At 39.2% G+C, this 144,179-nt stretch overlaps 1 protein-coding gene across 1 annotated transcript; it reads left to right on the top strand.

Annotated features, from left to right (window-relative positions):
- Window positions 1-55,848: 55,848 nt before the first annotated feature.
- MTPN (myotrophin) lies at window positions 55,849-119,196 on the top strand. Its single transcript, XM_060108490.1, has 4 exons — window positions 55,849-56,195; window positions 94,450-94,563; window positions 95,415-95,498; window positions 116,573-119,196. The coding sequence occupies exons 1-4, from the start codon at window positions 56,124-56,126 to the stop codon at window positions 116,657-116,659; spliced, it is 357 nt and encodes a 118-aa protein (XP_059964473.1). The 5' UTR covers window positions 55,849-56,123; the 3' UTR covers window positions 116,660-119,196.
- The last annotated feature ends 24,983 nt before the right edge of the window (window positions 119,197-144,179 follow it).

Below are 144,179 nucleotides of genomic sequence, written 5' to 3'. Positions count from 1 at the left end.
AGTCAGGAAAATATATGGGAGGTTCTTCTAGCCGTGGTCCTTCTACTCTACTCACAACGTCAGCCACTAGGGGAGAAAGAAGGATGCATGTTCACATCTAACACAAATGTTCAGTGGGGCCGAACTGGTGGTTTGGCAAAAGTGCTCAAACACTAAAATGTCCTCTGGGAATTCTCAAGAATCCTGACCACCCTCCCCATGTCAGACGTGGGGGTCTTTCCAGTATTTTTATCTCCCTGTTCATACCAGGGATTCCTTCCATGCACCTTTGGAATGATCTGGCCACATTCATCTGTGTCTTCCTGGGGTCAGCTCTTGACGTCACAGGCCCAGAAGTAGCTCTGTTAATTATCTCCATAGCCTACCCTCAGCCCTTGTGCGTTGGCCTCAGGGGTTCAGACAACAGAGAAGGCTGCACTGTGGTTTTACACCTCTCTCCCTTTCAAGACAAGAGAGATTCGAATTTTAGTCTTCCTTTTGATTATTTTTATTTCTTATTTTTTTGGTAAATTTATTTATTTATTTTTGGCTGCGTTGGATCTTCGTTGCTGTGCGAGGGCTTTCTCTAGTTGCGGCGTGCAGGGGCTAATCTTTCATTGCAGTGCGCAGGCTTCTCATTGTGTGGCTTCTCTTACTGCGGAGCTCGGGCTCTAGGCACACGGGCTTCAGTAGTTGTGGCACGCAGTCTCAGTAGTTGTGGCGCACGGGCTTAGTTGCTCTGCGGCATGTGGGATCTTCCCAGACCAGGGCTCGAACCCATGTTCCCTGCATTGGCAGGCGGATTCTTAACCACTGCGCCACCAGGGAAGCCCCCTTTTGATTATTGTAGAACTTCATCTAGGCACTTCATGGGAGGAGAAAATGCCCTCTCCTGCCCTAAGTGAACGCTTACACCACAGAGGACAGTGGGAAGATCTTATAGGGGCTCAATAAGTATTAAAATATTAGAGTTTTATCTCATTTGAAAGAATGGACTCATGCCGTCTACATGCCAAGTTTCTTTTCTATTGCAAAGTTACCAAATATTACTGTATAAAAACAGGTTTGCTGACACAATGCAAATTGCCATGAAATCTTTACAGCTAACACTCACTCCATCACTGCCAACACCAAGTGTTGGATCCTGCCCCTCATATTAACACCTGCCATCTGAAACAGTGCCTTCCTTAATCCTCTCTCTCTCTCCACCACCCACATCCACGGTCAATTTTTAAGGATCAGCCCCTTCCTGTTATGCCCACTTCCCTCACCCCAGCTACTGATCTGTTGACCTCACACCATCACTAGAGCAACAGCCTTCCCACTGAACTCCTAGTTCTCAGTCTCATCCACCTTTATTATCAGTCCTGCCCTTTAGTCAAATTAACCTTCTCAAAACACTATCTCTCGAAACATGCCATCAATCTGTTTCAAGTCTGTATTAGTTCTTTCTTACCTTGGAGAGAATGTCCAAATGCTTCAGATCTGCCAAAATCTAATGTCAATCCAATTACCATTGTATCCCTTACTATTCACTCCCCAAACGGGCCAGAGACCCCTACAATCCCACTGTAGGTCTGGACTGCTTCCCTCCAGGAGTGAGCCCCAACTTTCCTGATGCTTCTCCCATTGTCCAGGTTAGAGGTCAAAGTGGTGCAATTGCTGGTTTTGAAGATGAAAGGGGCCCACAAGCCAGGGAATCCAGGCAGCCTCTAGGAGCTGGAAAGGCGAGGAGATGGAATCTCCCCTAGAGCCTCCGGAAGGAAGCTCTGTTGACACCTTGACCCATTTCAGACTCTGGCCTCCAGAACATGGATAATAATGTAGTGTTGGTTTTTTTTTTACTTTTTTTTTTTTTTTTTTTTTGCGGTACGTGGGCCTCTCCGTGCTGTGGCTTCTCCCGTTGCGGAGCACAGGCTCCGGATGCGCAGACTCAGCGGCCATGGCTCACGGGCCCAGCCGCTCTGAGGCACGTGGGATCTTCCCGGACCGGGACACGAACCCGTGTCCCCTGCATCAGCAGGCGGACTCTCAACCACTGCGCCACCCGGGAAGCCCTAATGTAGTGTTTTAATCCCCCAGTTTGTGGTAATTTGTTATAGCAGCACATCCTCATCACTTACAATGAGGCAGACGCTACACTAAAAGCTGAACTCTCACCACTTCACTCTGTCACCCCACAGCTCTATGGGGTAGTGACTACTGTTACCCCATGTTATTTTTTTATTTATGAGGCAAGATATTTAAAGTACAAAAAGTAGATAAACGATTAATAAGCCCATGAAAAGATATTCAACATCATCAGTCATCATAGAAATGCAATTAAAACTGCAATAAATATCACAATAAATATCATTAGAGTGGCTAACATAAAAAGTACTGACAAGACGAAGTCAGTATGTGGTGCAGTTGGAGCGCTCATACTTTGCTGATGGGAGCCTAAATTGGTACAACAGCTTTGGAAAACCGATTCAAAGAATCTACTAAACCGGAAGCTATGGAGGTCTTATGACCCAGGACTCTGGGATACATACTCCACAGAAAGACACAAACGTGGTCACCAAAAGCCAAAAGCTGTGTGTTGGAAGCATTATTTGTAACTGGAACCAAGCCAAACGCCCACTGACAAAAGAATAAAGAAAGAAATTGTGATGAATTCATACAAAGGAATGAATAAACCACAGCTCCATGTACCATAAAGTTAAATGAAAGAAGCCGGACACAGAGTCCATTTTTATGAGGTTCTAGAACAGGCAGCACTAGACGATGGTGTTAGAAGTCAGGATGTTGATCACTCCAGGGGACCAGGGGCAGGGGGACACCAGTTGGTATTAACCCCATTTTATAGGTAAAGAAACTGAGCCCTAGGAAAGTTACCTAAGGTCACTCACACACAGCTGCTAAGTGGTGGAGCCAGGTATCAAACTCAGGATGCTCACGCCAAATCCCATGCAATAATCACTTCAAACCTTTCTCAGCTGTGGGTGAAGGCAGGCTCACAAGGTAATAATGATAGGAAGAGAAAAAGAAATGGCATTGCCACCCCCGGGCTGGCAGACTCCTGGGAAAGAAAGGCTGTTGCCCTTTTTAGTGGACCTCCTAACCAATAAAAAGAACAGCCTCTTTGCTGGAGCCTGGCAAGCAGGCAACTTCTGGGAACTCTCTCACACACAGTTTTTCCCTTTTCTTCTTGCATCTTCTTAAAAACAAAACAACATCTTTTTGTAGGCTGTGGGAATAAGGGGAGGGGAGTATGGGAGTGAGGTTGCTCTGGGTACAAGTCTGACCCTTTCCTTTGCTAAACAGCCTCCCCCAGATACAGGAGAGGATCCCGGGCTGGAGGAAATGGGACGTTCCCTCTGAGTCACTTCACATTTAGATTTTTAGTCCAAACAGGCCTTCCCAGATCCCCCTCCCCCAATCACACCTGTCTTTCAACCATCTCACAGCTTGGAAAGTCCCTCCTTTGAAACATTGTGACTGTTACACTTTTCATTGTATTTTGGGGGTTATTTAAATAAATGTCTCCCCAGCCTCCATGAAGTTAGGGATCATGTCTATCTTGGTTCACATTGTATCCTCAAGGAGTCATCCTTGAGTTCTGTCTCTCCTAAACCCCCCACAGAGGACCTTAATCAGCAAATCCAATCAACTCTAGCTACTAACTTATATCCTGAATCCCTCTGCTACACCATCTTTTTGCTATCATCAGTGGCCAACCCTTCATCACCTCTCGTCTGGGTTATTGCCACAACACCCTGCTGCTCCTTCTGCAAGCCAAAGTGCTTCTCTGCACAACAGCAACTGATCACAATTACAATAAAACCCAGACCCTTTAACCTGATTTCCAAAGTGCTGCAAAATCTGACCCACGCCTTCTTTTCCTACCTCATGCCATGCCAACCTCATTTTAAGGCCTTTCTGCTCACGCAATAGGTCAAGTTCATCCCAGCCTTAGGGCCTTTGCCCTCATGTTCTCTGCCTCAAGTGCACTGCCCCCAATCTTCCTTCACATGGCTGATTCCTTCTCAGCATTCAAATATTGGCAAAGTCACCTCCTCTGATGTTCTATCTACAGCAACCACCTAATTACCCCTGCTATATGATATTTATTTGCTTCTTTGTTGATTGACTACTTTTTTTCATTTAAATTAAGCTTCATGAGAGCAGTGACATTGTTTTTCTTGTCTCCACTGTGTCCCAATGACAAGAACAAGGTGCTCACTAAATGTTCATTAAATAAACGTATGAATGAGTGACTTCCTGGCACTTTGCCTGGTGTGCTTTCAGCAAATATTTGTGGAATGAATGCACAGTAATTTGTTTTTAAATTACAACTTTCTGCCTTTTCTATTCAGTTTGATGACACAGGTATCTTCAGTATTTGAACATTCTGATTTCAAAGCATTAATCTGACATACATAAATGAAAACCTAGCAAAACGTTAAGATACAAATCTAAGATCCAAGAGTATGCAATGCAGCTTCACTTTGAGCAATAAAATAAAAGCTTGCTGGCTCTGGGTCCCGACTTTCTACACATTCTGAGGTCTACCTAGCAGATAGAAGCACAAAGAAACTTGTAAAATGCCTTCAAAATGATCCCTTACATTTGCATAACTACCTAACAAATAACACTCAAGTTTCTGGTCATTCCTGCTGGGGTGAAATTAGGATTTACAGTAAAAGCTGTAAAATGGTAGACATGTGGAGGACTCTGCTCCCAATTTCTCTGCGAGGGCTGTCTGACCAAACTTCCCACCCACGTTCATATCTGTCACAGAAGTTATTCCCTGGGGTTGTGCTCCACATGCTACATGAACTAACCTCCTTTTCAGTCACATGGAAACATTTCCCTCCTTTCCCACTTTTCTTCACTCTGGTAAAATCTCCAGTTGCTGCTGCTAACAAGAGCCCACCAAAGCTACCGCTGGTGAGGCCCCATGGGGTGGCTCCTTCTCAGTAGCTCTCATCTCCTCTGTGATGCAGCTGCCAGATCTCACATGCCGAAGGGGGCATTCAGGTGCTCTGAATGACACCAAAGGTCATTTCCCGTCACTGCTGAAACTGCTGCCACCAACGTGCTGAGAACGTCTTTGTGGTCTCAACATTTGCCAGACATTTGAGAGAAGCCATGGTTTTTAGTATTGGCTTGCTTATGTATTGGAAACTACCCTCAACCCATCCCTCCCCAGAATAGACAAGTTATCTTTTGCTCTGAATCAGGTTACCCTCCCTGTGGCCATTACTCTTGAACCAAACTTATGTATTTTAGCTTTCTCTTTTTTTAAATAAGCCATTTTTCAGGGTGCTGGGTGGCCAAGCGTACAAATAAATCATTGATAGATATGCCCTACTAGTCCTTGGTTACTCTGAGATGAACACAGCGTATGCTTATGTTGACATGGCAACTTCCAAATTACTCACGTATATTTCATTTGCTTCTCATAGCAATAGTGAAGTAGAAGCAAGATGGCAATTTCTACAACTATTCTGTATATAAGGAAATAGAAAAATGATCAAATGAATTGCCTAAGATCACACAGTCAAGTTACTGCTGGAGCTGGATTTCAATTCAGGCCTCTAGACAACAGCTCTAGAGCTCTTTCTAATATATCAAGGTCCCTCTACCATCTCTGCATCTAGCTGCTTCCCCAACTCTTCCCCACACTTGAAACATCTTGAATCTCTTGAAGTTCTACTGATTTCTAAATGAAAGTTTTAGTTTTCACTTTGGTTTTTACAGAACCAATTGTCAAACCCGCAGTTCTGCCCCTCATAACAGTCACTGATGCTCCAAGGCTGAATTCTTACGGCTTCTAAAATGGGATCTACCAGCCCAAATCCCATAATATCCACCAGAGTCATCAGCTATGCTTATTCAGAATAAAGGCACAGAGCTGAGCAAGTTGAGCCCCTGTTAAACTGAGTCCCTTTGCCTTTATTCCATAAGTAAATAAATTTTCCCAAAAAGGATTTGCCTTTCTTCCATGAGTACATGGATTACTCCCATATTATTCAAAAGGATGATGACAACTTTTTTCTTCTTCACATGGATAATGATCTTCTCTGACCCTCAGTTTTCTCATCTATGAAAAGGAGAAAGTAACACAAATTCATAGGTTATTGTAAGCATCAAAAAGATAACCAATAAAATTACCAGAGGTTTGGCACAGAGCAGGCACCAGTAAATATTTCCTTACTTCCTGGCCTACAGAAAATTTAACAATTAGAATTTTACATACATTCTCTGTTCTCTTCAAGTTTACCTGAAACGTTGTAAAGAATCTATGCAAAATTCTTCATAAATTATTTATTAATCCTTTGCCTTGTGAGAAAATTTTGATTCTTTATATTATACAGAGTAAATTGATTTTGGCCAAAGTCAGAATAATGTAACTCCTAACTAGTGACTTAACTAAACATTGTAACTGTAGAGGGGTTGGGAGTAGGGAGGGAGAAATGGAGAGGGAGGAGGGAATTCATCACTGTAACAGGAAATCAATCACTACTGACTAAAATCAACCAATCAAGAAGTAGTGGTAAAGGCATATTGTTTAGCTATGTAGAGATAAATATGAAAAAAAAACAGCTAAGTTTGTTGAAAGTGGCTGTCTCTGGGAAGCACCTAGAACATTGCCCAGCAGACTGTGTATTAATCAGAACTATTGCAGTTGCAAGTGACAGAAACTCAGATTAAACTAGCTTTAGCAAGAAGAGGGATATGTTAGCTTATATAACTTAAAAATAATAAATCCATGGATCAAGGTAGCTGAAGTCAGATTTTCAAATAATGTCCATATAATGTCTATAAGAAATAATCTCTGTTCTCCATCTCTCAGCCGTGCCTTCTTTCCCCTAGGTTGGCTTAATTTTCAAGCAACTTTTCCCCATGTGGGAGCAAAGATGGCCCCTGCAGCTCTAAGCTTACTAGGCCTTAGCACCCAGACTCTGAGAACGAGACAATGACTTGTTCCTGGTGGTTCTAGCAGAAATCCTAGGAAGGGCTCTCATTGACCTGGGTTTGGTTGTTGTCCATCCTTGAAGCAGTCCCTTTGGCCAGGGTAATTTTATGCTATGATTGTATGAGCCTCTGTCACATGCTCACCCTTGGAACCAAAAATGAAGGCAGCGCCGTCTGAGGCACATGGACTAAGGGTCAGGAGAGCAGTTCTCCGAAAGTAAGGTGGGGTATGTGACAGTTAATTTTTTTTTTTTAAGAGGATGACCCAACTTGCCATGGGTTAACATTTTTTTCTAATATTTATTTATTTATTTATTTTATTTTTGGCTGTGGCAGGTCTTAGTTGAAGCATGCAGGGCTCTTCTTTGAGGCACACAGTCTTCTCTCTAGTTGTGGCGCATGGGCTCCAGAGCATGTGGGCTCTGTAGTTATGGTGTGCAAGCTCCAGAGTATGTGGGCTCTGTAATTGTGGCTCATGTGCTCAGTACTTGTGGCTCATGTGTTTAGTAGTTATGGCATGTGGGCTTAGTTGCCCCATGCATGTGGGATCTTAGTTCCTGGACTGGGGATCGAACCCTCATCCCTTGCACTGGAAGGTGGATTCTTAACCACTGGACCACCAGGGAAGTCCCGTGATGGTTAATTTTATGTGTCAACTTCGCTAGGCCATGGTACCCAGATATTTGGTCAAACACTAGTCTAGATGTTGCTATTAAGATATTATTTTAGATAAGATTAACGTTTTAATCAGTATACTTTGAGTAAAGCAAGTTATCCTCCATAATATGGGTGAGCCTCATCCAATCAGTTGAAGGCCTTAAGAGGAAAAAAAAAACTGACATTGTCTCTACCCACTCCTTTCCCCACTCCTGAGAAAGAGGGAATTCTGCCTGCAGACCATATTCAGACTCGAGCTGAAACATCTATTTTTCCCAGGGTCTGCCTACCTTACAGTTTTTGGACTTGCCAGCCTCCAACTACTACAAGAGCTTACAACTATTACAGTTCCTTAAAATTTCTTTCGAGATAAAGATAGAGATGAGAGAGATAGACATATCCTATTTGTTCTGTTTCTCTGGAGAACCTAACATAGAAACTTTCACCTAAAGGAGGAAATAAAGACGCTGGGTAGACAAAAAAAAACAAACAAAAAAACATATCTACTCGTTGATAGGTTAATGATTGTTACAGAAGGCAGATTGGCAGATTTTTTAAGTAAGGCAATCATTTCTACCTTAAGTGGGAGGACAAAACACATGAGTGTCCATAAATCCTCAGTAACAAATGCCCATGCAAAGCTAAAGACATGATTTATGCAAAGTGAATTAAGTATTTGTCTTTAAAATCCAGCTTCCAATTTTTTTCAAATATGGAAGATAAAGTCAGTTTAGAGACTTTGCCAGACGAGGAAGTGAACAGAAGTGGGTCCAAAAAGTGCTTTGTGGTTGACCAGAGACCTGTAAACAACAAAGAGCAAGAGCTGGTACTACAGAAGCCAATGAAGCTGATAGATTCCAACCAGGCCGAGGGCTTTTCGGGAACCTAAGTACCCTGGACTTCCAGGGATGGCTGTACAGAGACTTCATGGAACTTTCAACTGTTCTGGTCTCTGTACTATTTAAAGTCTAATTATTGTTTGGGTTTCTTTTGCTTGAAAACAGGATCCTTTTACTAAACCATGGCCAGCATCCTTGCAAGTGAGAGAATTGGTGTCAACATTTTAGGGATCGTGGAAACAGATTTTTTTTCTAGGTCTTTGGACACGGCCCCAAATTGTTCTAAGGAAAACAACCTTAAAAATTAATCCAGGCCATTTCAGTCTGTGCCACGGTGTTGCACAATGAAGCTTGCTATACAGCTTCCTCCAGAAGATAGTGAGGAAGTTAATAAACATTGCTCACCCACAATAAACAATAACAATAATAATTTTTAATACTACGTACAGCATGCCTTTTACTGAGGCACACAAGTTTTTTAAATAAAAATGACAATTTCAGGAATTTTAAGTTACTGGCCTCTGGTCACACCACCTTGCAGTCCAGTCTATACTGAAAATAGCTGATATGCTGGCACCATGCCAACACCTGCTAAAAGGACTCGCTTCTCATAAAATTGCCCTGAGGGCAGCACACGTTGAACAGTTTGAATTTCAAACAACTATTGAGTGAAACACGCTTCTTATAAAGAAAGTATAAATAGGGAACTGAGATGATGACAAAGCAAGTCATAAAAACTGGTACAAATCCGTCTAACTTCAAATTAATTTCCTATACTAAACAAAAATGCAAAGAATTCACCCCAAATTCAATTTCACTGTTTACAAAAAATCATAGCAAAAAACAAGTCATAGTTATGAAATGATCAAATTGGACAGATAAAATTAAAACTTAAAAAGTGAATAAGAAAGAATGGTATAAATGAGGCATGATTAAATAGATAGATGTATTAAAAAGATAAAATGGTAAATTGTTTTAAAAACAACAATGTTAGGTAAAAGTATTCTAGAAGATGTAAGTAGCATAAGAATAGTTAAAAAATAAATATCAATTAAAAGAGTATCAGAAAACAAGAAAATAAAATTACAAACATTTCTAGAAATTCAGAAGTCCTGTGATTAATACCCTATTGAGAAGTAAATAGGGTCCCTTGACTACCATGGTAGTTTTCCCTGAAATGCAAGTCACTGCTGCAGTTTCATGAGGCCTGATACCTCTGGGAAAATATCCCTAGATAGATGCAGGTGGTCCAGAGAGTGTCTCAAAGCAAGGTCTGTAGATCACATTTCCAACTACTAATCAAACCCAAAAAAATCACATCATGGGGCTTCCCCGGTGGCGCAGTGGTTGAGAGTCCGCCTGACGATGCAGGGGACGCGGGTTTGTGCCCTGGTCTGGGAAGATCCCACATGCCGCGGAGCCTGCGCATCTGGAGCCTATGCTCCGCAACGGGAGAGGCCACAACAGTAAGAGGCCCGCGTACCGCAAAAAAAAAAAAAAAATCACATCATGAACAACACAACCACAGAAGCCAACCAACTTCTTGGCAGACTGCCTAGAGAGGAATAACAAGGCTCTCACAGAGTCCCCTCTAAAATTCTAAGTTCTCAGAGTGGGGACCCCATCATGAAGCACAGAGTCTGAGAGGAGCTCTCAGCTGAACTGGACAGAGCTGACCCATTCCGTAAACTACTAACCTTAGGGAAAGTGCATGTTAATGACATACTTAGTCTACCCCTTTAATCTCAAAACACTTCACCAACTTCATTCTCTTCCTCAAGGTACATCATGGAATGCACCTCATCTCAAGCTAGAGAAGCCCAGTCCCTTCAGGATTTCAGCAGCTGAATGAGAGCTGTGAGGACAGAAATTGGAGGTGGACCGAGGCCGCATACTGGAATAAGCATAAGCAGGGCACGGAGCGTCATACTTGGCAGGGTGTTCCAAGGTAAGGCCTGTGGACCCCCTTTCCCAGAATATCTGGGGATGCTAGTTCAAGGTGAGATTCCTGGGGCACATCACAGACCTAACACATCAGAATCTCTAAGGTACAGCCCAGGAGTTCTGCACTCTGAACAAGCACCAAGTGACTGGTATGTTCACTAACACTAGAGATTTACTGACTTCAAGGGAAAGTGGGATCAGGGAAAATTGGAGTCAATAAGCCAAAAATGCCTACTCTGGGTAGGAGCAAGGATGTAAAGCAGAGACTGTGGGCAAATCCAGCAGCAAAAGCAGGGTCACAGGAGTCAACGTCAGAGATCCAGAAAGGTAAAGTTAGGGTCTCAATACATTTTCTGGATCCCAGCAGCATGTCTTTGGAAAACCAGTCTGCCTTCCCCTCCAGGCATGCCTCTGCAGCTATTAAAGGCATGGTGCACTAACAGATTACAGCTCCTTACCAATTAAATTGTAAATCTTGTTTCAACTGTCTAAAAAACCGAAGGACACTAACATGCAGGCATCTTGAATCTAACATAGAGTCACTGTCTTAATCTTGAAAGAACACAGCACCCCAACAAAATCTACATCAGAGGGAAAGCAATGAGTCCTTGAGAGCTGGAGAGGGGAGTTGTTTGTTAGCTTGACAGAGTTCAGTTAAATGTTACTAGGACAAAATGTCCTGCACAGGCCCTTGAAGTCTTGGCAACAACCTGAGAATCTTCTTTCCATATTTCTAGCCTACTCAAAAGGTCGCACTGCCACACACCCTCAATCTTGTGCTCAATTCTAGATTTCTTCTAAAGACCTGGGTCTCTCACACTTTTTTTTTTTTCCTTCGGTACACGGGCCTCTCACTGTTGTGGCCTCTCCCGTTGCGGAGCACAGGCTCTGGACGCACAGGCTCAGTGGTCATGGCTCACGGGCCCAGCCGCTCCGTGGCATGTGGGATCTTCCCAGACCGGGGAACGAACCTGTGTCCCCTGCATCGGCAGGCAGACTCTCAACCACTGCGCCACCAGGGAAACCCTCTCACGCTTTTTGAACCTTAATGCTAGTGTTTCTCAAATCCACTGATTTTAATAGAACACAGAAGTCTAGAGTCCCTGATCTAGGAGATTCCTGGGAGGTCAACATGTTACCCCTCTACTCTAAAGAAGAAGGCAGCTACAAACATTGTTTACAAAAGATATCTCTGCTTGCCACACCAGTTCATGATAAGCATTCAAATAAAAATAGTCACAGGACCACCTTTCACATACACTTCTCACCCGTGTCAATTTCTTATGATGAGGAAGTGGAATGACAAATATCAGACTTGGACTTGGTAGGGACCATCTTCTATTACCTGGCTTCAGGTTTCCGTAGAACATCAGTGTAGCTCATGACCTCTCCCCACACACTCACTCATTTTATGCCACGGTGGGTGGAATGATCTCTGGGACTGTTGAGGTCTTCAGCCTCATTTTCCCATTCCTCTGCCTGCCTGCACAGAATTCCGGTCTGATCCTCCATCTCCTCAGGGTGGCAAGGAAGCCCGTGGTTTACAACTGAGTAGGTGAACCTCCCTAATTCTGGGGTAAGAAGCCAAGAAGCTCAGTATTGCCAGAGGTTTAAGCCACATTCTCCAAACTAGCCATTATTACTAACAAAGGGGATACTTGGAATTCCATCTGGCATATTCTTTCTCTAGTTCTCAGTCGGCTCAAAATTCCATAGAAAGGAAAGTGGAATAGTGTCTTGGCTGCCTTCAAATCTCCAACATTTGGCTTCTACTTTCAGTTTAGGAAAGAGCATAAACCCCTCTGGTCAGAGCCATAGAGAGCCCCCCTCAGCCCGACACCACTGATTCAGACTGTGGGTTAGAACAGCTTCCCACTATGGCTCATTACATATGTCTCAGAGCGACTGTTGGGAGAAAACCAAAAACAAACCGAAAGCACTGGTTGCACAGGACTTACGTAGGTATGCAGGTAAGGATTGCTATTGGACTGTAGGTGTCATTGCTCTGTGATCTGCCCTCAGTTTCTGGTTCCGAGTGGACTAAGTGTATGCCCCGTTTGCCATTTCCACGATGTTTGATATTGTCTCACCTGCACACTTTTGCACGTGCTATCCCGTCTGGAATGGCCTCTCTCCTACCCGCCCCCCACTTTAAAAACTCCTGCCTATGCTTCAAGACTTAATTCAAATTTCACTTCATCCTGGCCTTTTCAGACAGAGTTAAACACTTCTTTGTGCTGCGAAAACATCTCGCTTCTATCTTTATAAATTGCTATCATTACTCCGTCGGTGCTATTCCCCTCCTCTCAACCCCTACCCTGTTAGACTGAGAATTCTGGAAAGCATAAACTGCCTTCTTTATAATCTTTATAATCTCCCACCCCTAAACCAGTGCCTGGTATGTGGTAACATTTAATAAATATGTGAAGAGAGGCAGATGGAAGAAAGAAGAGAGACAGGAGACAGAGAGAGACACACACACATACAGAGTCAGGAGAGAGAAGGAGAGAGATAGGAATAAAGACACAGAAAGAGAAACCAGAAAAGGGAGGAGAAGCCATGAAGAGGAAAAAAAAGGAAGAAAAGAAAAATTAAGTCATAAAGATAACTACATAGCCCCCCGACTCCTACAAAAATATTTGCTAAGTTCTTGCTGAATTTTGAAGATAGCTATCAATGGAAGAAAACTAGACAGCAAACCAGGTACAAGGGTACATGGAAACGGCTAGGAAGCAAAGTGGCTGCTTTGAAAAACTACCTGGAATCTACGCAGACCTGCAGACTTTGTTCTTCTGCTAGTCAAAGTTTAGAGGGAAGAGAGAGTTTGCTTGCTGCAAGTATTCGTGAATCCTCCCACGCATGGAAGCTTTCTATTTCAACTGCGCTGTGAATAAATGACTTATCTGCTTGCTAAGAGCATTTCCCAATCCTGCTTTAACTTGTCTCATTATTTAAATGAAGAAGAAAAAGAGTTTAAATGGATTTCTGTTTAATTTTGACCTCTAAACCGCATGGCCTGTCTGTGGGACTTTCAGGAGATAACTTAAACTTTAATGTTTGCATCCTAAGGCACTTTTTCGGTAGGTATGCAATAAATCTGCAAGATGAACTGTGATTCACTCCTGTAGGTGTAAGTATGTGATTATGTAAGCATTCCCAATAATTTTAAAAATTACTAGAAATTATGACAAAGGACAAATAAAAGCAGCAATATCTAACGAAGTGTATCTCCCTATTATAATAAAAGATGATCTGGGTATAAAGTAGTTTATAACAGCTAGCAAGCAAATCAACATTTTTTAGATGATGATCAGCCAAATCATCATGTACCAAAGAAGAAAAACACAGAACAAAACATAGCCACATAAATAGAAATAATTAATTAGAGGTCCTCATTTTTACACTGTTTCCTCCAATGAGTTGGATTATTCCTCCAGAGAGTAAGGAGGCCCATAATATATACAAAGCGTTTCCAATGTCTACCTTAGTGTGTCTATACTAGGCTGTCAAGTTCTAGTGGTCAAGGACCAAAGTACTTCCTTGGTTAGCATTTAGGACAAAAGCATGTAAATTGGCTTTTATGTTTTTATCTTGGTGGTAGCAGGAGTTTTGTCTTAGGGGTGCTGTTTTTTTATGTTTCATTTCCAACTCCATGCAACCAACATTTACTGAGCACATTCTCTTTGGCAATACTGTGCTAAGACCTGAAAACATGTTTTAAAAAACAGATAAGGCTCAGGCCCTATATTCAAGGATCTCAGGGACAGTGGGTTGTTACAGACATTATGTCTTCTACCAGCATGGTCCCCAGAGTTTCCCCAGGGAAGTTAACAGAGAGTGAGCTTAGAGGTCCAGTCTGCCACCCTCCATCTCTCACTTTCCCATCAAGCATATCTTGTTGGGTTTATTCCACTCTTCCAACACCTACGTTATTTGCCTCTGTGTCAATGCCATGTGTTTACTTGCAATATCCTCTAAGAAGATCATAGGTGTTTTGAGCACAAAAATAGGTCTTACTTGTTTTGGTATGATCCAGAGCAAGGATCCCAGTGCCTAGACTAATAAACTGTTTTGACTTATCTTCCTAATGGCACCATGAGTTCTTTGAAGGCTGAACTATGTCTGATTTTTTTGATGATAGCCAAATACTCCAGCATAGCACAAATTCCATTGAACACTCTTAGGAAATATTTGTTGAATGAACTAATAGGAAAATGAACTACCCAGAGCAGAAGCACTTCTGTCTGCTAGCCTAATCCCATTCTCTTCTGGTTCTGGAATTTTGTTCTGCTATTTTGTTTATTCCTCTAAGAATGGTTTTATGTATCTCAAAGTGTATTATAAAAATGAAATACTTTGAAATGCTCTATCAGTTCTTGGCACTCAGAGTGCCCCAGTAATGGTAGATGTTGTATAATGTAACTCTCAAGACTAGAGGATTAATCTCAGGACGAAGGAAGACCCCTAACTCTTACTTTGAGGGGGTGAGAGAAATTGAACCCCCCATGCTCTGGCCTTAAATGTGTCTTTGCCCTCAAAAATGCTTGATTTGTCAGATTTATAGATGGAAACTAAAGGAACTTCCCAGGGTCTGTATAAGAGTATGGCAAACAGTGGGTTTTAGCTTAGGGGTCATGAATGGGCTTCAGCTAGTTCATTAATTCATAAATGCATCCAAAACATACGTCTAGGCATGTAGATGCATTTTTCTATGCAATGATTACACAACTTTGATTAGATGCTCAAAAGAATCAGGGGCTCATAATAGAATTAAGAACTCCTGTTATTGAATAAACTTAGGGTAAGTTCTGCTTTTCCCTAAAAATCATTGAAGAGAATTTTCTTCAGGAATTGAAGTGTCCAGGAAGATCCTTGCACCTAGGGTGAATATCATACTTCATAAAATCAAAGAATTAATAATTTTAAAAGACAGAGAACTGAGAAAGAAGAGGAAGATCTGATACCCAGAGGAACAAAATAGAAATATGCCCTATGAAGAAACAAGTACCAACGATTAAAACCTGACACATGCTCACTTCAACACCTGGGCTTGAAATACGTTAGAAAGAAATGTCATAGCAATTAATAAGCTTCTATTTCCTCTCCATATTCATTGGGAAAAAAGAAGCTGAGCAATTGCAAAAATCAAAGAGCAGAGATTTTTGTTAGTTCCACAAGACATTCCAAGGAAAACGTTTTTTTTTTTTTTAATGAAATAAGCCACCAGCAGCCAAAAGATAATATAAGGGAAATTTTGTGGCAATATAAAAATATTGTTTCATGGGGCCAGCTCCGTAAGTTTGATTTTAACCATCTCAGACTTGAGAGGCCCCTAAAACACCACATTAACAGATATTCTTCTGTTAGCTTTACTACTTAAAAGTATCCAATTATTTCCTTAACTAAAATTTTACCACTGCTTTTTTTTAAGTGCTTTTTTTTCCTAGTTTGCTGTTTATTATCATTAATGAGTGTTGATTTTATTGAATGCTTTTTTCTGCATCTGTTGAATTGTTCATATTTATTAGAGCATAGTTGATTTACAATGTTTCAGGTGTACAGCAAATGATTCGTGTATATATACATGTATATATATATATATATATATATATTCTTTTTTAGATTCTTTGCCATTATGGGTTATAGGTTATTACAAGATATTGAATATTGTTCCCTGTGCTATACATTAGGTCCTTGTTGTTTATCTACTTTATATATAATAGTGTGTATATGTTAATCCCAAACTCCTAATTTATCCCTCCTTCCCCCACTTTCCCCTTTGGTAACCATAAGTTGTTTTTTTTCTATGTCTGTGGGTCTATTTCTGTTTTGTAAATTAGTTCATTTGTATCATTTTTTTAGGTTCCACAAATAAGTGATATCATATGATATTTGTCTTTCTCTGTCTGGCTTCATTTAGTATGATAATCTCTAGGTCCATCCATGTTGCCACAAATAGCATTATTTCATTCTTTTTTACGGCTGAGTAGTATTCCATTGTATATATTTACCACATCTTCTTTACACATTTATCTGTCAGTGGCCATTTAGGTTAGTTCCATGTGTTGGCTATTGTAAATAATGCTGCTGTGAACATTGGGGTGCATGTATCTCTTTGAATTAGAGTTTTCTCCATGTATATGCCCAGGAGTGGGATTGCTGGATCACATGGTAACTCTATTTTTAGTTTTTTAAGGAAACTTCATACTGTTTTCCATAGTGGCTGCACCAATTTACATTCCCGCCAACAGTGTAAGGCATGCTGTCATCCCTCCCAAGTTCAGAGACTCCTGTTCTATGTCCCAATTCCAGATTCCTGGGGAAGGGATGCTGGCTCAACTTGAACCAGGGGTTCATGCCTCGTCTGATCAACCGAGGCCAGAGGAATGATGTTCCCTTGTGTAAAACAGCTGCCAGGGAATTGCTGTGAGCTGGACACACACTCTAAAAAGATATGACCATATACAACATGAAGCTTTTAGTCACCTTGATTATATTATAGTCCCTTGATTCTAAGACATCAGCCATTGCTAAAAGCATCAATTACTGACAACTTTTCCAGAAAAATCAAACAGCATATTAAATATATATACACATATATATATTTTAAGAGTCTATAAAAGTTTGTATTTGTTCATATCATCACATTCCACTTTCTTCTCCAGAATCAGTATGACCATCATACTGATTTGGCTCTAAGCTTCACTTACAAAATATAAAAATAATTCTGAGTCACTTTGGGGTCATAAAGATATTCTAATTTTCATTACCCAGGTCCATTGTCTTGACAGCTGTAACAGTTTTTGGACTGGTAATATAATTTAAAAGCATATCAAAGAATCTGGAATTTTGTCAACATTTCTGCTTTGATTATACTTATAGGAATTTTTTTTTTTTTTGGCCACGCGGCATGTGGGATCTTAGCTCCCCAAGAGGGATTGAACCTGGGCCCCCTGTATGGGAAGCACGGAGTCTTAACCCCTGGACCACCAGGGAAGTCCCCTTATAGGATTTTTTAATGGACTTACATGTCACTGGAATTTAAACTGCTTTCCTTGAAAGTCAGCTAAAAGCTTTTATCTGATGTTCTGAGCTTGAGTGATAGACCTTCACAAAATTGGTTATACACACCTTTTTCCTAGCTTTGAAAATTCCATGATGTATTCTGAAAAACTTGGCCTTCTCTGATGCCTTTAACTGCATTGCCTGACATGTAAAAGGCAGTCTTCTATTGAGACAATAACTTTTTGTTTCTATGCTGCACTATGGTACAAGCTTGTTTTAAAATATTTTTGTTGAGTCTTAAAATTACACTTCTAAATTTGATTTAAATGATATAGCACCCGTGGGACTACCAATGTTTCTAACTCAACTGAGGCCAACACCTACCTTCTGTATCTGGTAAAGTTGGTACATGAACACAGGCAAGCAATGGTAACTTGTCGGGAACTGGAGAGTCTCTTTGAAAAGGTTTTAAGACACGTCCCAATTTCAGAAATGTCAAAATGTGAAAAATGTACGTCTTGCTATCAAGCAAATATCTAGTATTCTTTATTGAGACTTAATACATGATAGACCTTTTTAAGTAAGTGCTTCACATGGTTTAATTCATTTAATCTGCACAACAATCTAGAAAGCTATAGCTCTTATGCCCATTTTATAAATGAAGAAACTGAGGTTATAAGATTAATTAATTTCCCAAAGACCACTGAGCTAGATAATAATCAAGCTGGGATTTGAGGCCAGCCTATCCAACTTAATCAGTGTATCAAAATGCTTCCTAATTAATTGCATAGTAGCCAGCAAAAGTCATTAAGATAAGATTAATTAATAATAAGAATCAATCTATCTTGATATTATTCAATTAACTGAGCTATTGCTGTTTTTCTGAGAAATGTGGACAGAGCTCCTAAGCAGCTATGGTATATGTAAATATCAGTCCTGGTACCAAGTTGGATAAATCACAAGTCACATGTACTTAGTTCTCTCATCTAAAATTCGTATAACCATTTCAAATGACAATAATAATAAGTGGAAAATAACTTGCAGTTAAGGTTTTGTGAGGCGCTCAGCTCTTTCCTCACCTCCTCTGGTCCAGGTGGCCAAAGCAGGACAGCACCATCCTCACCATCACTTTCACAGGAAGGGAGACAGGGCAGATGAGTGTGAAAAGGCTCCTTCCCCTTTCACGTAAGGATTCTGCCTCTGGGAATGGTACCAAGGGGTGGAGCGTGGGACAGCAAGAGGTCATCCACCTCAAAGTGTCAGAGGACAACCCAAGCACAACAGCCTTTTTTAGGAACATTAATATCATTTAGGGGCCTGTATCCTTTATCAGGAAACTGTGATGTTTCCTCATCCTGACCTGCCAGGGTTGGGTGAGGAGGGCCTTATTCTAGCCACAGCCAATAGCAAACAGCTTGCCTAGTGAGTAAAAGTGAGTCAATAAAGTTTACAATTGATGTTATAATTACAGCACAAGGAACATTTGCGGTCCAAGAATGGTAACTCATTCAGGGCACCAGAGGGTTCATAAGATTTCCTTCCCCACCCTGGAAAGCCTCAATGACTTTCCAAAGATGGTGCAAAGGCTGTGATTTTTCTTTTTTTAATAGATTATCTAATGAACTGAAGAAATACATTATTATTGTTTAGAGAACTAAATAGAAGACACAGAAACCTTTATGTGCGGGCTTTAAATGTGTTTGCCTTGTTTTTCATTTCCTTCTATTACTTTCAGGCTCAGGGTTTGCTCTATTCCCCATCTTTCTGGTTTCTTCCCCTTTGATGTTTCCATTTCCCTGCTGCTAGCCATGCTCATCTGTGTGGCTTTTAGGTTAAAACTGGCCACCTTCTGGTTGATTTATCCTTTTCTTTCTTTCATTTATATTTTCATGTATTTGTGCTACAAACATTTATCATGTCTCTACCACATCTCCCGTCCTGCTAAGTATGTATATCTATGGTACTAATTCACTTCGAACATTGCAATCAGTTCAAACAAACACTTTGTTTAATAACAAACAGAAAATTCAGTTCTACTCTTCCCTAGAACTGCAACTAGCTTCTAAGTTGCCTTGGGGCACCTTTAGAATAGAACCTAGATCTGCCTGTCCTTAAGGCATCATCCCTGCTGTGCTAGGGGAACCTCGGCAGTTGGAGGATTGTGGATTTGGGCATTGGTCAAGTCTCGTCCAAATTCTATATCACTTACCAGGTGTGAAACCAGAAGTAAGTTTTCTAAATTCTCCAAGTCTCCATTTCCTCATTTACTAAACATCATTCACATCCATCTACAGGGTAGTTCAAAGAATCAAACATGTTATTGTAAGTAAAGTAATGCAGACGAGACAGTAAATGGTACTTCTCCAAGCCCCTCTCCCTTTTTTATTTACTTATTCCTCCTATTTACATTGTGTTAAGTGTTCATTCTTTATCTATTTAATGAGTACCTGTTATGTGCCAGGCACTTGGCCGGGCTTTGAGGACTCAGTGGGAAAGAAAACTGACAGGAAGCACGTCCCATGGAGCTTACTGTCTGGTGAAAAAGATAAACTCTAAATAAATATAAAGAGAGTTAGACATTTGTCTTCTAAAACAGGGCAGAAAAGAATGACAGCTCCAGAAGTTCTAAATAGGAAGGGCTTACAGGCGCTCTGGATGGAACGGAGACTTGCCTTAAGGCTTTTTGTGCAGAGCAAGCTAGCTTCTTCCTAAGATCTCTGCACATGGGACTGGGACTGGGAATGCTGATTCCCACCCTCACTGCACCAGCCAACCTCCCCACAGGGAATACCTCCTTCTGCTTAGACCTGAATGGTCTCAGCTACTGCAGGCCTGACCCGTGCATGGCAGTGTTTCAGGCTGCCCTCACTTACAAATCAGGTGAAAAGAAGATTCCACTGCTTCCCACATCCTTGTCCAGAGTCCCCAGCTCTCCTTCCAAACTGGCTTCCAGGAAGGTAACTAACTTCTCTGCTGGTTAAGCTATCCTGCCCTGGCTCTGGATGATGAGACCTCTTAAGCCAGCTTCCTTCAACGAGCTTAGTCACTGGATTCTTTTTCTTCTACTCACAAGCCCATCATTTATAAGCCACCCATTCTTCATTTATTATTGGTGATAAAACCTTTTTTATTTTTTATTAAAAATAAAATTTAAAGGAAATTTTTCATTTCCTTTGTGCTTGAATTTTCTGATTTGGAAGTGAAATAATTTTATGTGTATATAATGCTTGTTTAGTGGTTTTTTAGGCCATATTTCACATACATTATCTCATTTAACTCTTAGGATAAGATGTAGGTGTTATTACTCCTCCTATTTTGAAGATTTAAAAAATCAACTCTTAGAGGAGCATGTAGGAGTCTTCAGCTCCATATGCTCTTCCCATTACCTCAATATTGAAGAATTACTACAAATATTCTGCAAACAAGTTCACAAGAATAATAGGATACAAAAACAATACGAGCAATTGCCAACTGATGCATACACTGAAATTGCCTTTATTTTTTCATTTGTTAGATATTTGGTCCTAAGCACTCAGGCATCTTCTATTCTGAAGAGAGCACCTGAGTCTAAATTTTGAGAAGCAATATCTCAACTAATTAATCCCTTTTAAGGGGCTATTCAGTAGTATATTTTCTTAAGCATCTGTAGGCCAGAGGACTTTATGAAAGTAAGAGAGTACAATTATTACCATACACATCAATTACTTGTGTCTGTATTGTATTTATTTACTGACAAAGCCTTTTTTCCTAGTGTGAGCACTATATCTTTAAAATAGCTTTAGAAGAGAATTGTGTTCTCCTCTGGCTCATATATCACTAACAAAATTACTAGCAAAGATCCAATTCTCAATTACAAGCACAAAAGAGCCCTACGTTTTAGCATATATCAAGCCCATCTAGTTCAACAACTGTTCTCTGACATTGATGTATTTCATCAGTACGGGACAAGTCATTAGAAGACCTTGCAAGTTCCCCTAATATGATATTATTAGGTTGTATTTTTCTTTTAGATCTTCAGCTTTTGCCTTCACATCATAAAATCAACAGTGACCAGTTCTCAAGCAGATTTTTCAAGGCATGTGTAACTCTCACACTTCACCATCAAGGTGGGAAAACTTTGGCAAATTTGGCCAAGAAAATTCCTCTAATTTTACCAGTCAAGTTTCCTGGGGCAACCAGCTTACTGCTTTATTCTCACCCACCCTAGTAAATGTCCAACAATATAGCATATCCTAAATGTTGCAATATAAAGGTGTGCCTTAGTCTGCTTGGGCTGCTATAACAAAATACTATAGACTGGGTAGCTGAAACGGACATTGGGAAGTCTAAGATCAGGTGCTGGTATGGTCAGGTTCTGGTGAGAGCTCTCTTCTTGGCTTACAGATGGCTACCTTCTTGCCATGTCCTCACATGGCAGAGAGAGAGCATGCAAGCTCTTTGGTCTCTTCTTTTTTTTTTTTTTTTTTTTTTGCGGTATGCGGGCCTCTCACTGTTGTGACCTCTCCCGTTGCGGAGCACAGGCTCCGGACGCGCAGGCTCAGTGGCCGTGGCTCACGGGCCCAGCCGCTCCGCGGCATGTGGGATCCTCCCGGACCGGGGCACAAACCTGCGTCTCCTGCATCAGCAGGCAGACTCTCAACCACTGCGCCACCAGGGAAGCCCTTGGTCTCTTCTTATAGGGCATTAATTCCATCATGAAGGATCTACCCTCATGACATCATCTAAACCTAATCACTTCCCAAAGTCCCTACCTCCAGATACCATCACATGGGGGGTTAGGGCTTTAACATAGGAATTTTAATAGCAACAAAAAGCCAAGGTACGACTAGGAAGGGAGAGTAGAAGAAGGAAATAAGTTAGGATAATAAAAAGAAGAGACAATGAAGAGTCCAGGGACCTGGATCTTATACAAGCTCTGCCACTAATTCTGTTTACTTAAATTGCATCATTTCCTTGGGCTGTACCTTGCTTACCAGAAAAATGAGTGAAGCAGGATGATCTCTTAAGTATCACCAGCTTTAATAAATAAGTAAAGATTCTATGACTCTATGAATAATGTATATCCTGAGATTGTTGAGAACATACTGTAGACATCACTGAGAAAAACTTTGCAACGAATGCATGTAAACAAAGCAGCTTACTAAAATAGTCTTCCTGCTAGCTTCTCTCTTTATTTCTAAAGGAAATGAACTTAAGCGAGATCAGGAAAACTTTTCCATTTAGAGCAGATTAACTCTTCACATCGTAAAGTATGAATTTATAATCTATAGTACAAATAATACTTGCCATTTGTTGGTTTGATACTCTGTGCTGGGCACTTTTTGTCTTTAGCTCATGTAATCCTTAAAGAACCTGCAGAATAGACTCCATCATTTCCTTCCTCTCTGTGCTCCAATCACACCAGTTTTCTGAGTCCCTCAGATACAACGAGCTCACTCCCACATCTGCTGGCTCATCACATGCCTAATTTCTTCTCATCATTTGGGTGTCTGCTCAAATGCCACATTATCATCTGAGAGTCTTCCCTGGCTAAAGTACCAACTCTGCCTTTCACCCACAGTCCCTTTCTATCCCATTGCCCTGTATTCTTCACACCACTTATCACTACATGAAATTACTTTATGTGTATTGTTTTCTCCCTCCACTCTCCACCTTGACTGCACTATGAGCTCTATAAAGGCAGGTACTTAGTTTGCTCACAGCTACTTCCTTAGCACTTAGGACAGTGCCAGCTTAGTTACTATATGGTGAATGAGTGAAGGTCATCCACTTTACAAATACAGAACTTGAGGTCCAGAGAGGTCTGATGACACCCCAAGGCCACATTCTAAAGTACTAGAGCTAAGACTCAAGTCCAATGTTGCCAAGCCCCAACATCCGTGATCTTTCCAGTGTTTCCCAAATTCACAGGGGTTGGAATCCTCTGTACAGTAGTTTGTTTTTCTAGTTCTGTGGTTCTGTTTTTCTGATAATCTAAAAGAAACCATGTTCAGAATGATATAGCATGTCATCTTATCACTTTATAAATGAATACTGCTCCAAAATTTTAGGGCCTGCTTTCGGATTTGCCATGAAGTTAATACCATCTAAGCAAATATACAAAGGAGGCTTTTTTCCATGTGAATATTAAGTGATGACACAATAAGTGTCACAATTAAGTGATGACACAATATAGGAAATAAAATTTTACAATAGTTCAAATGGAAAAAATGGTGGGAGAATTGAATCATCACTTGACTTATGATGATTTAAATATACCGAATTCAAATGAGCCTGTATCATAGCATCTAGCACTAAGACACAACGAGAAGAATTTTCTGAAAATGGTCCTAAGAACTCACTCTGGGTCACCTGAATTACAAGACAGGTGGCTACCTTCCCCCAGCAGGAAAGTCTGTACCCAAACCCAACTCCACGTGGGACCCTAATGCCTCTAAGTAGCTGGTTTTCCCAGACAACTTTTTTAACACTGGAATCCAAAATTCAGATATCCCAAGGGGTTGAGTAGTCTATCTGTCTCACTTCTAACATGGCTACTTTGTTGTACTTATAAAAAGGTAAAGCAGTAGGGGGCAAAGAACCTTCACTCAAACATACATCCACAGCGTGTCCAGCAAGGCTTGCTAACTCCGACACCTTTTCTTCATGGACAAGCACTCTTGCGTTGGAAGTTACCCCTAATAAGACCTATTCCCTGTTCATTCTGGCTAGCATTGTGAGATTATTTCTGAGCCCTACCGCAAGACAGATAGTGATCATGAAATGACCTATCTTCAATAAAAGGTGAGAGCTGCAAAGTACCCATTCACATAATGAAAGGTAATTTAGTATTTAACAAACCATCATTAAATCAGTGTTGTAGATTTGGGTTCTATTGGTCTTATAGGTTGTATATAACTAGTTTGTAAATTTGATTTTTATTATAGTTATATAAGAGCTATAAGCATAAAGTCTTGCTATATGGTTCTAGATTTATTCATATGGGCATACCTCATTTTATTGCGCTTTGCAGATACTGCATGTTTTTGTTTTGTTTTGTTTACAAATTAAAGGTTTGTGACAACCCTGGGTCGACAGAGTCTATCAGCACCATTTTCCCAACAGCATTTGCTCACTTCATGTCTCTGTGTCACATTTTGGAATTCTCAAACTTCCAACATTTTCATTATTATTGTATTTCTTACAGTGATCTGTGATCAGTGATCTTTGATGTTACTATTGTAATTGATTGGGGTCATTGCAAATTGTGCCCATATAAGTAGGCAGGTTGGCCCAAGAAACTTGACTGATAAAATTAGAGGAATTTTCTTGGCCAAACTTGCTAAAGTTTTCCCATCTTGATGGTGAGGTGTCAATTTCAAAGTGACACATGTCTGATTTTAAGAAATTGCTGCAGCTAACCCCAACCTTCAGCGACCACCGCCCTCACCAGTCAGTAGCCATCAACATGGAGGCAAGAGACCCCACCAGCAAAAAGGTTACACTCACTGAAGTCTCAGATGATAACATAGTAATAAAGTGTTTTTTAATAAGGTATATACATTTTTTAGATGTAATGCTATTGCACACTTAGTAGACTACAGTATAGTGTAAACATAACCTTTATATGCACTGGGAAACCCCCAAATTCATGTGACTCTCTTTATTGTGATATTCGCTTTATTGCAGTAGTCTGGAACCAAACCTGAAATATCTCTGAGGTATGCCTGTATTTAATCAATATTTTAACAAAATAATTTAAATCACACTTGAGGTTGGAAGACATTGTTATGTTTGTGAGTTCTGGGGTCTGCTCAGGCTCAGGTCAGTAACTCCAAGACTTTGACAAGCACATTTTTTAAATGTATTTTTTATTGAAGTATAGTTGATTTACAATGTTGTGTTAGTTTCTAGCAAAGTGATTCAGTTATACATATATATATTATTTTTCATATTCTTTTCCATTATGGTTTATCACAGGTTATTGAATATACTTCCCTGTGCTATACAGTAGGACCTTGTTGTTTATCTATTCTGTATATATCCATTCTATATATACAAACAACCTCATTGTTTATCCATTCTATATATACTAGCTTGCATCTGCTAATCCCACTTTCCCAACACACCCCTCCCCACACCCCCTCCCCCTTGGCAACCACAAGTCTGTTTTTTATGTCTGTGTGTCTTTCTGTTTCATAAGTTCACTTGTGTCATAGTTTAGATTCCACATATAACTGATATCATATGGTATTTGTCTTTCTCTGACTTACTTCACTTAGTATGGTAATCTCTAGGCCCATCCATGTTGCTACAAATGGCATTATTTCATTCCTTTTTATGGCTGAGTAGTATTGCATTGTATGTATATGTGTATATACATATATATACACATACCACATCTTCTTTATTCATTCATCTGTCAATGGACATTTAGGTTGCTTCCATGTCTTGGCTACTGTGAATAGTGCTGCTATGAACATAGGGGTGCATGTATCTTTTTGAATTGTAGTTTTGTCTGAATATATGCCCAGGAGAGGGATTGCTGGATCATATGGCAACACTGTGTTTAGTTTTTTGAGGAACCTGCTTACTGTTTTCCATAGTGGCTGTACCAACCTACATTCCCACCAACAGTGTAGGAGGGTTCCCTTTTCTCCATACCCTCTCCAGTGTTTGTTATTTGTAAACTTTTAAATGATGAGCATTCTGACCTGAGTGAGGTGGTACCTCATTGTAGTTTTGATTTGCATTTCTCTAATAATTAGCGATGCTGAGCAGCTTTTCGTGTGCCTGTTGGCCATCTGTATGTCTTCTTTGTAGAAATGCGTATCTAGGTCTTCTGCCCATTTTTTGATTGGGTTGTTTTTTTGTTGTTATTGAGTTGTATGAGCTGTGACTAGCACATTTTTGTTTTCCCATGGAAAGAACTACCTAAGAGGGTGCAGCCTGGTAAAAATAAGTTTCTGTAGTACTACAGTGACTATTACCTAAGTAGCATCCCGAACATTTGGGTATGAGGAAGCCTGAATGAGGAGGACGTTACTCACTCATCAATATTAGAAAATGCACTTTGGGCTGACTTTCCCTCTGCAGTCATGAGTTGTACTGAGTCACATTTTCTCACTTGGTTCTCCTAGAGGTTGATGGGAGAATCCCTTGGTATAGAATTTTTCTTAGCCTTAAACTACTTGTGCAAAATCTGACATTATCAAAATTTAAGATTCACCTGGAATATAGGAAGGGAATATTCTAAAATACTCCATCCTTACTCGAGGACTGAAAATATTCCCTTGAGTTTCCTTATGGAATCAAGCAGTCCCAGTCCCCCTTTATGACACCAACATTGAATTTGCCTAAGAAACTTAATGAGAATTATATCAGACACAAGAACCAAACCAAGTAGTACAAAGGTGAAGGATAAAGTCTCTGGACACATTCATTTTGCTCTCCCTCATTGAAGTTTATCAAATCTACAACCTCTAGTCCCATTTCTACTTCTCCCTCTTCCTTTATGGAACTCTTGACAAGCATGTGATCACTTGGAAATTAAGCCCTAATGACTGCACCTCTAGTCAAGTTAAGTTGGGTTCTTCTCTCATTTGTTATTCCATAAATCATTTGAACTTTTAAGTCTTCCAACAAGCATAATTCATAAATTTATTTGCTATTGAGTTTCTCAATATAATTTTAATCCTGTAGTTTAACAAACTCGCTTATAGCAATATTCTGAAGACATCAAATCTCACTATTGATCCTGTTTTGGCATACTGTGTTCACCCTGCCTCCTATCTATGTGTTTATTCTTTCAGAGAATTAACTTATTACGTCAAATTTCCAGAAGAGGACAATATTTAATCCCATCACTGTTTGTAACTCAAAATACATGCAGTAATTGGTTTTGTACAGAAAAGAAGCAGCCAACTATATTAATATATAACACTATCAAAATGTATATGTCAAATGCTATTTTAATATGTTGACTATTTAATAAATTATCCAAATATTATCAAATATGTTAATGTTTGCCTGTACTTTAAATCAAGCATCTGTTTTATACTTTTTTAGGAAAGGGTTTATATAATTGATTTCCTGTTTTGTATTGAATTAGACTAAACAGAGCAGTAGAAAGCTCATAGTAACTGTTCAGACACCTGAGGTAAAAGCTTAAAAATAGAAAAATACTTTTTAGTATTTATTAAAAATATTCCCCACAAGGCTTTTGAAGGGAATCATTTGAAGGGCTATAGCAGTTTAGTTGTTCTGGAAATGAGGTTTTATTAAAGAGAGAGGAGAAAACAAGATGTTACTGAAGAAATGGAATTTCAAAGGAACTTTGAGTTAAAATTAAAATGTAATTTAATGTCTCAGTTCATAGGATTCTTAAGACTTCAGCTCAAGTTTTAGTCATGACTGAAAATATGATAGGAGTATTCTGATGACCACAGTCTTCTCCCCTCGGCAACCTATCGCAAGCTTCCCTCCTGCTCAGGCCCTTCATTTGGAGAGACTATGAGAGAGGACTGTCTTCACCCCTTCTTTAAGAGTGTGGGCATCTCAAGAAATTAAGATATAACATGTTACAGTTAGAAAAGGGAAAAAGACAAAGATTCTAGTACCAGACAGAGGAAAAAAAAACTCACCCAGAGATAGGTTTAAATATTGCCCAGAAAGGGTGTGTGTGTGTGTGTAGATATGTATACACATATATAGTATGTATATGTATATGCATATATATACCATAATCCATATATCTATATAATGTATATGGATAATTATACCTTATATATACATGTGGAGAGAGAGAGCCTGTGCTTTCTTCAGGAAGATTCTGCTCATTTCTAGTTTAGCCTTTTTGTGCATAATCTTTTAAATATATATTATATATTTTAAAGATCATCTGTATATTGATATCAATATAGATATTGATAAATATATAGATACAGATATGTTAACAGTAGCAACAGAAAGTTTTTTTAAAATACTTTGTACATGTACACACTGCTATATTTAAAATAGATAACAAACAAGGACCTACTGTATAGCACAGGAACTCTGCTCAATACTCTGTACTAACCTAAATGGGAAAAGAATTTGAAAGAGAATGGATACATGCATATGTATAAGTGAATCACTTTGCTGTACACCTGAAACTAACACAACTCTACTCCAATACAAAATAAAATTTTTAAAAATACCTCGGAATAAATTTAACTAGAAATGAGTAGAACATTCCTGAAGAAAATGTTATATCTCTACTGAGATCCATAAAAGAAGATTTAAATAAATCACATACCTTGTTCTTGGGATAAAAAGCTTCAACTTGTAAAGATTTCAATTCCATTTAGATTAGTCTATAAATTTAGTAAGATCCAAGTAAAAATACTGGAAAGGCTTTTAACCTCGTGTAATTGCAATTTTTTTCCATTTGTATAATTTTATTGGCTAATTCTTTCAGAAAAAAATTAAATAATAATGGTGAGGTTTCATCATTGTCTCCTTTTTTATTTTTACTTGAAATACTTTTCATCATTAGGAGTTAGGCCAGCATTGGTTGATACAACACACACAAACTGTAATTTTTTAGTTACATGAAATAAACTTAACACTTCTATATTCTCATTTTACTGAACTTATTAAATGCAGTCAATGCAGCTTATCTCTCTTTCCACTTTTTTCCTGGGGCTTCTAATACTACCATACACTCCTGCCTCTCCTTCACTATGGTCCTTTGCTGTTTATACCTCTTTAATCTGACATCTACAAATTTGAGATGCCTCAGAGTTTCTCTTTATCTAAACCCTTGTTCATGTAAACTCATCTGGTCCATCTAAAAAATCCTAAATTAAAAGAGCCAACCTGGTCCTCTTTCCCAAGCTCCTTCCTCATATCCAACTACCTTAATGACATCTCCACTTGCTTGTCAAATAGGCATCTCAAAACTACCATGTCCAAAATAGAACTCTTTATTCTCTCTGCCCCCAAACCTGTTACTCACCTCACACTCTTTGTCTCAGTAAATACCAACAACAACCCACTCAGTTGTTTAAGTCAAAAGCTGAATTATTCTTGATTCTTCCCTTTCTCTCATATAGTCCTTTTGATTGTACCCACAAAATATCTTTGAAATTTGTTCCTTCCTATCTCTACTCCCACTGTCCTAGTGCAAGCCACCATCATTTCTAACCTGGACCATTGTAGGTGCCTCCTGGCAGGCCTCCCTGCTTTCACTCTACTTGTATCCCCCACCCCACAGCCCATTCTCCACTCAGCGGCCAGAATGATTATTTTAAGCATTAACCACGTCTTGTCACTCCTCTACTTAAAGTCCTCCAATGGCTTCCTTTTGAAAGTAGCATAAAGTCTAAGCCCTTCTCTTCACCACAGCCAACAAATCCCTCCCTGGTAGGACTCCCACTCACTCATCAAACCTCAACTCACACCAGACTCTATTTTCCATCACAGGTTTCCAGTCCTCTGGCCCTGAGGCCTTTGCCTTTGTTTCTCCCTTGGACTAAGATATCCTCCCTGCCCCTTTCCATCCCCCATTTACATGAAAAAACTGCTATAAAATCAACAAGGTCTTACTGTATAGCACAGGGAACTCTACTCAATACTCTGTAACAACCTATATGGGAAAGGAATCTGAAAAAGAATAGATATATGTATATGTATAACTAAATCACTTTGCTGTACATCTGAAACTTATACAACATTGTAAATCAACTATGGTCCAATATAAAATCTAAAAATTTTTATAAGTCAAAAGAAACTGAAAAAACCATTTGGAACACACAGAAGTCTCATTACCTTAATATATAAAAAGGTCTTTAAAATATATTCATGCAGTAAAATTTTTTAAAAATACAAGACAATTATCTTGCTGTGGAATACTGAAAATAATAATAATAACTCACCTCTAGTTTCTGTAGAAATCCCAAAGGAATGGTGGGTGTGAAAGGGTGGTAATGAGTTAGAACAGCTAAGATAATTTTGAAACTAGAGTAATTGAAAGAAAACAGCTTTATTAGATGTTAAAACATATCACAGAGCTACAATAACTAAAAACATTAAATAAGAGCTATAAATTTAGAAAAGTAAGGGAAAAATATTTGCAAATGACATGATTGTATACTTACAGAGCCCCCAAAAATGAGATTAAAAGCTTTTTAGAAATGGGAATTTAGTTGGAGAACTGACACTAAACCCAGCTTCAAGGCTTACTATAAAGATACAGTAAACATGACAATGTGGTAAGAGTGAATGATTAGGTAAATAGATCATTGGAACAGAATAAAGAGCCTGGAAATAGACGAATACAAAATAGTCAACTGATCTTTGACAAAGGAGCCAGGGCAATACAATGGAGAAAAGACAGTTTTCTCAACAAATGGTACTGTAATAACTGGACATTCATATGTGAGGAAAAAAAGAATTTAAATACAGACATTACACCCTTCACAAAAATTAACTCAAAATGGATTGTAGACCCTAATGCAAAATACAAAACTGTAAAACTCCTAGAAAATAATATAGGAGAAAATTTAGATGACATTGGGTTTGGTGATGACTCCAAAAGCATGATGTATGAAAGAAATAATTGATAAGCTAGACTTCATTAAAATTTAAAACTGCTCAGCAAAAGACACTGTCAAGAGAATGAGAAGACAAGCCACAGACTGGGAGACAATATATGCAAAAGACACATCTGATAAAGGACTGTTATCCGAAATATACAGCAAACTCAAAACTCTCCAATAAGAAAATGAACAACCCCATTTAAAAATGGGCCAGAGACCTGAACAGACACCTCACTAAAGAAGATATACTGATGACAAATAAGCATATGAAAAGATGCTCTACATCACAGGTCATTAGGGAAATGCAAATTGAAACAACAACGAGATACCACTACACACCTATTAGAACAGCCAAAATCCAGAACACGGACAACACGAAATGCTGGCAACGATGTGGAGCAACAGGAACTCTCATTCACTGCTGGTGGGAATGCAAAATGCTGCAGCCACTTTGGAAGACAGTTTGGCATTTCCTTACAAAACTAAACATACTCTTACCTAACAATCCAGCCATTGCACTCCTTGGTATTTATCCAAATGAGTTGAAAATTTATGTCCATGCAAAACTCTGCACATAGATGTTTATAGCAGCTTTATTCATAATTGCCAAACCTTGGAAGCAATCAAGATGTCCTTCAGTAGGTGAATGGATAAATAAATTATAGCACATCCAGACAATGAAATATTATTCACTGCTAAAAAGAGATGATTAAGCCATGAAACGACATGGAAGAAACCTAAATGCATATTACTAACTGGGAAAAGCCAATTTGAAAAGGCTACATACTATAAGATCCCAACTATATGACATTCCAGAAAAGATGAAACTATGGAGAGAATAAAAATTCCGTGGTTTCTGGGAGTTAGGGGAAAGGGGATAATGAATAGAGCATGGGGGAATTTTAGGGCAGTAAAACTATTTACATTTGTCAAAACTCATAGAATGTACAACACCAAGAGTGAATCCTAATGTAAATTATGAACTTTGGCTGACAGTGATGTGTCAATGTAGGTTCATCAGTTGTAACAAATGTACCATTCTGGTGGGGATGTTGATAATGGGGGAGACTATGGTGGGAGCAGGGAAGTAAATAGAAAATCTGTACCTTCCACTCAATTTTGCTGTGAACCTAAAACTGCTCTAAAAAGTAAAGTCTATTTTTTAAAATGAGGGTTTAGTAAAATTACAAAATAAATATGGAAAATAAACATAAGAATCTATATTTTAAAAATTGATTCTAAGTATTAACATATAAAAACAACACATGTAGAAACGTAACATTAAATAAATAAAGAGACATACTTAGATATTTGGTAGGAAGACAACACTGGAGAAATATAAATTCTTCCCAATTTTTCCTCTAAATTCTAAGTAGTCTCATTCAAAATGGAACTTGACAAAATTATTTTAAAGCTAATCCGGAAGAATAAACAGTCAGTAAATTTCTTAAAGAAGAATGTAATGAGCAGAGTTCTAATATACCAGCTATTAAAATGTATCACAAAATATTGGGAAAAACAGGTCAGTGGAGGGAAAACAGAGTTCAAAATATACAAAGGAATTTATCGTCTGATGAAAAGACATTGCAAATCCCTCAGTAAAAGAAGAACCAGGGTGTTGAGTCAATTGACTAGTCATTTAAAAATAAGCACACACACACACACACAAATGTAAGCAAAACTGCAGAAATCTGATTAAGATTGATGGATTGTATGAGTATCAATATCCTGGTTGTAGTGTCATACTGTAGGCTTTCAAAATGTTACCATTGGGGGGAAATGGGTGAAGTGAGCAAGGAATGTCTATATTATTTATTACAACTGCCTGTGAATCTACAGTAATGTCAATAAAAATGTCAATGAGAGAGGGTTCCAAGATTATATAACTCTTTACACCAAAACTTTTTCAGATGGCTATTGTATTTACATTTATTAAAAGAAAGAAAGGGCAGAGAGGGACAGGGATCTGATTAACTTTTAATTTCGTTTTTTAAAATTTTATTTACTTATTTTAGTTTTGGCTGTGTTGGGTCTTCGTTGCTGTGTGTGTGCTTGCTCTAGTTGTGGTGAGCGGGGGCTACTCTTCGTTGCAGTACGTGGGCTTCTCATTGCGGTGGCTTCTCTTGTTGCGGAGCATGGGCTCTAGGCACATGGGCTTCAGTAGTTGTGGTGTGTAGGCTCAGTAGTTGTGGCTCACAGACTCTAGGGTGCAGGTTCAGTAGTTGTGGCGCACGGGCTTAGTTGCTCTGCTGCATGTGTGATCTTCCCAGACCAGGGCTCGAACCTGTGTCCCCTGCCTTGGCAAGCGGATTCTTAACTACTGCGCCACCAGAGAAGTCCCTAATTTTAATTTCTAAATCAGTAATTTTCTTTTGATTCTGGTGTTTATATATACAATTTTTTCAATGTAAAAAATGACATTTTATAGGAGTCCTCTATTTTACCCAATCTGTTGTCATTTATTGATTTATAGCTAGTATTATATTTATGATTTTTTTTTTTTTTTTTTTTTTGCGGTACGCGGGCCTCTCACTGTTGTCGCCTCTCCCGTTGTGGAGCACAGGCTCCGGATGCGCAGGCTCAGCAGCCACGGCTCACGGGCCCAGCCGCTCTGCGGCACGTGGGATCTTCCCAGACCGGGGCACGAACCCGTGTCCCCTGCATTAGCAGACGGACTCTCAACCACTGCACCACCAGGGAAGCCCACTAGTATTATATTTAAACAATTCTTGTCCTTTGCACTAAATCTAAACTCCTTTTTACCACAGATAGTCAACACTTTCCCACTCCATTAAGTGCACAAAAAGTTTTTATTGAAATGATCTTATATTTAGTGAAACAGGCAGACCAAAGAAAAATGAAATGTTGAATAGGAGGGTAATTATGCTGTACAAACCAATATTCCTGCTAAATTCTGTGCATGTGCAAGTGTGCTCGGGGGAAGACTTTTGGACACAACTTCTGATTATGGAACTGCATCTTTATCTTCAGCATCCAACTGAAGATAGTTAACTGTGAAGCAGTGGAAGTTTGTTTGAGGGTTCCCTGGCCCCCTTTTCTTATTCCTTTTCTTACTCCCTGCCTCACAGCCCTTCATGCTTCCTCCATCCCACTCCCTCCGCCTCAAACCATAAGTCACTCAGCATCATTCACTCACACCTGTCTGGTATGTACTAGTAAAAATGATCCAAGGCTCATTGCAAGCATTTGTCATTTAAACTTTTATAAAAATAAAGAAGAGAAGGTCTTTGTTTCCTAGTAAGGGCTTTGGGAAGCTTAGGGAAACCCTCCATAGTCACACTAGGTCGTTCCCTTTAGGTAAAATGTATACGTTCTTTAAGGACACATGCATATCCAAGCATATATCGTAAATTCCTTACAGTGATTGCTTAAGGTGGTGGAAGAAGTAAGTACAGAGAAATGGGATTGGTGACTGTATTCGTTTCCTATTGCTGCTGCAACAAATTAACAAAAATTTAGTAGCTTAAAACAGCACAAGTTTATTTTCTTCTAGTTCTGGAGGTCAGAAGGCCAAAATGGGTCTCTTGGCTGAAATCCAGGTGTTGGCCAGGCTGTGTTCTTTCTGGAGGTTCTAGGGAGAAGTCGTTCATTGTCTTTTCCTGCTTCTAGAATCCGTCAGCGTTCCTTGGCTCATGTTCACCTTCCATCTCCAAAGCCAGGAGTTTCATTACCCCTGACCTCTGCTTCTGTCATCACATCCCCTTCTCTGATTCTGACTCTCCTCCCTCCTCCTTTCATTTATAAGGACCCTCGAGATTACACTTGGGGCTACCTGGATAATCCAGGATAACCTCTTCATCTCAAAACCTTTAATCACATCTGCAAAATTCCTTTTGCCATATAAGGTAACATATTCTCTGGTTCCAAGGATTAGGGCATGGACATCTTTGAGGAGGAAGGTGCGATTAGATTGCCTACCATAGTGATGAAGGGGGAAAGAATAAAATAGAGCAAGAGAAAGATAAATTAACAATAGAGATAACAATGTGTCTGTTAACTCCATGCATCTGAGGTTAGAAACTCCTTGTTTCACCAGAGGACAAACCAGTGATTCTCAGACTTAGCTACACATTACAATCACCTAAGAAGTTTTAAAACCTCCCAATAACCAGTTCACACCCTATGCCAATTAAATCAGAATCTCTGAACATGGGAAACATCAGGAGTCTTTAATGTTCCTCAGGTGACTCCAATATGCAGCCAAGTTTGAAAACTCATGGTGTAGGTACTTGGTGATTAGTGAAGGCCTCTTCCTGTGGGTTTTTGATTAAAGACGTGTTCCCAGTAGGCTAAGGGATCTGCAGCTCTCCCAGTTGGCTGCCACCTACTTCCAGATACTTTTCCTCCATTCTCGGGTGAATGGCACCCTGTCCTCGTCACTGTCTCCAAGGGCTTCTGTGTCCTCCTTTGGACCCGAGCCTCCAAGCTACCAGGATCCAGTCCACCATCTCACTGAGCTCTCCCCCTCCCCCTGCTTCATGATAGAAGCTGCTGCCTAAATCTCTTCTACCCCATCCTAGCCCCCTCCCAAAGTGCGGCGACAATGCTTTGCTTTCTGGAAAGGTCATTCCCACTTCCTCGGCACAGTCTCTGTTTTAGGCTTCCAACATCCAAGACGCCCAGAGCAGAGCAGCACCAGAAACACTCAGAGGGTGGAAGTGAGGACATGGAATGAAACACGGGAAGAAGACAGCTGCCGAAGCCCCAAAAGAATCGAGAGGTTGGTTCCAGATGGAGTGTGTGTGCGTGTGTGTGTGTTTTAAACCGCATGTGTAAAAAGTACTAGCGGTTTTCATTTTGAATAACTAATGGGAAGAAAAACTGTAACATCTCGTCTTGATTCCATAAAAAGTAATACCAAGTGATTTTCATGAATTGTTTATTATTTGCATAATCATTATGCAGCATGAATATTTTATATATATTATATATAATTTTGTGCTGAATAAATATGTGTGTATATATCAGATTATAAATTTCATTTGACAATGATGCTTACAGCTCCTTGTATTATGCATATTACAGGTTATAGGTTTGTAACATCATATCAAAAGTTTTGGTATATGAGGTTCAGTTTTGAAATCCGTTGTTTGACCTACAACATATCCAGTTAGTGCAAACTGAGTCCTATCCTATCCAGTGATTCTTCACAGAGCTTTTTACAATATTCGGTCTGATAAGGTGCCACCCTTTCTCTGTGACCTGGTCTAGAAACAGGACTGATTAACTGAAATATTTTCAGTACACTGCACAGAGCTATAGATAGTATATAGAATATCCATTCTTCCAGCAGGGGGCTCTCTCATCATTAGAAGTATAGATGGGAAACGTTATTTAAAATTATTCACTCCGTTGTTCATTCATTCATTAATTTGCTCATTCACCAAAATATCATTGAGCTCCTACTAACTGCCAAATTGTGTTACTTTCCAGGAATAGAGTAGGGAAGCCTTTGTTCTCAGGGAACTTAGAATCTGATTTCTAATTTTTAGCTACCTCTACTGGAAATAATCCCTGTTTCCTATGTAAAAGCTTTTATTACTAGGACATTCATTTGGGGAGGGAATGATTCTGGTTACTGAGAAAGTAAGTACTTTGAAAAGACTTGGAGTACACATTCAATTTGATTTCGTCTCCTCTGTGCTCTGAGAGATGTATTCCCTCCTGCAACTAGGAGAGAAATTGCCTCTGTTCCTTCGATAGCCTCCCCTGAGATCCAGCCAATGCTGGATTCTGAGAGGAAATGACTGACCTAGAGGTAGAAGCTTCCTGTGCCAACAATTTCAAATTTCTAGTCTTAGAATCTATTATTCTAAGAGCAGTGAGGGAATTAGAAACAATATTCAAGATGCAGAGATCATAAACATCATCTAGTACAACGGTCGTCAAATGGTTTTATACAAGGACCAAATCAAGAAAAATCAAGATTTTTGAGATTACATTTTTGTCTTCCTTACAAATGATAATGACATCATTGCTTCTTACGGGAGGAAACCATTCCTACAACTTGGGTTATCCACTTTAATACATTTTTTTACATGTGAATGAGAAGATTGGTACTGTTTTATGAACCAGTAAAACATTAACATGAGAACATACGTGAAGGCTAAAACATGGTGGCAGCTTCTAATCTTTCTACTTAACATTTCAGGCTGGGCACAGCTTCAGGGCCACAGAATGTACCTTGATCCTGTGTCCAACCATCTCATTTTGCAGATTAGGGATCTAGAGGCCAGCGAGGAGTCAGGACTTGTCCACGTCACACAGTGAGTTCTCAGGGCATCTTTTTTCAAGATTAGTTCTTAAAGATTGTGAAATCAGAGATTCTACGAGTTAAAACACATCTTAAAACCAATCCGTCCTGCCCAAAGCGAAAGCCAGTTCAGGAGCGCCTCTGAAAAGACATCATTTAAGCAGTGACAGAATGCTAACTGTCCAGATTCCACCCCTCAAAGGGACCCACTCCAGCCTGAGAATTCCCATCATATAAAATCACACATTGGGCCCAAAGACAACTTCTCATTGTTTCTAGTTTTGTTTTCTGCTTCTGTATAAAGGGTTGCACTGCAATTATTTAAGAACAACGATCATAACTTCAGTTCTCTTTTCCAAGTTAAACACCCTCAATTTTTCAGCCATTTTCCATATGTCATAGTTTCTCCTCCAATCCCACCCAGATCCTAAAATGTGGTGTCTAATGTGAAGGTATTTCAGATGAATCTGACAAGCAATGAGTACAAAGCAGTGAGTGGGATGTATGCAGATACAAAATATGTCCATTTCCCAGAAAACATTTTATCTGTAGATGAGAGAATAAAGAATAATCACTCTGAACAACTAAAAGAAAAACTGCCTTTCATGCCATTTCAATCTATGGAAGGCTTTTTCAGTTTAGCCAGTTCTCCAATCTAAAGAATGAGTTTAGTTGGAAAAGAAAAATCAAGACATTTCATCAATATGATAGCAATACAAATCAACCCAGGAATTCCAAATGCCGCTCTCTCCACCCCAAAATCCCAGGACCTGAGCTCAGGGTTAACTGTGTCCAAATGGATCAATGAGTGCTAGAGATTCAGTGCTCTTTTGGGGACATTTCATTGTCCTGAAGCACATATTCTCCAGTATCTAGGGATATAACTGTAAGGGGGTCTTTTGATTCAAATAATAAGCATACTAAAAAAAAAACACCACCAAGGAGTCAACAGTGCAAATTGCTTCCATTAATAAATAATATATTGATACATATATGCAAATCAATGAGTAAAAAATACCCATTGCAACATTTTCCAAATAATATCCAGTTCCTAAAACTTGTTTTAGCTAATTAACCACAGTAAAAACAAATCCATTGTCCTCAATCTTGCTGAAACTCCTGATGATACTTTGAGCAAATCAGAAGTTACTCAAAATAGTCCCAGCTTAAGGCCAGAAAGTCAATATTGGAAGTTGCTCAAATTTCACACCAGCCCCCAACTACTTACATGTTTTGTTCTCTGCACCTTTTCAGCCAGAAGCCAGCCACGTGTTCACCTTCTTGTCTGTGTGTCAGGGGAGAGTTTCCTTTCAGAGACTTATAGTGACCATATCCACTGAGTCAAAAAAAAGTTGACTTATGGGAACAATGGGACAAAATATTTGAATTAGTATCCTCAGAAAATTTGGAAGTCACATGACCAATGCTCATCCACATTTGGACTTGGACTTGTTCAATTTGCTGAGATCATGTCTTAATGGGTAAACTATCAAAATATTGCATGCACTCAATTTACTTTCTTTGGGAGCATTTTAACCCCCAAACGTGGAACATTAAGATAGTAGCTAATAATATACCTAATGTGATTTGTTGGGTCCCTTACTTAAACTATTTCATTTTTCCTTCATAAAAAATATTTTCATATAGGTACTTTATTCATCCACATTCTGCAGATGAGAAAACTGAGTTCTAGAAGAGTGAATTCACTTGTCCAAGGTCGCTTAGCTAGGAGGTGACAGAACTGAGAATTGGATCCCAGGTCTGCCTCCAGAGTTTATGCAAAGTACCACACTTCACAAAGTATGCTTCTCATTAAGGAAGAGAGCATCTGGCTGTGGCTCTGTGTCTTCTACCTGGAAAGAGTAAAAAGTACCTGGGCTGGGAAGGACTCACTTCCACTTTTGACAGTTTCCCTAGACAGCAAACCAAATATCTATACCCGCTTACAAAACACTTAGTTTTCAAAATCCTAAAATCACCTTAAACTCATTGTTGAGATCCAAATCTGTTTGCTCTTCCACAAAGAGGCAGCTTTGTGGAATGAAAATTATACAGAATTGGAAGTCAGAAGACTGCATTCTGGGCTTCCCTGGTGGCGCAGTGGTTGAGAGTCCGCCTGCTGATGCAGGGGACGCGGGTTCGTGCCCCGGTCCGGGAAGATCCCACATGCCGCGGAGCGGCTGGGCCCGTGACTCATGGCCGCTGAGCCTGCGCGTCCGGGGCCTGTGCTCTGCAACGGGAGAGGCCACGACACTGAGAGGCCCGCAAAAAAAGAAAAAGAAAAAGAAAAAGAAAACTGCATTCTAATTCCACCTTCCCCATCTACTACTGTGGGTAAGTTATTCCTTGGAATCTATTCCCTCAAACCTAAAATGAAAATAATAATGTTATCAACTTTCTAGACTTGTTATAAGTATTCAATAAGAATAATATATGTGAAAAATATTTCTCAAAATCCTACATGAACATTATTATTATTATGCTTTGTGTTTATATGATTTTCTCCTTTATTCATAAGCTATAACCATCTGGAATATTTTCATATTTCCACCTTTATTATGGCTAAACAATAAAAAAATGTCAACATAGTGAAGTAATTTTCAAATGTTAATTTTCATAGTTTGTCAAGCATACAAAAAAAATGCTCTAACTTTAATGTTCCTACCATTTTATTTTACGTGTTCTAACAAGTACAGAGAACAATGAATTTAGCTAAGAATGATTTCATATTTAACTTCTCTAACATAAAGCACTCAACTTTTATAATATATGTGGAGCAAGTAATAAGCACAGAAATATGCAATTGCTTTTTAAGGAATAATTGTTTCCATTTTATTTGGTTTCAGAGTAATGTGGAAGACTAAATTATATTATTTTAAATGGTTGTTTGCCAGGTGAAACTTTCAGGATCAGTAATAGATTAGGAAATAGAAGCATAGTCATAGAAAAAAGAAAGATAAACTTTAAAAGCATTGGCTCTTAAGCTCTACCATTATTCCATAAAGCACAAGAAGACCACACAGTGATTATATAGTATTCCTACCTACAGTTAGTTGTACTCTGTTATTATAACATTTTTAAGTATAGATTTTAATCCAAGGTTTTCTTTTTTATAACCAAGAAATAAATATATATGTGTTCATCTTGATGCTAACTTATAATTTCTTTCATCCTGTATCTTATCTTCATGCTTTTTAAAAAAAAATCATATTTAGGAAACGCTGTTCAATGTATACCTGTAGGGTCCTTCTGACCCACATGTTTGGGTGACCCACCCCCATTTCCTCTGACTTTACACTATTCCTGAACTAAATTCTCAGAATTTCCTTACTCAACGTCTGCTGTTATTTGCAGCATGCCCCCCCTGCCAGGCCCTATCCTATTCTAGCTGCATCCAGCTGTTTGCTTTGTGCATCTAGTTATTTGCAGGCCAAACTGCTCCCTTCATGGAACTAATGAAAGACCAGGTAGACAGGATATCTTCATCCTCAAAAGAAAAATCCGACTTCAAAAATAGCCTTAGCATGCTCCCTGCCCAAAAGTAGGGATGCCAGGTGGTCCTTAGAACAATCATTTGTGCATAAGTTCATTCCTTTAGCGATAATGTAACCAAGTGGCAAAAGCACCATCTCTAGAACAACTTCCATTCCCAACTCTGCCACTTATTAGCTGTGACCTTGGGTGACTTAACCTCTCTGTGCCTCAGTTTCCTCACCTATAAAATGTGGGAAGTAACTGTACCTATCTCATAGAGTTGTTGCAAGATGTAATTGAGTTACTATGCGTGAAATACTTGAAGAGTGCCTGGTGCATAGCATATGCCCAATGTATTCCTATTAGAATTACTATCATTTTTTTTGTTTTTATTCACTCATTAAATATTTACTGGTCTCTGCTAGTGCTGTTACTCTAGGCATTATAATACAACCCTGAGCAAAGCAAACAAGAAACAGCCCTCATGGAACCTGCAGAGAGGCAAACACAAATCAAATAATCTCACAAATATATAATAATAAACATGATATACATGCATGAGGGATGACTACCCCCCTAAAAATCATGAGTCTATTTACCACAGTTCTTAATACCTGCAGTGCCTCTATTTTTTCCAGGTGACAAGAAGGAGTCTGCTTGGTTACTGACTAGTGAACTAGTAATGACTTGCTTATCTGATTCCTTTGTGCTTTACTTCCAAGAAAAGGCCTGGTTCCCACTCTTCCCCATCTTGTTTTGGAACAGCCCTATCCAGCAGTAGAATCCGTATCTCATGCTTCCTAAGGATCAGAGCTGCCCCTTTGAAACTCAGCCCAGGCCCTGACTCTGTTTAAACCAGCAGCCCTCCTGGGTTCTGCCTCTCAGAGGGCAGTGCAGCCTCACTCTTTGTGCACTGCTCCACGTCGCCCATCTTCCTGCAACCTGCTACTGCACACGTTTTAGGATAACTGGATCTGGCTTCAAATGCTGCCTCTACCATTTGTTACTGTGTGAGTTTTACCAAGTTACTCAGCTTTTCTCAGGTTTTGTAGTCTCATCTGTAAAACAAGAATAAAAATATCTACACCATAGACCTGAGCAGCTTGACCTCTTAAACAACTTTTAGGGTCTAACATTCAATAACTAAATTTGTTCATACAAATATTTATCCCCAAGCACTGAGGATACAAAGGTAAAAAAAAAAAAAAAGACATCAATTGGTCTCTTCGTTTGTGAAGATGATATTCTATCAGAAGAGGCAATTAAAAAGTACAGTAATGTCAATTCTAATAAGTACTATTGGTGAGATAGAAAAACATAGGGACCTTACTATAGATAGAGTGGTCAAGAAACCAGAGGTAGCCAGAGGAAGGAGGAAGGAGCAAATATCCCAGAGGTGGGAAAGATTAGCAAGTTTGAGGGTCTGAAAGACCACAGCAGCTAGAGCTTGGTGAGCCACGGGTGGTGTGGCACAAAGTGAGATTGGAGAGTAGACCTTCTAGACCTACATGAGAAATGGTTTGGCTCTTTCTTGTAAGTTAATTTCTTCCCCTCCTACTACCACTTCTAGGCCCCAGTTTTGTTCTCTAAATAACAGCTAGGTATTGTTACACAAAAGTCTAGTCGATCTCCATTTTAGGAATTAATCTTGTTACTACTAATCCAGTTCCTTATGGAATAAAGAAGGGAAAAGGAGAGCTGGACAGTGTGATATACATAACGTTCTTCTGTTTTCTTCCTTCTCTTCAAATGGTGGTGTGCCCTGAGGGTTCAGTCCTACATCCATGCTTTCCCTCGTAATCTCCTTCAATTCCGTGGCTTTCTGTAGCATTGATACGGCAGTGACTCCAGTTTATATAGCCAGCTCTGACCTCCCAGAGCTCCAGATGCATATCAAACAAAGGGTCCGCTCTACCTCACTACTTGGGTGTTCAACAGGCATCTCAAATTTAATGTGACCAGAGGAGAGACATTCATCTTTGCCCTCCAAACCTCTTCTTCCCCATCTTCCCTATCTTTACCACCATCCAACCTTTTATTCAAATCAAAATTGCAGATAAAGTCCTTGACCCTTTCTCATGCCCTCCCCCATCTAATCCATCAAGTTCTATCAACAGTACATCTAGGGACTGCCCTGGTGACACAGTAGTTGGGAATCTGTCTGCCAATGCAGGGGACCCGGGTTCAACGTCTGGTTCTGGAAGATCCCACATGCCACGGAGCAGCTAAGCCCGTGCGCCACAACTACTGAGCTTGCACTCTAGAGACGATGAGCCACAACTACTGAGCCTGCACACCACAACTACTGAAGCCCACGCGCCACAACTACTGAAGCCCACGCACCTAGAGCCCGTGCTCCGCAACAAGAGAAGCCACCGCAATGAGAAACCTGTGCACCACAACAAAGAGTAGCCCCCACTCACCGCAACTAGAGAAAGCCCGCGCACAGCAACAAAGACCCAACACAGCCAAAAATAAATAATTAAATAAATAGATTTATTTTTTAAAAAAACACTTTACAATAGTGTGAAAAAAATGCTGAGATACGACTCATGTGCAGGTTGGTAAAATTGAAGTTTAAATCTTCATTATCTAATTCAGCTTGACTCATCTTTTTTTTAATAAATCTATTTATTTATTTATTTATATTTTTGGCTCTGTTGGGTCTTCGTTGCTGCTCGCGGGCTTTCTCTAGTTGCGGCAAGCAGGGGCTACTCTTTGTTGCAGTGCGCGGGCTTCTCATTGCAGTGGCTTCTCTTGTTGCAGAGCATGGGCTCTAGGTGCACGGGCTTGAGTAGTTGTGGCACGCGGGCTCAGTAGCTGTGGCTTGCAGGCTGTAGAGCGCAGGCTCAGTAGCTGTGGTGCATGAGCTTAGTTGCTCCGTGGCATGTGGGATCCTCCCAGACCACGGCTCGAACCCGTGTCCCCTTCATTGACAGGCGGATTCTTAACCATTGTGCCACCAGGGAAGTCCCGGCTTGGCTCATCTTAAATAATGGTTCAACCAGGGTGACTTTGCCCCTTGGGGGACATTTGGTAATGTCTGGAGGTATTCTGTTTGTCACAGCTGGGGACAGGGAGGGGCAATGCTACTGACATCTAGTGGGTAGGGACCGGGGATGTTGCTTAACACCCTACAATGAACAAGACAGCTCCCTGCGACAGACAAAAACTCATTCCACCCAAGATGTCAATAACACCCAGGTTGAGAAATCCTAATGTGAACACAGTGACTTTCATAGGCACTTCCAGTTTTCCTTCTTCACTCCCTAGTCCTTTCTCTTCCTGGCTAGAGATCTCTTCTGGCCCTCAGGTCTTTGAAGAAGCAAGATTCTTTCTGAGTGGTCAGCCCAGAGCTCATCCTCAAGCTTGAACTGTAGTAAATGATGCTACACCCTGCTCTTCCATTCTGAAAATTCTTTGAACAAATTTACCTCAGTAAATACTCCTTGGTTTTGAGCCTTTTCTGAAACACTCAGTTATGTGTATTTGAACCTGAGATTTAACACACTTAACTCCTGTTCTCACCAAAGGTGCACAGCTGCCCCCCTGTTTCTCTGAACAGTATAGTCCTCTCTGGGCATCCTGCTTCTCCACCTAAAGCTCAGGTGGCCTTGGAAAGTCATACAAGCTCTCCCTACTTCATTTCCACACCTGCAAGATAATATAATAAAAGTAACTTCCCAAGGTAGTTTGATGCTCAGATAAAATAAAGTAAAAGCATTTAATAATCTATGAAACAGTAGAATGTTTTTGCCATTATTATTCTTTTCCTTGCCAACTCTTTTCCGTACCCTACTCCCCTGTGGTTAATCTGGGTAGGCCTCCTTGATAAGGATGTCACACAGCATGCCAGTTAAACATTTGCTTTTAGCGACAAAATCAGCATATCTGTAACATGCTTTTTTGTTACCCTTGTTCCTACCCATATCGGCAGTGAATCTACGTAGTTATGTTTTGAAGAGCAGAGAATGGATGACACTGCAATTGGACCCTCCCCAAACCTAATAGAAAAAAAAATTATAGATGGTTCAGGATTTTTACTATAAGATACCTAGGGATAGAAAATAAAATGAATCACCACAAAATACTATATTTTCTCTTAGGAACAATCATGATTTGTGGTTTGGGGGGAAAAATGGCATCAAATAAATCTAAGAAAGAACAAACAATAAACAAAATTCTATAACCTCTGAAACAGAGATTTACTCCAACCAATAGAAGATAAACATAAATGTCATTCAGATTGATGCGTAATACTTGTGTTAGTCTTAACATTTATAAAACTTTTTTATTGATGACTTGGATAGTTTATGTTATGAAAACACAGCTCATGAAAGTTTGAATTACTGTCTTCCTTTTCCCTTAGTAAGTTTCTCTAAACTTAGCAGAAATAATCCATTTACCTTGGAGGGCCTTGAGTCACTGCAGTATCTAAGCATTTGAAGCTTTCCCAAAGAACTTGAGTTCCCCATTGCCTCTGTCCTCCACTATTGGAAGGGAAAACCAGCCACATAAGGAGAGCTATAAAGAAATGAGTGCCATAAAGGACAATCCCAGTCCTTTGGCTGTAAACATTGGAAGGTATTAATGAGTCGACTGTTGATGACAGAGCCTTTTGAGCAGCAGGTCATGGAGACCCATCCTCTCCCCTCATCATGTTGCTCCCTGAGTTACTGCCCAGAGACCGCAGCATGAAACACTACTCCAGAGACTACAGAATGAGTGAGTCTTTTCACAACAAAGTGAATCATGGGGGTCAACCATCCAGTTACACATATTAGTATCTATTTGTCTCTATCTCCTAGTAAACCAACTTTCAATTTTATAAAATTTGATTCCTTCTCCCCTATATGTATTCTTTAGTAAGTATATATGAAGAAGACATTTCAGGATTATTTAGTCAGGAATGTTATAAATGCAGATATTTTGATGTGTGTGTCTTGAATGGAAAATTCACTTCCCTGCAGCTACAAGCCTGTTTCTGGAAATTATTCTTGATGCCTATGATCAGACTTTATACTGTGTCTCCATATTGTTACCAAAATCAGCACTGGACATTTACTGATGCTGCTCTTGAAGGCAGATTGTTGTTTAATAGTCCAGTGAGATTTCAGCTCTTCCTTTAAGAGGGCATTAGTTGTGTCATGAACTCAACTCAATGTGGCAGACTTTGCAAGCTAAATCTCTGTTTCTTAATCCATCCTGTCTCGTTTAGTTCCCTAAGGGTCCATTTCAGCAATTGCTGTCACTTGTGGCAGCATGACATTTGCCTTTTCTATCTTAGGTTCAGGATTTCAAAATTAACACCTCAGAGACTATTCTTCTCAACCCAGGGATGTGCCTGAAAATTCAAGTACTGCCAAAGGCGAGTAGTAGTGCCTGGCACGAGGATCCACATAGGTATGGATTAATAAAAGGAAAAACAGCATCCTTTCCAACTGATTGTATTTTGTTTATAACAATAGATTTGTTTCTATAAACCAAGGCAGTAACAATAAATTATCCTTTAATAATTAAATATAAAGTGAAACATAATTCAGAACAAAGAAAAATTTTAAATATCTCAGTAAATTCTCACAAATAAACATCTGCAGTAAGTCAGAATCTTCCCTTGTCTCTAAACTAAACATCTCTGTTTGGTCAAGTTAATTCACCATCTTCCTAAAATGGTTGAGGCTGTTCAAGTTCAGATGACTCCCATTCTAAAAATGAATCTAGATCCTTTGAAGTGGAGGCACTTAGATGGCTCTAGCACTATACTGATAACTCGAGTTGTGTGCCCAGCCCAAATGTTATGACCTCCCAGATTCATGGCCATCCCCGTTCGCCCACACATAAGCACACACAACATGGTCGGTATGCTGCCCCCCGGCCCAGCTTTGGTCTTGGACTATCAGTCATCAGCACCTGCTGCCTGGAACTCAGTGCTGATACCATGTGTTAATCTTAGAGCACTTAATCAGGGCATGGTGAAGAACAGGGCTCCTTGAAACCTCATCTTGAAACTGTTTAACTATAAGGATCTTAACTCTTCATGACGTGGAATCTACCTGAGGCATATAACCTAAATAAGAACTTGAGGGAAGCAAGAGAAATAGGAAACTGAATTTTATACTCATTAGACTTTCTAGGTGATGTTAGTGGCATTTTAGCACTGCACTGTCCTTACCACAGTGGAAAAGTTTGTCAGTAATATTCTGTAGGTCAGACTTTCTTCTCCTCCAAGAAAATCCCTACAACACATACAGTAAGTCCACATTACTGTTAGGACTTGCCCTGACTGTTCACTTACACATACCTACTAGCTGAGCACACCCAATCCCTGATTCTGCCAAGCCTACACCTGTCTTGGCCTTTGCAATTGCTGTTCCTTCTGCCTAGAAATCTCTCCCTGCAGAAGCTTGAGTGGTTCACTCCTTCTCACCCAAGTCTCAGCTCAAATATTCTGCTCTCAAAGAAACTACCTTTCACCACCTTATCTAGCTAATGTCGTCCCCTCCAACAGCATTCACTATTATAACACCTTTCTCTAGTTTCTTCATAGCAGTAAATAATACCTAAATTATCTTACTAATTTACTTGTTTATTATCCTCCACTAGACTACTTATCTCCCTGAGAACAGGTATCTTATCTGTTTTAGTCACCATTTTCTTCTCAATTCTCCAAACAGTGTCGGGCATATTTATTGAATTAATTATTTGTTGTAAATTCATATTATGTTTGAATATCTGATAAAGTTATGTCCACCTCATTACTCTTTCTTGTCACCTCACTTTATACACTTTTGTTTTATCACAATGACTGCAACTCATTTAATTGAATTGGACATAAGTTCTGCTCTACCTAGATATATGACTTAATAAAAGTAATTTTATTTTTCTGATTCTTAAATTAATATTTGCTGATAGAAAACTTAGAAAATACAGGAAAGTATAGGGAAGAAATCAACCAAACTCCCATAACTCAGAGAATGGCATAATTACACACACAGTTAAGCGTTCTGTATCCAATTCCATTGTATATGGGGAGGAGGTGGGGGAGGGGGAGAGAGGGGTTCTCCACACCAACAAGAAATGTTCAGATACTGGCTGGGTGTCCTACAGTTCAACCTAATTATGACACTATCTACCAGGAGATAACATCACATTCCAGAGGTTAAGCGTTCAGTCCTACAGGACTGCCCCGCCCCCTCAGTTTCAGAAGCCAGTCGAAAGCCCATGTTGTTATATGTGCTTCTGACTGACTGGCTATAAATCAGGGGTGACTTGACCCTCTCTTTAGATTCAGTTACTTTGCTAGAGCAGCTCACAGAGCTCAGAGAAACATTTTACTTACCTGATTACCAGGTTATTATAAAAAGATATAACTCAGGAACAGCCAGATGGAAGATATGCATATGGCAAGGTATAGGGAAAGGGCATGAAGCTTCCAAGCCCACTCCAGGTAGGTTACTCTCCCAGTACCTCCACACATTTACCAGCCCAGAAGCTCTCTGAACCTAATCCTTTTGGTTCTTATGGAGGCTTCATTACAGAGTCATGATTGATTAAATCATTGGCCATTGGCAATTGATTCAACCCCCAGCTCCCACTTTCCTCCTCTGAGGTCAGGGAGTGGGGATGAAAGTTCCAGCCCTCTCATCACATGGTTGGTTCTCCCGGCAACCAGCCCCCATCCTTAGGTGGGATCCCAAAGTCATCTCATTAACATAATATAATTCACCTTTATAAATCTCACCACTCAGGATATTCCAAAGGTTTCAGGAGCTCTGTGTCAAAGACAAAGACCAAATATATATTTCTAATTATAAATCACAGTATCACAATAATCTTATAAATCCATTTTTATATGCTTTACTATCTCAAATTTAAAGTGCATACCATAGTTCACCAGTTCTGCTGAACTCTGTCAGTGCTTACCTATGGGAAAGTAAGTGGAATGATGTAAGAGGGAGATCAGAGACTGCAAGAAAGGGTATTTTCACTTTTTTACTCTATGTACAGTGATGTTTTCTTAAAATTTAAAAAATAAACATGCATTCATGTAGTACTTTTTAAATGAAAATTAAAGAACATGGCCTTAGGTAAAATTGTCATGGTCCTACTTAAGATTATTCTTACTGTGTGTATTTTGAAGCAACCTCAAAATTCGTTTTGAAAACTCTTTAGGCCCTGTTTGCCAGCATTATCTTGGCTCATGATCATGCAAAAGTGAGGTGACTCTTCAGGCACGAATCTTGGTTAATTAAAATTAAGGTCCCTAATTATGCTAAGAGAATTTACCCATGTATTAATTCAAGAAATATTTATTGAGCACCTACTATGAGCCAGTGTAGTGATAAATATCTGGTATATAACTTACAGCAAGATAGACAAGATTCTTGTCCTCATTAGGCCTACTTTATAATGCAAATGGCAGACAATAAATATTATTCAGGATAGGCTAGATTATTCTGCAGTAATATACAACCAGCAAAATTGTAGTGACTTAAAACAAAAGACTTATTTCTCATTGATACTACATGTCTATCACAGGTTGGCAGGGGAATCTGCTTCTCATAGTTACTCAGGAACTCAGGCTGAGGGTTGCCACCCTATTGAAAAAGTATATTGGAGGAACTCACAATGCCAATTAAATGTTTAAATGTTCTTGGGAATTCCCTGGCTGTCCAGTGGTTAGGACTCAGCACACTTTCCCTACTGTTGCCTGGGTTCAATCCCTGGTCGGGGAACTAAGATCCCACAAGCCACACTGCACTGCACGGTGAAAAAAAAAACAAAAAAAATGTTCTGGCACAGAAGTGATATATCACTTATGTTCATGACTCATTTGCCAGAACTAGTCACATAGCCCTACCCAATCACTAGGGGGCCAGAAAGTGCTTCAAAAGAGGGAGCATGAGCAGGCAAGACTAGTGACCACAACAGTCCACCCTGATCATCAGATATTAGGGTTACTTTTCTTCCCACATGCAAAATATATGCATACTCGCTTCTAGAGAAATAACACAAAAAGTTTTATCCTATAACAGTATCAAGCTCAAAGTCCAGGATCTCACAGTAGTCAGGCCTAGTTGTATAGTCTCTTGATCTGGAGACATACGAGGTAAAAAAAAAATCTGTGCCACACCCCATACCTAATAGATAATGGCAGAGTAGGAACAGGATAACTGACATAAATGCTCCCATTTGAAATGGTGAAGAATGGGATAGAGATAGCAATCACTAGTCTATGGCAATTGTGGAATCCTACCAGGCAGACATTGCAAGGATCCTCTCCACTAGTGTGGGGAATGTTCCTTGATTAGGCCCCAGTCCTGATCCATGGTAGGCTCCCCTCCCCCCTTGCACTGTTTTTCTCTGATCCTTAGGCTGACCTTCCACCTTCTAGGGAAGTTCTTTTCAATCATCTCCCCATGCCCTTATATTAAGTGAGCAGGAAGAATAAGTCCTCCTTAGATTTTGAGCAGCTTTCTCAGACTACTTCCTGACCACAGAAAGCTGAGGCCCAAGGGTCATTTTAAGTCTCATTCACAGTTGCCTTTAGCACTTACTGGTAGATATTTTGGCACTACCCGAAAAATTTAGTCATCTTCTATATTTGATTCAAGTCAGTCCCATGTGCCATAGTCACAGCCATTATATTTTCTGAGACACAAATTTTTTCTTTTATTTCTCTCTGTGGGTAACTTGAGCCCATCAGGCTTTGTTAATGGGAAGACCTGGACAATTTTATCCAACTTACTGGGAACCGGCCCTGAACCAAGATGGCGGAGTAGAAGGACATCCTCTCACTCCCTCTTGTGAGAACACCAGAATCACAACTAGCTGTTGGACAATCATCAACAGGAAGACACTGGTACTCACCAAAAAAGATAACCCCCTTCCAAAGAAAAAGCAGAAGCCACAATGAGAAGGTAGGAGGGGTGCAATCACAGTAAAATAAAATCCCATGACTGCTGGGTGGGTGATTCACAGAGTGGAGAACACTTATACCACAGAAGTCCACCCACTGGAGTGAAGGTTCTGAGCCCCACGTCAGGCTTCCCAACCTGGGGGTCTGGCAACGGGAGGAGGAATTCCTAGAGAATCCGACTTTGAAACCTAGTGGGATTTGATTGTAGGACTTTGACAGGACTGGGGGAAATAGAGACTCCATTCTTGGAAGGCACACACAAAGTAGTGTGCACATCAGGACCCAGGGGAAGGAGCAGTGACCCCAGGGGAGACTGAACCAGACCAATTGCTAGTGTTGGGGGGTCTCCTGCAGAGGCAGGGGGTGGCTGCGGCTCACCGTGGGGACAAGGACACTGGCAGCAGAAGTTCTGGGAAGTACTCCTTGGTATTTATCCCTGGGATGCAAGGATGGCTCAACATACACAAATCAATAAATGTGGGGGCTTCCCTGGTGGCGCAGTGGTTGAGAGTCTGCCTGCCGATGCAGGGGACACGGGTTCGTGCCCCGGTCTGGGAGGATCCCACATGCCACGGAGCGACTGGGCCTGTGAGCCAAAATTACTGAGCCTGCTCGTCTGGAGCCTGTGCTCCACAACAAGAGAGGCCGCGATAGTGAGAGGCCCGCGCACCGCGATGAAGAGTGGCCCCCGCTCTCCACAACTAGAGAAAGCCCTCGCACAGAAACGAAGACCCAACACAGCCAAAAATAAATAAATAAATAAAGCAAACTGTCAACAAGTAAAAATAAAAAACACTATAAAAAAATTTTTAAAAATGTGAAAAATCACATTAATAGAATGAAAGATAAAAATCATATGATCATCTCAATAGACACAGATGAAGCATTTGAAAAAATTTAACATTCTTTCATGATAAAATTCAAACAGGATATTAGAGATGTCTGCATTCCCATGTTCATTGCAGCATTATTTACAATAGCCAAGACATAGAATCAACCTAAGTGTCCACTGACAGATGAATGGATTAAGAAAATGTGATATATGTATACAGTGGGCCATAAAAAAAAGAAGGAAATCCTGTCATTTGTGATAACATGGATGAATCTTGAGGGCATTATTCTAAGTGAAATAAGTCAGATAAAGACAAACACTGTATGATCTCATTTACATGTGGAATCTAAAAAAACCCAAACTCATAGAAACAGAGAGTAGATAGGTGGTTACTAGGGGCTGCAAGGTGGGGGAAATGGGTGAAGGTGGTCAAAGGGTACAAAATTCCATTTACAAGATGAATAAGTTCTGGGGAGTCTAATGTACAGCATGGTGACTATACTTAACAATACTGCATTGTATACTTGAAAGACGCTAAAAGAGTAAATCTTAAAAGTTCTCACCAAAAGAAAAAAAAAGTAACTATGAGGTGATGCATGTGATAACTATCCTTGTTGAGGTAATAATTTTGCAATACATACACATATCAAGTCACCATGTGGTATATCTTACACTTATACAATGTTATATGTCAATTATATCACAGTAAAACTGGAAAGAAAGTAAATAAAAACATGCCCACCCTCCCCCTCCCCTTCCCCTCCACCCCAGGCAACACACAAAAATAGCTCCCAACACATGCCACCAGCTTTCCATTTCCCAGCCTCTTCCACTAGAGCTACAAGTTTACAGGGTACATGATCTGTCTTCCATGCATCACCATGCTATCACAGGAGATTGTTTTGCCAAATGTTTCACTCTTGTGAAAATGACTCACTATCCATATGGTTTCCAATATCACTTCCTTTGTTGCGTACTACCTAGGCCCTAAACAAATGCCATGTATTTAAGGTTTTTGTTCGAGTAACAGCTCACTTCTGACAATAATTTCTGTGTCAGTCAAGATTGACTCAGTGTTGCTGCAGTAATAAACACCACAATCTCAGTGGCTTGAAACAACAAAAGTTTAATTATTATTTTACTCTATATCCACTATGGGATGGAAGAGGAGTTCTGCTCATTGTAAGTTGCTCAGGAACCCAGGCTGACTGCAGCCATTGTATTGAATATTGCTGGCTGCTGTGGGACAGGGAATAAAGCACTCTGAAACATCTTGCATTGGCAAGCCTGGAAGTGACTCATGTTACTTCTGCTCATAACTAATAGGCCAGAATTAGTTACATGACATTATCCAACCACAAGGAAGCCAGGAAGAGCAATTCTCTCTTATGCCTAGGATGGCAGACAAAGGGAAATATTTGTTGGATACCTGCCAAAATAGGTAACAACAACAAAAAACAATAGTGAAAATATTTATAAGTGAACTTAAAGAGGTTAAAAACAAAAAAAGTGGACTATATGGTAGACATGATTGAGGGACCTGCTTAAAGTGGATGGTCTGAGAGGCCTCTCTGAAGAGGTAACATCTGCACTGAGACCTCAAGAGTGAGCAAGAATTAAAAGAACATTCCAGACAAGAAGCAACAAGCATAACAGCCCTAGGGTGGAATAAGCTTGGTTTTTTCTGAAACTGACAGAAGATGAGATCTATGGGAAACAAAGAAGCTGTGGGGTGGGAGGGGAGTGTCATGAAATGGGAGAGACCATCGGGGTCAGATCACAGAGGGCCCTGAAGGCCATAGCAAATAATTTAGAATTTTATCCTAAAATGCAATAGGAAGCCATTGAAAGGTCTAAAGATAAGAAATGCATGTTTGGGGCTTCCCTGGTGGCGGAGTGGTTGAGAGTCCGCCTGCCGATGCAGGGGACACGGGTTCATGCCCTGGTCTGGGAAGATCCCACATGCCGCTGAGTGGCTAGGCCCGTGAGCCATGGCCGCTGAGCCTGCGCGTCCAGAGCCTGTGTTCCGCAACGGGAGAGGCCACAACGGGAGAGGCCCGCATACCGCAAAAAAAAAAAAAAAAAAAAAAAGGTAACTGGCTATGTGGTGAATTAATTGGAAAAGGGTGAGAGTGAAAATGGGGAGACCAGCTGGAGGCGACTGTATCAGTGCAGAGATGACAGGGCTGGGAAGGGCCTTGGGGGGCCAGCAAGCCGGGAAGATGGTGACAAGTGAACAATTTAAGATATATTTTGAAGGACTTACTGATGGATGGAATAAGAGAAAGGTTGGGAGCGGCAGGGGTTATATATGACTCCCATTGTCAAGGATGAACAAAGCAGGACACTCGTTAAAGTGGTAAGGACAGATTTTTATCAGTAAGAAATATTGCTATAGGGAAAAAGAGTCCAGTGTGAACTGAACAAAACTTCCATTTGTATAGAGATGAATAGGTGTTTTGAAGGGAGAATGGGGGTGGTGGTGGAGTGGGGGCTCTGTAGAGTCAGGGAAGTAAAAAATTACAAAAGATTAGTCAGTGTAAATGCGATTAGGCTAGCTGTGTCTGCTAGTGGCAATCATTGAAGTTAGGGTTCTACCCTCCTACACAGACTGGGAGAGAGAAGTCCCATCATCAGGTGTTGACTGGAACAAACAGGGGCCTTGGCAGCCTTGAATTTTCTCGTGCAGGCACTTTAAGGGGGACTGGCATTATTTTAGGATGTGGCCTTGAGCTGATAGGGCCTATGTTCATGTTTGTTGAAGTATTTATAGACAAAGGTTGAGGCCTAGTCAAGAGGGCTCACAGAGTCCTGGCTAGAGTTTGGTTTTAGTGACAGGGTGGTTGGTGATGTCATTCACAGAGAAGGCGTGGTCCAGGGGACAACTACGTTTAGAATCTAGAAGAGACCAAATCCTATTTTGGACATGTTAAGGTTGAGACATTCAAATGGGTAAGAAGTTAAATATCAGAATGGATCACATAAGAGAAGTCTGGGCTAGAAACATAAACCAAGAGCTGTCAGCAGGATGTAACTCAAAGATCACACAGGTGGGAATTAGAAAAGAGATAGGAACTCCAGGATATACCTATCAAATTCATCCTTGAGATTTGTTCCCAGAAATGTATCATCATTAGGTACGTGAAGTTGTATTTCTGTCCGAAAGTAAAATTAACAGAATAACAATCAAGGTAGCTATTAAATATTTGGAGATTTTTCTTTTGATGTGAATCCTATCTCTATTTGCTAGTTCTAAGTCACAGGCGTAAATATATATATATGCGTTTATTGAACACTACTGTCATATCCCCTTAACAAATATGGAAAACGGAACAGGGCAGGGTTAAGTAACTTGCTTGAGGTGACACAGAATTAATAAAGGTTGGGTCCTGTATTCAAAACTAAGCATTCTGGTTCCAGTCTGTGTTCTGAACCCCTAGTCTATACGGCAAGCCTAGTAGTTTGGTTTATCATTTATCCGTTTAGTGGGTCATAAATAATGGACTATACATATATATATAATACTTCCAATAAGCATTTTTATTGGCTCTCTCTATGTTCATGTGTGCACGCCTGGGTCATTTGGGTTGAGGCACAATTCACTTGGTGGCTGTGCCCCAGGGTATTACAGCCAAACTCTAGGAAGAGTAGAACCGGTTTCACTAGAACGGTCCTGAAGCTTCAAAGCATTAAAAACAAACGAACAAAACAATTTAAAAAACACAAATTGTACCGGTCAGTTAAGTTTGCTCTGCCCTACGGCATCAAACTGAATTCCTAGTCTCTGGACATTATTTGCTGGTCGGGGAGATGAGTAGAGTTTTTCCCTCCACAGAACATTACACGTAGTATTGGCACACTGAATTCACATTGTTGTCGTAAGTATGGAAGCGTTCCTTGAGGGTCAGAATTGGTTTATGCCATCTTTTTCACTATAGCCTCTGTGCCTAGCAGAGTCTGACATGCAGTAGGAGCCTAAAGGATGCTTGACAGTAGAAGAAGGAAGGGAAGGAGCAAGGAAGCGAGGGAAGGAGAAAGAAAAGGAGGGAAAGAAAAGGGAAGGCAAGGAATTCAAATCAAACATTCCTACTGAACACTACGAAGGTGAGCAACATGCCCTCCAAGGATGTGGGTTTCTTTTAAGTTTTTCCCGTTTATGGGGCGCAGAAACGTCCTGATCCCCTCTGGAATACCCTAAATCTCCCGCCACACGCTTTCTGCCCTTCCTGACCTCCGACCCCCTAGTTTGGCCTCCCTGACCCGCCCACTCCTCCCCCACCAATCTTCGCCAGCCGTCCCAGCCACTGCGCCTGCGCACGCGGGGCGCTCGGCCGCGGGCCGTCGGGGCGGGTCCCGAGCGGGGCGTTCCGCCGAGGGGAAGAGGAAGAGGAAGTTGGGGGAGGGCCCTAGCGGGGAGTGAACCGGAAGTGCAAGCGCTCCAGCTTCTCTTCGGTCAGGCGGAACCTTCTCTGCTGGGCCCGGTGGCCGCAAAAAACTTTCTTTCTCCCGCCCCAACGGTCGCCGCGGCCAACTCCCTCGCTCGCCTGCCAGCCTACCCCGCCTTCTCTTCTCCCCGGCTCCGCGCGGCCCTGTCTCCAGCTCGCCCGGCGGTATCCGCTTGCTGCTGCCACCGCCTCCTCGTTTTCTACCCGGCTAGCCGGCCCGCCCCGCTGCAGTGATGTGCGACAAGGAGTTCATGTGGGCCCTGAAAAACGGAGACCTGGATGAGGTGAAAGACTATGTGGCCAAGGTACGTGGGGATGAGTGGAGTCGCGAGAGCACGGAGGTGGGATGGAGGGGAGGCTGAGGAAGCTGCTGGGAGCTGGGCTGGCGGGGGCGGGGGCGGGGGTGGGGGAGACCTCCCGGATGGAGGCGGCACCGAGAGAGCCGGGAGGCAGGGAGCGTCCAAACTGAAAGATGGGTCCACACAACGCGGTCGCGTTGTGTGTCAGGTAACTGCCGTGGTGACACAGTCAGGCTCTTGCCTTCCCGACCTCTTGGGGGAGGGGAGAGTGGTGACCCGCTCTTTTAGAGTCACTTAATGGGCCCTGATGACTTGAGTTCGGCCCTCTTCTACGCCAGAGTTACACTTAAATCTTTTTCTGGACGAGGTAATTCTCCATCTTGGACCTGCCCACTACTGAATGAAGTAACAAGTGATTAGGATCAGAGGAATGTTTTCTTTAACTTTGGGCCTGTTATGAATTTAAAGTATTCATTGACCGTGAAAAAGAGTACCGAAAATAGCAATAGTTAAAATTCTGAAACTTGGTATCACTTCACTTTGAAGTCTTAGCTTTGGGTGTGGCCTTTTCCCTCTGCCCCGCTAAAACAAATAACTTCTTTGCTTCCAGTGGTGAGGTTGTCATTTAGCATCTGGGCGGCTTTAAGTTATCTGAGCAGTTTTCAAACAAGCGTGTGAACTTTGGTTACTCTTTTCCCTTGATTCCATCAGAAATGCTTACATGTGTAATAAATAGTAAGGCAGTTTAGTCACAGTACTCTTGGGGGTAAAATCATGATGAAGAAAGCTAATCTCAAACCTAAACCCAGATGTGAATCCACGTTGTGATCAAGTGGTAAACTTAAAATTCCAAGCTGGCCTGCCTTTGGACCCTGAAATTGTGCCTTGTGTAATTAGGAGAGAACTTACATGTGATTTTAATATGGTGATGATCTAAAAAGAAATCTTCCAAAACAAAAGTATGACTTTATTACCTAAGCATGGAGCACATCTTGCTTCTAAAAAGTATAGCTTTATGACATGATTAGGGAGGGCATCTTGCTCACCTTCTAAAAGTGTAAGAAGCCAATCCAGATTTTAGTTCTTCAAAGGATATGACCACTGGTATGTTGCTATGTTTTTGCTTCAGAGTTCTGTTAGAAACAAGTAACCAGAAGCAGAGTTTCTTAAAACTTAGAGGATTGTGCAAGGCAAGCTACTGATAGTTTTTACTCTGTTTAGTACCATTACAATTTAGACTTTTTGCATAGTCTGAAATCGGACTTTTCGGATGTTTCCCTTAAGATTAAAGGAAGGAAATTACTTGGAACACTTCAATCCATGGTATGGTTCCAGTGGTGGGACACTGAAGTACTCTGGAAGTGAGTGGGCTTTTGTTTTTCTGTTAATGGTGGAACCTAGGTTATTTGATATTCTTGAGATATGAAAAGTTCTTAAGTACTGAGCTTGCAGCTATAAAAATAAGTTTATGTAGTGTCTTCCTGTTATATTATTTAGTATCATCCTTGTGAGTCTTGTAAAGTAAGTCCTTTTATTAGTCCCATTTTACAGATAAGATTACTGAGATGCAGGGTACTTAAGAGAAAAAAAAATCCAAAGTTATAGAGAGAACAAACGAAGGCAGAACTAAACTGCTGACTCCCAAACTTAGACTCCTTAACTTCTCCATGCAGTCTCTCACAATCTAAACTGTAATTGTGAAAATTTATGATATCAAGATTTCTAGCAGGACATTCCCAAGGTCCACATCCCGGCAGATTATGCATAGTTTTCAATCACACTAAAACATTTTTGTAAAAATATGTGCCAATACCAATGGATTAATTTATTTTCAGTTAGTTTTTAAATTGGGTCATTTTATTCAGTTTGATTTTGATTTTTTCCCTATTACTACCATACTGCTTACTCTCATTAACAAAAAAGATGTGCATGAGAGGGAAGGATAGACAGTCAAAGCAAAGTAAAAGAAAGTATTAAGAACTGGTTTATCCAAAAAGGTTTGACTCTAAAGTAATTCTATGAACAGACCATTGAGCTTTTTCCTTTCTTAGTTTTTATTGGGTAACTTGAGTCTCCTCAAATATCTTTTGCCTTGTTAATGAAAAATAATAAAAAACAAAACAACCAAAAACTAGCACTCCATTTTTTTTCTGACTGAGCTCCCTCATTGTGCCTTTTCACATTTCACCTCCTCCTAACATGGTTTCTTCTGCTCAGCCTCTATCTTCCCTGCTTATTCACTGATTTACCTTTTTCATCCAGCAATTTATGCACACATTATTATTCTCTAAGTTTATGTAATGTGCATTTATCTGAGTGTGTACAAAGAAAGTACGTAAAGAAACATTTGGGCTTGTCTAGTTTTCCTTCTAAGGGGTGAGAATCTTTAAAATACTCTTCTGAGTACTCCTGTGAATATCTCTCACATTGCTAACATTTAAGAATGGACCTGTGGGTGAAGCATTTTAGTATTTCCCTTTTTTTTTTTTTTTTTTTTTTGCAGTATGCGGGCCTCTCACTGTTGTGGCCTCCCCCGTTGCGGAGCACAGGCTCCGGACGCGCAGGCTCCGGACGCGCAGGCTCAGCGGCCATGGCTCACGGGCCCAGCCGCTCCGCGGCATATGGGATCCTCCCAGACCGGGGCACGAACCCGTATCCCCTGCATCGGCAGGCGGACTCTCAACCACTTGCGCCACCAGGGAGGCCCAGTATTTCCCTTTTTTAAAATTAATATTTTAAAAAACAATAGTCGTATTTTCCTATCTGCTTCTGACTTCTATACAGAAATCTGGAGTATGGATAGGCATAAATTGTTGGTTTGGGGTAACTTCTTGAATTCTGAAAAATAAGTTCAGAGTTCCAAAACCATTGAAAATTGTATGTTCCTAAATGGAAAAAGAAGCATATAAAGAAAAACTTAGATTACTCCATATTAAATGTTCATCTGTATCATTAAAACAATATCTGAAACAAATTGGTTTCTTGACTGACCAAAAGACCATATTTACTTAATTCATCCATTTTTCTTGGGCACCTTTCAGGCCCCCAGCACTTTGCTAAGCCTGGCATAATAGTGAAGAATTTGGACGCAATGCTCAGAAAACTCAAATGTTTATATTCAGCAGACCTATGTGGAAAAGCGTTCATGCTTTTAAAGTAGCATGCAAAGTAAAAGTAACATCTCACTTTCGTAAGCAGTTTGTCCAATTGGAAAACAAGAGAAAGACACAAAGTAAGATATTCATGAGCAGTAATAGTAGATATTCACCCATTTTCAATCTGTATGATTCCTCTTGGTGCCTTATTTTTGCCTTCCATTTCTGCCTTTATGTTAACTTCTCCCATGGGAGTTAATTCGTCCCTCACTTGAGCTCTGGACTGCCTAATGGATAGTGCCATTCAGATAAATTCCAAATTGAGCCCACATTTCAAAAATTGTTTCTATTTCTCTTGTCCCCATTTTGACTAATGACATCATGACCCAATCATTTGCCCAAACTAGAAATTGGGGGATTTTCCCAAATTTCTGAGTGTTATCAAGACTCCCTTTCTTAGTCTCTCTCATCCATTCCTTACTCTACATTCTTATCATCACTTTAGATTAGTTGCTGCTGCTTAACCTTCTGGACTGTATTTTCCTTGACTGTAGTTTCCCCCTCTTTCCTGGTCAACTTAAACATCTCAGCTGGAGGGATCTGTCTCTAATACGAATCTGAGCATCTTATCTTTTTCAGCCAATCTTCTTCACTGCCCTTATACTTCTGTGATTCCCCATTATTTATTTTTAAAAAGGGCCAACTCCTCCTTGGTTTGGCGTACTAGATCGTGAAAATCTGGCCTGTGCTTGCCTTTTTAAACTCTCTCTACACGCTCTCTGCTCCAGACCTTGCTAGGCTTTTTCTTATTTGTGTATCTTCACATGTGCTCTTGCATCCTCCTTGACCAAGTCAGCTCACCTCAGTCCCTAACTCCCAACCTGGCGAGCTATTTTTCCTCTTAGCTTAAATATCATCTCTTCCAGAGAAGCATTTTGACTTCAAATGGAGTGCTGCTGCTTTTACTGTTTCACTTATCAAATTGCTGTGATTTTGTTTACATGTCTGTCTTTAATTAAAGGCTGTGAGCCTCTGGAGGATAGATGCTATATCCTTTTTCATCTTTGTGTCTCCAGTATAGTGCCAAGGAATTTCACACATTAAAAGCATATGTTCCAAGTAAGAAATTCTTTTTATTCTTAACTTCACTATAGTTTCAACATCTTGCATTAGTTATACAATAATAATTACCATTGACAGGATGACTTATATTGCCAGGTACTAGAAAGCATTCTGTAAGATTTTTACGTAAATTTTCATTTGCCTTTTACCACAGCCTTTCAATATAGGTAATAGTATTCCCATTTTGAAGATGAGGAAATTGAAGCTTAGAGAAGTTAAGTAATTTAACAAGGTCACAAAATAAGTAGCACAACTGGGATTTAAACCCAGAGCTGTCTGAATCTACAGCCCATATATTCTTCACCAGATCAGTCTGCCTTGAAATGGTTATCTGGCTTCTTAGCTCACAGTTGCTTAGTATGAGCACATTAAGAAAATGAGAAAGGGACTTGCAAGAGGCAACACAAGTTACCTCTGTGAATAAGGACATAGTAAAAGGGCTACAGTTTTTAAAATTTTTAACTGTTTAATTGTAAAATTGTTACATTTGGAAATAATTAGCATGGAGACATCTCTATAAACTTTAAGTCTTGTCAGGTGCTGTCTTTCTCAAAGTGTCTGTAATGAAACTGATTAATTGATTGATGGAAAGCTTGTGGAAACTTTTTTGTACGTGTAGGCATGCGTAATCTTATAATTTGTATTAATAATTACGATCCTGTACAGTACAGGAAAAGTTAAATTGTGTCTGTTTGCCTTAAGAAGAAACAAAAGTTAACTGAAGTATTGAGGCTTCTATTCAGAATGGTTTAAATTAAACAAATGGCACTTTTTTCAAAAGGTATGTTCTTAAAATTTTATATATTTGAGTACTGTGATGCCATGTACAGGTATAATTTCATTTATTTATCACATCCACCCATGAACATAGTTAATATTGTTAACCCAATTTTAGAGATTTTAGAGATGAAGAAATAGAGGCAAAGATTAAATAACTTGCCCAAGGTCATAAAGCTCTTGAGTAATGAAGCTGAGATTTGAACTTAGTCTCTCTGACTTCAAAGCTCCTTGCTATTTATGTCAGCATACCATTGACTTTCATTTCTCAATAATGCTAGGTAACTCAGGGAGTACTGTATTACTGAGTAAGTATTAAAAATAATCACAGCGGGATGGTAATTATCTATTGGGACTACTTAGAGGTGAGCTTTGTGATTAGTTTTGAGGATCCAACTCTCTTAGAGGTGAATGCTTGTGAGTTATATTGATAAGTAGTACCTTAGAACCTACAGTAGGTCTGATATATATACTCTCTTGTTTACATGTGCTTCTGTTTCACTTACTGTGAAATACTATACATCAGGCCTCTAACTTCCCTTTCTCTGTGGTTTCCTTTCCCTCTCCAGCCCCCAATCTAATTACACCTGCCTTTGACACTCTGGTACGTTTGAAAAGCAACAATTGTTCACCTTGTGAGAGAAAATGATCTCTTGAACCTGAGAGAAAAGTATCAGCTCTAATCTTTAGAAATTGCATAACTTATTGGGATCACTTTTCACTTTCCTAATAAAATAGGCAATTGAAAAGAGGTCCTGATTCACACTATCTTGCATGTATCAGTTTTATGCATTTTCCTTTTTTGTTGTTTCTTTTTGTTTGTTTGCTTCTTTTTTAAATTATCAGGTTCTTTTTTATAAAAATTTGCCACTGTCTTATGTCCTTTCTGCAGCAGGGCTTGTGACCCAGTCAGAAAGCCAATAGGTCAGCTTGTATAAGAAGGTGCCCTCAGTAGATACAGAAAGTTTAGTATAGATACTTTTCTATTAGTCTTTTACTTTGAATTTAAAATAATGCAAGATCTTTTTAACATTGGAAGACAAGTTTTCACTCAGATGTCCATATGTAGTGTTTTGCTTTGAGATTTTAAACATTATCAAACTAGGGCAAACAATTTAAAGTGTAATAAATTAAAGCTGATTTAAATTTTAAAATGATATATGCTCATTATTTAAGAGATAAAGCTGTTTTGATAAAGTGCAACAAAGGGTCCCATTGCCCATTATCCCTACCCAGGTGGTTTTTTTAATTTAAAATATAGATTTTATTAGGTATTTTTAAGACAGAAAATTATTTTAAAAAGGCAAAAATTGGCCCACAATTCTACTCTGTAGATAATTCCTATTAACTTTAAAAAGTGACATTAACTCGGGAACAGATTAGGAAATGCAAGACCTGTGGCTCTCTGCCCCAGTCCCTGTGAACAAAGTTAGCGATTCTTAACAGGTTCACATAATTAATTCCAGAGAAACATCGGAAAACCTGCTTACTCATCCATTTCCCCACTTAAAAAAAATTCTATACATACTTCTGCACTTCGCTTTTTTAAATTCCTTAGTAGTTTATTTTAGATTCTACATTGAAATTTTATTCATCCCCCTGCCTTTTTAAATGGTGCATACCTCCACTTAATGGATATACCATAATTTATTTAACTAATGCTCCATGATAAACATCTTTTTCCAGCGTATGTTATCATGATTACCTTTGTACATATCCTTGACAGCTTCTCAGGCCATATCTGGATGACCCTCCTGATGAATTTTATCAACTTAGACACACATCAGTAGCACTTGAGACTGATCATTCCCTAAGACATTGCATTTTTGCCATTTGAATAGGTGATTTGCCTTTCTTTAATGAGGAAATCAAACATCAGAACTTTATTAGCGTTTGTATTCATTTCCTCAGATTCCTTGTTTATATCTTTTGTTCATTTTTCTAGTAGGTAATTGGTCTGTTTTTTATTGATTTGTATGAGCCCTTTATAAATTAAGGAAGTTAGTTTTTTGGGTTTGTTTGTTTATTTATTTATGGCTGCTTTGGGTCTTCGTTGCTGTGTGTGGGCTTTCTCTAGTTGCGGGAAGCGGGGGCTACTCTTCATTGCGGTGTGCATACTTCTCATTGTGGTGGGTTCTCTTCTTGCGGAGCATGGGCTCTAGGAGCACGGGCTTCAGTAGTTGCGGCATGTAGGCTCAGTAGTTTGGCTCGCGGGCTCTAGAGCGCAGGCTCAGTAGTTGTGGCGCACAGGCTTAGTTGCCCCATGGCATGTGATATCTTCCCTGACCAGAGCTCAAATCTGTGTCCACTGCATTGGCAGGCAGATTCTTAACCACTGTGCCACCGGGGAAGTCCGGACAGTTAATTTTTTTATCATATGTTTTGCAAATATTTTTTCCAGTTTGTTTCTTGGCTTCATTTTTTTGGTTGTTGTTTTACGACAGTCTTTATGTGGTTAAATATATCCCCTTTTCCCCCTTTTGTGACTTGGATTTTGTGTCCTATTTAAAGAGACCTGTTTATTCTCCTCTATCAGATTATGAATAAATTTGGTTTTTCTTCCAGAACTTCTGTTTTTCATTTTTTTGCATTTTAGGCATTTGATCGTTCTGTTACTTATTTTGAAGTAAGGCATGAAATAAGAATATAGTTTGTGTATTTTTTAAACAGTTTCTACATTTATTGTAATTCCTCTTTACCTACTAATCTGAACTATTTATCATAAAGAAAATTCCAATATGTGTTTGGATTTCTTGCTCTTTTTCTATCCATACTAATAAACTGTTTTAACGGTAATTTCATAATATGTTTTAGTATGGGATAGTGCCACTTTCTCTCTTATATTCTCTTTAGAATTTTTGCAGGAGGGTTCCTATAAGGATTTTTCCTTTTCTCTATCATTTCAGGGAAACAAGGAGCATTTTTGGAACCTACCTCACATTTAACCCATATGACTTCATAAACATTAAACTTTTTTGTTTTTTTTCTGGCTCGCTGGCAGCATGTGAAGACATGATGCTTTAGATTTTAATTCTTTATGAAGTATCTTAAGATAGGAGTATATGGTACAGTATGGCAATATTCTGTGTCACAGTATTTGAAACAGTAAAGTTGTGCTTAGGTCATCAAATCCCAGCCGAATTGATAATTAAGAATTACTTTATGGTACTACGTCAAAAGCCATCTTGTAATGAGAAGTACGGCTGAAAGTAATTTTTTTGCAACTTGATTTATTTTTTTAGTCCAGAAACCATTATAAGGGTATAGAGGACCTGTGATTAATGAAAGCAGTGAGAGAAGAAACAAAAACATAAGCTGACCCAAGAAAATGAAATTACCTTAAAGTTCCACAGACCCATACAATAATATGTATAAATGTAACCTTGAGCTTCAAGAAAAGTTAAAATTTGATCTCCTTTTCTCTTATTTAAACAGAGATGTGTATGATATATTTTGGAAAGATTTCTATTTGACCATATAAAGTAATGAATATTTTGACACTTGGGTCTAAATTCTTGGCTCTCTGAAATATTTAGATATCAGAAAAAGGTAGATAATAAACATATTACCCATAGCATAATAAAAGCCATAGTAGCAAATTCCCTGTCCTTAGGGAATTTGGAATTTTGTGATTGGTTTAACTATGATTGAATGTATTGACTTTGCAATTAAATCCTCCAGCTGTGGCTCTCTTACTAACTGGATCACTTCGAATGAGTTAGCTAACTGCTCAGAACTTGAGTTTCCTCAATTGGGAAAAATGGGGATAATGATACCTACCTAATATATGTAAACTGTATACTATTTTCCCTGCCATATGGTGAGTGCCAATAAATGTTAACCATTGTGATTAATAATAGTAACCAGAAATTTGTTTAGAAACAAAACTACTTAAAGATCATCTAGTCCATCTTCCTTATTTTGTAGATGAGGAAAAATTAGATGTTAAAGGGCTTGACCCAGATTATACTATACTGCTAATTAGGATTAGGAGTTTAATTCACTTTTCCTGACCTGAACAGGTGCCTTTTTCACTACACTACAGTGTTTTCTAATGAAGTGCTTTATACTAGCTGTTACCTCTATTGGAGTATTCTTTTTTTGCCCCACCCCATTTGCTTGGTAAATTTCTGGTTATTTTAAAGTTTTTGTTCTGCATAGCATTCCCTGACTGTAGTTAATCCCTCGTTTATGCCAACATGGTATCTAATATAGAGCTTTCTTATTATATTACGTTTTAGTGTAGAGTTTCTTAAACTTGAGAGCTATGGGCTCCTGACTTGACTGACAAGTCCCTGGACTTGAGTTTGAAAAACTGAGTGGCTTAAGAAACTCAAATCTTGCTCTGTGAAATATGTCTTTAAGTTTTGAATGTTCAAAAAGAGTTTTGTCTTAGTGACTGGTTAAAAAAACAAAGGTGAATGTATAGGAGTATATCACTTGTTATTATTTAAGTATTTGAATAGGTATTTGAGCACACAGAGACTCCCCCTCAAAATATTTCTGCAAATCTTGATTTAAGATACAGTGTTTGTAGAGGGGGGATTGTTTTCTTGGGGGTGGGGCTTCCCAGCCTTTGAAGCCCCTTCCTGTGTTTGAGGAGTTCCCTGCTATATAGTATGAATCTTGGTGAAGTGCAAGCCCTGGCTCCCACTACACAAAAGCAAAAAAGGACAAATAAATTGCTTTCTCGTTCCCAAACTTTAGGAAATTGGCCCATAACCCAAACATGGCTAATTGGATGCTTTTATCTGGAGCCTGTGTGGGCACAGTAAAAGATGTAGTGGCAGCAATAAAGCACCCAGTTTCCAAAAGGAGAAGTAGTGATGTGCCCATCATGACATCTCTTCTGTACTCAGGTGGTTCATGTCACAGATTTTGATTTTTATTTCTTGCCTTTAAGCCTTCTCGCTCAGTTCCTGCCCATTTACTGAGTGTGGTTCTTCAAATTTCCCAGCAATTCTGAGAGCTACTTTTAATACCTGTTTAATGCATTACATTTCTGTTGATCAGTATGAATTGGTTTCTGTTGCTTGCAGTTAAGAACCCCATATTAATTTTTACCTGCCTGTCCCCTGTTGAGCTATGAATTTTTTAGAAGGTATCTTTGTATTCCCAATCTTTATCACATTGTCTCTTATCCACCTATATAGTTTAGTTAAATTTGAGTTGAAGCCATATCTCTAGGAATTAACCCTTCCTTGCTTTGTTGTTTTCAAAGTTGTTTTACCACATACCTCTTTAAAACAGATGTTCTTAATGTAAATGATATTCCTGCATTTCCTCACTTAAAAATAGCTCAGTTTTCAAACTTACTCTGTTCGCTTTTTCCACACTACTGTAATAGTTGTAAAATACAGTAATAGCGATAGCAGTTGTATAAATATAACACAAACTTCCACTTGTAACCTCTTGTGGCCATCATTTTAGAATTTCAGTTAAGAATTTTTTAATTCTTTATTTCATTGCAGCAGTATTTACAGTAGCCAAGATATGGAAGCAACCTAAATGTCCATCAGTAGATGAATGGATAAAGATGTGGTATATGCATATACAGTGGAATATTACTCGTCCATAAAAAAGAATGAAATCTTGTCATTTGCTACATGGATGGCCATCAAGGGTATTATGATAAATGAAATAAGTCAGAGAAAGACAAATACTGTATGATTTTCACGTATATGTGGAATCTAAAAACCAAAATAAGTGAACAAACATAACAAAACAGAAATGGATGCATAGATACAGAGAATGAACAGGTGGTTGCCAGAGGGGAGGAGAATGGGAGGGGTGAGTGAAATAGGACATTAAGAGTTATAAACTTCCAGTTACAAAATAAATGAGTCACAGGAATAAAATGTACAGTGTGGGAAATATAGTTAATAATATTGTAATAACTTTGTATGGTGACACATGGTAACTATTATGGTGATCATTTTGAAATGTATAGAAATATCAAATCACTGTGATGTGCACCTGGAATTAACATAGTGTTGTAGGTCGTTTATACTTCAATTAAAAAAAAATAAGATTACATATATGAAAAGTGCTTTGAATAAAGACATGTGAAAATACTGTTACTCACTGAGGAAAATACTAAAATCTATAAATGTCTTAAATGTAAATGTTTCCATTTTATTTACTATATATTAATAATTGCCTTAAATTGTCATTTAATCCCAATATAACTTAAATTGTTAAAAAAAAAAAAAAAAAAGAGGACTTCCCTGGTGATGCAGTAGTTAGGAATCCACCTGCCAATGCAGGGGACATGGGTTTGATCCCTGGTCTGGGAAGATCCCATATGCTGCAGAGCAACTAAGCCCGTGTGCACAACTACTGAGCCTGCAGTCTAGAGCCTGCGAGCCACAACTGCTGAGCCTGCGCTCTAGAGCCCGTGAGCCACAGCTACTGAGCCTGTGTGCCACAACTACTGAAGCCCGCGTGCCTAGAGCCTGTGCTCCACAACAGGAGAAGCCACCACAATGAGAAGCCCATGCCCTGCAACGAAGAGGAGCCCCCGCTCGCCGCAACTAGAGAAAGCCCGCGCACAGCAATGAAGACCCAATGCAGCCAAAAATAAATAAATTAAAAAAAAAAAACCCTCAGCTTTCTCATCTGGAAATAGGGATTACAGTAGTACCCAGTGCACATGTTTTAGCCATAAATTTTATGCAAAAATTTTACCCAATTTTTAAAAGAGATTTAAAAGAGTAAAATTTAACAAAGCAGTGCCTAAGATACTGTAACTGTGTAGTAAATATTTGCTATTTGTGTTGTTTTTATTTAGACCCTTTCCTAAGAGGAGGCTTAGAGACATCAAGGCTCTCTTACGGCTTGGACTCTGTAAGCCATACAGTCTCTATCACAACTGTTCATCTCTGCTGTTGTTAAAAAGCAGCCATAGATGTTATGTAAACAAATGAGCATGTCTGTGTTCCAGTAAAACTTTATTTTCAAAAATAGGCAGCAGATGAGGTTTGGCCCCACTGGTCATAGTTTGCTCACTCCTGCATAACATTGAAGTTACAAAAACCAGGTTGTCCGATAAACTAAGTTTCATTTCTTTCCCCTTGAGTTTTTGAAATCTAAAATAATTAAAATATATGATCAAATATAAAACTTATTTTGGGGATCAGCCTTTCCAAAAATATGATCTTTATGGTTTAAAGGTATTGAACTGTAAGGAAAAGCAAGGCACGGAAAGCCATGTACAGATAGGGGGAAGAGAGAAGACAGGCTGAATGAAATTCTTTAAAAGAAAAAGTATAGTGTTTCTACAGTAAATTTGAACCTTTAGGCAAGAGGCCTAAAATTATTCTGAAAATTAGGAATCATTACTTATAAACATGGACAGAGAAACTAGATCTTTAAACTGTGAAAGGGAATTTTACAAAATCTTCTCAGCTATCAAAGGTCATCCATCACCAAAAACGTGCCAGAATTCTCCTCTTTCCAGCCCTAGTGCCAGTTGCGTGACCTGGCTTGATTTCCAACTCTAGGAGTGAAAGCGAAGGCTAGTTAGCACAGTTCTCACTGGTTCATTCACAGTTCATTCATCAAATATCATTTGAGACCTACAGTGCTGGCCAGTGTATTCAATAACTCTTCTGAGGATGAGTTTTCTTTGGTAGGTTCAGATAAAAGGGTGTACAGGACAAACAACAAATAAGATAGATAGTTGTATGGGTTCTCAATAAATTATTTCCCTATTTAATACGTGACATATGAAAAGAACTTAGAAAGCAACAACTATACAAACGTGTTAAGAAAACATATAACTGGCTCTTCCGAGCGGGGCCACGATACCGCCGGCGGGATCCGGGTTTCCAAGAGTGAGGGCTGCTCGGCGGGTCAGGGTGGCCACCAGCTGGAGCCATGACCTCGAACCTGCACACCACGCTCATTTTCGGCGGCTTCATCTCCCTGATCAGCACCGCCTTCTACCCCATCTACTTCTGGCCCCTAATGCGGCTGGAGGAATACCAGAAGGAACAAGCCATAAATCGAGCTGGTATTGTCCAAGAAGACGTGCAGCCACCAGGGTTAAAAGTGTGGTCGGATCCATTTGGCAGGAAATGAAAAGGCTATCACCACCTCTGATAATGAAAGTAGACAGTCTTCATGCTTTCAGTTCTGCAGCAAATACAATAAATCACCTGGCTAAAGAACGATGTCTGGAGAAGAAAACTCTAGAAGGCTGTAAAGAAGAGTAGTGTGCACCAGGATTAATTCCCTTCTTCAGTATCAAAAGAACCCTGAAACAAATCACACCATTACGAAGGTTTTCATGATTTGGTTTCCTTTCTAAAAGTGAAGCTTTCTCACCCAGCTGCATTTGGAGGTGATCTGCTTATTATTCAATAGCTACCTCTTACCCACCTGAGCTGTGATATGAGTACAAGCAACCAGTAGACTTGGGAAGATCCTAGTCTGTTTTGCCATCTTCCAAATAAGAAGTTTCAGCGAAAACCCACCATATTGAGCAGCCTCATAGGGCTCTCTGAAAATGTTAAAGTTGATAAAACTCTTTGAGGACAAGGTACATTGTACTTTTTAAGAATAAAGAGTTCAACTCAACTGTCTCATTGGGAGGGTTGCTGCATTTTGAAAAATAAATAACTATGAAGCAAATCAAACTAAATGGGTATGCATGCCTAGTAGAAATCATGTTGAATTAACTGAGTGAAAATATGTATATTAAAATGATTTCTTTTTACTTCAAAAAAAAAAAAAGAAAACATACAACTGTATAAAAAGAATAGACTGCTGTAAGAGCCAAGAAGTCATATTTGGTTGCAATATAGAGGAGAATGAACGCTATAGAACATCACATTCAAAATGGAAGATAACGAGAACAGAATGCCTTCCCTTTGAGTACTCACTCTATGCCAGGTATGGTCCCACGTAATAAATAAATATACATACAGATATGTATGAAATTTAATCCTTACATCTACCCAGGTAGGCCTTATCTCCATTTTATAGTTAGGGAAATGGAAATTAAGTAACTTGCCTGCAATCCTACAACTAATGAGTGGAAGGATTGGATTTGATCTGATTCGTTCTAGAAGAGTATTCTTTCCACATCATTTGCAATGAAATGTTTCAGAACTACATGTGAAATACTAGATGGAAAAAAAATCAAGATTAAGTATTACAGTAGATAAAACATTGAGATCAAACCAGCAGAAGATAGGGAAGAACATACAAGTTTGAATTGATAAATAGAAATACAAGTTTTCAGAAAAAAGACCCCAGATTGGAAATAGACGGTCCCTACACTTCTATTCAAAATTAATAAATCCAAATGAAGAGCAAGATACATGCTGGCTAAAATGATTAACTATGAAATTTTTTTTTTTTTTTAGTCTGTAAGCTTCTGGGCAAAATAATAACATTAATTTCCAAGGGGTTGAAAAAAATCATCTTACCTTTAGATTATTTTCTATGATGGTACTGGAAAACAGTGAAATAAGCAGTTCTGTCAGGAATAAAAGATATGAAGAAATATATTTAAGTTGTCATTCACGTATGATGGCGACAAAAAAACAATCTTAAGAAAATATATAAGCCCCTTCCCACTCAGCAGATTTCTACAGAGATCATGCCTAAAATTTTAGGGACTGAATTTTTCTTTCTCTTCCCTTTCTTCTCTCTTGCCCCGTCCTTTCCTCCCTTTCTCCCTCTCTCTCCTTATCATGGGATTATTTACAGATACAGCCTTTAAGAATATAAACCATTGGAACAGAGTACAAGGGATTTCCCAGGCTACATAATATTTTTAGGAATTTATTCCAATTATGGAGCCATGAATTATTTTGTTGAAAATGAAGCTACTTTTTGATCATATTGATCTTTTTCCACATTGAGATACTACTATAATGTTTTGGATGGATTTTCTTAATTTTGGTAGTCTTTCTTCGTATAGAAATATATATTTTGTTAAAATTGTAATTTTATACCACCAGTAAAAATTTTAATACTTCACTATTTTCAATTAGAAAATGTCTAATTGCTTTTAAACCTTTCAAAGAAGAAAAGTGTGCTTTTAATAAGTAAATCAACTATATAAAACTAATTTAAATGCCTGAAGTAGTCATTTTGAAAGAATAAAAAAACTTGAAAGTTCCAGATAGATGTATAGATGGTATATATGGTAACATACCATAAAGAGTTGGGACTTTAATTATTGCAGGCTTCCATTTTAAAACTTTTTTTGTTAGAAAGATAGATGCTTAACACTTTTATGGATTAAAAATACTTATAACGACTTACACATTTGCACTTAATATGTTTTCTGGTGCACATTTTATATCTTTGCCTTCTGTTAGTTCTGTATGATGCTGCTAATAAGTAAATTAATGAAAATGAACCTATAATTTGAATACATACTTTCAGAACCTTGAATAGTCCTAGGTTAAGAGTCCCAGAGACAGAGATACATAATTATTTGTAAAATGTTAAAAACACAGGACTTCGTTTTATTTTGTAGTTCTCATCCTTAAACAAGGTATATGTGTTTTGTTTGTTTTTTACTGCAAACATTTTTTTTCTTTTTGGCCAGATTCTCAGCCATCACAACCATTGAAGTTTGTCAAAATTACTACCACTCATAGTAATTTTGTCAGTGAAAATAACCCTCAGTTGGGAACATACCTGAGGTGACTGATCTGTTGGATATTAGAAAGTGATCACTTTGGTCAGGATCAGCCTAGTATGGATTTTTAACTAGTAACAAGAACCTATTGTTTAAAGCATTTAAAGTGCTTTATGAAGCTCTATCTTCATATATTACATTTATTAAAGAGATGCTCATTAAATGATTATTTGTTATGGGTATCATTATTCATTACTTTGAAATGAGTTCATATTTATAACATTGAGAGTTCGATGCATTTGGTGTGACAGAACTTTACTGTTAACTTTGTAGAAACTATGTAGACTAAGAGCAAGCTGATTTTATTTTATACTCAGACTTTCTACCTTTCTGTTGTGCCATCTATCTATATTCTGTATCATAAAGTTTCATATAATATCTGCAACTCTGGTACTGGTATTTATAACTCTGGTACTGGTTTTACCCAGTAATGTCACCAATGCAGTAATATATGATTTTTCTTGGCAAAGTAATATCCTAAAGTAAGGACTTTTAACCTTGAGTGGCAGGGGAGGGAGGAGGACAGAGGGAGGGTTGTAAGAAAGGAAGGTCCATAGCATTCATCCAGTTCCCAAAAGGATCTGTCATCATAAAAATACTAAACACCCGAGTCTTACAGTCTTTGAATTCTAAGTGGGGACAGGTAATACTTAGCTGTAACTGAATTACTGGGGACATTGACTCAATTGTATAGAATTTGCTACATTCTACAATCAGTCAGGTGTCCAGTATTAATTTATGTGCTGCACTACAAAATGGTTACACATATGCTAATTTAATCTACTCTTTGCTAAGTAGCTTTTGAGGACACTGGTTTCTTGTGACAGTAGAGTATGTACTTATGCCTTAGAGCTCAGTTGCAGCAACGTCTGCATATCTTAGAGACCAAAGGAAGAGAATTATTCGTTTCTTTTCACCTGAAGGAAAGCCTAAAAAAGTAGGAAAAGCCTAAAATAGTAGTTCTCTGCAGGAGCCAGATAACCATTTCATTTAGAAATATTTTAAAGAACACTATCCCATCTGAATGTTTATTATTCAAATGAACCTCATCCTGTGTAGTAGAGGCCTACAAGAAGTACTGGATCTATAGTAACTATCTCCACCAAACTATACTTCTGAGATGCATTTTAAAAATGTTGCTATTAAGGATAGGAAATCTGAAGCTATTAAAAATGTTTTTATTCCATATTAAAGCCATGTAGGAGAGTGGGGAAGGCAAAGATTGAGAAAAACTAGGGGAAATCTAGTGAAAGGAAGAGTTAGACATCTAAAAATATAGAAATACTAAGTAAACTAGACTCTTACAGATTTACTCTGTATTTGGATTGTGGGTGTCAGAGATAGAACACTTCCTATCATAAAGCCCCTTGAAATTTCTTTACTGGTGTACCTAACCTATTACCCTTTGTTTGCCTTAAACTTCTAGTAGCTGCACTTGCAATGAAGTAGTAACAGCAGCCTACCAGAAGAAAGTTTACTCTCTGGACCATATAAGTGATTAGACTAGTAATATCCCTAGAACACGGATAAAGCAAACCAGAGACCTAATTTTTTTTCTTTTTTATTGAAGTATAGTTGATTTACAATGTTGTTTTAGTTTCAGGTGTACAGCAAAGTGATTCGGTTTATATATATAAATTTTTTTCAATTCTTTTCCATTATAGGTTATTATAAGATATTGAATATAGTTCCTTGTGCTATACAGTAAATCCTTGTTGTTTATTTTATATATGGTAGTGTGAATATGTTAATCCCATACTCCTAATTTATCCCTAACCCCCCTTCCCCTTTGGTAACCATAAGTTTGTTTTCTATGACTAGAGTCCTAATTTTTGCACTGTGCTATGAAATAACAATAATCACAATATCCCAGTGGCCACTGTTTAATGTGAGGTTGTTTACTGAGTGCTTGGTCTACATTTTTTTGTTTGTCAGAAAATTTTGTTTTAAAAAAGACCATAAAAGACTGTTTTTGCAGATGAGGTAAATGAGACTTGAAGAAATTCAAGTAACTTGCCCAGGGTAACCAAGCTAGTAAATGGCAGAGCCAGAATTTATTTCTGGATCTATTATATTCCAGAGAGCACTCTTGTTCCATTACAGGAACATAAGTATTATTATTTTTTTTAATTAAGGAGGGAGAGGAGGAATGGAGTTTGAAGTTTTGTTTGACTTACCACAAACTATTGTCAAAAGAGAAACTTAGAACCTTAGAACAGTGACCATAGTCCAGCTCTTGCTGACCAGGTTACAGGCCATTACTTGACCTGATGAACTTTGCCTTTTTTGTTCACTTCTGTATTTCTACCACTTAGAATAATGTATAGCTCATAGTGGGAGCTCATAAATATTTGTTGAATGAATGAAGGAATGACTAAATAAATGACTAGCGAATGAAAAACTCTTTAAAGGTTCAAGGTCTTATGAAAGATCTAGAGCTGTGTATACCAGGGTAAGAGGAGTTTATGTAGAAAGAGCTTGAAGCTATTCTCTGTCCAGAAGGCAAAATCAAGATCAGATTAAGGAGTATCAGGTCAAGGTGAAAGTCATTGGTAAAATTTAGAGTCTAAATGACAGGAGAAGAAGAGCATCCAAAGTCTGAATAGGAAAGAGGGCATTAGCAGAGTCCAAGTGAACCAATTCACCTCCTTCTTTTTTTTTTTTTTTCTTTTTGCGGTATGCGGGCCTCTCACTGTTGTGGCCTCTCCCGTTGCGGAGCACAGGCTCCGGATGCGCAGGCCCAGCGGCCATGGCTCACGGGCTCAGCCGCTCCGCGGCATATGGGATCCTCCCAGATCGGGGCACGAACCCGTATCCCCTGCATCGGCAGGCGGACTCTCAACCACTGCGCCACCAGGGAGGCCCTCACCTCCTTCTTGACGTTAGCAAAGTGGCAGATAGGGTGTCTGAATGGGGAGGGGCGGGGGGAGTAACATCCTTATAGGATTTAAATCTTGCCACCCAGTGCATTAGGGGGGTTCTGTGTTTCTTGATACTTTTAACTACTTCTAAGGTGTAAGTAAGACAAAGGACGAGGAGATCAAATAAAGAAGCCAGGCCGCTTTGACTTAATCATGTAAAAAAGCGGTTCAGCATTTCAAGCTTCATAATTAAATAATAATTTAAGTCCTTGTAAGACTTCTTTACCTTTGGCACAGAACGTTGCTCATTTTTTTCCCCCTAATTTGTTATTCAAGAGGAAACAGTCACATTGCTACACAAGACCACCAAAGCCAGGTATTAGTTTGCCAGTTTTGTTTAAAATGAAAAGTGAATTGAGCAAGTACTTTGGCTCCTAGACTTTGATTCAAAATATTAAGACTTTTTTTTTTTAATTAGCTTGGAGATTTTCTGCAGTTAGTGCTGAAATTGCTGTATATTGTTCTTAATTCTTTTCTTATGTCTGAATGTTCATTTTTATAAGGATATATATATTTTGAACAGTGTCAGGTTTGGGAACAATTATTCTAAAGGAAATATTGATGGATATATATTATATATGTATGCATATATATATATTTATAAATATATATAAATATTGGGGGTTTCTCAAGCATTAGGAACTCTAATGAACTGTTATTAACATTGATTTTTACAAAACTAGAAGGATAGATCTTTGAAATCAGATGTTCTGAGGTTAATTTTTTTAGGAAGCAAGATGGATTGAATGGTGTTTCTATTACAGACTTTTTTATGGACTTTTAAATTTGTAAAGATTGTCATTACCTTTCAGCTAATATGAAAAGTTATCACGATTAGTGTACTTAAAATTTTTGTTGTTGTTTCGAGACTTAAGCAGAATTATAAATGTTTTCAAAATCTAATGTGAAGTAAAAGAATTGTGGCAGGGCTTCCCTGGTGGCGCAGTGGTTGAGCGTCCGCCTGCCGATGCAGGGGACTTGGGTTCGTGCCCTGGTCCGGGAAGATCCCACATGCTGCGGAGCGGCTGGGCCCGTGAGCCATGACCGCTGAGCCTGTGCATCCGGAGCCTGTGCTCCGCAATGGGAGAGGCCACAGCAGTGAGAGGCCCGCGTACCGCAAAAAAAAAAAAAAAAAAAAAAAAAGAATTGTGGCAGACTTTAAAAATCCATACTTTTAATTTAACTAACCATCTCACAAAAGCTCACTTGGTTTTTCACAGTTTTGGTTCTGTCTATAAGTAATATTCTTTAATATAATTAACATTTTTACCTTATTTTCAAAATAGTCTGTAATTCTAGTATTGCGTTCCTATTTACTCCATCAGTAATTTAGGACATTAAGTATTGGTTTGGTTGTGTGTGTGTGCTTGTGTGTTGTTTTGTGTGTTATTTTTGTTGTTTGTTCCCTTGGTTTTTTTTGTTCTGTTTTGTGTTTGTGCTAAAGCTTTTGGTACTAATTTTTAGTTTTATTGCATTGGGATTAGAGAATGGATTCTATAAGCTCCTAAACTTGGGAATGTATTGAGGTTTTCTTCGGTCTATTATAAATGAGTTTTGTTAATATTCAGTGGAAATAGAATTGTAGTTTCCATAGAGTCGAGAGTTTGATATATATTAATTCAATCTCATTAATTATTAATCAAGCCTGGCTATATTCTTACCTGCCAAAGACTGAGATTATTATGATAGTCCCTCACTCTAATGCTGTTTTTTTAATGTATACTTCATTTTGTTGATTCTTTCTTCCTCTTTCCTCAGCAATGGTTATAGGAGATTGATAGACTTTTTTTTTTGAAGTATAGTTGCTGTACAATGTTATATAAGTTACAGATGTACAATATAGCGAGTCACAGTTTTAAAGGTTATACTCTATTTATAGTTATTATAAAATATTGGCTATATTCCGCATGTTGTACAGTTATCCTTATAGCTTATTTTATACATAATAGTTTGTACCTCTTAATTCCCTACCCCTGTATTGCCCCTCCCCCCTTCCGTCTTCCCACTGGTAACCATTAGTTTGTTCTCTATGTCTGTAAGTGTGCTTCTCTTGTTATATTCACTAGTTTGTTGTATTTTTTAGATTCCACATATACGTGATATCATAGAGTATTTGTCTTTTTCTGTCTGACTTATTTTACTTAGTATAATGCCCTCCAAGTATATCCATGTTGCTACAGATGGCAAAATTTCAGTCTTTTTTATGGCTGTGTAGTATTCTATTGTGTGTGTGTATACACATACATACACACCACATCTTCTTTATCCATTCATCTGTCAATGGACATTTAGGTTGTTTACATGTCTTGGCTATTGTAAATAGTGCTGCTATGAACATTGGGGTACATGTGTCTTTTCAAATTAGTGTACTTGGGTTTTTTTGGATATATACCCGGGAATGGAATTGCTGGGTCATATGGTAGTTCTGTTTTTATTGAGAAACCTCCATACTGTTTTCCGTGGTGGCTACACCAGTTTACATTCCCACCAATAGTGTACGAGGGTTCCCTTTTTTCCACATCCTCACCAGCATTTGTTATTTACATTCTTTTTGATGAAAGCCATTCTGACAGGTGTGAGGTGCTCTCATAGTGGTTTTGATTTGCATCTCCCTAATGATTAGTGATGTTTAGCATCTTTTCATGTGCCTGTTGGCCGTCTGCATTTCCTCTTCGGAAAAATGTCTGTTCGGTTCTTCTGCCCCTTTTTTAATTGGGTTGGGGTTTTTCTTTGTTTTGGTTTTTTTTAATGTTGAGTTGTGTACAACACTATTTTTGTCAGTCGTTTTCTTGATACTCTTCAGATAAAAATTCATGACTAACGTCTACATTTTAAAAAATGTAAAATGAACATCTTTTTCCCCTTTAATTTTCTTTGCCTTTAATTCTACTTTGTCATATATTAATATTACTCTTCTTAGGGTTTTTGTTGTTGTTGTTGTTTTTTGCGGTATGCGGGCCTCACTGTTGTGGCCTCTCCCGTTGCGGAGCACAGGCTCAGCGGCCATGGCTCACAGGCCCAGCCGCTCTGCGGCATGTGGGATATTCCCGGACCGGGGCACAAACCCGTGTCCCCTGCACTGGCCGGCTGGCTCTCAACCACTGCGCCACCAGGGAAGCCCCTCTTCTTAGTTTTTTAGATATATGTGCCTGATATATTTTTGCCCATTCTTTTATATTTTTCACATTTTCTCATATTACTTTGTTTCTTAGGTGTGTTGCTCAATAACAGCTTCTAGTTGGATTTTTGTTTGCTTTTCTTTTTGTTGTCATTTTAACAAAATTCAAGGTTCATTCTTTATCTTTGATAGATAAACCTATTCACATTTATTGATATAACTGATCAATTTAAACTTTCTGCTTTTTAGACTTTGAATTCACTTTGTTTAAACTTGCTTTCATTTTGCATTTTTTAGCTGTCGGAATTTATTTTCTTCTTTTTCTTCCAAAAAGTTACTAGAACTTAAATTTATCGGAAAAAAAAAAAAGTTTAGGTCTAGATTTTGCTAAGCGGTAGCCTTTGATTTTAGTTTTTCAAAACAATAATATCTATCTTGCTTTAATCTATTAAAAAAGTAATGCATGCTCATTTTTAAAAAATGTAATACTACTAAAATAAGAAAGTATGAATATCCTCATAACCCTCTTCTCTAAAGGTAACTACTGATAAATTTGTTGTATGTATTCTCTGAAATTTTATGATTATGTATAAGCATATTTTTCTAAGTTTTGAAATAAACAGGATTATACCTGCTTTACTGACTCAATAGCATGGTCATCTCGCATTTCAACAATACAGAACTTGTATGAGTTACCTTCTCTGTGCCTTAGTTTCCTTGTACAAGAACAGTAGTACTAGCTTCCTAAGGCTTTTGTGATAATTAAGTGAATTAATAACTGAAAAGTACTTGTAACAGTGCCTGGCACATGATAAGCATTCAAGGAGTATAAGCCACTCTTCATTTTCATTTTGAATAATTCCACATAGTATTTCATGGAGGTTATGCCATCATTTATTTAAAAGCCTCCCATGTACAGCATTTAGTTGTCAGTGTGTCACTTAATAAGACCTTGTGTCTGACAATCTAGTAGGCTTTTTATTTCCTCACCTACTTTCTACTTTATATGTGTGATTGTTTATACTTGTTAAATTGTATATCTACTCTCTCAAGACTTATTTTTTAATCATATATGCTTAAGTAAAGGCTCATTTAATTTTACTTTTCATTATTAATTCTTTTATGCCAGAACTCCCCATTCTTGTGTTCTAATTTTGAATTCCTCTCTTTTGTTTCACTGGAGCAGCAGTTCTCAAAGTACTGTAGATCTCCAGGGGCCCCAGAGACCTTTTCAAGAGATCCATGAGGTCAAAACTCTTTTCATAATACTATTAAGACTTTATTTTCTCTTTTGATTGTGATCATAATTTTACTGATGGTGCAAAAGCAAAAGTGAGTAAAACTGCTGTGTGAATCAAAGCAGTGGCACCAAACTGTGTAACTGCTAGTCTTTGTGAACTTTACCTACACACATGTGTAGTTAAAAAATATCCCCTTGATGAAGATTAATAATAATTCACTTCTACTAAATCTTGATTGTGGAGTACATTTCTTTAGTATTCTGTGTGAAGAAATGGAAAGTGTTCATAAAGTACTTCTACATTTGTTGGGGTTGCAGCTTGCTTGCACTAGCTGCTTTTTTTATGAAACACCGTTAAAAAAAATCAACTGACAAATTATAAACTCAGTTATTCAGACTTGGGTATTTGGCAGATACTGTCCTGAAAATGAATTTAGTGAGACTGTCAGTTCAAGGAAAACAGCTGATAATTTTTATTGCCAAAGACAAAATTCAAGCTTTAAGAGAAAATTCAAATTTGGAACATTTATATCTGCCATTTTGAGTTTGACAGCTTCCCAGTATTTAAAGGCTTTTCCAGTGAGATCTGAAATGATATCATTGAATGTGATGTTTTGATATTGTATAAAGAAATTTGTCAACATTTGGAAGATCTGCATAGCTCAGTAAACCAATATATTCTAAATTACCAAGGCATGAGATTACAGAATCATGCTGCATGGATAAAAGAGCTATTCAAAGTGTAAGTAGATGGATGGATTTTAATGTAACAGAGTATGTTACATTAAATACACTTAAGGTATTTATGAGTATGAATAAATACATTAAATAAATAAATACAGAATATGTTACATTTTAATGTAACAGTATGAAGTTTGTTGATACAATTTCAGATTCCACATTGTAAATAACCTTTAACAAACTGCCACTTGTTGAGTTTTTAATATAGTGTCAAAGAATATCCATAACTGACCTAAAAGACTTTAAAAAAATTTTTTTTTTTTTTGCCATACGCGGGCCTCTCACTGTTGTGGCCTCTCCCGTCGCGGAGCACAGGCTCCGGACACGCAGGCCCAGCGGCCATGGCTCACGGGCCCAGCCGCTCCGCGGCACGTGGGATCCTCCCGGACCGGGGCACGAACGCGTGTCCCCTGCATCGGCAGGCGGACTCCCAACCACTGCACCACCAGGGAAGCCCCAGACTTAAAATTTTTTTTACCTGTTCAACTACGTATCTGTGGGAAGCCAAATTTTCTTCATATATTTCAGCCAAAACAGTATGTCAAAACAAATTGAATGTGGAAGCAGATATGAGAATTCAGTTGTCTTCTATTGAAGCAAACATTTTAAAAATTTACAAAATATTGGGTCGGTCAAAAAATTCATTCAGTTTTAAGTAAAAATAAAAAACATATTTTTCATTTTCTCAAAGAACTTTATTGAACAATGTGTTCGCTAACCAAACGAACTTTTTGGCCAGCCCAATATAATACAGTGCCATCCCCCTCAATTTTGGGGTGGGGGGGAGTATAGTTATTTTTTATTAAAATTTCATTTGTTAACATGTAATGTCTTTTGTTATTTCTAAACGAATTGATAAACACTTAAAAGGCTTTCTAATTTCAAATTGGATCAATACTTATAGATATAACACATATTTAAAAAAAAAGAAAACCCTGGGATCCTGAGACTAAAATGTTGGAGAATTACTGCATTAGAAGTCTAAGGTTTGCCTCACGTTTGCCTCCCTCTCTCAAGGGAGCACGGGTGACATACCTGCTGATTTGCTGATACCCAAGACTACCTTTACACATGAATATTGATTTGCATAATTTATTCTTTCCAAACTGCAAATCAGAAATTCTCAACCTTCTGCCTACGTCCAACACCTTACACATTTCCCATTAGTATAAGTGTCAGTAACTCTCCTCAGGGGATTATACCTGATACCCAAGCCTCCTCCAGATATCATTATTGTAGATAGTTTCTCCCTCCTCTTTAGAATTCAGTGTTGTAGGGAGGTCAAAAATAAGAGATCAGGCTAATTTAATTTCCTTTCCTGTTAATGTATTTTTTACTTTTTATTTTTATTTTATTCTTATAAAACAGAAATTGTAAAGCTATATTAATGGAGGGGATCTATTCAATTTTGTCTGTAATCTAATGAGCTTTTATGATCTGTAGGCTCAGGTCTTTCTTGAGCTCAAAAAAAATTTACTTTTATAACTAGTTCGGTTCCCTTTGTTCTGGTTCTGTATTATTTATAGGTTTGAACTTTAGTTATACCAATCATTTTCTTTTTAAAATTTCTTTTTCTTTGTTTATCAGCTCCGTATTATGGGAAATTTTCTTAAGCTTGTTCTCAATTCTTTATTTAATTAAATTTTCTTAATTTGAGTAGTGCTGCCCAACTCTACTGACTTTGGTGCAGATTTTAATTTTGCAATTGCAATTTCAGTTTCCTTACTATATTTTACTTTCTCAGCCAGCTTCCTTTTCCTATCAGCTGGCATCTCAGTTGTTCACTTTGTATGTTTGCCTGTTTTCTTCTTAAAATACCTTTTTCATAGAAACCATGTCTTTTGGATTCCATTTTGGTAACTCTGTAAGTGCTTTCTAAAATTGTTTCTTGAGTTTTCAGTATGATATTCCTTTTCTTTTGCTATATAATTAGTTTTCTTACATCCCCATATTGTTTTTCTTCTGATACTTACTTTTTTTTTTTGGCCACGCCATGCAGCGTGTGGAATCGTAGTTCCTCGACCAGGGATTGAACCCTTCCCCCCACCGCAGTGGAAGTGCAGAGTATTAACCACTGGACTGCCAGGGAAGTCCCAGTTACCTATTAAAGAGGGAAAGCTATCCAGATTCAGGGTTGTGAACAGATAGGATGTGAGGATTGCTTCTGACCACGCTTATCACCTGCGTATGTGCTAGAAGAATTCTAGTTTGGGGTGCCTTTGTTGGCCTGATGTAGATCTTTTATACTCTGTATTGCCTGCTTCTAATACACTATGTAAAAAATTCTGTCTTAAGGCAGGAATGTGCCTGTGTCTCTCTGACTCTCTCTCTGCTTAAGATGATCCTTTGTGGGTGGAGAAATAGTGGGTCACTTTTTTTCCCTCCGACAGGAGCAGACCCTGCAGCTAAGAATGAATATGCAAGTAGTTGACCAATACGCTTGGTTTCCTGAGCTTTTTAGGGTAGTCTTTTTCTGTCTGTTTTCACAGAAGTTAGGACAGGCATATCAGGGAATGTTTCCCTGAGAATATATTACTTATACTAGAGTTCAGTTTGCTTTCCTTTTAAGTCTGTGAACATAAAATTCAGATGATGTCAGAACTTCCAAACATTTAGTATTAGCATTAGGGCTTAATGTGTTCCTATTGGGTTTAACTTATTTAATATTTCATTATATAAAAATCATATAAAATTACATTTAAAGTATGAAAATTCTATTTAATTTTTGAACTAAAGTTAGTTGATGGCACACTCACCCAAATTTCCTAAGAATAATATCAACAGGTCCTACTTTCCATGAATTTCACCATTTTATGTTCTCCACATTCAGCATAATTTAATTCTGTACTTCACATTTTAGCATCTTGATCCAGTCATTTATTAGTTTCCATTGCAAAGCCAGGCATAGGCAATGACTGTTAGTGTTTTTACAAAGCTTATAATCAACCCGTAACCCCTTTCCCCACTCACCAAGGCAAAGTAGTAAGACTTTATTTTCTATTTTGTGACCTGATTTCAGACATGTTAAAAATACAGGAAAATGTGTGCTTTGGAATTGATGAAATATGATATTGTTATGTTCTGTAAAATAAGAACTTTAATATTATAGGGTATTTGGTATTAACCTACATGTCCAGAATTAGGAGAATATTTAAGTAAACTGGCACATCTATTTGACAGAATATTATGTGGCTTTCAAGAATGATAGCAAGATATTTCATATATTAAATAATAAATAGTGTGATTATAACTTTTTCAAGCAACTACTTTCATAGAAAAAAATTAAACAGAAGTACAGCAAGGTAGTAATAATGGTCATATTTTGGATTGCAGGATTCACTAGAAGAAACATCTCTTATTTTTCAAATTTTATTTATTGATCATGTTACTTTTTAAGTGTGTGTGTATGTTAGCAGTAGGGTTGTTTGTAACACTTACAAAGAGATCACCTAGACCTAAGTCCTGCCATACTAATTTCCATTTTTGCAGTTCCTAGACTGTTAGATAAAGGAACTCTCAAGCATTTCATTGAAATTTGGATGTTTTAATGGTATGCTTGGGGGCATATGGGAAAGGATAGTTAGATGAGAGTGTGATGAACTAGATTTAAGACTGTTTGAACAGTAGTACCCAAATACACTACCTTTTTATGTAGCAAACTGAAGGAAGTTTCCTGACACTGGTGGGGCTCATTCCCTAGTCTTTTCTTATTTAATTTTAATGTCTTTGGGTGACCATAGTGAAGATAGGTGAGATGCAGCTGGAGGGAAGGGCAGATGAGGACTAACAAATTCCTTTTAATAAGACTCTAGAAAGAATTTGGCAGCCTGGAAAAATAAGATGACCTTTTTTTTTTTTTTTTTTGCGGTACGCGGGCCTCTCACTGTTGTGGCCTCTCCCGTTGCGGAGCACAGGCTCCGGACGCGCAGGCTCAGCAGCCACGGCTCACGGGCCCAGCCGCTCCACGGCACGTGGGATCTTCCCGGGCCGGGGCACGAACCCGTGTCCCCTGCATCAGCAGGCAGACTCTCAACCACTGTGCCGCCAGGGAAGCCCAAGATGACCATTTTAAGATACAATTTAGTAGCAGTTAATGTAATGGCCCTCCATGTATACTCAAAAAGTCAGTAATCCAAGTTCAGGATAACAGCAAGTCATATGGAAAAGATTTCATTTTAGTTACTATGTCATCTGACTGCTAAACAATTAATAATCTAACATGAAAATAGGAACTCCTTGTTCCATGTGTCCCCAGAGGATAGGATCAGAACCTGTAAACAGTGAATTTTCCAGCATTTAAATAAGGAATAGACTGATTTGTAAGGTCTTGAATTGCCTTTCATTAGAGAGATTCAGTTATGTGTTGGGCATACACAGGCAGGGATTCAAATGCAGTATGGGTGGTTGAATTAGATGACAGAATCCTTTCCAGCAATGAGATTATGTGGCTTTCAGACACTCTTAACAATGTTCTTTAAATACCTCTTCATACTTGTTTTGTATACCTATATGTTTTGGTATACAACAGGTTACATAGTATGACAAAGATGGTATAAATGATTACACTAGTTCTTTAAATTGGACTTTTATGCACAAGTCACCCACAGACATTGTAGACAATATATATAAATAAGGCATTGTCCTTTCTTTAATGGAGTTATATCATTGAAATACCTAATTAAATAAATGTAAATGTAGTAAGAGACATATAAATAAGAACTATGAGGATTAAAAGGAGGGAATTATATATCAAGAGTATAGTGGGCAGGGGGCAGGGAGAGTATCAGGTGAAAGTTTTAGAGAGAAAGTCGATCTTGAAGGGTAAGTGGAATTTCAGTACACCAAGACATGAGTGGAAGTGGGGTGACCATGCCAAAGAAAAGCGACATCATGAAGTTTTCCAGATGTGGGAAAGCACTGGTGTGTTGGGAGCGCAGTGTTTCAGAATAAAAAAGCCAGAGTAGTAAGTTGGTGTTGAATTGAAGATAAGTATCATGGTGAGGATTTTCTCTTTAACAAAAGGGAGCAGTTGAAATTTTTTTGCATGAGGAAGAGGTGTGATCAGTGTTACTCTTTAGGAACTTTAATTTACTTGATGTACATTTGTTGAATTGTCGAAGGTGGAAAAATTGAGTGGAAAACTATTCAAATGAGAACTATTGAGGCCTCTAATAATAATAATATTGGTTGACATTTATCGAGTGCTTACTGTACAGGTACATTATGTTATTTCATTGAAACCTCAAAACAGCACTGTATAGTAGATGCTTTCCAAATGAGCACCTCTTGGATTTCCAGTTGGCCTATGAGAATTCTATACACCATAATATTTCAATTAATTTCTCCAGGCACCATTCTCGCATATGCATACCTCCACACTCTCCAAATCAGTAGACACCCTGTTGAATACTGTTATTTCTTAATTTAGCATTTTATACTATGCTATTATAATCAACAATCAAAACAAATTTTTATTGAGGTTTAAAAATAACCATATTTGGAATTATGGTAGAAATGAAAAAGTGTAAGATGTAGTTTCTGACCCCTAAGGACCTTTAAAATCTAATTAACAACACAAGATATAAATACATGAAAACGAAATGGCAGTAAAAGATGAATTGCCCACACACTAAGTTATTGAACATTCTGTTCATTAAGGCTCTTCTGTATTTTGTAGTACTCAACTAAATGGCATTCATTTATTTGCATGCTAGCTTCCCAAGAAGGCAGCAAATTCTTTGAGTCAGAGCTGGGCCTTTCTATTTTATCCCAAGCAAGTAGCAAAGTGCCTAACTTACGGTAGGCTCAGTAAGTATTTGTTGAATTAAATTAATTGTAAATAGTGCCTCTTTTTCAAATACCGTATTTCATCTTTTTTAGATCCATGCCTACTTTTGTTAGTAAAACAACTCAAAGTAATAATAGATTTGAAAGAAAAAAATTTTTAACTTTGAAATATATGTATATATTTTTTACATTGTTCATGTTGTTGTATTAAATCTTCTTGCTTGATCCAACTTTTGTGGAAAGTTAAATGTACCTACTGTAGCAGCCATTTTCAGCATCCAGTCTCTTGAACTACTTTGTTTTCATGGCCAGAAGTACAGAAACACCTATTTCTCTGGTCTAGAATATAAGAGGGGGCAGGGGGGAACAATTGGTCCCAGATGCATTTAACCGTAAAAGTAAGCTAACTGTAAAAAACTTTAGAGGTCATCTCCTCCAGCCACAGATTTTTCAGTGAGGAAACTAAGGTTTTCCAAGCTTCTTCCTTCCCCATTGTGGGCAGTAGCAGAGGTAACTTAGAGCCGAGGGCTTCTGTCTGGTGTTCTTTCCACCGTTTAATACTACTTCTCTTCATAAAGTAGAAAACTAGGCAGTGAACGTTAGAGGAAGGGGCTCCTAACCTCTCAGGGGTCATGGCCCCCTTTGAGAATCTGATGAAAAGTGGCATGGACTCTTTACCTAGAAAATTTTATGCACACACAAAGAATTAGTAAGCTTTTTGAAAGTCTGTTCACTGATTGCCTGGTGGTCTGTAGATCTCAAGAGGAAAGGTACACAAATTAGCATACTATGTTCATGGCATCAGAAATAGATGAGACTGAATTAAATTGTACTGTGCTCTTCAATAGTCAGCTTATGGTCTTCCAAGGAGTTACTCTAAGCCATAGAGTACACATGGCCCAATTCCTGAAGCATCCTTGGGCAAAACCCATAGCAGTAACTATGGGTTTTTTTTTTTTTTTTTTTTTTTTTTGCGGTATGCGGGCCTCTCACTGTTGTGGCCTCTCCCGTTGCGGAGCACAGGCTCCAGATGCGCAGGCCCAGCGGCCATGGCTCACGGGCCCAGCCGCTCCGCGGCATATGGGATCCTCCCAGACCGGGGCACGAACCCGTATCCCCTGCATCGGCAGGCGGACTCTCAACCACTGCGCCACCAGGGAGGCCCTAACTATGGGTTTTGAGCTGTGGCTTTTATATTAAAACAAACAAAACATACATATGTATATGTGATACATGCATATTTGTGCAGATATATTTGAATGAATTTTTAATTTGTTTAGGATTCTACTTTCAGACTCAGAGAAGCATATATTTTCTATCCTTTGCTATTTGGAGTACTTCAGTGAAAAAGTTTGAGAAGTACTGGGTAGAGAGTTAGGGTAGGTTATTTTATATTTTTGTGAGTGTATTAGATAGATAGATAACAGATAGGAATTCATACATATTTTGTCAGATTAGTTAATAGTGAAGAGTAAAGTTCTTGTGGGCAGAGACCCACAATTCCACTTTCTTGTACCCTTAGCATGCCTAGCACAAGGCTAGGAACATGGTTTCTCAGTAAATGCTAGTTGATTTATTGATATTAAAGATAGAACTAGATCACTGTACCAATACATTTCTAGTCAGACAAGAGAATTTATCAGTATAGCTGAGGCTTATGGTTATTTAGAGCACTGGTACTTGAGAAGTAAAAAAACATGACCAGCTTTCTCCAATGCCAATAATGTCATTATTGAGGCACATCAGGAATCAACACATCCTAAAGCATTCATTCATTCATGGCCACCGTAGTGGTTCTGGATAGAGTATATTAATTTACACTACTCACCAGAAAATATCATGAAACAGTATTATTTCATATCTCCAATATTACATATATATACATATATAACATATCTGGAATATATCATATTTAGAAAAAAATAAAAATGGCGTCAAAACAACTTTCTTGGTACAAGAAAAATATGGTAAAAAGTACAATTTTAATGTAATAAAAATCTTTTGCATATTTAACAACCAGCAGGCTTCATATTGCAATGACAGGAAGGAGATTAAAATGAAACTGGTTAAATTATTCTTGCTAAAAAGGGAAAGGTGAAGCTAGACAAGCCTGGATGTGATGACAAGTTAGATTTGTCAGCCTGCTTTACTTGAACTGTATATGGCAAATAGAAGCTGTGTGCAGAGTTATTTGTCACCTGCCTGGTTATTTACACCCATATCATGGTGAGAATTTATTCCTGCCCAACTCTGTGACACGTGATATTACTGCATGATGATGTCTTTAAAAACACATAAACTTTGTCACTAAGGAAGTCCCCCCAAATTCTGTAATCAAGGTATTCATATAAAGATACTATTACAAGACTATAAGGCTAACCAATTTTTAGCAACTGTTTGAATTATAAATATATGATGATAATCTGAATTCATAACCAGGATTTCAAAATTTTGTTTTAAACATCTAGTAGAAGTGGACAAGTCAGAAGAGGAAACAACGAAGGAATAGTCAGAGAGCAGGAGGAAAACTACAATAATGTGGTATCCCTGAAGTCAAGGGAAGAGAGAGTGTTTAAAAAGGAAGGAGTGAATAACTTTGTCACTGTTGGGAGGTCAGTTAAGGTGAGGACTAAGAGATAACCTTTGCATTTCGCAACGTGGAGGTCTTTGACCTCAGCAAAAATGGCTATGGTATAGTATTGAGGGTGGAAGCCAGATTAGAACAAGAAGTGAGAAACTGGAGATAGCAAATATAGACAATGCTTTTGGGAAGTTCAGCCATGAAAGGGAGGAAAGAGAATAGTAACTAAAAGGTGAATATTAGGTCTAAGGATAGTTTTTTGTGTTGCTGTTTGCGCTTTTAGCCGAAGAGTTGCGAATGGCATATTCTGATGAGAAGGAGCCAGTACAGCAGGAGAGGCTGAAAACACAGGCAAGAAAAGGGATAAATAAAGAAATAAGTTTAAGAAAACAAGAAAGGGTGATATCCAAAACTTAGGTGAGGGATTGGCTTTAGATAGGAAAGGATTTGTCAGTTGCAGGAAGGCGTGGTAGAGAGAAGCTCGGGAGGAAATTAATGTCTGAAGACAGTTTTCTGTTAGAAGAAGGATATGAGGTTATCTGCTGAGAATAAAAAGGAAGCAGGAGGCTTATAAAAAATGAAAGAGATTTAAAATAGCTGCTGTGGAAGGTAAGAAAAGCAAGATAAAAAGCAACATGGTAAGATTGTCATGTAATGCTAAGGGACCTGTTGAAATTGTGCATCTCTCTCTTCTATCCGCAGAATCTGGGAGACAAAATTAGGGTTAAATTTTTCTCTGTAGCTGGTAATGTTTTATGAAGTTAGAATGAAGATTACAGAATAGGTGTCTAACATCCTCTCTTCTGATGTAACTCACTAATGCCAAGGGTGAGGAGAAAGGAACTAGATAGAGCACTACCTTCCTTCCCTATTTCACCACCACTACTGAAGTAACCACCCATCCAGACTGCTGGAAAGCTGGTGAAATTGTCATTCAAACCCCTACATCAGTAAATATACCACTGATCTCAAGTAACTGCTGCTGTTACTGGATAGCTAATGTATTATCAGTATTTGCTTGAAATAGAAGATGACTTACTTCCAAGTCTGTTGCTTGAGCAATTTCACCATTTGTTCAGTCTAAAAGCTTCTATTATGTAAAATTTAGTATGTGTCAGAAAGTATACTAGGCACTGGAGCTGCCAAAGTAAATAATAGTGACATGATACCTGACCTGTGTTCACAGGATTCAGACAGAGGCAGGTTAAGTAGAATGTGACAGGGAAATACAAGGTGCTTTGGGCACCCCTGTGAAGGTGGTATGGCTCAAAGTTGCAGTAGTTAAAAGATGACTTTCCAGAGGAAGTTTGATTAAAGCTTGATTCTAAAGAATTAGTAGGAATTAACTGAACAAAGGACAGTGGGGAGGAATGCTGTGAGAATTAAAGCTGGAAAGGTAATCACTGGATATAGATCACTCCAAGTCTTGTAAACCGTGTTTAGTTGTTCAGACCTATTCTCTAGGAGCAATGGGTGGTCATCAGAGTACTTTTAAAAGGGGAATAATGTGGCCACATTTTGTGTTTAGCAAGATCCCTGTAGCTGCAGAGTAAAGGATGGGGTAGGCATAATGGGGCTGGAAGTTGGGGGTGCCGAGTAAGAGGATTTTTTCAGCAATCCAGACAATTGTTTTGATCTCTAAAGCCCACCCAGCTAGTAGTATCGATCCACTCTTATCCCACTTTAAAACTTCTTGTTCCATGTAGTTTGTTGGCTACAGAGGTCAAGAGCTTTTCATTCAGCACTAACAATGAAGGAACTTGACCTCAAATAGCTTTTGCTCTTTAAAGTCTCCCATGAAGGTACTGTTAGTCATTCCTACACCTATTCTACTTCAAATATTGATTTGTTAGCATCTCATTTTACAAGAATTAGAGCCACAGAGATTTGATTTAGTAAAATCTGTGTTACTGAGGTGTAATTGAAATGCAAGAAACTGCAGATATTTAAAGAGTGCAATTTGATAAGTTTTGACACATATACAATCATGAAACCATCACCGTAGTCCAGATAATGACTGGTAGATTTCATTACCCTCAAGTGCCCCTTTGTAGTCCCTCCCTTCTGTTACCCTCAAATAAGCAACCACTAATCTGCTTTCTATCAGTATATATGTTTGAATATTTTATAATTTTATGCCAATACCATGCTTTCTTGATTACTGCAGTTTTTAATAATTCTTGAAATCAGGTAGTGTTGGCCCTCCAAATTGTTCTTTCTTTTCAAAGTTGTTTTGGCTGTTATAGATTGTGTTTCCATATGAAATTTGGGGTCAGTTTGTCAATTTCTTTTTAAATTTTTTATTTTATTTATTATTTTTGGCTGTGTTGGGTCTTTGTTGCTGTGCACAGACTTTCTCTAGTTGCGGAGAGCAGGGCTACTCTTTGTTGCAGTGCGCAGGCTTCTCACTGCCATGGCTTCTCTTGTTGCAGAGCACAGACTCTAGGCGCGCGAGCTCAGTAGTTGTGGCTCGCAGGCTCTAGAGCGCAGGCTCAGTAGTTGTGGCACATGGGCTTAGTTGCTCCACGGCATGTGGGATCTTCCTGGACCAGGGCTCGAACCCTTGTCCCCTGCATTGGCAGGTGGATTCTTAACCCCTGCGCCACCGGGGAAGTCCTGTCAATTTCTTTTTAAAAAGCCTGCTAAGGTTTTAACTGGTATTGCATTGAATCTATACATCAATCTGTGGAAAATTGACATCTTTACAGTATTGAGTCTCCCAATCCATGAACATGCTGTGTATCTCTCCATTTATTTATTTAGATCCTCTGATTTCTCTCAACAGTGTTTGGTAGTTTTCAGTATATAGATATTGTACATTTTTTGTTAGACTTACTAAGTATTTCATAAATTTGTATGCTATTGTAAATAATATTGGTTTTAGTTTTGATTTGAAATTATTAATTGCTAGTGCTATATAAAAATGCAGTTGACTTGGTATATTGATCTTTTGTCCTTCGGCATTGCTAAAATTACTTATTAGTTCTAGTAGCTCTTTGGTAAATTCCATTGGACTTTCTACAGAGACAATCACACCATCTGCAAATAAAGACAGTTATACTGCTTCCTTTTCAAAAGAGATGGGGTTTGTTTGTTTGTTCCCTAGTTGCACTGGTTAGAACCTCCAGCACAGTGTGGAATAGAAGGTAGAAACTGACATCTTGTCTTGTTCCTGATCTTAGGAGAAAAGCATTCTATCTGTCACAAATTAAGTATGATGTTAATTGTACTTTTTTTGTAGAAGCCCCTTATTAGGCCAGGGAAGTGTCCTCCTTTTCCTAGTTTACTGAATTTTTATCAGTAAAGGATGTTGGATTTTGTCAGATACTTTTTGAGATGATTATATGATTTTTCTTTGTTTATATGTTAAAATAGTGAATTATGTTGACTGACTTTTTCAAATATTCAACCAACCTTGTATTCCTGGGGTCAACACTACTTGGTCATGGTCTATTATACTTTCTATATATTGTTGGATTCAGTTTGCTCAAATTTTATTCAGAATTTGTGTTCGTGAGGGACATTAGCCTGTGGTGTTCTTTTCTTGTAAGTCTTTGTCTCGTTTTAGAATCAGAGTAATGCTCACCCCATAGAATGAGTTTGGGTGCTTTCTATTTTCTGGAAGAGTATGTAGAATTGGTATTACTCTTTTTTCCTTAAATGTTTGGTAAAAATTTACCAGTGTAGCCATCTGGGGCATGGGAGTTTCTTTGTGGGAAGATAGTCTGTAAAGTCTGATATTAGCACTTTCTATCTTCATTTTTTTTTTTCCCGATCATTCTGGCTAGAGATTTATCAGTTGTATTGATCTCAGAGAATCAGCTTTTGATTTCTATTATTTTCCTGTTTTCATTTCATTGATTTCTGCTTATTTTGAATTTTTTAATAGACTTTATTTTTTAGAGCATTTTTTAGGTTCACAACAAAACTGAACAAGGTACAGAGATTTCCATATGTCATTTCTCCCCCTAGTTTCTTAAGGTAGAAGTACAAAGATCGCTGATTTGAGGCCTTTCTACTTTTCCAGTACAGGCATTTAGTACTATAAATTTCTCAGTAAGTACTGCTTTTGCAAAGGCCTGCAGAAGAAAATCCTTTCTTTCCTGTCATTCACACAAAGCCTTTCCAGTATTGTCATTTTTGTCTGCTAAAACAAGAATTGTAAGGCAGCGTCTGCAGGGATAAAGGAGAAAGTTTAAACCCACAACAGTTCCTATTCATATGCATTTTGCATGCTTGTACTAAGTAAGGAAGAAAGATATTGCATATTTTGACTCAGGAAAATATCTTTTTGACAGAGCTATCTTATTGAATACTTACTGCAGTTATTTCTTTACTTTGTTTCACTGAAAAGACCTATCCAGTTAATCCTCTCCAGTTAATGGAAATAATGGAAAGGAAGTAATAATGAAAGGAAAACGAGTTTCATCCAAATCATTTGAAGGAGTATCTCTTTGCCTCAAAGCCTCACATTTCTGCAGTTGTGAATAAAGACTAAGGTGGTACACCAAGTCGCCCTTACGTTTAAATTTGTTTCTGAATATAAAGTATATTATAATAAATCATATCTTTGTATTTCAACCATTATGCAGAAACCTGCATTAACCTAATTTTGGATAATCTTTTAGAACCAATATAAACCAACATTAGGAATCCACAGCAATAATACTTAACCTCTATTAAACATATTACCCTGTGAGGTAGTGTGTTAGATACTTTACATGGATTATCTCATTTGATGATACACTAAAACCCAGTGAGGTTTATTTTTAGTCCCATTTTACAGATAAGAAAACAAAGATTTAGAAAGTAACTAGTCTAAGGTCCTACAACTGACTGGTAGAATTGGAGCTCTAACCCAGCCTTCGTTGATCTTAAGCATGTTATACACCTTCCTTCTATATTCATATACTTTATAAGAGGCTCTATTTTACTGTAAATATCACATGTTGACTTGAATAAACAACCCATTAGAAGTTACTGCTGTGAATTACTCAAGTACTCTGAACAGAAAAGGGTTGTTTTATCATTGAGTAATTCAAAAGAGGACAATTATTTTTGATGAAATTCTTGATCCTCCACAGAGACAATATATTTGAAATATACATCTGGCCTGGAACTCGGGAACACTATGTGTAATTTCATTTCCTGACTTAAAGCTCTGATGCCTCCTCTGATTGTTGTAACAGGCACGGGATCTCACCTCTTGGAATGCTTTTTTTTTTTTTTTTTTTTTAAGTACCAGCCCTTGAATAATAAGTAAGATGATATAGCTCATTCTGATACTTACTGGAGGATGTAAAACCCTGGAGTTAAACTTTTTCCTTAATGGAAAAAAAAAATATCTATATATATTTAAAGATTTCAAATTGTTTGAATTTAATAACTTCATTGTTTGAAAAGCTGATGCATTATCTTTATAGTGACCCTTAACATTAAAAAGACTGAGTAATGGATTTCATTCAGAATTTGAGTATATCTCCTATGTACATAGATAACTTATACTAATAGCTAATCATATTTCTATTAATATTAGCTATAATATCTTAAGTGCTTTACATGGATCATCTAGTTTAACCCTCACCACAACTCCATTAGATGTAGGTATTGTTATCTCCATTATGTTTAGTCATGTGATTATTTGATTAAAATCTGCCTCCCACACTGGATGGTAAGCTCCATGCAGTCAGCAGCCATTTCTGATTTTGCTCACTCTTGTCCCCTCTATGCACAGAGCCGGCCATACAATAGCGCTTAAATGCTGAATGAATGAAATGAATTCTTAATAGCTCATACTCATTACCTTGTGATGATGATGTCTGCCTCCATCAAAGTAGTGATGCTTTCTCTGGAGTATTAAAATACATGTCATATGACCTGTGTAAAATCTTAAGTATTTGAACTCATCAGTCTTTGGTGGCCACATCTCGACATCGTGCTGGTTGAACTCCTTAGAAATAGAGCACAATAATAGATTTCATTACATTTAGCATTTTTTTATTGTTTTCATCTTGACTGATCATGATTTGAATTGCTGTCATACTGTGTTCTATTTGTACAGAAATTAAAGTTCTTGGCTACTTATTTCACTTTGCAAGAAATGTAATTCTTTCATGAAACCCTCGCAGCTTTAGGAAAGTAAAAATAGCAGGTGCCTCATTTCCCTTCTTAGTCTACCATCCTTATGAATATTGTTTTCATTTGGCTTCTTTTATAAGGGAGAAGACGTCAACCGGACACTAGAAGGTGGAAGGAAGCCTCTTCATTATGCAGCAGATTGTGGGCAGCTTGAAATCCTGGAATTTCTGCTGCTGAAAGGAGCAGATATTAATGTATGTAAAGAACATTGTCATTCTAGAAAAAATTCTTGTTGTATGCTTTTGGGTAATTGTTTTCTGTAGATTTATAAAATAGTTACTGGTGGAAACCTCATATGAAGTAAAAATATAGTCTGAAATTATACCAAATTTCTGTAACTTAGAAATACATAGTTGTGATTTTTTAAATAAGCAGAACAAATTGATTTTTTTTTTAAACTGATAAAACTGGGGGGTAGATGTTTCCTTTTCAAGTTCTAAAGCAATGTGAGAGTTAGCGCTATCTGTAGGTGGCAAATAGCTATCACCCAATGGAGCATAGGACTCTGCAGTCATATGAGAAATCTAAACTGGATTTTTGGACAAAAGTCAGACAGCAGTCATCTCTTAACTCTTCCCTTTTGTAGCTACTGCATTTCAGAGTTTTAGAAAAATGTTTAAGTAACCATGACAGCAAGTGAGATGAACTTTTCACATCTCAGGGGTTACCATGTCACGTGGCCCAATGGTGGCAATCTTTTACCTCTTCATTGGCTATGTTCCACCCCTCTCGAGATTCCCTTCCTGCACCTCATTGGCACATCTACAGTAATGTGGAGTTGAGGCTCAGAGAGGTTAAGTAATTAGTCATGCAGTAAGTGGCAGAGCCCAGATTTGAGATGGGGTCAAAGCCCTGCTCCATCTGTTTCACTAGGCTGACTCCCAAGGAGAAACTGCTTGTGGGCTTGGGCCTCTAGCAGCTCCTAAGAGGCTAAAAATGGGTAAACAATGATTTTGAAATATTTATGAGCATTCCCTAATTAGATCTAGAAAGAAGGAATAAATGAAAAATGGATGAGGTGATGTATATCTCTATTATTTCATAGGCTCCAGATAAACATCATATTACACCTCTTCTGTCTGCCGTCTATGAAGGTCATGTTTCCTGTGTGAAATTGCTTCTGTCAAAGGTGAGGTCAATTGCTGATTTTTATTGCTTTTTCCATTACTATGTAACTGTTTAAGCTAAGTATTTGGTTGTTAATTTACTTAAATTTTGTGTGGCATCAGGGACAGAACAATTAGAGGTAATATCCAAAATTGAGGTCTAGAGCAGTGTTGCTCAAAACAGCTGGTCTACAAGCTGTTTGTTACCAGTTCATGGTGGGTAAAGAGGTTGGGCTAGAAAATAAGTCAACAGTCTCCTTCATCAAGAATATCTTGCTATTTAAAAAAAGTTAGCCAAACTAGGCATTGTAGTTAATAATTAGTAATATAGAAAATGTTGTCCCATGCTAATAACAGTTTGCAGACTGGTACCATATTCACATACCGTGCTTTGAGTAACGCTTGTTTGAAATTTGTATAAACTTCATTTTCTGTAGTACGTACTGAGCAAGATTATTAGAGGCAGATTGCTGTAAGGGCTTTCCAAGTCATCTGGTTTCTTGATGTGATTGAGATCATGGTAAATTTGGAGTTTTCCAGTGTTTTACCTTTGCTATTACAAGCTGTTAGATGAAGTTCAATGTCCAGCCTCAGAAATTAACCAGTCAGTTGCAACCATTCTAGGTGTATGAGATGGGACCTGCAAATCTTGGAAGATAAGAAATCTTCATAAAATAAGGCACCAGTATCAATCCCAAGGTTATCATTTCATGGCCATACTCTGGAAAGTGCTGTTCATAACATTTCATTTGGAATTTTAAAATAAGCCCTGCTAAAAGAAGCAAGAAAGAATTAGAAATAAAATGAGTAAATGTATATGAAGCGTTTTGCCACAGTATCTGACACGTAATAAGTACTCAATAAATAGTAGCTTTTATTACCTCTAAAACTAAAGAGGATTTTATGCTTCATAGATTCAACTTCAGTAAGATTTGGAGAACATTGAGAAAGTAGCACATTTGTCTCAACACTTTATTGACAACTTTTCAAAGATACTGTCTGAAAGCAGTTAATTCAGGTCCTCTAAAACTGGGGGTTTACCCATACCTTCATGTTAAACACAACTACTGGATTCCTTTAAATGTGTGGTGGTGGTGGTTTTTGAAAGTTTGGGGCGGGGGAGGGGTTGGGAGGTTTTGGCATATGGCAACAAGAGTTTTTCCATATTATACACCGTACTGATAGGAAAAGCCAAAATAAAGGGGGATATTATTCTTTGCCACTGTAATGGATCCGAATCTGTGGTAGGATGTATTCACAAAGATTTCCAGCCACTGTCTTTCTCCTTATTGTCTATTCCTCCACAACACCCATGAAAAGATTAAAAAGTACCTTTGAAAACTACTGGATAATTTCATCCCTGGGGGAATATTTTTGCATATTATGTTAAAAACTGGTTGTCGCAGGCTACAGATATTAATTTACATTTCATGAAAGAGTTTTATAATTTCAGTATTTTATTGGTTAGGACTCTGTATTGCAAGTAACTAAACCCAGCTTAGACAGGCTTAAGCATTACAGAGATCGTGTTGACTCACATAGGTCTACGGTCGAGGCACAGCTTGTCCATGGGCATAAGCCAAGTGACCAGCATCTGACTGCCTTTTGGATATTTCTCAGCTCTCTTCCTCAGTGTTGATTTAATTCCCCTGGCCTCAATCTATCTGCTAAGTGTAGCGCAAAAGAAACAGTTAATACTGTATTGATATATTTGAAAGTTGCTAATAGGGTAGATCTTTAAAGTTCTCATCAAAGGAAAAAATTTTTTAAACTATGTGAGGTGATATTAATTAAACTTATTGTGGTAATCATTTCACAGTATATAAACATATCAAATCATTATGTTGCATACCTTAAACTAATAGTATTATATGTCAGCTATATCTCAATTACAAATTAATAAATTCATAAGTCAGAATAAAAACAAACAAGAAATGAATGGTTCCTTCCTTCCCCTTCTTTCTCCCTCTTTCCCTGACCTTTTCTATCTAGCCAAGGGTTTTCTTCTCTGAAAATAAAAAACTCCATGGGATCCTTTTTAGCTTAGGGCTCTGGTCATTTACTAAATGAAATGCCCCTAAGCAAGCTCCTCCCTCCTAGCCAGATCTCAAACTGTAGATCAGAACTGTATTTCTTTCTGATAAGCCTCTCTTTCCTCCTAGGACAGACAGAACAAGATGTAATTATTCTTATGATAGAGAGAGCCAAAACCATTGTTCCATATTTCTTATTCCCAAAACATGATGCTCTAGGTGACCGAGACCTTGTGGCTATAAGATTCCACTGTTAAAGAATCTTCTACATTAAATAAGTTCCTGAAAAGCTGGCTTGATTTGAATGTACATTAGGCCTCTGATATGTTATCCCAGAAGGGTCTTTATAAATATGTGCTGTGTTGATGAATTACTGGTTATAAGTTGAGTTTCCTGACTTTTAAGTAGTTTTTTAATTTTACTTGTGCCCATAATATTCTTTCATTTGTGTCTGATCCTTAATTTTTGTAGCTAAACAAGTGACATTCAGAGATGGCTGTATTGATGGCAGATCATTTGTAGAGCTGTTATTGATTTTAGATGAAAGGTGTTTTGTTTTTTTTACCTTTTTGAAAGCAACATAAAATTTAGTTCTTTTTTCAAAATTAATTACTTCGATTTTATTTTTGCATAAGCTCCTTTAATGTGTACCCTATAGTTCTGTTAACCAAATTTTTGAGGGGGAAATTGTGCTCTTTAAAAAATTCTTAATTGCTAAAATAAGGCTATTCCAGTGCACTTTTTTAAAGTGCAGTCAATGTTTGTATTATGAAATCTGGTTTATTCTGTCTTTAGTAGAATAAAGTAGAATCTTTATCAGTTACTATTAATTCATTTTAAAAGTATGTAGTTTAGAAGTTTTCCAGATTCGTTGACATCTCTAATATACAACTGACCCATGAACAACAAAGGTTTGTATTGAACCAGTCCACTTACACACAGATTTTATTCAGTAGTAAATGCTGCATATACTGCACGATGCATGGTTGGTTGAATCCACAAATGTGGAGGAACTGCAGATATGAAAGGCCGACTGTAAGTTACAAGTGAATTTTCAACTGCACAGAGGATCAGTGCCCTTAACACACACACACCCCCGCCCACACTGTTCAAGGGTCGACTACATTATTCCACTGGTATACCATTAGCATAGGAAAAAAGCCAAAATAATAAATTTTAAAACTCAATATAATCTTTGTTTATATAATCTCCAAATACATAAGTATAATCATCTCCATTTTATGGATGAGGTGACCATCTGTCTTGAGGAGGTTAAATAACTACCTGAAGTCTAACAGAATATAATGAAATCAAGATTTGCTCCAAGTTATATGACTCAAAAACCCATGTTCTTTCTACTACTTGAGAGTGGCTTTCAGACTTACTGTCAGGGATAGCTATGAGAAATGATTATGTATATTTCTGCAGGTAAAAGATATTTGGCCTGATTTTTAATTGATACATTCATGAATGAAAAAAAATGTAGCGATCAACACTTGTGGGACTTCCACTTGAAGACTGAGGTCTGAGCACATGCCATGGTATCCCCTTTTTGCCCTCTGATGACAGAAAAGATGTTTTTAAAATGAATGAATGAACATCTGTTTTAGACCATAAGACAGCAGGGTTCATTAGACAAGAAATTATAATGAAGCCTTGAGAGACAGAAAGCAGGCGGGATGAAGCTGAAGAAAACATTCCCAAACACGAGCAAGAGAGGACTGTTGCGAAAGGTAGGAGTTGATCCAAGGCAGCTTGAAGCCCAGAAGTGGTCAGTACCCTTGAGGAACAGACGAGTGAAGAGTTGGATGAGCTTTCAGGAGGAAACAAGTGAGACCCAGAGGTGAAGACTGAAGGAGGTACGCAAGAAGTCAGTATGTGAATAAATCTAAACAAATATTGAAATACAAAACAAACATGAACATTTAAAATAAGCTAAAACAGGCTCCCCTGGTGGTGCAGTAGTTAAGAATCCGCCTGCCAATGCAAGGGACACGGGTTCGAGCCCTGGTCCGGGAGGATCCCACATGCCACAGAGCAACTAAGCCCGCGCGCCACAACTACTGAGCCTGTGCTCTAAAGCCCGCGAGCCATAACTACTGAAGCCCATGCTCTGCAACGAGAAACCACCACAACGAGAAGCCCTTGCACTGAAACAAAGAGTAGCACCCGCTCGCCGCAACTAGAGAAAAGCCCACGTGCAGCAATGAAGACCCAATGCAGCCAATAAATAGATTAATTAATTAATTAAGCTAAAACTATAGAACTGTTAAATAATAACTTAAAAAGAAGCAAGGGAAATGAACAAAACTCCTGGTATTCTCACCAAATCCAGAGTACATGAGAAACATTAGTAAAACTGGTGAAAGGAAACTGATGACGCAGGTAAAAAGTGCAGGCTCGAGAAGCATCCTGGGTAACTGAGTGGTCCCAGGGAGTAAGAAGCCCAAGTGAGAGTATGAAACAGAAGAAGTGGCAGCTGCACAGCAGTCATTAAGAAGGCCAGGCCTAACAGACTGCAGCCTGATGTTATGAAAGCAAAAACAGACCGTGTAAGCACCTGTCATTTTGAATCATAATTAATTCACAGTTGAATAAGGTTCCTCCTTCTTTGCCCTAAAAAAAATCTTAACAGGAAATTTTTGGAATAAAAGAGGTATTTAAAAGATGTATAAAAATATTACTGAACTCATCTTCCTGATTAGAATCTCAAATACCTGAATAATAGCAGTGTTGCATGAGCACATTATTTAGGAGAGTTAATCTTGCAGTGGTACTCTTGAATATAATATTATAGCCAATGGATGTTCATAAGTCCAAAATTCATTTATTTTTCACAGGTACATATAATTTGACATCATCTAGTTTCTGTGTAGTTAAACAATTCTCTAAGAGAAATAATAGTTTACCTGTAGCATTAATACACTATCATGTTAGACATTTCCTTTAACAGTATAGTATATAGTATTTAATATATACCAAATTTCTATAATATTTATACTTATTAAAATTCTTTATAATCTGTGTAATCCCTTTGATAATAAAGGATTTTAAGATGTCAAGTATCCTTATTTTCCAAGGAAAACTGTTTCTAAATAATCCACTAAAGGATATTGTGGGGAAAAGGGAAATACTTAACATCTTTAAAAGATAATACAAGTTAACCTTTAAGTTCGCTATCATTTAGAATTTAGACAGGTAAGCTTTCAGTCATTTACTCTAGTGTGGTTTATACTCTTTCCCTTATATACTGTATATTGCTATTAAAAATGAACAATCAACCTCCTATTAAAACAAGAATTCTTTTAAACAAATAAATAGAAAAATTACCCCAGCATGAGAGAATCACAAATCTCACAAACTGAAAATTTAATGGAAGTTTTTAAAACATTATAATTACTGTTTTATTCTTAGATTACAGAAACAAACTGACAATATACTTGTTATTATAAACCCATTTGTTGTTAGTGATATACTAAGCTATATCTGAGAGAGAAAAGTCCAAAAGAAACTTTGCTTTTTTGTTTTCCATCACTTCTCTGCTTCATACTGTGTCAAAGAATTTACCTCCTTAGGATATCTGCTGTAACCTTACAACGGAAATATGTAACCACTGATGCTTGTGCAACTCTGATGTTAGTGGCACACAGCTGTTTCAGACCACTCTGTACATTCATTGTGTGGGACAAATGAGTGAGAAACAAAGATTTACTCAACAACCTTCCTTTTATAAAAAGAAGGTCAAAATGATTAACGTCTTACGTACAATTGCTGTAGAGAATAAAAAGTACTAAAAATCAGTCTGTTGAGAAAATACAGAAAACCACCTTATCTGATAACACTGATGGTTTTGCCCAATGTATTTTCTGTGCTGTATTTTAAAAAATCAAGCGGCCAGTTAATAACAAAATTTGAATACCCCTCTCAAATACCAGCATTGTCAAATCCTCAAGAAGTATCTACGGTACAGATTTTGCTGCTTGAATTGAGAATCAAGTGCGTAAGATATAAGGGCTTAGAAGTCAACCCTTTTCTTAGTCAACCTAAATAAGTAGGTGCGCTGATAGGTAGAAACATTTTTTAACTCAAATTACTCACTATTCCACTCCCAGTAAAATCTAAACAGTTTCACACATTCTCAAGCACACATTTTATGATTACTTGGAATCCCCAGGGTTCTGTTCCATATAACATGGGCAGGTTTGGTTTCAAAAAAATTTTAGGACAGATGACCTGCAAAGAACTGAGCAATGCCTTTCTGAATTGCCTTAGTTTAAGAAACTGTGTTAGAAAAGGACTAGCAGAATTGATACAGCGAGAAAACTTACCCCCCTAAATAACTGAAGAAACCAGTTGTTACGCTGTTTTGATACATCTCACAAATCTCATCCACAAGTATGCCCATTGTAGTAAGCTCATTGTTTTTTTTACCTATTTAGCTCTTTTAGACTGGAGTGCATCAATATTTTAGATAGTTTCTGTTAGTGACATAAACTGTGTGTTGTGACATCACACACCCCCAAGTTTGGTTCTGAGTTCTCCTTCCTAATAGCTTTGGGGCTTTGAATAAATTCCTTATCATCTCAGTCTAAGCATCCTCTTCTGCAACATGGGGCCAGTACTCATCACATAGAGTTGATGAGCAGGTAAATTAGCTCATAGTTAAAATAGTACTTATACGTAGGAAATGTCATTTAAGTGCTTTACATATATTAGTTCACTTAATCATCACAGTAATCCTATGAAGTAGGTACGATTTTTATCCCCCATTTTACCATTGGGGAATCTGAGGCCCAGGGCATTAGGAAGCTTTCCCAGGATCACACAGCTCGATAGGAGGAGAGTTAGGATTCAAACCCCATCACTTTGGCTCCAGAGTTTGTGTCTGTAACCACTACATTACACTGCCTCTCAGTGTAGCCAAGTAGTTAGAAGAGATACTGTATGCAAGTCATTGGCGGCAATACTGAGCTCATCATAAATTCTCAGTAAATACTAAGACCAGTTAGGATTGATGCAGATGACTTTGATGTATTTCTCAGAAAAGGGAAGACTTGCTGCAAGGATGAGGGTTCCCTGAAAAGCAAGTTTTATGAAAATGACTGTTTCAAATATAAACAAACTTTTCATCCAAAACTTACAATGTACCACATCATAGGTAATATATTGGCTCACTATCTGAATGTCTTTGGAGAGAAGTAATTTGAAGGCTCATTTATACTTTCTCCCATCCCTATATTTCCATGATGAATTTCTCTCTGAAACCTTGAAATGATCTTTCTATTTTTGCTAGATATGACTGCAGTGGAGATGTTAAAAATCATATTTTCACAAGGGGTAACATAAGAACAAATCTAAGACCATTATATATGCAACTGAAAATGAACTGTAGTCACTGTCTCCAAATGAGAAGTAAAATGAAGAGAAATGTAGAATACATGTCATTCCCTGTTGCATGGTTAGCACGTTGTTTAGAGAGGCAGAGGGGGTGCCAGATAAGGAGCATGGCACTGAAGTTAGAAAAGCAAGATTTAACACCTGGTCCTATGGTTTCATAGCCAGTGAAGCACGGTTAACAGATAATAAAGGACTATGACAAGTGCTGTAAGAGAAGTAGGGTTCAACTGTAACAAAAACTCCTACTACAGAGATTTAAACAAGAAAGTGGCTCTTCTTTTTCATGGCTGAATAATATTCCATTGTATAACTAGTTCTTATTTTTAAGAAAGATTAAGAGAATTTTTGATCTAGGAGTTTCTGCCGAAATCATGTTAGGTTTTACCATTTTATTTGCAGAAAGTAGCACAGAGAGGTTAAGGAACTTGCCTAAAGTTACACAGCTAATTTGTGGTAAAATTGGGTGGCCAGGGTCAGTATGTCCTTGAACCACACCACCTGCTTTTTCTTTTTTTTGAAGTGTAGTTGATGTGTACAATATTATATAAGTTACAGGCGTACAATATAGTGATTCACAATTTTTTTTAAATTGAAGTATAGTTGATTTACAATATTGTGTTAGTTTCAGGTGTACAGCAAAGTGATCTGGTTATACATATATATGTGTGTGTATATCTATATACTTTAAAAAATTCTTTTCCCTTACAAGATATTGAATATGGTTCCCTGTTGTATACATACATCCTTGTTATTTATCTATTTTATATATGGTAGGTGCATCTGTTAATCCCATACTCCCAATTTATCCCTCCTCACCCTTCCTGTTTGGTAACCATAAGTTTGTTTTCTATGTCTGTGAGTCTGTTTCTGCTTTGTAAATAAGTTCATTTGTACTGTTTTTTAGATTCCACATAAAAGTGAAACCATAAATTTGTCTTTGACTTCGGTTAGTATGATAACCTCTAGGTGACAACATGGATGGACCTTGAAGGCATTATGCTAAATGAAATAAGTCAGACAGAGAAAAATACCCTATGATCTCACTTATATATGGAATCTACAACAAAAACAAAACAAACTCAGATACAGAGAACAGATTAGATTGATGGTTGCCAGAGGCAGGCGGCTGGGTGGAGGGTGTGTGGGGTCAAAAGGTAGAGACTTAGAATTATCAGGTAAGTCAGTCCTGGGGATGCAACAACAGCACCGTAGCTATCCTTAGTACTGTATTATATATCTGAAAGCTGTGAAGACAGTAAGGCTTAAAAGCTCTCATCATAAGGAAAAGAACTTCATAACTCTACAGTGATGGATGTTAACTAACCTTATTGTGGTAAATTTTGCAATATATACATATATCAAATCGTCATGTTGTACAACTAAAACTAATATAATGGTCTATGTCAATTATATCTCAACTTAGAAAAAAAACAAGTGGCTCTTAATGAAATGCCTGAAGGTAAGCAGTCCAGGGCTGAGTAGCTGGCTCCACTTGTCCTCAGTACCCCGCACTCTCTTCTCCCCTGTCTTCCCCGCTCCTTACGGTTGCAAAGATGACTGCTGAACCTCCAGGCATTGTGTCTGTTTTGGGCAGGGAGAAGGGAAACAGTTAAGGACACTCTCCTCCCTGAGGCTTTATTGGAAAAGGAAAGCTATCCACGAGATGCCAACTTTGTGCCAGATGGCCACCTGTAGCTTTTTTTTTTTTTTTGTGGTAGGCGGGCTTCTCACTGCTGTGGCCTCTCCCGTTGCGGAGCACAGACTCCGGATGCGCAGGCTCAGCGGCCATGGCGCACGGACCCAGCCGCTCCGCGGCATGTGGGATCTTCCCAAACCGGGGCACGAACCCGTGTCCCCTGCATCGGCAGGCGGACTCTCAACCACTGCGCCACCAGGGAAGCCCTGGCCACCTGTAGCTTTAAGGGAGTCTGGGGATTCAGTGCCTTTTCAGCCTCTATAGGAGAGGAAAGCACAGAAAAAAGGGGGTTGCGCTAGACTTTGGATGAGCCAAGCTGTAGTATTGGGTTGGCCAAAAAGTTCACTTGGTTAATGAATCTATTCAATAAAGTTCTTGGTGAAAATGAAAAATGTGTCTTTTATTTTTACTTAAAACCGAACGAACTTTTTGACCAACCCAATATACACCTTGAAGTATGATCAGCAACGTGCCAGGGGGCATACAGGAAGAGAGGGAGCCAGCTGTCCTGGAAATTCCAGAAGGGCTTCACGGAAACAACTGAATAAGAGTTAATCAAATACTTAAAGGGAGAGCACAAAGAATTGCTTTGTTCCTTTACATTTTAAGAGTCCTTGTGGGACATTTAATATCAGATATATTTATTCAGGCATTCCTTTTGTACTTGATTCTAACCCACTTTCTTTCCAAAAGTGAGTTGAATATACCAAACCATGTTTGCTAAATTTTTATTTCTGAGATAGTGGTTATATTCTAAGGTTGTGAAACAGTATTTAGCAACATATACAGAAATGTCCACCAAGATGTCATGTGTGTATCTAAATGCTAATTTTTTAATTGATAAATTTTGCATTGAAACAAAGTTGCATAGGGTTCTAACAATTGATTAGTATAATTATAGTCATCATCTTTGCCACAAAAGCCTTCTGTCGAGATAATGTCAGATAACCTGAGTACAAGTTTAAGAGTTGCATTCTTAAAATGTTACTAATCCAGTTTTCTGGCCTATTTGTCCAGATTAAGAATTGGTGGTAATTAAAAAAAAAAAACACACACACACACACAAAAAAAAAAAACTGGTGGTATAAAGCAGAATTGGGCTATCTGAAGTAAGAAGTAGATAAAGATGCACTCTTGTTTCATGCCAGTATATCTTATCTTTCTAGCTACATTGTAAACTAGTCTATTCAAGGGCAGAGATAGTATGATGAATTTTTTTAAACATTCCCCATATTCTACAACTTACTATCAAATAATACTTGATTGTCTAAAACAGTAACTTCTGAAAATGAAGAAATTACTGGTGAGGCTTTAAAGCTTTTTACTCCCTAGAATGACAAATGGCCTGTCTCTCTACTTGGGCCACTTAACTTGGCTGTAGCAACCTTTTCCTCCTCCAGGAAACTATCACAACCTGAATCATGCTGTAACTATAAGCAGGTGAGCCTAGTCCTGATCTAGTCCTTTTTTTTTTTTTTTTTTTTTGTGGTACGCGGGCCTCTCACTGTTGTGGCCTCTCCCGTTGCGAAGCACAGGCTCCGGATGCGCAGGCTCAGCAGCCATGGCTCACGGGCCCAGCCGCTCCGTGGCATGTGGGATCTTCCCGGACCGGGGCACGGACCCGTGTCCCCTGCTTCGGCAGGCGGACTCTCAACCACCGCGCCACCAGGGAGGCCCCTGATCGAGTCCTTTATTGTATGTGTACAGTCCGTGTCTCTATCAATTTTAAAACACATGTAATTTTTGTAATATCATTTGATAGCCTGTTATTGACACTGTGCGAGGCCTTGTGATTTGAGAGACGATAAACATGGTTACTGCCGTCACCATATTTAGTAAACCGTACAACAAGTGCACAAAGCGTTGTGATTGCTGTGACAGGAGTTTACATGTACCAGCAGAGATCTACAGGAAGAAGAGTTCACGTGTGGTCCTGGGAGTCACGGGCCATAGTGTGTTATAAATAAGGATGTCATGACAACTTTAGGTACCACAAATATAACTTCAAAAAGCAGTTGACACTTGAGTTGAATCTTAGCAACTTAGTGTCCAAGAATCTAATAGAGAACTGGAGTACCTTTCCACGCAGAAGCAGCAATGTGAGAAGGTTGCACAGGCAAGAAAGAACCAGCTTTCAAAGAACCAGCTTTTAGTTTTACTGATTTTTGCTATTGTTTTCTTCATTTCTATTTCATTTATTTCTGCTCTGATATTTATGATTTCTTTCCTTGTACCGACTGGGTTTTCTTTGTTCTTCTTTCTCTAGTTGCTTTAGGTGTAGCGTTAGATTGTTTGAGATTTTTCTTGTTTCTTGAGGTAGGATTGTATAGCTATAAACTTCCTTCTTAGAACTGCTTTTGCTGCATCCCAGAGGTTTTGGGTCGTTGTGTTTTTGTTGTCATTTGTTTCTATGTATTTTTTTTATTTCTTCTTTTATTTCTTCAGTGATCTCTTGGTTCTTTAGTAGCACACCGTTTAGCCTCCATGTATTTGTGTTTTTTACAGGTTTTTTTCCCTGTAATTGCTTTCCAGTCTCATAGCATTGTGGTCAGAAAGGATGCTTGATACGATTGCAATTTTTTAAATTTTCCGAGGCTTGATTTGTGACCCAAGATGTGATCTATTCTAGAGAATGTTCCATGTGCACTTGAGAAGAAAGTGTAATCTGCTGTTTTCTAATGGAATGTCCTATAAATATCAATTAAATCTGGTCTATTGTGTTATTTAAAGCTTGTGTTTCCTTATTAATTTTCTGTTTGGATGATCTGTCCATTGGTGTAAGCGAGGTGTTAAAGTCCCCCACTATGATTGTGTTACTGTCGATTTCCTCTTTTATAGCTGTTAGCATTTGCCTTACGTATTGAGGTGCTCCTATGTTGGGTGCATATATATTTATAATTGTTATAGCTTCTTCTTGGATTGATCCCTTGATCATTATGTAGTGTCCTTCCTTGTCTTTTGTAACATTATTTTAAAGTCTGTTTTATCTGATATGAGTATTGCTACTCCAGCTTTCTTTTGATTTCCATTTGCATGGAATATCTTTTTCCAGCCCCTCACTTTCAGTCTGTATGTGTCCCTAGGTCTGAAGTGGGTCTCATGTAGACAGCATATATATGGGTCTTGATTTTGTATCCATTCAGTGAGCCTGTCTTTTGGTTGGAGCATTTAATCCATTCACGTTTAAGGTAATTATCGATATGTATGTTGCTATGACCATTTTCTTAATTGTTTTGGGTTTGTTTTTGTAGGTCCTTCTCTTGTGTTTCCCACTTAGAGAAGTTCCTTTAGCATTTGTTGTAGAGCTGGTTTGGTGGTGCTGAATTCTCTTAGCTTTTGCTTGTCTGTAAAGGTTTTGATTTCTCCATCGAATCTGAATGAGATCCTTGCTGGGTAGATTAATCTTGGTTGTAGGTTCTTCCCTTTCATCACTTTAAATATATCTTGCCATTCCCTTCTGGCTTGTAGAGTTTCTGCTGAGAAATCAGCTGTTAACCTTATGGGAGTTCCCTTGTATGTTATTTGTCATTTTCCCCTTGTTGCTTTTAATAATTTTTCTTTGTCTTTAATTTTCGTCAATTTGATTACTCTGTGTGTCAGTGTGTTTCTCCTTGGGTTTATCCTGACTGGGACTCTGTGCTTCCTGGACTTGGGTGGCTATTTCCTTTCCCATGTTAGGGAAGTTTTCAACTATAATCTCTTCAGCTATTTTCTCTGGTCCTTCCTCTCTTTCTTCTCCTTCTGGGACCCCTATAATGCAAATGTTGGTGCATTTAATGTTGTCCCAGAGGTCTCTTAGACTGTCTTCGCTTCTTTTCACTCTTTTTTCTTTATTCTGTTCTGTTGAAGTGAATTCCACCATTCTGTCTTCCAGGTCACTTACCTGTTCTTCTGCCTCAGTTATTCTGCTATTGATTCCTTATAGTGTATTTTTCATTTCAGTTATTGTATTGTTCATCTCTGTTTGTTTGTTCTTTAGTTCTTCTAGGTGTTTGTTCTTTAATTCTTCTAGGTCTTTGTTAAACATTTCTTGCATCTTCTCAGTCTTTGCCTCTATTCTTTTTCCAAGGTCCTGGATCATATTCACTACCATTATTCTGAATTCTTTTTCTGGAAGGTTGCCTATCTATCTCCACTTCTTTTAGTTGCTTTTCTGGGGTTTTATCTTGTTCCTTCATCTGGTACATAGTCCTCTGCCTTTTCATTTTGTCTGTCTTCCTGTTAATGTGGTTTTCGTTCTACAGGCTGCAGAATTGTAGTTCTTCTTGCTTCTGCTCTCTGCCTTCTAGTGGATGAGGCTAGCTTGCATTAGAATTTTCATATGAAAATCTTGAACTAAGAAAGTTGTGGTAGCAAGGACAGGTGGAAAATGTGAGGAACATTATGGTCTGAAGATTTGGTCACTGATAACATGTGAAGTAAACAAGAAGAACTGCATAGTGTCTCCACAGTTCCTGGAAGGTGGTTCTTTTTTTTTTTTCTTTTTGCGGTATGTGGGCCTCTCACTGTTGTGGCCTCTCCCGTTGCGGAGCACAGGCTCCGGATGCGCAGGCCCAGCGGCCATGGCTCACGGGCCCAGCCGCTCCGCGGCATATGGGATCCTCCCAGACCGGGGCGCGAACCCGTATCCCCTGCATCGGCAGGCGGACTCTTAACCACTGCGCCACCAGGGAGGCCCTGGAAGGTGGTTCTTACCATGATAGTGAATACTCCAGAAAAAGAAACAAGTTTGTAGGAAAAGATCATGGGTTCACTTTAGGAATCATAGAGTTTGCGGTATTTCTGGGACTGAAAGTAGATAAGTCTCAGTGGCATGTATATATGTTTATATAAATATGGGTTTAAAGATCAGGGTAGATGTTCAAAATGAGTATAAAGGTTGGAACTTAAATCGTAACATGGATAAGATCAGGCAAAAAGCATATTGAGCAAGTGGTGAAGGGTGCCAAAGACCAGAACCATGGAGAATCCAGCATTTAAACAAAGCAGAGAGAAAGTAAAGGGGAGGAGGGTGGAGTGGAAGTAGTGGGTGCAGGAAGGAGAGGCAGGCTAGACAGACAGAACTTGGAGATAATATTCTAAAGCATTTTCATGACAGCATAGATTAGGCTATAAATTGCCTTCCGTGTCCATTTTTTACTCTTTCTTTTAGAAGGGGAACCCCAGGTTTTAACTGGGTGCATACATCACAGCCTAGCTAGTCCTTGTATCTCAGTTTGACTTTGTGTCTAAGTTTGGGCTGATGGGATGTGCGCAAATGATGTGTGCCACTTCTAGATCATCACCTAAAATGTGAAGCCACTTGCTGGGGACTTTCACCCCCACATCCAGCAGGCTGGAAGCACATGTGGAGGTGAGCACATTTAGCAGTAGACTGTTTTATGAGAGAGAAATAAATTAACTTAGTTTAATACATTGTGTCTTAGCCTCTCTTTGTTATAGCAGTTTAGCCAAACCATAACAAATAGGGTCAAAAGTTGTTGTTTGTAAATGAATGAACAGGACTGGGGAAAACTTGGGTGTGGATCTCCCGATTCTGTCACTTGGGAGAGTTGCACAGGGTTTTGATATTGGAACAATAGAAATAAAACTGATCATAGTTGTCTGCTAGGTGCCACAGTGAGCAGTGTTTACCCAGAAGTAATTTAAGCATTGTTTATATAGTTTAACTGTAAAAGTCTATCAATATCCAGGACCAGATCGCTTTACTGGTGAGTTCTACCAAACATTTAATGAAGAATTAATACCATTCCTTCTCAAAGTCTTCCCCAAAACATCAGTACAGATGGGACCACTTCCAAACTCATTTTACAAGGCCAGCATTACCCCTATACCAAAACCAGACAAGGATGCCACAAGAAAATTGCAGACCAATATCCCTGATGAATATAGATGCAAAAGTCCTCAACAAAATGTTAGCAAATCAAATTCAGCAATACATTAAAAGGATCATACTCCATAATCAACTGGGATTTATTCTGGGGACACAAGGATGATTCAGCATCTGCAGATCAATCAGTGTGAACACCACAATAACAAAATGAAGGATAAAAATCATATGATCATCTCAGTAGATGCAGAAAAAGCATTTGACATAATTTAATGTTCATTCATAATAAGGACACTCAACAAAGTGGATATAGAGGTAACATGCCTCAGCATCATGAAGGCCATATTATGCCCACAAGCTGTACATCATGATCAACAGTGAAAAACTGAAATTTTTTCCTCTAACATAATGAACAAGATGAGGTTGCCCACTTTCACCACTTATTTAACATAGTACTGGAAGTCCCTAGCCAGAGCTGTTAGTTAGGCAAGAAAAGAAATAAAAGGCATCCAAGTTGGAAGGGAAGAAGTAAAGTGTTCTCTGTTGGCAGATGACAGGATACTCCGTATAGAAAACCCTCAAGACTCCACTAAAAAACTGTTACAACTGTTCAACTAATTCAGTAAACTTGCAGGATACAAAATCAATATACAAAAATCAGTTGTATTTCTATATACTAATAACAAATTAGAAGAGAATTTTTTTAAATTCTACTTAAAATTGCATCAAAAAGAATAAAATACCTAGAAAGAAATTTAACCAAGGAGGCAAAAGACTCTTATGCTGACAACTGTACGACATTGATGAAATATATTAAAGAAGACACTAATAAATGGAAAGATATTCTGTGCTCATGGATTGGCAACATTAATATTGCTAAAATGTCCACACTGCCCAAAGCAAGCTTTAATGCAGCTTCCGTCAAAATTCCAATGGCATTTTTCACAGAACTAGATTAAACAATGCTAAAATTTTTATGGAACCACAGCAGATCCTGAATAGCCAAAGGAATCCTGAGAAAAGAGAACAAAGCTAGCAGCATCACATTTCCTGATTCCAAATGATACTACAAATATGTAGGAATCAAAACAGTATAGTATTGACATGAAAACATGTACATAGATCAATGGAACAGAATAGAGAATCCAGAAATAAACCCCCCCTCCACACACACACACACAGTCAATTAATTTACCACAAAGCAGCCAAGAATATATAATAGGGAAATAGTGTTGAGAAAAGTGGACAGGCACATGCAAAAGAATGAAACTGGACCACTATCTTACACCATACACAAAAATCGACTCAAAATGAATTAAAGACTTTAAAATAAGACCTGAAACCATGGAACTCCTAGAAAAAAACATAGATAGTAAGCTCTTTGACATTCGTCTTGGTGATGAGTTTTTGAATTTGACACTAAAGGCAAAGGAAACCATCAACAAAATGAAAAGGCTGCCTATAGAGTGGGAGAAAAATATTTGCAAATCATGTATCTGATAAGGGGATAATACCCAAAATATAAAATGAATTCATATAACTCAATAGAAAAAAAAAACTCAGTAGAAACAAAAAATCTGATTTTAAAATGGGCAGAGGATCTGAATAGACATTTATTTATACAAAGAAGATATACAGATGGCCAACAGATACATAAAAAGTTTCCTCAACATCACTAATCATCAGGCAAAATACAAATCAAAACCACAATGAATTGTCACCTCTTACCTATTAGAATGGCTGCTATCAAAGATATAAGAAATAGTAAGTGTTGGCAAGGATGTGGAATAAAGGGAACCCTTGTGCACTGTTGGCGGGGATGTAAATTGGTGCAGTCTCTGTGGAAGACAGTATGGAGGTTCCTCAAGAAATTAAAAATAGGACTGCCATGTGATCCGGCAATTTTACTTCTGGGGGTTTATCTGAAGGAAACAAAAATCCTAACTCAAGAAGATATCTACACCTTGTGTTCATTGCAGCATTATTTACTGTAGCCAAGACAGGAAAATAACCTAAGTGTCTATCAACAGATGCATGGATAAAGAAAATGGGGTGGGGTGTGGGTGTGTATATACACACACATATATGCACACATAATGCAATGGATTATTATTCAGCCAATAAAAAAAGAAAATCCTGCCATTTGCAACAACATGGATGACCTTGAGGGCATTATGCTAAGTGAGATAAATCAGAGAAAGACAAATACTGTATTATCTCACTTATATGAAGAGTCTCAAAATTCACAGGTAACAGAAAACAGATGGGGGGCGAGGAATGGGTAAAGGTGGTCAAAAGGTAGAAACTTCCATTTATAAGATAAGTAAGTCCTGGGGGTATAATGTACAGTATGGTGACTATAGGGGGAAAAATCAACCAATAAACAACAGTTTTTATAGAACCGAATATAAAAGTTAATCTTGATAAAATAGAAAAGCTGGCATTTTAAGAGGTAGAGGGAGTAATGGAAAGGTAGAGAAAGTATCTTATAAAGTAGAGGAATAAGATACTGTCAAAATTGATGGAACAAGAAACAGGTTTTAAATACAAAAAAATTTACAAAGAAACAAACTGCTATTTGAAGTATAAGACATTGGGAGGATGTGGGGAAGGGACGTGCTCCCTGCTAGAGCAGCATCCATGCAGCAGGGAGTCAGAAGGTAATCTCTGAAGTTAATAACTCAAATAGTGGCATGAGTATAATACTTAGAGCCATGGAAATAATCACTAGAACTAATAACTACTGAAAATGGTTTCCTCAGGAAAGGGGTGAGGCCAGATATACTTAAGTTCTGCAATAACTGCATCAAGTATCAAAAAATCATTTCCTTTTAATATCCTTTTCCATGTTGACAAAATTGGTTTATCTTTTTTAGAAGAACTGGTTTGAGTTCATTAAATTTATTCCTAACATTTTATTCTTTTTGATGCTGTTATCAATGGAATTCTTTTCTTGGCTTTATTTTTAAATTTTGAATATTAAGCCTTTTATTACTATGAAATGTCCCTCTTTGTCTCTAGTAATATTTCTTTCTCTTAAAGTTTATTTTATCTGATACAGAGTCACTCTATTTCTCTTATGGTTACTCATTTATTTTTAAAAGAGATACATACACATACATATCTAGAACAAGAGAATATAGATAGAAACACTAAAATGTTAACATTAGTTGTATTTGGCTTATAGAATTATGAGTTTTACAGGGAGTTTTTTGGTGTGTATTCTGAGTTCTGTGATTAGTTTATATTACAATTAGAAAAAAATGATTTATATAAAATGTTTAATACTTTTATCAGATTTTGGGGGTTGCAAATAGCAGAAGTTGACTCTAACAAGTAGAAAGGAGTTTTTGAAGATGTTGGACTAGTCATAGAATCAATAGGAAAGCTGGAGGACCAGGCTCAGAAGAGGCCAGAGCTATGGTAGCTGTAAGACTCTAGATAGCAGGAACTTCTCAACTGTCTCTTCTGGGTGAGAACACAGAAATAAATGAGCTCTGACTTCTTGTTGTCTTTCTTTTGTTCTCGCTGATCAAGATTCAAAATCCAGAAGCGAGTGTCCTGCTTTGATGCCTGGCAAGGAAAGTACATGGCACCTTAAGTTACAGTTCTAGGAGTCCACACAATGGGGACAAATGATTCCCCAGAAGTAGATTAGGGTGCTGTTATCAAAAGAAGGGAAGTCTGGCAGCTAAAAAGCAACAGATATTCACTATGATATTTAACTTTTTGTTAATGCAGAATTACAGTTTACAATGCTAGTCATAAAAACAGTTATCAATATTGAATAAGAAATAATTTGTTTTGCTAAAAATAGAATTACCATATGATCCAGCAGTCCCACTCCTGGGCATATATCCAGACAAAACTATAATTCAAAAACTACATGCACCCCTATGCTCATAGCAGCCCTGTTCACAAGAGCCAAGACATGGAAACAACCTAAATGTCCATCAACAGATGAATGAATAAAGATGTACCTATATACAATGAAGTACTACTCGGCCATAAAAAAGAACGCAATAATGCCATTTGCAGCAACATGGATGGACCTAGAGATTTTCTGACTTACTTCACTTAGTATGATAGAGAAGGACAAATACCATACGATTTATATGTGGAATCTAAAATATGATACAAATGAACCTATCTATGAAACAGAATCAGGGACATAGAGAATAGACTGGTGGTTGCCCTGGGGCAGGGGTGGGGGCAGGGGCAGTGGGAGAGGGTAGGAGTGGGAATGTGGGATTAGCAGATGTAAACTACTATGTATAGAATGGGTAAACAACAAGGTCCTACTGTATAGCACAGGGAACTATATTCAATATCCTGTGATAAACCGTAATGGAAAAGAATATGAAAAAGAATATATACTGTATATATATATAGCTGAGTCACTTTTGCTGTACAGCAGTAATTAACACAACATTGTAATTCAATAAAAAATAAATTTTAAAATTGTTTTGGATACAATGGTCCCAATTATTGTCACTTAACCTATGTTGGAGTACTCACCACACTGAAGTTCTCACTCACAGATTTCTCTCTCACTTAACTGTAAGTTCCATGTGTTCCATAATGCAGTTAAATTCAATTAGAAAAAGAGAAAACAGACTTTTGTGGTCATATTGAGGAGGACTTTGTGATAATTTAACACTTGATAGAATGTCTGTCATCTCCTTCCTGGTTTACCTAATCAACTTGTACTTACTCAAGGCTCAGCTCAAGCATTACCTCATCCAGAAGGACTTGCTTACACTCTCCTAACCACATCCCATTATGGTTTACAGACCACTCATCACTGTGCATTACGCTATTGTTCTCATCCCACTGTGTCATACTGGTTGATTTGTCTGTCTCTCACACCAGCCAAACTGGCAGGCTCTATCTTGTTTTTCTTTGATTCTCCAGCCCCTTACACACAGTGTCTATGCATCAAACATTCAGTAAATATTTGTTGAATGAGTGAATGGATTTGCCAGCAGAAAGGAGGTAAGGCATTCCATAGTTTGGCAAGTGTAAAGTCATGGCACCTGGTACATTGAGGAATGGTGACATTACAGAGGATTAGAGTATTGAAAGATTAATGGGAAAAGAGACTGGTGAATTTGACTAGAGTTTGTCTCTACAGGACCATGTACGCCAAGCTTAGACAATTCCGTTGGCCTCAGGAACAGACGAATGAGTGAGACTTGGCAGTGGGAGGAGGACAGGACACAAGAGGTTATTTGGTGAATAAATACAGGTTGGGCTGGAGCTCACAGAGAACCCTTCCAGGGTGGAGTGTTGCTGTCTGTGGAAGTTAGAGAGGTCCAGACTTGGTTTGGGAGCAAATTCACCCACCATGCACTAGGTACTTTTTTAGATACTGGGGACACAATAGTAGATAATATGAACAAGATTTCTACTCCCATTGAGTTTTTACTCTAATAAGGGAAAACAGATAAAAACAATAGACACAAAGGTATGCGTACACATTCTCGAAACTAAAGTGCCATGTTGCAAGTAAAATGTTCCATGACAGCACTCTCTGCATGAAGCATTGAGAGCAAGCTGGAGAGAATTTCCCTAGAGTACAGCAGGGAGCCTCCTTTACTAGCCCACATCCCAGCCATTTACTGCTAAGTTTTTGTAAGTATAATGACCAATATTGTACGTGTTCTTTAGGAATTTGTCTAAAATAAAAGGTTTGTAAGTTCTAGATTTTACAAATATGTGTGTATTACTTATGCACTCTCCAAAACATGTTGCAAAGAAGAAAAAAAGATAATTTTGTCGCAGTAATACTTTCTTCTTTAGCAAAAGTGATTTCCTTCCCAACCCTCCCTGTTTTATACTACATAGGGATCTTCTTTTTTTAAAGCTTAATTGAGTAAATATATGATAGTATAAATAAAAGTCAGTCATTGCCTACGTTATTGGCAAGTTGTGTTTCTAGTTTACATTTCTAGTGCCTGAAAAATAATCTGGTGTTTTTACAGCTTAATCGCTAACCTTGCCATCTGTTCGGGGCTTTTCCTTCAATAGAATGGACTCCGGTAGTAAAGGAGTTTTGCCTTTGCCAAGCTACCTGGCTTTCATTCTCTTCTCTTGGTTGTGGGCCTCGTTTAATGATAAAGGCTCTTTCCTCTTTTCCAGGGTGCTGATAAGACTGTGAAAGGTCCAGATGGACTGACTGCCTTTGAAGCCACTGACAACCAGGCAATCAAAGCCCTTCTTCAGTGATGGACGGATGGGCTAACAGCTCTGGAAGAATGACTCTCCTGTGGCCTCACACTGCTGCCTGTCTGTCTGTCACTCTCTATCTGCCAGCTTCTTCAGCTAAAATACTTTTAGAGGGGTGAGGGGAGAGAGAAATTCGTAACAAATCAGACTACCAGAAAAAAACAATGATTGGGAGGAGAGGAGAAAAACAAGATCAGGCTTTTACTAGGATTCCTGATCAGGTCAGCCTCTTTTCCATTTCCAGTAAAAAAAAAAAAAAAAACACAGCTTATACCCATGGGAGAGCAAAGACAAAATATACCATTAACGTTTGACCTTTTCAGCTCCCTAGCTAATTTATTAATTAGATTGCGTTGAGGGTCTGACTATACCAAGGCCAACTATACATTTGGTAGCCCCATCTGTGCGAGCAGTACTGGCTGCTGTGACGTAACTTAGGGTGCTGAGATAAGCAATTAGCTCTAGCCTTCTGCCTTAAGATTCACTCTAGTGGGGATCTCCCGGCATAGTTAAGAGCGCTGCCTGTGGTTGGTGACCAAATCTTCCCTCGGTGACTTCCAGCTTTTTGTGAAAGCTCAGTTAAGGCGAGGAGGGACACACTCCTAAGCTGCTGGCGGCTGAGCTTTGGATTTCCTCTCCCCCTTCTCATGGATTTCATGTACCTTTAGATAAAACTGACTAGTTTTATTTATAAAATCTCAAAATTTTGGAAGTCTAAAGGAGAAATCATTCCAGTATGCATATTTTTTTTCCTCTAGATTCAGACATTTATAGAACATTGAAAACACTTTCAAACTCCTGCTGGTAGTAAAAGGGGATTTAAAAATAGAATCATAGCCATAAGCCTGTTAGTATCATAAAGAGAGAACAGTTGTCTTAGTACCTATGGATTTTCTTCATTTGCTATTTGAATGGATTGGCCTCAGTTATGTTTGGAGAATCAAGGAACATTCTTTGGAATGCCTCTCTCAGACCCATCTTGGATGCTGATTACTTATTGCACCAAAGCTATCACTGGGGTGAGATTTACTGTTTGGACAAATTTAACCCCATCCCTTAAAAATATGCGTGTTACCAAGTTTCCCTGAGGTGTTGATAGGCTTCTGCTGAATGTATGCCAACCCACCTGCATAATATATATTTTTTTCTTTCTATATTATGCATTGCATAAAATGTGAGAACTTCAAATTGTATTGTGTTCTTAAAATACAGTGCCCTAAAATGGTGTTCTTAGGACCTGCAGAAAATATTTAGACACATTTTCTAATGTTTATTTCATGAGCAGTACAGCTAATTAAAACATATACCCTTAAATTTGCTGTCCTGCATATAAAATATTAAGATTCCTTTGACTTGCCATCCATATAAGCTTACTAAAAATATAAGGGTTTTTCCTTAGCCATGTCATGCAATAATTGAATGTACCTCAAATTTTTAAAACGGGGGAGGGTGGGTGAGGGACTTGTATTCAGATTGTGGATAACAAAGAATTAATGATGTTTTTAAAGGCAATGTAGCATTCTGCAGCAGGGTTAAACTAGTACCAAGAACAGTCAGCCTGGCCAACAAGTCTTATTGACCACTTGCTGATTGGTTGGTTGGTGTGTGGGTTTGTGTGTGTGTATTTTTCCCCATGAACCCTTTTTTTAATCCTGTGGCTTTTTCACTTAAAACTAGCCTAACCCTGTAATTTTCCTGCATCCAAGAAAACAATCACAAAATGCTGGTTTAAATACTTTGATACATTTGGCTAATTCTGCTATCCTAATGCAGCCTATTAGAGTTGGATTAAAAGTCAGTAATCAGTACTTCATAACATCACTGAACTGAAACACAGAGCTATCCTCACTGAAGATGGAGGGCACTCTATCAGACTGTAACTGTCAGCGTAGTGACAAGCTGTTTTGATATCTTTGTTTCCACTTCTTGGCATACTGCTGTTTAAAAGGCTTGGATTTTACTCTACGCAGTTTTACCTTTACTCTCCAAGTGTTTTTTGTAGTTGGCTGCTGCAGAGAGTGCATTGTCCTGTCATTCCTAAACCTGGTCTGCTTTCACAGTCACCTGGTCTAGAGACCATGTGATTCTTTGTACAGTTTATCCTCATGTTCCTTGTAATGCAGTAGAGGCTACTTTGCCTTCCCTCTTCTTTCTCAGCCATTTTGTAAACCCCATAATTATGAAGCAGTTGCTTGAGAAAATAACAGATAAACAGAATAGACTGACCAAGATGGTTTAGTTTCTTTTTTTTAACTAGGTTATTTATAATGTACTTCTGAACCACTTGGCAGAGAAATTCACAACACAATGTTCATATTTTGACTAAAGGAAGCTAAAACCTTGTCTGCTTTTTGGTACTACATGCATTAGTAAAAGGTTAAGTAAGTTTTGTTCTCCACTGAAGTAATATTTAACATCTCAGAAAAAACCTTGCATGTTCTGTAGTTTTGTATTAAGTCAGTCATATTGTATGCACTGTATCAAGTGAAAACAGGTGGTTTACCTGTCTACATTAGTATACTAACAGATTCCCCCTTGCAGCTTCAGACTGGTATCTGTAGACTTACAGTTGAGCTATGGCACCAGAATCGATGCAGTAGTTCACAGCTCACCTTCTAAACCCAGTGGGGCATGAAGGAGAGGTAGGTGGGTGCAGTGAGTGGAAGCTGCCAGCAAGTAGGCCCTTCATTCATTGATTTCTTTTCCCCAAATAATGGATTTCAAATCTATATGTACTTATTTGATTTTTTTTTCCTAAATCTTCAACTGAGCTGCTGTTTTCTTCCATGCAATACTGTATACTCGATTGTGTATAGAAGCTGGTGAGAGTGCCCTCCTGCATAAGTAACTGCAGTGTTTTGCATGCAAATTTTTAAAAATTTAAATTGTCCTGATTCTATTTTGTAAATGGAGAAACAATCATATCTTTCTAAGCAGTAATGGAGGAAGACTAGTGCTTTGTGCATTTTGATATATTTGAGTTCATTTTTTCCACAATGTAATGCGTTTGACACAATTGGGTTTCTCATATTATCCTAGTTCATGTACATCAGAATGCTAAATAATATTGTGTTGAAGTTTTGTGTTGCAAGAACAAATGGAATAAACTTGAATTGTGCTACAGCCAACGTGTCAGCGTTTCCCTCACTCCGTTACTATCGCCTTCCTCCTCCAGTCTTCTCTACCACTGTATCAGTGCTTTGACTCAAACTTTTAATTAATCTGAATTTTCCCCCTCTGTCCCACTTCTGGAAAAAAATAAGTGGAAAGAAAATAGGACATAGGAAAGATTCAATAGAAATAAACTATATTACTTATCTCATCTAGAAGTTTTGCTCTTCTCGCAGTTCCCTGATACAAATTGTTTGCCTGTAATAAATGTTGAGTAGTTACTAGGAGCAAGCTGTAGCTAGGAAATGCTAGAGTGTCAGGATCTTAATAGGTGTTAAAGAAAACAGGGTCACAGTAAACCTCTTTAATCCTTTCATATGCTCATTTAAGCTAATGCAGAACTTTCACGTAGCACGGTATATCAGACTGTTAAGATTTTTTTTTCCTCTTCCTGTTAAGACCAGTGATTCTCAAAATGTGGTCTCTAGACGAGCAACCATGACCAGGGAACTTGATAGAAATGCCCAGCCTGGGCCAGGCCCAGCAATCCTTGGTGTAATAAGGCCTCCAGGTGATTCTGATGCACACAAATTTGTACGAGACAATTAAGAGAAAAAGAAATAGTCAAAAAGCTTCTAAATAGGATGTCATCAAGGGTGGCTTTCTAGAGAGTAAATGGAAGCTGTAACACATGAGACAGCAAAACTCTGGACACCCAAGAAAATCTTAAGATGAGCTTCAAATCTACGTTCTGGGCAAAAGAAGTCGGGTTAAGATATAACAGTGGCTCCAAAAATGTAACACTGGTAAGAATGACCCTTCATTATTAGGGATTTTTCCCTGAAGGATGTCCCATCAATTGCTATGGACAGTATTTCCATAGTCCCCAGCTATGGGGTTACAGTCCCCATAGCTGAATTGCTGAGGCTTGAGCCTTGCCCAAGTCCTTGGAGTTCCAAAGTGGAGTGAGGGGAGCATGCAAGGACGCTGGGGAGATAATGTCATGAATCTCCTTATTTCATGCTGAGCACATTGTGGGTCACTGGCAGGGCTCTCATCACTTAGCTGTGCCCCTGTCGGCTTCTGCCTAGCTAGTGCTACAGCAGGAGAGCCCTTTGGGAGACCAGTTGCTGCTTTCAACTCTGCTTCCCTGGGCTGGCATTAGTGCCTTGACCATGGATTCTCCACTGCAGTGGGTGCACCACGGGCTCAGAAACAGCCACCTTTGTGCCAGCGAACCATTAACTGTTATAAATTTACCATCTTCCCCAGACACTAACCGGGTCATCACACATCAGCCATAGGATATCTTTCTTCAAGGCTTTTACTTCATTGAAATATAATTATAAAAATATAATTATTAAAATATAATTTTACTTCATTGAAATAGAATTTATCAGCAGCTTTAATGGCACCTGATACATGGCAGACATTCACTGTATTTGTCCTGAACTAATGTCAAACCATTATACAGTCAAATGCGAGGTAAGCTTTGTTTTAGTAAATCCTGGCTAAAGGATTACTGGCTTTTGGGACCATGGGGCTACACCTAAGTGTCACTGTACTTAAATATTGGCCAAGCAGCCTCAAAAGTACTACTGAAATTGCAAACCCAAATCAATGAAGTAGAGACAAATATCACAGTCACAAAGATTCACTGAGGAAACGCTGACCATGGGGTCAAATGCAGGTCACTGAGCTATTTGTGGCATATACTAAAGCACAGCTGTAAATAGAGTAGCAACACAAAGGACTGTCTGGTCACCCCAGCAACTTCTATGCATTCAGCAGCTGCAGCAGCAAGGGTAGTCTTATTCACACCATTTGGATAGAATGATGGGTCACATGTCTGGCAACATTGACAAGCCACAGCATCTTATCACACAAAGGAAAATAATGCATAGACAACTCCTAGCAACTGGATGCTGATATTGAAGATAGTACTAGATAATTTTTTTTTTTTTAAGAAACTGTTTTACTAAAGTTTTACTAACAAATCTGAGAATGTATCTGTATATCCTTCTCCGGATATCTAGTAATGTCCCATGTGTTTATGCACATCCCCTGTGGCAGGCCACCAAGTCTAGCTATGTGCCACGGCTGGTGATTTGCTAGTCAAATTTCAGTAGGCTTGAAAGTACTCAGATCTAAGTTAATTTATATTAATTTTACTACTAAAATTTTTTTAGCTATTGTATTACAGCTAGTTGTGCTCAGAACTTTTTACCACATTACATTATTCAATTTTCACAATAATCGTATGTTAAAAAAAAACAAAACAGACTAAGGTTAAAAAACTTGCTGTAGGGCTTCCCTGGTGGTGCAGTGGTTGAGAGTCCGCCTGCCGATGCAGGGGACACGGGTTCGTGCCCCGGTCCGGGAAGATCCCACATGCTGTGGAGTGGCTGGGCCCGTGAACTATGGCCGCTGAGCCTGCGCGTCCGGAGCCTGTGCTCCGCAACGGGAGAGGCCATAACAGTGAGAGGCCCGCGTACCGCAAAAAAAAAAAAACTTGCAGTGAACAGCTCATGAATGGTACAATTTAGTTCTGTCCAATTTTAGAGCCCACATTCCTTCAAATTAAATGAAGAGTAAAAGCTTTCTCACCCATATATCCAAAACCAATGCTCATACCTACTGCCTTGCAGAAAGCTCAGAGAGGCTCTGCAGCCCTGGTGCCCTTTTTTTTTTTTTTTTTCCTCTTAGCAATAGATCTCCAGAACTTATTTTGCATAACTGAAACTCAGTAACCTTTAACCAACACCTCCCATGTTCCCCTCCCCCAGCCCTTGGCAATCCCCATTCTGTCTCTGCTTCTATGAGTTTGACTATTCTAGGTTCCACACATAACTTCTTTTTCTGGCTTATTTCACTTAGCATAATGCCCTCAAGGTCCATCTATGTTGTTGCAAATGGCAGAATTCCCTTCTTTTTCCAAGGCTAAATAATATTACACCTTATGTACATACCACATTTTCTTTATCCATTTGTATATCAACGGACATTTGTTTCCATGCCTTGGTGATCATGAATAATGCTGCAAGGAACGTGGGAGTGCGTTCAACTATCAACTATCTCTGAGATCTAGATTTCACTTCTGTTGGCTATATACCCAGAAAAGGGATCACTGGATCAAATGGTAATTCTATTTTTAATATTTTGAGGAACCTCCATATTGTTTTCCATAGTAGCTGCACCAATTTACATTCCCACAAAGTACAAGTGTTCCCTTTTCTCCACATCCTTGCCAACATTTGTCCTTTGTGAATTTTTGTTTTGATAATAGCCATCCTAACAGGCATGAGGAGGTATCTCATGCTTTTGATTTGCATTTCCCTGATGATTAGTGACATTGAGCTCCTTTTCATACATCTGTTGGCCATTTGTATGTCTTATCTGGAGAAACATCTATTCAGGTCCTTTGCCCATCTTCTTTTTTTTTTTTTCTTGCGGTACGCGGGCCTCTCACTGCCACGGCCTCTCCCGCTGCAGAGCACAGGCTCCGGACGCGCAGGCCCAGCGGCCATGGCCCACGGGCCCAGCCGCTCCGCGGCATGCGGGATCCTCCCGGACCAGGGCACGAACCCGCGTGCCCTGCATTGGCAGGCGGACTTTCAACCACTGCACCACCAGGGAAGCCCTGCCCATCTTTTAATCAAGTTATTTGGGGACTTTTTTTGCTATTGAGTTTTAGGTGTTCCTTATATATTTGAATATTAACCCCGTGTCAGATATATGGTCTGCAAATATTTTCTCCTATTGCGTAGGTTGCCTTTTCATTTTGTTGATGGTTTCTTTTGCTGTGCAGAAGCTTTTTAGTTTGGTGTAGTCCCACTTGCCTTGTTTTGCTTTTGTTGCCTGTGCTTTTGATGCCATATCAAAGAAATCATTGTACAGTTCAATGTCAGAAGCTTTTTCCCTAAGTTTTCTAAGAGTCTTATTGTTTCAGGGTTTGTGTTTAAGTCTTTAATCCATTTTGAGTTGATTTTTGTATATGGTGTGAGATAAGAATCCAACTTTATTCTTTTACATGTGGATATCCAGTTTTCCCAACACCATTTATTGAAGAGACTATCTTTTCCCCATTGAGTCTTCTTGGCTCCCTTGTCAAATGTTAGTTGACCATACGTATATGCCAGGGTTTATTTCTGGTCTCTTTTATTCTGTTTCATAGTCTGTTTTTATGCTAGTACTATACTGTTTTTGATTACAGTAGCCTTGTAATACATTTTTAAATGAGGGAGCATTTCAGCTTTGTTCTTCTTGCTCAGAATTGCTTTGGCTATTCAGGGTCTTTTATGGTTCCAAATGAATTTTTAAGATTGTTTTTCTATTCCTGTAAAAATGTCGTTGGGGGCTTCCCTCGTGGCGTAGTGGTTGAGAGTCTGCCTGCCGATGCAGGGGACACGGGTTCGTGCCCCGGTCTGGGAGGATCCCACATGCCGCAGAGCGGCTGTGCCCGTGAGCCATGGCCGCTGAGCCTGTGCTCCACAACGGGAGAGAGGCCACAACAGTGAGAGGCCCGCATACCGCAAAAAAAAAAAAAAAAAGTCGTTGGGATTTTGGTAAGGATTACACTGAATCTATAGATCACTTTGGTAAATACAGACATTTTAACAATATTAATTCTTCCTATCCATGAACACAGGACATCGTTCCATCTGTCTTTATTTCTTTTGTCAGTGTTTTGGAGGTTTTAGTGTACAAGTATATCACCATTTTGGTTAATTTTATTCCTAAGTATTATATTCTTTTTTTACACTATTGTAAATGGAATTTTCTTAATTTCCTTTTGGTTTGTTTGTTTGTTTGTGGCCGCCCATGTAGCTTGTTGGATCCTAGTTCCCTGCCTTGGGATTGAACCTGGGCCTTCAGAAGTGAGAGTGCAGATTCCTAACCCCCGGACCGCCATGGAATTCCCCTTAATTTCCTTTTTTGGATAGTTGTTTGTGTATAGAAATGCAGCTAGTTTTTGTAGGTTGATTTTCGTGTCCTTTGACTTTACTGAAATTGCCTATTAGTTCTAACAAATTAAAATTAAGTTCTTGAAATTAAACTGTAACACTATGAACCTGGAAACCCTATCATATACCCAGGCTTATCAAAAATTACTATTTAAGGGAGTTAGATCACCATTTTAACTGATCATCTATTGTGGTCTGGGCATCATGCTAAGTATTTCATGTGAACTGACTCATTTAATCTTCATAAAAACCCTATGAGGTAGGACTACTGTTATCTATTTTCAAATGAGAAAACAAAAGCTCAGAGAAGTCAGGTAACTTGCATATCGTCACACAGCCAGTTAGTGGTAGTCTGGATTTAAACTCAGTCTGACTCTAAAGTTTGTGCTCTCTGCACCTTATAGTGCCTCTCCAACTCTCACTGAACCAATCTATGACATTTTATTCAGTAAACGCAGTGTTTTCTAAGTTCTTAAAAAGATCCTTAGCAAAAATTTTATGAGTTTATGATTTTAAGCAATTAGATGAAAAATATCATGTAACATGCCGTGATCAGTTACTTCTTATGATGAAATCAAATTCTGCAGAGATGAAATTTAGTTTTCAGTTTGAGAAATAGAAATACTTGAATGTAATATACTTTTTTGGGAGTCTAGAATTATTATGATATAGATCAAGAATCAGCAAACTATGGCCCACAGCTCTAACCTGCCCTACCACTTGTTTTTTGTTTTTGTTTTTCTTTTTGCGGTACGCAGGCCTCTCACTGTTGTGGCCTTTCCCGTTGCGGAGCACAGGCTCCAGATGCACAGGCCCAGCGGCCATGGCTCACGGGCCCAACCACTCTGTGGCATGTGGGATCCTCCCGGACCGGGGCACGAACCCATGTCCCCTGCATCAGCAGGCGGACTCTCAACCACTGCACCACCAGGGAAGCCCCTACCACCTGTTTTTTATAAATAAAGTTTTATTGGAACACAGCTTATACCCATTCTCTTACATATGATCTATGGCTACTTCTACACTTCATTAGCAGAGGTGAGTAGTTGCAACAGAGACTTCATGGCTCACAAAGCCTAAAATATTTATTCTCTGGCCCTTCACAGAAAAAGCTTGCCAACTCCTGATATAGACGTTTAGTTGGGATAGGTTGAGGAAAACTCTGTAGGATTGGCCAGGACCTAATTAGAGAGCAATTAGCAAGTCATGGGAGAATGTAAACTGTTAACTGAAGCAAATTAAAAGCCAAGCCTATAAATAATGCACCTCTCTTCGTACCTAGGGTAGATTGTTACAGTCATGATCCCCAGTGAATCATGCCTGGGTAGCCAGGCCCTTGTGCAACCCCTTCCCAAACTGACTCTTGGGCTTGCCCATGTGACCTACCAGGGCCAAATGGGACAGCAAACATGAAGCCAGCAGAAGCATGAACAGGCGCTTCCTTGTTGGGGCATGCCCCCTTAGGTCTCAGCATGGAAAGAAGTCTGGAGTTATACCTCAGGAGAGACCACATGAAGAACTGATGTGTCCCAGTCCACAGTCCCAGCTACCCGCCAGACAGGTGCGTGAAGCCATCTTGGACTATCCAACACCAGCTGAGCCCCCAGATAACTGCAGCCACAAGTGACCCCAGGTGAGATCCGAAGAACCACCAGCTGAACCCAGCTCAAACTGCAGAATCATGGACAAATATACAGTGGTTGTTTTAAGCCACTAGGTTTTGGGGTTATGCAGCAAGAGACAACTGATACAACACCCTAGATGAAGGAGATCTACTGATGAGGGATCAGGAGCATTACCTGGGGGCAAGAAGACATGTCTAATTTAAAAAGTGAATTTTTAAAACATACACACCTGTGATATACAAACAAATACAATTAAGGGCCCAGGATTTCCTTTTCTTTCAGACTCTTGAAAAAAAGAAAAATAGGTTAAAAGCAAAAACCTTTGGCTTTCTGTCTAGGAAAGGTTAAGTGCTATAAATAACAAACTCTTGTGTTTCTACAGAATCCTTTTTATCCCTTTCTATCTGCCCAGACAGAGAAAGTGTCGCTCGCATCCTGGTAGGTTTTTCCTTTTGCCTCTTGGAGGAGTCAAAGGCTAATGGGGATTTGCTGGTATGAGCCAAACACCCGTGCCAAGCTAGTGGCTTTATGGCAAAGTAACAGCTTAAATAGTATGGGGAGGGGGTGGAAAAAGGGGGCAGCACGGCATGAAATAAAGAAGAGCCACAAGGGCTAAGACTCTCGTCTGTGATTCCCACGCTAACTGCCAGGTGAGCCGGTGCTGGTCTTCCTGCCAGACATGAGGGCAAGGGGGCCCTCAACCATGGCCAGCAGGGTGTGGGCATGAGAGCTGCATCCAGAATGGCAACAGCAGCAAAAGGTCCCTCACCCTTAATTGTTTATCACTTCCCAGCACTCTCTCTCTCAGTCAAGACCTGTGGAATCGTTTCAAAGCAGCCTTCCTAAAAAACCAGCCACAGTGGCTCCAGAAGCTAAAAATGCCTTGGGTTACAGGGGCAAATAGGGAGGTAGTGAGGATAGTCAGTTCTCTAAATTGTGAGTTCATTGGTTCATTCAACAAATACTTATTGCGGATCTATATATGTCAGGCCCCGTTGTGGGCACTGTAGCCATAACAGTCAACACTACGGACATGACTCCTACCCAGATAGGGCTTACATCCTAGGAGGAGAGAAAAGACAACGGCTACTTCCTAAATAAAACCAGTACAGATGCTGACATGTGCTGGAAGGAAATGGACAAGATGGGCTAGGGTACACACCGTAGGGTGCTGGAGGACCTCCTGGCTCACCTACGTCTTACTGGTTTCTGACATTCAAGGTGTTTATACCTTCGAGGGATATGTTTTGGCCTCAGGTAAGTAAAGCTCCACGTGGTTAGATTTTTTCCGCATTTCGGTTTGTGTCAGGTAACATTGATGCAGGCTAAGACATGGGAGGGAGGTGGCGAATGGCAGCAGCGCTGAGACCAGACAAGACGTTGAGCAGGCCCTCCGGGGGGGGAGCGCCTGGCACCCCACTAATGACCCTGCCTGAAGGGCAGGCAGGGCAGTTCTCCAAGGCCATCTCTCTGCGCTGTGTGTGCTCACTGATCAAGCAGCATCAGCAGCAGGGCCCTGCCCAAGCTCTCTAACTAGATTGCCCTAATGGGACCACGTGGGAGACGGAAGCTCAGCGCTCTCTGTAGGGAGCTACTAATGCTTCCAAGTCCAGGGAGAGGTCGACCAGCGCTTGGCTTGTTTTACAAAAGAGGAATGAGGTCCCCAGGCTTTGTCACCTCAAGGAGGATGTGCTTTCTAATATCTACTCCTCACACTAAGCACAAAACGCTAGAGAGTTGCTTGTCCTCTTTTTCGTACCCCCTTTTCATTTTGAATGAACCATTCCATAAATCCTGTGTTCATCTCATTTCGGTAGCTGTGAGCTTAAGTCTTGTTTCATGTCATTATCAGCAATTCTTTTCATGATGATAAGAATCAACACAAACCCCAGTTAAAACCTGGACATCTGCCACCCAGTTGCCACAGACAACCGAACCACTCACCCAGGAGGTATGGCTGAGGTTTGACGACGGGGAACAAAAAAGGGAATTCTTCCTGAGGATAAGCAAACCAACTGCGTATATTTTGGTTGTGTGACCCAGTGGATTCTATTTTAAAAATTTAAACTCCCTCATTTAAGATTAAAGGTGTGTGTTTTAAAAGGAGGTCTTATAGAGAACAGACTTGTAGTTGCCAAGGGGGAGGGGGTTGGGGGAGGGGTGGTGTGGGAGGTTGGCATTAGCAGTTGTAAGCTATTACATACGGAATAAACAACAAGGTCCTACCGTATAGCACAGAGAACTATATTCAGTATCCTATGATCAACCATAATGGAAAAGAATATAAAAAAAGAATGTAGGTATAACTGAATCACTTTGCTATACAGCAGAAACTAAAACATTAAAAATTAACTATAGTATTTAACTATACTTCAATAAAATATATATATATAAATAAAAAGGTCTTACTGATTAAATATTAGGGATTTTTAAAAAATCTAAAACTGCTGCCCAGGACGTTTTCATTTGATTAAATTTCCTTTTTTCTGAGATATTCACTATTATAAGAGTGACTTCACATGCCTCCTAAATTGTGGAGTGTTGAACAAAGGGAAAATATCTTTATTATGATTTTTCTCCTGCCACAGTTATTTGAGTTATACTACCTTGTGCTTCCTGACATTTTAGGAGAGAATTATGTTTGGAGCTTTGCCATGTCATGAATTAACTTGACAATCTTTTTTTGACAAAAATCACATCCATACTTTTGGCCCCAGTCTTTCGCTTTGATGTTGTTGCCTTCTTGTTAAGAAGGAAGCAATGTGCTTTCACAAGCCTATTGGCTAACATGTCAAAGAGAAGCAGATTCCAGGTATAGGATAAGGGGCTGCCTGAGGATGAACTCAAGCAGACCCCCGTGGAGAAACACTTCCTTTGCTCACACTGTGATTTGTCCTTTCCTGCACAGGTTGAGACTTAACATACAGATGACTTGCATCCTAGATAAACTTGACCAGGAGCTCACACCCAGCTGAGCTGAAATGTGGTTACCAGGAACTCAGACACAGTTCTCACACCAATGACAAACCAAGTTCCTTGTGTCCATAAGTAAATCCATCAAACCAAAATTGAATTAAGAGGTCCTCATTGCCCAGTCCTGCTTCCTCCCTTGATGATGCTTAATGGGTCTAACAAGGATCCATTAAAACCACCCAGGCTGGGGCTTCCCTGGTGGCACAGTGGTTAAGAATCCTCCTGCCAATGCAGGGGACACGGGTTCAAGCCCTGGTCCGGGAAGATCCCACATGCCGCGGAGCAACTAAGTCCATGCACCACAACTACTGAGCCTGTGCTCTAGAGCCCGTGAGCCACAACTATTGAAGCCCATGCGCCTAGAGCCCGTGCTCCGCAACAAGAGAAGCCACCGCAATGAGAAGCCCATGCACCACAACGAAGTGTAGCCCCCGCTCGCCGCAACTAGAGAAAGCCCATGGGCAGCAACAAAGACCCAACGCAGCCAAAAATAAAATAAATTTTTTAAAAAATTTAAAAAAGAAAAAAAAAGACCCCCCCAGGCCTCCAAGGACTAAACAGCTGATGAGCAGTACCACCAGATTTAAACTGGATTGACTAATGAAGTCAAACGTGTGGATGATCAAGCAAGAAGGCGGCACTGAGAGCCCTGAGAGCAGTACAAGATGGTTATGAAATGATTCAAGATGTTTAAAGACAGACAATGTATTCTGAGAAAGCAGTTGTGTGAGGTTTTAGGAGATCTGAAAACATCCTGGTTCCAATCCCAACAGGGAGGGTTCCAGGAGCATGGAGGCATGAACAAGAATACCCTGGAAATAAGTTTCAGGCCTAACATCTCATCTCATTCTCAAGGAGACACCTCCACAAAAAGCCCGGCACACCATCAACCCAGGTACCTAGCGTTCATTTGTTATGCCAGGACTCTCCACCCTGTTGCAGAGAGAAGCTGTACACAACTAGAAGAGTTCCTTACACAGATGTTTAATATCAAAACAAGAAACAGCAACCCCAAAGCCAGCTCAGGGGTACAGACAATAACTCAAGAGCTCCAGGAGTGCCCTCACCAGGAGAATGACTCCCAAATCCACATCTTTCTTGAAATCTCACCCAGGCTCTGGGCCCTGACCTCCAACTACTTCCTACATCCACAACTAAACCTATGATCCTCACTGCCCACCCACCCACAAAAAGAAAACATTTCATTCCTGCTAAATACGTTTATGAAAATCAATTAATTGAATATATATCAATATCATTTTTTTAATCATGGTGATTCAAAACCTCATTAAAACTGCTTGATTACACACCCTTAGTTTCAGCTTCTCTTGTAGTCATTTCTTCCCTAAAAACGCTCCATGGCCAAGCTTAGCTCTCCATTCACATTAGTGCCCCCGCCCCCTCCCCTTGAAGGTCCGGATACTGTCACAACCCCCAGCAGAAAGGCCCTCCCTCTCCAATCAATTCACACACTACATTTAGACTAACTTTATCATTATCCCACTTCCACCCATTCATCCCTCTTACGGGTTGAATTGTGTTCCCCAAAAAAGGTAAATGCTGACGTCCTAATCCCCAGTACCTCAGAATATCACTTTCTTGGGCAAAAGGGTTGCAGATGTAATTAATTAAGATGAGGTCATACTGGAGTAGGATGGCCCCTTAATCCAATATGACTGGTGCCCTTACAAGGTGCTTAGCTATGAGGGGAGGACACCACGTGAAGATGGAGGCAGAGATTGGAGTGAGGCAGCCACAAGCCCAGGATGGATGGCCGCCACCTGAAGCCAGGAAGGGACGAGGAAGGATTCTACCCAGAGCCTCGGAGGGAGCGTGGCCCTGCTAACACCTTGCTTCCTAGCCGCCAGAGCTATGAGACAATAAACGTCTGTTGTTAAGGGAACCAGTTTGTTCTACTTTGTGACAGCAGCCCTAGGAGACTAATACAACCCCTTCCCTCTAAAACCTGCGGTGGCTTCCTATTGCCTCATTATATCAAGGGCAATGCTTTGGCCTGGCTCCTGAGGCCCTTTCCCACATCATCCTCCCTTTACAAATGTATCTCCCACTATTTCTTCCTCACCTTTTCTAAACTCCAATCTACACTGACTTCTCCCTTCTTCAAAGTCCTGCTGCCCGTGATTCCACTCAAGTATCCGTTTACTCTACCAAGTAGATTTCATTCTGTTTTCCCTAGCAATTCAGAAGCACCTGGGGAAATGGGCTATGAAATTTTCTTTACCTCCCCTGAGCATACAGATACTCTAAAAGTACTCATAGATTAATTGATCTAGTAGCCTTTACACATGCTTTGCCCTTGACCTGGGAGACCCAGGTAGGCGGTGAGCAACATGCCGGGGACCATTGTGTTAATCAATGCCTCACACCATGTCTAGCATTTCATAAACTTTCAACAAATATTTTACTTAATTCATTTTAAAAATCCAGCCTCCAGGTATATCTGTTCTGGGTTCATCCTAAGTAAAGCAGTGTCTGCCTCCTTTTAAAGAAATTACTAATGAAATACCTTAAAGTTCTTCAGACAAAAGTGGTTGAAGAGGGGGAAATGCCATTCTCTTTCTCCAGTAGCCTAAGAAGTCATTAGAAGGGCCCCAGCCTGGAGCCTCAGGGAGCCTTATTAGTCCCCCATGACCCATCCAAGAGGGGAGTCTTCCTCCCTGTTACCAGACTTCGTGTTTAATAATACATGATAAGGCTTGTTCTTCCACCCCATTGTCACCTGTGTTTCCAGAGCCCTTTGAAAGCATAAATAAATGATAGTTAACTGATCCCCTTTCCCCAGGATTTTGCCAGTGCTGAGAATCTTGAAAGCTTTCCAAGACATGATTTGCCACTACAAATGCCAAGTGGGGGAGTTCCTGTCCTCTCCTATTCATAGTGGTGCTTGATAATTCAAAGTGCCAACTCCTTCCAACAGAGTCAGGCAGACTAACGTGCTGTCACAAATCTTCAGGTGATAGAGCTGTGCCGTGGGCTTTTCAAACAGAGCAAGCCTTTGCAGGTGGGAGACCTTTGCTCAGCAAGGAAGTTGTCCAGACCTCCAAGATGCTACACCCAGAGAGCCTGCAGGGACCACCATGTGACTCTGAGGGTCAGAGCAAGGGAAGGCGCCCAGAGGAACATCACTGCTGTTCCAACTGTCAGCCTCCCATTGCCCCTCTTCCACCACCGCTTCTACCCACATTCTCCAAAGCATGTGAATGAGCCCCTCTGACAGCGAGATAGCTATTTCCTGGGCCGTACCCTCAGGTTACAAATCCTCTGATCATCCACTGGATGTTTAGAGGGTTAGGACGGGGGAGGGGGGGGGGAGGTGCAGTGTGGGGAATCCAACCTTGGAAAGCAATTAGAAGCCAAAGAAGAAAGAGGGGAACTTCCAGTTTCCAGGTCCATATATAAGGAGCTTAGAAGTCGCCACTCCATTCTGAGAAACGGAATATGACCTGCCATATCAGTAAACAAAGGATGTCATGGTCAACAGTGATTGCTGCCCTCTAACGTGAGCCAGTGAGCCCTGAGGAAACTCAGGATGTGAAAACACAGGGACACTGGCCCCAGGTAGCCGAGGTGCTTGTCAAAGGTATGATTTCAGTGAGCCCAGACTCTTGCATCTTCCCATACACAGAAAAGCGCTAAATTCCTTAACTTGAGATATCCGGTTTTCGTTAATTAACAACCATCTTTTGAGGTCAGACCGCCTGCCCTTTGTTGCAAACCTTCTCTATAACCTGGCTCCCCCCTCGCCTCCGGAGCAGTTTTCTCAGGGTTACTGAGATACTGACTCCCAGGCTTGAAGTCCGAAAAGTTCCCGCTGAATAAAACGTAACTCTCAACATTTAGGTTGTGAATATTTTGCAAGTCGGCAATCCTAACAGCAAGTAAAACGCTGAACAGACTGAAAAAAATCAACAATACTTCTTGAATCGGTACAAGAGCGGGGAACACAGGGCAAACCAAGATTAGAGAGACAGACGGGTGAATACAGGAGTCACAACTTACCAGAGCGAGACTCAGGAGAAGAAACAGCAGGAGCTAGTGCCCAGGTAGGAAGCGTGTAATGAGCGAGTTGCTGGAGGCTCAGTGTGGACGACTCTGACAGTTAAAAGCTTCAGGGTGACCAAGTCACGGTGGGCCCACAACATACGGGGAGACTTCCCGCCAGGAGCTCAACCAGGTTCGCGCAGCAAATATACGAGAAAAATTCCCGCGAGCTTCCTGCAGAGGGAGGGGCCAAGGAATCATTTTTAAATTGACCGGAGCTGCTGTTCGTCTCAACAAGGCCTGCCCTCAGGTGAAGCCAGTTAACCAGAGGCTGACCCGCTGGGGTATTATTATCAGAGCTTAACTGACCTGGGGAAGGGAAATACCCAGCTCCAGCTGGCTCTAGCTTCCACGGGGAAGAACAGAAATGCCCAGCTCCGGCCCACTCTAGCCTTCATGACCCCCCTAAGAAGAGAGGGTAAAACTGAGAAACACTTGTGAAGTTCGCAATTCAGAGGCACAGGCTCCCTAAAACACGGAGACCTACTTATAGGACTAGAGAATGCTTGCCCTCCCCTCACACCTCACCACCACGTTACTGAAGGCCTATTTCCAGTACTTCCTTTTACCTGGTATATCATGTCCAGCTATCAAGAAAAAATTACAAGGCGTACCAAAAGGCACAAAACACAATTTGAAGTGACAGAACCAGATATGGCAGGAGTGCTGGAATTATCAGGCAGTGTTTTAATTAGCAATTAAAACAGCTCTAATTATTACACTAAGGGCCCTAATGGTTCAAGCAGACAGCATGCAAGAACAGGTGGTCAATGTAAGCAGAGAGATGGAAATCCTAAGGAAGAACCAGACAAGAAATGCAAGAGGTAAAAAACCACTGTAACAGAAATGAAGAATGCCTTTGATAGGCTCGTTAGTAGATTGGACACAGCTGAGAAAATAATCTTGGAGCTAGTGCCTATATCAATAGAATCTTCAAACCAGAAAGGAAAAAAACAAAGACTGAAAGAAAAAAAAAAACAAAAACAGAATATCCAAGGACTAGGGGACAACCACAGAAGGCGTAATACACACATAATGGGAATATTAGAAGAAGAAGAAAGAGAAAGGCACAGAAGACATATTTGAAACAATAATGACTGAGAATTTCCCCAAATATCAGACATCAAACCACTAATTTAGGAAGCACAGAGGACGAACACCAAGCAGGATAAATGCAAAAAAAAAAAAAGAAAAAGAAAAAACTCCACCTAGGCATATCATTTTCAAATTGCAGAAAATCAAAGATAAAGAAAAAATTCTGAAAGAAACCAGAGGAAAAAAATACCTTATCTATAGAGGAACAAAGATAAGTTCAAAGCGTTATCGAAGGGTTCCCTAGATATTTTTGCTAGTTCTCAGCAACTTTCTGACCACAGATACTCAAAATACTTTGCACGTTCCCAAGAAAGAGTGAAGGAGACCTACTCTCTGTTTTGGGAATGTGAAAAGCTGGGATGAAGAGTAGATTTGGCCTTCCGGAAGTGCATAAACTGTAATGGCCCAAGGTGAACACACACTTCCTCTTCAACATCCATCTCCTGCTCCTGGTGTCACAGGTACCCTCAGCCATGGGCTACTCCTGGGCCTCCTTCACAAGGAATCTGCTTTCACCTAGTGTTACATCATCATACCATCCTGTAATCCAGGGATGTCTGCATTTTAACTGGGGACTGAAGAACCTTCCAGACTCAACAGTTCATCCCTAAGGTAGCTGGAATATAGCAGGATACCTTATTTTCAATCACACAGGTTTCTAGAAGACTCAGAATTCTAGGCACTATGGCAAATGGGAACAAAGACAAACATTTTTAGAAGAAAAAAATGTCTCTTTATCATTGGCACCCCAGTAGCAGCAAGCATACCCAGCACCCAGATCTTGGTTTCTACTAAATACGATTCTCCAACAAAAGGAACCAGGGCTCCTTGAAGAAGTAGTTGATTCCAGGTCTAGGCAAGAAAATCACGAGAGGATCCTGGAGCCTCCTGTGGTGCCAGAAGGTAAGAATGTGCTCAGAAAAGATGAAAGAGCATAGAAACCAACATGAAAGTGTTCCCAATGGCCAAAGCCGGCACATTCTGAACAATAAAATAAATAACAATATTTAATTGTAATCCATAGACTAAAGTAAACATACATGAGTCTATTCTCATATTTTAAAATAATTGAACAAATAAGTAAATTGGCAATAAGGTATAGCTCTTACAAAAAGAAATTCCAATTAATAAACATAGAAGGAAATATAAAATCACCATTAGTAATAATTACTGCAGGCAAAAAATCACCAATGGATGCTAAAATTATTGGGCAAAAGTTTAAGATAAACAATATTTGCATAGTCTAAAAGTATCCCCCCAAGACATTAATTAATTACAAAAGGAAATACAGTAACTTTACAGTGGAAACACCCTTCAGACATACCTTAAATCAGGGATTGAGGAAAAAGCACTAGTCATAAAATTTATTGAGGTCATGTCACCGTGGCATCAGATCAGGGCCCCACACTTCTGACCTCATTTAACCTTAATTACCTCCTAAAAGCCCTATCTCCAAACACAGTCACAGTGGGTATGGCTTCAACATATGAATTTGGTGGGGAGACAATTCCATCCACAGCATTTTCCAGAAATATATAACCACAATCTATCCATGAAAAAACATTAGGCAAACGCACATTGTCTGTGAAACAACTGACCAGTACTCTTCAAACACATCAAGGTCATGAAAGACAAAGAAAGACTGAGGAACTGTCATAGGTTGAAGGATTTGAGGACCTTTCAGTGCAACATGGGATCTGGGATTGAATCCTGTAACAGGAAAAAGACAGTAACGGAGAAACGGGTTAAATCTAAATAAAGTCTATAGTTATGTTATTTGTGTTGTATCATGTTAATTTCTTGGTTTGGATCATTGTCCTATGGTTGGATAAGATGTCAACATTAGGGCAGCTGGGTAAAGCATATCTGAAATGCTCTGTGCTCTTTTTGCAACTTTTCTCTAAGTCTAATACAATTTCAAAATAAAAAGTTTCTCTAAATGTCCCTTCACATCCCATACCTTGCAATAGTGGTGGGAATAGAGAACTAAATCATCGACCATGTTTCCTCTGGGGGGCGGGGTGGGGCGATGGTGCAGAAGGGAGTAACTGCACAGTTCTTCCACCCAACAGGAGGAGAGAGGGAGCCAGGAAACGGAAAGACTCAAAACGAAAGACAGATTTAAAAGCTAATTTCATGGAGACTGATGTGGAACACAGAATCCGCAATAAGGGAGCTGAGTGCTGGCCTATTTCCAGGTGTCCAGCTCAGAGGCGGGCCAGTCGCCTTTATTTTAAGACTGTCAGCTGTTGTGTCCACAAAAGAGAAAGAGGGGACGCTGCTTCCACGTGAACAGCCCTGTGGTCGCTCTCCCTCCCAGCTGGTTGGTTCTGTGGCTCTGAGGGCTTCGAGCCTGATTATCGTGGGGATTAGCACCTGACGGTCTGGGAGGCCCAGATAATTCTGCTTATTTAGGACAATCCGTCGTAAAGTGGGTGGCCAACCCCCCTCCCACACCCAACTCTCCCCGCCATCTTTCAACTCTGTGCTTCTAAGCATTTCTGTCGTTGGTGTTGTTCATTTTACAAAGCCTTTTTTGAGTACCTACCTTGATTAAGGCATAAAGAAGTCCCAGAAGATAGAAAATACCTCTCGGCTAGGAATGGAGCACTAACACATAGTAGGCTCTCAAAAAAGGACTTGCGTGCCCTTAGTGCATAATGTCCAGAAAGCTTTTCTACTGACATTGTGGTATTTCTGGCCATAATCTCTAAGGCACAGTGGCCAGACTATAAAATAAATTGCTGCGCTGAGGAATAGCTGTAAACATTTCTAAAGATGTGATCCTTAATGGAATGACTCTTCTGTACAAGATGCACCATGAACCCTAGATAAAAAGTAAAAAACAGTAATAATAATAATAGCTTTTATTGAGTGTTTACCATGTGCCATGTATGTAAACCTCCCAAGAACCCTATGAAGCGAGAACAATTATAATCCCCGGTTGGCAGATGGCTAGTGACTAGCAGAGCCTGGATGCAACCCAGGTAAATGGAATGGAGTCCATGTGCTTAACCATTAGGCTCCCCTTCCTTCACATTCCCCAGTTCTGGTCCAACCTGACTGAGGAACTTTGGGCAAGTCTTTAAAATTCTCTGGGCCCTTGGGGGCTTCCCTGGTGGCGCAGTGGTTGAGAGTCCGCCTGCCGATGCAGGGGACATGGGTTTGTGCCCTGGTCCGGGAAGATCCCACACGCCGCGGAGCGACTGGGCCTGTGAGCCATGGCCACTGAGCCTGCGTGTCAGGAGCCTGTGCTCCACAACGGGAGAGGCCACAACAGTGAGAGGCCTGCGTACCGCAAAAAAAAAAAAAAATAATAATTCTCTGGGCCCTGATTACCTGCTTATAAGAAGGGGATAATAATTCCATCTTGCCTACATCAAAGGGTCTATTACCTAAGAGAACATTTATAAAAGGTGAACACATGGTAGATCACAAAGAAATTCCCTAAAATTTCAGGGACTCTATAAAGAGACCACATCGTTGACCATAACGCAATTAAATCCAAAATCAGTCCAAAAAACATAAAAAGATAGTTGAAACTTATTTTAAACTAATGTGCTCATAAATAAGTCATGGGTTAAAGAAAGTTAAGTCTCATTTAAACAACAAACTGATTATATACTTATCCACAAAATCTAATTCCTAAGCTGCAGTGGGGAAAAAGTGAGAAACAGCCTATTTTTGACTTCAGGACTCCCCAGAGATCTAGATATTATGGGAACCAGGAAGCAAGGATGGAGAAAGGTCTGCAAATAGGAGGATTGACTGAAGGTGGGTTTAGGGAGCATGTAGCCCTCAGGGTACCTTCCCTCTGCTCAGCCAGTGACTGGCCCTCCCATCTCCTCCTGTCCAACAGCCCGGAAGGATGTGCATTTGCTAGAGACAGTAAAGCAGTGGGTCTCTGGCCCAGGGAACACTAGGCATGGCTGAAAGTTTTAATACTGAAAACAGTGGATTCAGTCAAACTGATACTGAATATTGACACTCTCTCCTCTCAGCCCTAGCGGTCTTCCTGGACTCTCAAAATGCCAGTAGCCAGGTTTGTATGCTTCAGGCAAGACCCTGAAAGAGGATTCACTGGCAAATCTCACCCTAAGGATTCTGAAATTCAGGCTCCCCCAGGAACTGACCCAGCCAGAACCCGTTACAGTGACCCTGACAGTCAATAAGCCCCACTAATGGGCTCACGGCTGCCAATCACCCTTTTTTTTCCTTATCGTGGTAAATTATATATTACATAAAATATGCCATTTTAACCAGTTTTAAGTTTACAGTTCAGTAAACTTTAAGTTTACAGGCATTATGTACATTCACAATGTTATGCAATCACCACCACTATCTATTTCCACAATTTTCATCACCCCAGACAGAAACACTGTACTCATTAAGCAATAATTCCCACTCCCCACTCCCCCTCAGCCCCTAGTAACCTCTATTCTACTTTCTGTCTCTATGAATTTGCCTATTCTCAATATTTCATATAAATGGAATCATACAATATTTGTCCTTTTGTTTCTGGCTTATTTCCCTTAGTATAATGTTTTCAAGTTTCATCCATGTTGTAGCATGTATCAGAATTTCATTCCTTTTATGGCTGAATAATATTCCATTGTATGTACATACCCCATTTTGTTTATCCATTAATCTGTTGATGGACACTTAGGCTGTTTCCACTTTTTGGCTCTTATGAATAATGCTGCAGTGAACACTGGTATACAATCCTCTGAGTCCCTCTTTTCAATTCTTTTGGGTATTCCAATCAATTTTTAATTCTTCATAGTCATGAAGTGACAACCAAGGATCACCAGACATTTGAGGAAAGAATTTATAATGAAGGACAAAACACAAACAGAAAAAAAAAGAAACTTGGAGGAAACAAAGACTATCCAGAGAGAACAAAGCAAAAAAATTGTGAATATCCTAAGAAAGATAATAAGAAGACACTGCATCTATAAAATATGAATAGTATGCTCTAAAAATGGAACTTTCAGAGAGAACAAAAAAGTAGTTCTTAGGAAATAAATGTCTAAGGGCAGATATAAAATGCTCAATGAATAAACATTTTAAAAGTTGAGGAAATCACCCAGAAAATAGAAAGACAAAGAGATGAAAATAGGGGGGAAAGAGAATAAAAATAGAAACCCTAAAGAGGAGAGGTAGCATCTGAGCAAATAGAAGCTCTACAGATGAGAGAGGAAACAGAAAATAAAATAACAAAAATATTAATAAAATAACATAAACAATAACAGAAAATAAATTGTTATTACAATCAAGAAAATTTCCCAGAACACTTGCACACTGTTGGTGAGATTATAAACTGGGTCAGCCACCATGAAGCACCATATGGAGGTTCCTCAAAAACTTAAAAATAAAATTGCCATATGATCCAGCAATCCCACCTCTGGGTATATATCCAAAGGAAATGAAAACAGGTTACCCAAGAGAAGACAGGTATGCACTCCCATGTTGTTGCAGCATTATTCCCAACATCCAAGATATGGAAACAACCTAAGTGTCTATCAGTGGATGAATGGATAAAGATGACATGGTATATATATATAATGGAATATTGTTCAGTCATAAGAAAGAAGAAAATCCTGCCATTTGCAAGAACATCTATGGACCTAGAGGACTTAGGCTAAGTGAGATAAGTCAGAGAAAGACAACTTCTCTATGATATTTTTTTACACGTGAAATCTAAAAAAGCCTAAAATTGTAAAAGCAGAGAGTAAAGTGGTGGTTACCAGGGGCTGGAGGGTGAGGGGGGTAGCTGGAAATGGGAGAGCTGTTGTTTAGGGTACGTACTTGCAACTAATAGATAAATAAATCCTGGAGAACTTATACAGATAGTCCCCAACTTACGATGATTTGACTTACAATTTTTTGACTTAATGATGGTGCAAAAGCAATATGCGTTCAGTAGCTGCAGCTCCCAGTCAGCCATGTGAACACAAAGGTAAACAATCAATACAATTACAACCATTCTGTATGCAGACAACCATTCTGCTTTTCACTTTCAGCCCAGTATTTGATAAATTACCTGAGATTTTCAACACTTTATTATAAAATAGGCTTTGTGTTGGATCATTTTGCCCAACTGTCAGCTTACGTAAGTCTGAGCACGTCTAAGGTAGGCTGGGCTAAACTATGCTGTTTAGTAGGTTAGATATATTAAAGTAATTTTCGACTAATGATATTTTCAATTTACCATGGGTTTATCAGGAGGCAACCCCATTGTAAGTCAAGGAATATCTGTACACAGTACAGTGATTAGAGAGAATAAAACTGTACTATAATCATTAAACTTGCTAAGAGGCTGGATCTGATTTGTTCCCAGCACTAGAGGAAATGATAATTATGTGATGCAACAGAGGTGTTAACTAATGTTACAATGGCAATCACATTGCAATATAAATGTGTCAAATCAGTATGTCGTATGCCTTAAACTTACACAATGTTGTATGGCAAATAAATCTCAAATTTTAAAAAAGTAAAGAAAATATCCCAGAACTGACACAGGTGAGCTGGGCTCATACCAAGGCACTTCATCATGGAACCTTCAGAGCACTGCAGACTGACAGAAGATCCTACAAGCTTCCAAAGAGAGGAACACAAAATCACATACAAAGGGTCTGGAGTCCGGGTGACTTCTGACTTTTCCCTAGCAACTCTGGAAGCCGGTGGACAATGGAGTAATGTCTTCAGACTAGTTCGGGACAACAGTTTCTGCCCTAGAAATATTTTCTGTTATTAAAGGCACTTGTACCTCACACACCCAGATGTAAGATTTTACTGCGGTGTTTGTCTCCTCCACCCGGGTTCAGTCACCCACCTTCTACCGCCATGGGTTTTCCACAACCACAAACGGCTTGTACTGTTTTTTATCCATTTCTTCCTTAAATTAAGTCATTTTTTCTTACTTTTATCTTTTGTGATAAAGTAAAAGGCAAATATGAAAATAAAATAATTTTAAAAAACAAAAGCAATGATTTCAAGTTCTGAATGGCTCCTGTTGGCTTCCCAAGGCTCTAATCCTGGAGCCTTCCTCTGCATGAAGAAGTAAGACTAGCAAAGTTAGAGAGGTGTTAAAGACCAGCGCCCTGATAACTCTTTTGATATAACCAAGAAGACTGAAAGAGATCTGCAGGGATTAATTTTCTCTATGAGTTGAGGTTATATGATGCCACCTCAGTGCACCCCCTCCACGTCACGCCCAACCATTCTACCAGCTTCCTCTTAAAAAGGCCACACCGAAAGGACACAGAGACCGCATCCCACTTGCCAGCAAGTCTTCGGCACGATCAGTTGGCCCGTGTCTATGTAAAGAAAAGCACTAAGCGCCTTTAGATCCCACCAGGCCTAAGACTGGACAAGAACACTAAACCCTGTTTTGGTTTCAAACTGTTTATCTCTGTTCTTCAAAGCTCTGAAACCAAAGGAGGCCCTTCCTGCAAAAGGGCAGGTTTCCTCTTGGGGACCAAAACCAGAGCTTGCTGCAACCAACCCCCGCCTGCATCTCCAAGTTGACTTTAGTCATCTCAGTTTACCACTTCACAGAGTGGCCTCTGCAGGCCTCTCTCTGCAGGTTTGGGCCACATGTAAATGGTAGCTTCAGGGGCCTCTTGGGGCCTCTAGCAACACTTGTAGTTTCCCTCTGCGTTAACACAACCACTTAGGCTGGTCTCCAGAGACTTGAAGACTCACTGGTCCCTGACGGAGACAGGTGGCTTCATAACTATGAGTGTTCAGTACCCTCTCTGGCAAAGCTAAGCCAGGTCTCAGACTGCAAGACTCTATGTGGCCTGCACTGTCTGCCCCCCATGACCCACTCCAGCCATGAGACAGGTACAAGCAGTCTGGTAGTCAAGACACCAAGGAGAGATTCTAGGAGTTGTGGTTATGTTAAGTCAACAAGAAACTTTTTAAAAATTACTCTTGGCCTAACAACAATAACTGCTCAGCTAAAGCATGTAACGTGGAGGCCCCAAAGGAGCGTGGCATCTAAAGGCCTCCTTCATCTGGATGTTTTTCTATAAACATTGGCGAACCCTTCAGTTCACTGTTAGACAATCTCTCATCTTTTCCATTCACCCTCTCTCCCTTGTCAGATCATCCAGTCTCATGGTTTAAACGGTTAAGTAGCTTGCTCAAGGTCCCATACGTAGGAAATGGCCAAGTATTCAACTGGGGTCCATTTGGTGTCAAAGCCTGTGTTTTAACCACTATTCCTGAAAGATGACTATTTTGGGGTCTTACATCAATCTGGGATAGTCAACCTCTTGGGCTGTCCTTGCCTATTCTGCTCTGATGGACTGGTTTGTCCTTCCCAACCCAACAAAGAGAAGATCCAGGTGAGCCTCAGCTTCAGAAATGCAGCCTTCCATTCTCTCCCACTCACCGGCATCCGTACCCTGGGCTCCTGGGCAGGGTTAAGCAGCATTGAGGCTGCCAGTCCTCATCCACCAGCAGGCAAGGGCTGGTGAGCTCTGGCCCTGAAAGTCTAAAGTAGCCATCTTGTCCCAAGGGTGTGCCAAGCGCTCAGAGCCAACACCAGGCCCTGGTGGAGACTGACTGAGGACCAGGAACAGATGCATTCACAGGATTTCACAGGGGATCTTGGGGAGGAGGCCCCACAGTTAATTTGAAACAGTCTTTGGTGATATCTGTGGTTAAACCCAAGGGTCATGGTGAAGGGTGCCAGTCACCCAAAACATGTGTTACTTTCTAGAGCTGGTGAGGTCTGTTGTTTGACACCTTCTGGATATTAAGAATGAGTCATGATTGAGTACAGGAAGCAGTGCAGGGGCACCAAATGTGTATCTCCTCTCTGTTGATGCTTACAGCATTCAAGAAACTAACATTTTGTGAGAGCCTATTACATGCCAGGCACTTTATTCGCACACTTCACCTCCATAACACTGTGTGGTAGGTATTGATATCCTTTCTTTGCAAATGAGAAAACTGAGGCTCTGAGAGATTGCAAGTGGTGAGGCTCAGCTTCAAATCGAGTCTGTCATATCCGAAGCTCAGACATGAACTTTTGTTACACAAATGTGCCTTATGGGAAGACAAGCGCCCTTTAACTCCAAGGGAAATCTATATCTCAGGAAAGTAACATATTTCTAACCAGATATGTCCATAGTACTATCCAAGTTACCAAAACAACAACAACAAAACAACTTTCCTATCTGGAAAAAAAAGGAGTTTATTTATACTGGGGAGCACTGAACTTGGAGCAGATGAATGGCCTGAGTGGGAGGGTACAGAGGCGGTAGCCCCCCACCTCCTGTGGTGGAAAAAAAAAACTTTCCCACCCTAGAAAGCTGCTCCTAATGTCTTTCCCTGCACCCAAGGGGTGTCCCTTTAGGTTGTTTAAAATATTTATAACTGCAAGAGTCTCTGCAAATTTCTCATGTTAGACTGACCTAGTGGGGAGGGATTGCTTAATCTGGTTCCTCACTGCTGTGGCTGCTGGGAGGATCTAGATCATTTACAGGAATGGGGGATGCAGCTTCAGCAACTCTAGAGCAGTTATCAGAGTCGGTCTTTCTCTAGCTCATAAATTTGCTTGTTAATAGCTCTGCCATCAATTCACCGAGTCACATCTGCATCTCAGTTAACGCTACATATCAGGACCCCCATCTGTGAAATGGGAATAATGTAAGACTCTCCAGATGGGAGAATCTT

Source organism: Mesoplodon densirostris, chromosome 9 (assembly GCF_025265405.1).
Source record: "Mesoplodon densirostris isolate mMesDen1 chromosome 9, mMesDen1 primary haplotype, whole genome shotgun sequence".
Classification (NCBI taxonomy): Eukaryota; Metazoa; Chordata; class Mammalia; order Artiodactyla; family Ziphiidae; genus Mesoplodon; species Mesoplodon densirostris.
This window is presented reverse-complemented; position numbering and strand designations above follow the sequence as displayed.

Coding starts and splice junctions, on each gene's coding strand:
- MTPN (XM_060108490.1), top strand. CDS start 56,124: ATGTGCGACAAGGAGTTCATGTGGGCCCTGAAAAACGGAGACCTGGAT. Junction 56,196..94,449: donor TGAAAGACTATGTGGCCAAG/GTACGTGGGGAT, acceptor TTCTTTTATAAG/GGAGAAGACGTCAACCGGAC. Junction 94,564..95,414: donor TGAAAGGAGCAGATATTAAT/GTATGTAAAGAA, acceptor ATTATTTCATAG/GCTCCAGATAAACATCATAT.